The sequence below is a fragment of the Ascaphus truei genome, chromosome 4, assembly GCF_040206685.1.
Source record: "Ascaphus truei isolate aAscTru1 chromosome 4, aAscTru1.hap1, whole genome shotgun sequence".
In the NCBI taxonomy this organism is placed as follows: domain Eukaryota; kingdom Metazoa; phylum Chordata; class Amphibia; order Anura; family Ascaphidae; genus Ascaphus; species Ascaphus truei.
Genome location: NC_134486.1, coordinates 372,081,100 through 372,225,278, shown reverse-complemented (window position 1 = coordinate 372,225,278; position 144,179 = coordinate 372,081,100). Strand labels below are relative to the sequence as shown.

At 42.9% G+C, this 144,179-nt stretch overlaps 1 protein-coding gene across 9 annotated transcripts; it reads left to right on the top strand.

Moving 5' to 3' along the window:
• The first annotated feature begins 44,485 nt into the window (after positions 1-44,485).
• CYRIA (CYFIP related Rac1 interactor A) lies at positions 44,486-136,350 on the top strand. 9 transcript variants are annotated; one of them, XM_075598393.1, is made up of 13 exons: positions 44,524-44,607; positions 63,952-64,073; positions 66,126-66,194; positions 100,242-100,321; positions 114,310-114,431; positions 119,209-119,314; positions 120,551-120,687; positions 121,005-121,082; positions 122,168-122,284; positions 122,375-122,454; positions 128,912-129,038; positions 132,867-132,937; positions 133,175-136,350. In XM_075598393.1, the coding sequence occupies exons 4-13, from the start codon at positions 100,249-100,251 to the stop codon at positions 133,236-133,238; spliced, it is 975 nt and encodes a 324-aa protein (XP_075454508.1). In that variant the 5' UTR covers positions 44,524-44,607; positions 63,952-64,073; positions 66,126-66,194; positions 100,242-100,248; the 3' UTR covers positions 133,239-136,350. The 9 variants fall into 9 exon arrangements, with proteins under 9 accessions (XP_075454507.1, XP_075454512.1, XP_075454508.1 ...); XM_075598398.1 differs by lacking the exon at positions 100,242-100,321 and adding an exon at positions 99,966-100,045; XM_075598392.1 differs by lacking the exon at positions 63,952-64,073 and having other exon boundaries at positions 44,486-44,607.
• The last annotated feature ends 7,829 nt before the right edge of the window (positions 136,351-144,179 follow it).

Here is a 144,179-nt window from a genome sequence, read left to right as displayed (position 1 = left end):
ATGTTGGTACATTTTGGTTTACTTCTTGGCTATATGTTGGTACATTTTTGTTTATTTCTTGGAAGAATCTTTGTGCATAGGTTGAGCGACAGGGATCCGAAACGTCACATAGACTCGATGGAATCCTCTCAGCGGTACAGGGAACTCATGACAGACCTGGAAGAGAGGTCTTATTCATGTGGGATACAAACCGGGCAAGGTATGCAATATCCTCCTATCACACATATCTCGAAAGTACCTATCATCAGAACACCACAGAGCACAATTCCTCATATAGGTTCCCCATGGCTAACCTAAAATGCATTACGCATAATGTGAAAGGGCTGAACAGTCCCAACAAAAGGACAGCCATGAATAACTATAAAAAACTAAGAGCAGACCTGGTGTTTTTGCAGGAGATACACTTTAAACGCGAATCACACCCTAATTTCTGGGACAAGACATACCCTATGGTGTTTTTAGCTTCAGTTTCAGTAAAGAAAAGAGGGGTTGCCATCCTAATACATAAGAACCTACCATTTGTCCCAGAGAAGATAAAGAAAGAGCCCACAGGTAGATTTATCATCATAATAGGCAATATGTGAGATACTGAGGTCACATTGACATGTGTTTATGCCCCAAACGAATCCACAACTCAATTCTTTACATCCTTTTTCGAAGTATTACATTCCACTAGACAAGGGGAGGTACTCCTGGGAGGGGATTTTAACACAACTCTGAACCCAATAATGGGCAGATACAATACTCCCTGGAGGAAATATAACCTCTGGAAAGATTCCATGTGATTCTAAAGTGTTGTCTGAGAGGTTGGAGGCCGAGTCTCTGGTGGACGTGTGGAGAAGATTGAATCCCACAACACGTGATTACATGTATTACTCTGCCCCCCATCGCTCATAATCAAGGATAAACTTTTTATTTATAAGCTCATCATTGATCTCATAAGTGTCAAAGGCTGTTATACACAACATAATATGGTTGGACCATGCGACCAAGGAGGTGACCCTCAGGGGTTATGTAAAGCAAGATCTCCACCTACCTGGCGACTTAATAATGCCCTCCCGTCTATCGCAGAAATTATAGAGGAGGTAGGGGGAGGGGAGATTTCAGTTTATTTTAAAACCAATATGTCAAGAAATATCTCTGTCACTACTATGGGTGGCTCACAAAGAAGTAATAAGAGGAATCCTAATTAAAACAGCAGCAAGAAGGAAGAGACTGAGAAATGAAAAGATTGATCAACTCTTCAAAAAACTTACAGAGCTAGAAAATAAACATAAGCACCAGCAATCTAATATAATATGGAAACAAAATCGTGTCAGTAAGAGGAGAACTGAATTTATGCCTATCCAAAGCCTCGGGGAGAGCTCTAAGATGCACTAACCAGAAGTTCTACGAAAATTGGAACAAAGTAGACACAATGTTAGCCTCTAAATTGAGGAACCAAATTAGGCCTCAGAATTTTTATACCATTAAGAAAAGATCAGGACAAATTACTGTACATACAATCCCTCTCAAATTGTAGCAGAATTCCATGCATATTATAAAGATTTATATGATGGCAATAAGACAAGTTCAGGCCTAGATCATAAAAGGGAAATACAACATATTCTATCCAGGTGCAAAACCCCGAAACTAAACAAAGTTGCTCGTAGCTCTCTCAACAAAGAGATCACACTAGAAGAGGTTTGTGAGGTAATTAAAAATTCTAGCTACAGTAATAGACTGAACCAGCATCTAGCTAAATGAATCCACCCAGATCAGGTAGGTTTTATACCTCAATGTCAGGCGTCTGATAATAAGAGGCAAATACTAAATTTGATCCACAAAGCTAACCAAACTGAGATCCCTACCATGGTTCTCGCACTGGATGCAGAACATGCATTTAATAGGGTGGAATGGAGCTTTTTGGGTGCCGTCCTGTCTCGTTTTGGCATCCAGGGAGAGTTTCTCAACTAGATCAAAAGCCTTTACAGTTCCCCCAGAGGCTAACTTCCAAAATGCAGGGTTTTCATCTGATCCAATTCCAATAAAAAGTGGCACGAGACAGGGCTGCCCACATTCATCTCTCCTATTTGCATTATATATAGATATATAGATTTATTTTCTATTTTTTTTGTATGCTGTACAGCGTTTAAAGGAACAGGCTCAATAAAGCTAGGTTATAATTCACCAAAATCAGTCTCCATTAATGTACCTCTGCACACATCTCTTACAGGGCCAAAATCCCCAAACATGGTCATCCTCATCCTCATCCCCAACATGGGAAAAATGGATGAGGGTGAAAGGGTCTTTGATTTGGCCTCTTTGTCCAGAGAAGAGGTATTACTGGCCCCACATGTGTTAAAACACCCATACACAGCTCAGACCAGTAGCACTGCATTCAAATGGAATAAGTACCAATGTACAGTAAAAGGGTTTTGGCTGCACACCACAATATAATGAATACATACAGTTTACCGGTGCTGCTGGTTCAAGGAAGTACCTGCCAGGCAAATTCCAATGTACACTGAGGAAAAAAGTGCCTAATCACTTGAAAAAGACCTGTTGGTCGAAACGTCGTGTGGCACAATAAATTCATTTATCTTGAAATCCGTGGAGTGCTGGATCTCTCTTTTTTCTTCAAATGGAATAAAGCATTACATTTTTACAGTGCCATGGAAATACATACTGTATATACAATACATTGCTGAAACCCTGGTGCCCAACATGAACCCCATGGTTAGCCACAGTAAGCCTGACGAGAACTGACAGCAGAACAGGGCTTAACCTTTATTTTTAGCAGCACTGCTGCCCGTTTTGTCACAAGGAGTACTGTGCAGTACATCATTGGGCTCTCCCTTCCACCCTTGTGTCAGAGATGAAACAGCTAGGAGAAAAATAGAAGAAACTGAACACTTTGCCAACATGGATGTTACATCTGTGGCTGCCTAGCTGGCAGGGCTTTATGAGTGCTGACTGTTTAGGCATTCACAAAATGGTACAATCAAAATATAATGTAAATAAAGTTGGCAACTGGCAGTGGTGATCATGATTGATGTTGGCGGTGGTGGTGGCGGCGGTGGATGGTTTATAATAGTGGATACTGGTGGTGGTGATGATATGCCATTGCCAATGGCAATCATGTCAGCAGCGGCTACACTTGTCTCCGGTAGACTGTTACTTTTCTCACTCACTAGACCATGTTGCAGTGGCAGCAGTCATACAAAACACTGTTGTAAACATGTTCAAAGTATCTAATATATGTGAACCGCACTCAGACAAGAAAATTATGACAAATTGTTATCTTCAATTAATATATTTTACATCAGTAGAAAAATGCATACACGGTAAAAAAAACTACTGTCAAAACTATCAAAAAGTGACAAGAATAAACACAGAAATACACTTGCCTCCAGCACTGAGATTACTTTAGCATCCAAAAAACACCAAAATATTTGAAGAGGAGAGAAGCAACAACTAGAAATATGTTTAACATAGAAATATGTCTAACACCATGAATCAATGAGTACTGTAGATGGGATGCGCATCGCATAATATCTTTTAGTATGCAAAAAACTGCAACAAACAGCAGTTATTAAGGGGGGCAACGTTTCAGGATCTAACATTCTTTCTTCTGGCTCATTCCCACGTATAAAAATGCAGTACTTCCCTTACGGTGTGTCCCTCCTCAGAAATCTTAAATTCGAAGTTGTGGCAAGCAGCCACACTCAGCCCATCTGGGTCTCTTGTTCCCTTGTGAAGCGGGTCACATATAATAGATAACAAAATAAAAATGTACAGCTGGCAAAAAGGATGATGATCATGAGGAGGAGGAGGAGGAGGAGGAGGAGGAAGGCACTGGAGTTGGTGGTGATTGGTGAACTGGGAATGGATACTAGTGGGTGGTAGTGGTAATATGCCATGGGCAGAATGGCACTGGTGGTACCATGGTGCCATGGTGGTACCATGGCAGCTCAGTCAGGCAGCTCAGCACACAGGTATTCAGCCACCAAATTGTAATTTGATTTGGAACAAAATTAGTTTAAAAAAAAAATATTTCTACATAATCTGTAATTTAACCGGATTCCTTCTCAGAAGCTAGTGACATGAAGACTGGCATAACATAGTCATGGGAAATAAGATGTTCATTCATTTTGATAAACGTAAACCTTTCTACACCACTACTTCACAGATTGCTTCTATGATCTGATATGATTGAGAGGCAGTACTCTGGTTAGTAGACAGCTGAGGCATTTTGATGCCACACATGCCAGCTCAGGATGTTTTTTTTAAAACCAGTAACTTAGGGGGTCAGAATTGGGAGAAAGATAAGTTTTGTATTTTTGAGCATGCTTTCACCATGTTAGCTGCCCTTGCTCCCACTTCCCCCTCTGTTTGAGGCCTCACACGCACCAAATCATAATGTCGCAACATGTCCCATAGTCAACTATCTTTTCTATCACTAGCAAAACTACCCCTACATACTACTTCAGGTAGATGTATAACTGTGTCTGTTAATACTAGTATCATTACTATCTACATATAGCCATGCATAATAATGGTATATTGCTTTCCTCTCTGTTGGCAGTAAGTCCTGGTAAGAACAGGTATGCCAGCAGTAGTTATGGAGGTTTTCCCTCATCCAATGGTGAGGTGCCCTATGTATGGAGGGGAGTGGCTGTATGCTCTGAGTCCCTGGATAGTGACATCAGGGATGCGCCTGCCTCCTGAAGTATATAAGGCACAACACAGTTAGTTAGTGTTGTTCTGCAAGCGTTCTACAAGTGTTGGAAGCTGTGTGTGCGACAGAGAGTTCTAGCAGTGTTCTGGCAGCTGTGGAAAGCTGTTTGCACATTGTATGGCCTGCATAAGGGATTGTGGGAACACTTTGTGACCCTAGTGAAGTAACTAGCGGTCCAGGTTGACCAATCAGCCTGTCTAGCCACTCTGGGTCCAGGGACCTGACACAGAGAGGGTCTCCCTAGGAGAAGAGGGAACCCCACTTCAATTCAGGAGGGCGTACCTGGCGAAGGGACAGCACAGAAGAATGTGCGGCTAGAACCGGTAGCTGCATGTGGCAGTCTGCCACATCACCGTCTGCAATAAAGATGCCCTGTTTAAAGATACCCCCACTGTGTGAGTGTTAAATTACTCACAAGTGGATGGCACCATCAGGAAGGAGTTCCTCACCAGGACCATCTCCCTGCGGAAGCATAGACCCTGATGAGGTGCAGGCGCTGCACATGATGTAAGTTGAACTCGCACCCACTACCTCAGCTACCTGCCTGTTGAATATCCCCTATTACCATCAAGCGGGAGACTCAGGAGTTCTGTTGCCTACAGGTGCACCACCACACACACACGTAATGGGAGTTGGTTAATACAAGTACACGGGCCAATGTGAGATTGGGGGGGGGAAACCCGTTACAATTGGAGGCGCTGCTGAGAGATATATATACCTATCAACAGGACAGGCTTTTGCTAGGCATGCTAGGAAACAGGGAAATGTATGCTGCCACTTTGTGCTGCGTTGGGAAGGAACCGCAGGGAGACCTTGGGAACCTGAGAGGAGTGAGTGGGTCTGGAGAGGGGCTATAGCTGTCCGAGTCACCTTGAGGTCGCGCTAGGGGTAGGACGCCTGAAGGGGTAGACTGTTAACTAATTGTCAGGAATCCTGGAGAGGGTCTGCACTAGGCTGACTAAGAGAGGTAGACGCCCAAGTACTGCATGGGAGCCCCAGAGTACTCTAGCCATTCCAGATCACTTACCAAAGGGAGCACAGACTGGGAGGAAGGAGATACAGTAGACACTGAGAGAGTGAGCCTAGCCTGAGGTAGTGCAACACGAGTTAGACATATGTTAGGTACACGAGGTGGTGCACAAGGCATGTTTATTGTACGGATGTGGTAGCTGCCCAGCAGAGCGGAGCTCCATGTACAGTAACCCGGTATACCGTGAGCAAGAAGTGACCGTCGGAATGGAGGATCTGCAAGGAGCAGAAGGTCCAGGATGTCGGGAAGAGGAGGGAGAACAAGCTACAGGAGAGACTCTTGTGTGTTTGCTATGGAATGGCGTGAAAGCCATGGCTGCGCCGTGTTTGTCATGCTTTTGTTCTCAGGATGATACCCCTGAGAATAGTGAGAACGACAGTCTTGCGCGATGGGAGGAACGAAATGGACTTTGTTACACACCAATTAACAAACAGCCAGACGCTACCTCAAATGGAAAAAAGGACAGTACTTACCAAAATGGCGGTTCCCGCGTTCCCGGGACACCGCATGGGCCAGCTGCAAAAACCCTTGCAACTCTGCAGTTTGCAAATTGTTGGCCAGGATTGGCGGCAACGAGGAAACTCCACCCAGTTGGGGAGTTTGGCGCGAAAGCCGGAGCCGCGCCCTCATGGACGATGACTCACTCAGCCCCAGTGCTGGGTCAGCCTACAAAGAGGAGAGACATCCCCCTGGTTTCAACCAGGGGGAGTGGTCTAAAGTTCCACCGGATGCTGATGGAGGAAGTGGGGGGAAGGACAAATCACCCATCCCCTGCACATCAGTTGCGAAGAGCCATCGATCACTACAGACCACTAGGAAGAGTGCTCCCGTTGGTGACCATGGCTGAGCAAGCGGAGAAAGTGGAACAGAGTCCCTTAATATCCACCCACCCCTACTCGGCTCCAGGAGGCTTCCTGATCATCCGAGTGGAAGGTGTGGAGACAGTGGTCTGTCTCTGCCTGCAGTGCAGACTGCCTGGTGGAGCCGTGGGCAGTGAGGCCCGATGCCCTCACTGTAGCTTGCAGTACATGTGGCCCATGACAACGTTTATGCCGAAACAAACTGTGGGGATGAAACATCCTACCCCGACGTCGGCAGCGGAGCTTCCAGGTGCACTGTGGAGGGAGAATACCGATTCCGTGGAGCCAGAACCCGACCGGGTTCTCCAGCCGGGGAAGCCCAGTCATCGCAAAGGTGACCAGAAAGGAGCCCCTAGACGGTCCCCTACCGGAATACCCCGACCGAACTGCAAAATAGAGTCCTCGGACGAGGAGTGTGCCAGGCTGGCAGATGCACAGGACTTGCTGGAGGAGTACCATGCTACTGGTATTCCGTGGCGAGACGCCATTCTTCGTGGTGTGGAGACACGAAGCCGTGTGTCTCCAGTGCCGCGACAACCCGATCGCCGGAGTTCCCCTGCCGTGGTGACTAGTGGATCGGAAGGAGGTCGATCCACCCCGACCCCGCGGAGCAGCAGGTTAACGCCGTGCTCACTGCAGATCCTGGAGTTGGAAGCGTGCGAAGAGCGGAACCAGGGTCAAGCTGTACCGCACAGTAGAAGGGCGTTGCCGGATATCCTCGTGGAGGAAGAGGTCTCACTTGGGGACCCAACCCAAGATGGCGTCGCAGCTCGTGCGGATCCCGAGGCATTTCCGGATGACCAGAGCGGTGTCGAGTGGGAGGCAGTGGCGCCTCTACAGTCGTCCAGGGGGAGTCGATCCTCTACGGACAGTCGACGGAGCGGGCGCTTGAATCGGAGCTCGAGAGGACCCCCTACCGATGGATCGAATGGACATTATGGTGCACGTGAGTCCGGTGTTACGGAAGAGCAGGCCGTGACCCTGCCGGCACCTACCGTCCATTCCCGTCCCCCAACCCCGTCCATTCCCAGGGTTAGCCCCAAGGCCCTAGTTCAAACCCCCGTCCCTGTCACCTGTCCCTTCGGGTCGACATCTAGTCTGGGTATGTCAGGGGATTCCCGGGGTCCTATCACCGAACGGACTGGAAGCCTGGACTGGGGAACATCTGATGATGAATCGGAGGCTGGAGGGAGGATTTCTCGACGCAGGTCGATAGTTAGCGAAAGCTATAGTGCGATGAGCATTGAGGGCGGACATTGGTCGCAAAGAAAGGAACGGGTTGGGCGATCTGAGGGTACTTCGGGGGTATCCTCGGGCGGCCCTGATGATGAGGAGGAGCTGATAGAACCTAGCTCCGAGGAAGCAAGGGAGACTAGGTGGTGGGCACCATTATACGAGGGGTATGTCGCCTGGATCGACCGCACTCATTTTCTGCTAGAGAGGGAGGGGGTGGTTGATCACTGGTGGGCTCCCGGAGATTTTGATGATGAGGCATACCTTAGGGCCCTAAGGGTAAGGTGGGATCGCATCCAGGGAGGCCTTATTACCCCAAAGGGATCAGCAGGGTTGGATGACCCGGTAGAATCGGATGAGCCCCTGTCATGGGTGTTGCCAGGAGCGGCTGGGAAAAGTAAATTGACCAGGACTTGCCGAGCTGAATGGGCTATCGCAGCTCAGTATAAGCGATCGCATGGGCTCGAATACCCGTATGTACCCGAACCCCTAATGAGAGAAATTGAGGCGAACCGAGAAAGGTGTCTCAAAAACGATATTGAGTACTATATTGTTAATAAGGGAGGGGCCATTAAGGGGATTCAGGCTGAGTAGAGGGTGTCCCAACTCATGCGGGTCTGGAAGATAGGACGCAGTGTGTATATGCACAAGGTGGTATACTGTAACGAGCGGGGGTTACCACGAGAATACAGTGTAACCGTTCATGATGCAGCGGGGCGGGAGGTAAAGAAGCCAGACCCTCGACACTATTATTAGGTCCGCAACGAGTGGTCTTCCTTTATTCTTTGCTGCTTACTGCTGGTCGGGAGCGGGTGTTATATCATTATTATGTGAAGTGATAATGTTTAAATACTAAGTTGTGTTTTCTTTTTCAGTGTTTCCTGGAGCAAGGTACACTAAATTTAGGACCCAGCCGGGACGGTGGGGATTCACCAGGGGGAGTATATAGCCATGCATAATAATGGTATATTGCTTTCCTCTCTGTTGGCAGTAAGTCCTGGTAAGAACAGGTATGCCAGCAGTAGTTATGGAGGTTTCCCCTCATCCAATGGTGAGGTGCCCTATGTATGGAGGGGAGTGGCTGTATGCTCTGAGTCCCTGGATAGTGACATCAGGGATGCGCCTGCCTCCTGAAGTATATAAGGCACAACACAGTTAGTTAGTGTTGTTCTGCAAGCGTTCTACAAGTGTTGGAAGCTGTGTGTGCGACAGAGAGTTCTAGCAGTGTTCTGGCAGCTGTGGAAAGCTGTTTGCACATTGTATGGCCTGCATAAGGGATTGTGGGAACACTTTGTGACCCTAGTGAAGTAACTAGCGGTCCAGGTTGACCAATCAGCCTGTCTAGCCACTCTGGGTCCAGGGACCTGGCACAGAGAGGGTCTCCCTAGGAGAAGAGGGAACCCCACTTCAATTCAGGAGGACGTACCTGGCGAAGGGACAGCACGGAAGAATGTGCGGCTAGAGCCGGTAGCTGCATGTGGCAGTCTGCCACATCACCGTCTGCAATAAAGATGCCCTGTTTAAAGATACCCCCACTGTGTGAGTGTGAAATTACTCGCAAGTGGATGGCACCATCAAGAAGGAGTTCCTCACCAGGACCATCTCCCTGCGGAAGCATAGACCCTGATGAGGTGGAGGCGCTGCACATGATGTAAGTTGAACTCGCACCCACTACCTCAGCTACCTGCCTGTTGAAAATCCCCTACTAACATCAAGCGGGAGACACAGGAGTTCTGTTGCCTACAGGTGCACAACCACACACACGTAATGGTAGTTGGTTAATACAAGTACCCGGGCCAATGTGAGATTGGAGGGGGGGAAACCCGTTACATACAGATGCAGCGGCCATTATTTTAACAAATCACGGCGCCGTTTTCGTGTGCGCTGCTGTACTCCACGTGCCATAAACACGGCCAATCGCACCAGGCACACGTGTTTATCGCGGTTGCTTTGTTTGAATTTCATGGATTGTGTGCAATTAAATGCAATGAAATGCATGAATTGTAATGTCTACAGAACTGTGCTACTGTGCTACTGTGTCAATTTCAACACACTCAAATGCCATTTTATGCACTCGCCTCTTAAGGCGGTATGGTTGGAAGAAATCCTGCGCCATTACATGGGTATTCCGAGGTATACACCGCGTGATTTGTTAAAATAATGGCTGCTGTATCTGTATACTCTGAGTCATTGATAGTAATGCTCTTTTTGCTGCACTGGTGTATTTGAGCGTCGGTCCCAGCCTGTCTATGATGAGTCTGACTGTAGTCCATCGCTTTCCTCATCTGCTTTCTCTGACTTTCCTCCTCCATAAATTGTTACACTCTACAGACAAGTTTCTCCCTGCACTGTGCTACTGTCTGCTAGAGATCGGTGAATTATTCGCACAAGTTCCAATCGTAAACGCGTGAATTTGCAGACCCATCTAAGACCGGACAATTTCGTCTTTTTTTTCCCCCTTTGCGTTAAGTATTTGTGAAGACTTCTATGAATTTTGGTAAACATTAGTCGAATTTCAAGTAAAAAAAAAAAACAAGTTTTTTTCAGGGGAAAACAAGCTAAATAAAATTTCCGTCGGATTTCTGTTTTTATTGGGAAACCATGCAGACAAATATTTGTGGGTTTTCTAATGATTACAAAAATGTGTTGAATTCTTTGTAAAAGGAACTCTGACACATTCGCCCATCTCTGCTGTCTGCTTCCACCCTGGCACAAAACCTTGCATTTGCTCCCGGAAGCAAGGTTCTAAAAAAGTGGCCAGAAATGATTTCTCATATTTTTCACGGAGGCTACACGAATATAGTTTCTCAGGAAGTTGAGCAGGGAAACCACCAGGCTCAACAATTCAACATTATCATGATTTTCACCCTCATACTGCATTAAAACAAGGGTCAAATCTAGTAGGAATTTAAGTGGGATGACTTGGCTGATACTAGCATTGTTACTGCTGAACAGGGCCGCAGACAGATTTCTTGGGGCCCAAGACTAGAGTTACTTCTGTGGCCCACCTCACCCCCTGTGTCGGTGGTATTACGATCCCCCCCATTTCACACCGACGAATCCCCCCCCCATTTGACATCTCACGAACCCCCCCCCCCATTTCACACCCTCTTTCCATATATTTCTCTCCCCTCCATCTCACTCCTTCTTCCTCAATCACCCCCTCTCACTCTCTCCCCCCCCTACCTGACATGTATTTCTCTCCCCTCCGTCTCACTCTTACTCCCTCTTTTCCTCACTCCCTCCCTCTCCCCCTCTCTTCTCTCACTCACCCCCCACCTTCTGCCAATTACCCCACTCTCACTAAATCCCCCCCACAAAATACATATTAAAAAGACCCCTGCTCCCCCCAATACATATTAAAAAGACCCCTGCTCCCCCAATACATATTAAAAAGACCTCCGTTCCCTCCAATACATATTAAAAAGACTTCCGCTCCCCCCAATACATATTAAAAGACCTCCGCTCCCCCCAATACATATTAAACTACCCCTGCTCCCCCAATACATATTAAACTACCCCTGCTCCCCCCAATACATATTAAACTACCCCACTCCCCCCAATACATATTAAAATTCCCCCCACTCCCAATGAATATGTAACCCTTTTATCCCATCCCCCCTAAGTGAGATGGGGAGGGGTGCTCTCCTTCTCTGGTTACTTCAGGGGTAATGGTGCTGCAACCTGCTGGTAACAGGAGGGCTGAGGGCTCAGTGGTGGTGTGGGGAGAACCAGGACAGGGACAGGGAACAGATTACCTTGTTTCTCCAGCTGGTGCAGTGCCTCCAGCCAGTGAGGATCCTCCGGGGTCTTCAGGGGATAGACCCTCACTGACACTCCTCATGCAGAAGTAACAGAGAAAACGTGACAGAGGTCACAAAAGTCCCCTTTTCTTGCACTCAAGGCAAAATAGTAGATACCAAACTTGTATGTAAGATAAGGACACAGAGTATATACGTTCTAGTGATTCTAAACCCTGAAAGTGCCACGTTCATAGACACAACAATTTAGCTAGTCCTAACAGCTTTATACATGTGAAGAATTATCTAGTGATAGGTTACTAGTATTACTAAATCCAAAGAATAGTAAGCGAACGTATGTCCAAATATCATAACACACAAGTAAGGTAAGTATCTAAAAGGATATAAGTATCCACAGTATGGACCAAAAAAAAAAGGTCCCAGATGGTAAATAAAGTATATACAAGAGGATAGAAATACCCACTGAAAGACTATTGTCTAAAGTATGATAAATGGTCAGTATATGACCATATATACACACAGAAAAAGTGTCACAAAAAATTATTATATAGTAGTGACATCCACAATTAAAATACAAAAAATAATAAACTTTAATAATAAATGATCGCCGAGAGACAAGTGATGTGCAAATAAATGCAAAAACAATGTGTGTTAAAATCCCCTTAGAGGGGAGCGGGTGGGAGAGGGTAGTAACAGACCATATAGGGAAAAACATTAGGATATTAGTGTATATATATATATATATATATATATATATATATATATATATGTAACAGTTGTTCCCTCTTGGTGTGACCCACCCAATCTCATATTGGCCCGTGTGGTCTAACCAGCCCCATTACATGGTCGTGTTTGGTGGTGCACCTGTAGGCAACAGGACTCCTGAGTCTCCCGCATGATGGTATTCGGAGATTGTCAATCAGGACAGGTAGCTGAGGTAGTGCGTGCGAGTCCTACCTATATCACGTGCAGCGCCTCCACCTCATCAGGGTCTATGCATCCGCAGGGAGATGGTCCTGATGAAGAACTCCTTCTTGGTGGTGCCGTCCACTGGAGAGTAACATCACACTCACACAGTCAGGGTATCATTGAACAAGACATGTTTATTGTAGCTTGGTGGGCAAGCTGCCCTTCACAGCCAGCTGTCTCAGCCGCACATTGTTCTATGCTGTCCCTGTGCCAGGTACGCCCTCCCAATGGAGTGGGATCCCCTCTCCCCATAGGGAGATCACCCCTGTGCCAGGTCCCTGGACACAGTGTGGCTCTTCTCTAGATTAATGTAGAAATGGACCACTAGTTACTGCACTTGTGGGTCCTTCCTTCCCAACAACTCAGCTCTCCAGCAACCACCTAACTTTTGGGCAGTGCTGTGCCTTATATACTTCACGAGCTGTCACAACTCTGATGTCACTAATTGTGGACTCAGATCTGGAAGCCACTCCCACTCATACATAGGGCACCTCACCAGGGTATGAGGGCAAACCTCCGTAATTACTGCTGGCATCCCTGTAACTTACCAGGTTTACTGCCAGCAGGGGAGACAACTGCAAACCATTTTACATGCATGGCTACATATATATAAATCAGAGGAGAAGAAAAAAATGAAAGAAAAAACTATCTACGCTGTATGACTTAAGGAAAGAAACTGAACTACTATCAAAATAATTTTTTTCTTTCTTTATAGTGTATCCCATTTCTTGGAGCCCCAGTCCTCCCTATCCCAGGGAAACCCTACTGATAATATGCCCTGCCCTTCCTCACATTATTCTAAGATGGATAATAATGTGAGCACAGTAGTAAAGCAGAGAACGTGAATCAAGTTCCTCTAATGTAATGGTTAGGCAAACTTGTTGCAAACTTTTGTTATGAAGTACACTTTTTCACTGAAATGGGTAAAATTTGTTACGTTTTCTTAAGCGCTCGAGAGTGCCGATTATATTTGGATCCGCCTCGGATCGACTGGTCCCTTTGGTCCGCGGATTAGTCTCAAAAAGGCAAAGTCACTGTTTCGGATTTTTTGAAGTCCCTATTGTAACTACCAGATAGCTAAATAACCCTGTAGGAGGAGTCAGAATAGGGCATAATACCACAGACGGAATATATATATATATATAATATATTGCATAAGTCAAAGAAAACCAAATGTCCCCATCCAAAGTTTCATAATGTATGTGAGGGAAAATACAGCATCACTGGCTCTAGGCAATTGCGGCTGACAATAGAAATATGTACAACCGTGCTCCTTGTACTCCTGGTGCTCAATCTGACTGCAAGGATATCCTACAGGGGAAGCTCTGCTCCACGATGAAACCTGCTCACGGACGCCCACTATTGACGTCACGCCCCAACGCGCGTTTCGTGTGACGCTTCACACGTCATCAGGGGGGGAGGAGCTGGTGTTGTGGATGTCTGTAGTAGTTTATATGCATATAGCTGACAAGGGGGCTTGACCAAAGTGGCCAATCAACATGCACGCTGCTGCTGTGTGTTAGTCTAACACTCCTCATGCAGAGATAGAAAGCCACACAGCAATGTCTTTTTCTTGGCAGCTTTATTGCAGATACATGTACAGTATGTCACAGCAGTTTTGCCTGATCAGTCCTTTCTCTACCTAGTTCAGAGCCCTGACTAGTAGCATAATCTTCTCCCCCCCCACCCCCCTTCCCCTCAGCATGGGTAGAAGGGAAGAGACAGCTTTCTTCTTGTGTTGTCTCCTCTATCTCAGCTCACTCAACACACTAACTCACTAACTGAATAAGTGACCACTTAATTTAGGAGGTATGTCCCAATTTGAACATCTTAGGGGAGTGTCTCTAACTTTGACTCATTACAAGACAAAGCCGGATACAGATTGGCCCACACACAGCAGGGGGCGTTCCAACCAATATCCACCCATTTGATTGACAACCTCAGAGTTGCAAGGCCCGGCCTCGAATATTGCTACACATTCAAGGCTGAAATACACATACAGACCTCTGGAAGGAATTAACCTTTCCACTGCCTGCTCTAACAGGACTGACAGAGGAAAAGTCGAGAAAAAGAAGTAACTGCCGGGAGACTATGTTACAAATCTATAAAAAAGGACTTACCTTGGGGACGGTCTCAGGCCGGGCCCGGAGGCTGCGGGTGACCCGGCCGGTGCTGCAAGTTGGGCCCGAACTCTGGCCAGGCCCGACTGCCGGTCACGGCCGGGCCCCGGCTCTCCATCATCTGCCTGCAGACCTCTCCCTCACTGTGTCCCAAGTGTTTCTGCCATCAGCGCACGCCGGGCCTCCATCTCATGCCGGCGAACACCGGAAGCCAGCTTAAATCCGGCGCACTGACATCAAAGAGGGCCATCGCGCGCCAGAGGTGGAAGTATATAGTAGCAAGAAAAATCACCCTCTTCACGTTCCAATATAGAAATAAAGTGTAACATCCACATAACTGAGCTGCCCAGAAAACATATATATATATATATATATATATATATATATAGACAGTAGGGTTTCCCTGGGATAGGGAGGACTGGGGGTCTAAGAAATGGGATACACAATAAAGAAAGAAAAAAATGAAAGAAAAAACTATCTAAGCTGTATGACTTAAGGAAAGAAACTGAACTACTATCAAAATAATTTTTTCTTTCTTTATAGTGTATCCCATTTCTTGGAGCCCCAGTCCTCCCTATCCCAGGGAAACCCTACTGATAATATGCCCTGCCCTTCCTCACATTATTCTAAGATGGATAATAATGTGAGCACAGTAGTAAAGCAGAGAACGTGAATCAAGTTCCTCTAATGTAATGGTTAGGCAAACTTGTTGCAAACTTTTGTTATGAAGTACACTTTTTCACTGAAATGGGTAAAATTTGTTACGTTTTCTTAAGCGCTCGAGAGTGGCGATTATTTTTGCGGGTATTTGGATCCGCCTCAGATCGACTGGTCCCTTTGGTCCGCGGATTAGTCTCAAAAATGCAAAGTCACTGTTTCGGATTTTTTATTTTATTTTGGAGAGCAATCCGAAATCTATTGTCGGATTGTTAAAAATCCGGACACGGATAAATCCACGGAAGGGAGGGATATGTCTCTCCACGGCTTCATCCATGTGTTAGTTTTTAACAATCTGTCCACAGATTGTGGAAGCCGCAGATTGGATTCTTAAAAGTCCATCCAAATTGTATCCAATAGTGGATTTGGATTGATCTGCACTGATTTTTTAGTGCGTAATTGGCGGACGGATTTGCTCTTAAAAATCCAGGAAATTCCAGGAAACCGATTTGGACTGATACGCCCATCTCTATTAAGCTCTCAAAAAGTTTGCACACCTTTATCCCTGCTAAATCTGCATCTGTAGAGATGGCCCACTGACAGGGTAGGCTACATAGATGTTGTACAATAAAGGAAAACATCCACAATATTGACCATACTACTTGGCAAACCTATAATAGCAACAGGTTATATTAACTGAAATATGCAATAGTATATATAGAGTTGTATGTAGTTCACCTGCATTTTTATGGTCAATCATTGGCATTAATATACTCTGAAAAATACCTTTTTTTGAACAACAATCCTGGGCAAGATTTACTTCTGTTTAAGATATCATAAATTGTGGATGCCAGGTTATCCAAAATGTTATGTGAGATTCAACAATGAATTTATATGAAATTGTATAAACAGTTTTGTAAGGTTTCTGCTCGATCCATGCTGGGTTTTACTACCAGTTTGGGTTTTCCAGGTTGCCTGCCCTTTCTGCTCAATTTGGTCATTTTGTGTACTGGCAGCGTGCTATATAAGGCTGCACTTCCTCATGGGAGTCGCCGAGCAAGGTTCTAACGTTTGCAGTTCCTGTTTGTCTACGCTGTCACTCTTTACCCTTTTGTCTGTTTGGATTTCCCTGTTGCTGACCCCAGACCGTGACCCCGACCTCACTGCTTTCTGCCTGCCCTGACCCTTTGCCTGCTTACTGGACTCTGCACCACTGCCGCCAGCCCTGACCTCCTGCCTGCTTACTGGACTTTGCACCACTGCCGCCAGCCCTGACCTCTGACTGTTTACTGGACATTGCACCACTGCCGCCAGCCCTGACCTCCTGCCTGCTTACCGACTACGGATACTCTGTCCCTGGGCTCTGGTCAGTTTTTCTGCATCCCTACCTCAGCCCTGCAGGCCCGCTTCCTGATTGGGGACGAGCACCATCACAAGTTTGTCTCTTCAATTACCTATTGTTTTTGCCTCAACAACTACTTGCCTGACTTTTTTTTTTATACAGATCTTCTGCCGGAAACGTCTTTCCTGACATCTGCTCAATGGTTTTGTGCTGCGGGAAGAGACAATTATTATGTGTCACTAACGTTCTTAAATGTGTTCTATTTGACGTAAGCTGTAACTTGAAACTTTAAGTCAACCTTTTCCATTCATGATATTATTACCAACAAATGCTGAATTAAAGTAAATTTAATTTTTCTTCAAATGTTTGTTTAACAATAAAATCAAGTGAATTTTGCTAGTGAAAAAACGATTTCCATTCAGTTGCGCTTGATTTTATAGATGGTGTTAAATAAAATTGGCACACAGCATGGTCTAGACATTGTTGGAAAGTGTACTCTTTTGCACTTTTCAAAATATTCACGCTGTAATTCAGTTACATTGATGTCTGTGCTTGTGTTGTCTGTGCTTGTGTTCCTACCCAATGTGAAATAGCTTACATTTGTCAGCATTTACATCTCATTTATCACAGGTCAGTCAAGCTACATAACAGATCCAAATCCTGCTGTGTGCTCAGTTGCTTCCATAGTTTGATGCCATCAGCAGGATTTAACTAGCACATTTCACAGCTGAAATCCCTTTCCAGGTCACTTATACTGTCATTAAAATATCCAATGAAATAATGCAGTGCTAAACTGGTCAATACCAACCATGCATCTAATTAGATTCCACCAGGGTTCTCGTATGTTGTCCTTGGTTATTTTAGATTCCAATTTCTTCACGTTCCTTGGATTGCCAGTTCTGTTATATTCATGACTTTCTTTTTGTAAAAGGTGTATTTTTCTACTTATCCTGACTGAAGTCATTCAGGATGCTCTTTAAATAACCCTCATCACACGGACGTGCTGTTTTTTCCATTTACTAGCACAGATGACATCCAATCTTCAAAATGTGCAAGCTTTGTACTGGTAATTCCCCCAAGCACATACAATACACATTGATCTTTAAGTTGTCACAATGGATATGTGTAACAGCCACAATTTGCTTTGGGCAATAAACAATTTAAAACGTGTGTCCTATATTTCTGTTCAGCTGTTGTTGACGATGTTGATATGCAGCATTCATTAGCACCTAGTATGCAAAAGTTTACATTTGTATTTATATATTTAAAGCATATAAATATATGCTTTATAAAGCAGACACAAACACTCTCAAACACTCTCTCAAACACTCTCTCAGACACTCTCTCTCTCAGACACTCTCTCTCTCTCTCAGACACTCTCTCTCAGACACTCTCTCTCTCTCTCAGACACTCTCTCTCAGACACTCCCTCTCAGACACACTCTCTCAGACACTCTCTCTCAAACACTCTCTCACACAGACTCTCTCCCTTCTCTCTCTCTCTCTCTCTCTCTCTCTCTCTCTCTCTCTCAGACACTCTCTCTCTCTCTCTCAGACACTCTCTCTCTCAGACAATCTCTCTCTCTCTGACTCTCTCTCTGACACTCTCTCTCTGACACTCTCTCTCTGACACTCTCTCAGACACTCTCTCAGACACTCTCTCAGACACTCTCACATACACTCTCACATACACTCTCACATACAGTACACGGGGGTGCATCAGAGTAAGGGGGGGGGAAATAGGAGCAGGAGGGAGGGAAATCACACACTCACACACTCTCACAGACACTCTCACAGACTCTCTCACAGACTCTCTCACACACACACTCACACACTCTCACACACTCTCTCACACACTCTCTCAGATACTATCTCTCAGATACTCTCTCTCAGATACTCTCTCTCAGACACTCTTTCACTCTCAAATACACAGGGCGGGCCATCAGAGTAAGGGGGGGAGAAATCGGAGCAGGAGGGAGGGAATCACACACACACTCTCTCAGACACTTTCTCAGACACTCTCACATACACTCTCACATACACAGGGGGGGCCATCAGAGTAAGGGGGGAGAAATCGGAACGGGGGGAGGGGAATCGAAGCGGGGGGGGGGTGAAATTGGAGCGGGGGTTGAAATTCGAGCAGGGGGGCAAGGAGGAAGCAAGAGAGGCATGGAGCAGTAGTCACATGACTTGCTCCATGCAGGAAGAGGTGGGCCTCGCTTTGCAAGCTCGGATAGAGCTTGCTGCAGACCAAAAACAAAATTATGGCAGCGTGCCAACACGCACCAGCCAATCAGGAGAGGGGGGAGGATTTTTTTCCCTTCCTTTTGCAGAGAAGCGCGCGCTGCCTGACGCATAGCGAGCGCGCTAAATCCTGTCACCCTGTGGTGACCGGGCGACGTGATTTATCGAGGGGCACTCTCTGTCCTCTCTCTCTCTCTCTGTCCTCTGTCTCTCTGTCCTCCGTCTCTATCTCTCTGTCCTCTGTCTCTCTCTCTGTCCTCTGTCTCTCTCTCTGTCCTCTGTCTCTCTCTCTGTCCTCTGTCTCTCTCTCTGTCCTCTGTCTTTCTGTCCTCTGTCATCTGTCTCTCTCTCTCTGTCCTCTGTCCTCTCTCTCTCTGTGTCCTCTGTCTCTCTCTGTCCCTCTCTCTCTGTCATCTGTCTCTCTCTCTGTTCTCTTTCTCTCTCTTTCTCTCTCTCTCTGTCCTCTTTCTCTCTCTCTCTCTCTCTGATTCCACCCACCCACGTGTCAGTCAGTCACCCACCCACCCACGTGTCAGTCAGTCAGTCAACCACCCCCTCACCCCCACCCACTTCAGCCACTCTCCCTCTCTGTCACCCACTCTCTCTCTCTCTGTCACCCACTCTCTCTCTCTGTACTCACTCTCTCTCTCTGTCACACACTCTCTCGCCCACTCTCTCTCTCTCTCTGTCCCCCACTCTCTCTCTCTGTCGCCCACTCTCTCTCTCTGTCGCCCACTCTCTCTCTCTCTCTCTGTCACCCACTCTCTCTCTCTCTGTTGCCCACTCTCTCTCTCTCTCTGTTGCCCACTCTCTCTCTCTCTCTCTCTCTCTCTCTGTCACCCACTCTCTCTCTCTCTGTCGCCCACTCTCTCTCTCTCTCTGTCACACTCTCTCTCTCTCTGTCGCCCACTCTCTCTCTCTCTCAAATCAAATCAAATCAGCTTTATTGGCATGACGAAAGAACATTTCAGTATTGCCAAAGCGTGACTAATAGGGGGTGGGGGACAATAATTACACGAATACAAGGGGGTAGGGTATAATGATTGCACGGTATATTGATAACAGTTTCACACAGGGATGTGCTGATATAGTGTGCAGCCAGTTCTGCTGTGGTTTCATCTTCTCCCAGGAGGATCGCTATTTTTTGGTTCTCCTCTATATTATTAAAGTTCTTGATAAGTGCAGTGAGTTTCTCTAGGTGGGTACTCCTCACTTCAGAGTATTGTGTGCAATATCCAAGCTTTACGCTTAAAAGCTGGCATCCACACAGCCAACCCCAAAAAGATAGTAGAACAATTTGGTTCTTTTTATGGTTCCTTATATGATGGGAAGAAAGTGGCACATAACAGCAAAACGAGCAAGGCTCTAAGAGATTTCTTGGCCAGCTCAAAGCCAGAGAGATTAACAGAGAGCGATAGGGAAAAACTAGGCGCTGACTTCACATTTAGAAGAAGTGTCACAAGCTATCAAAGAACTTAAATCATCAAAGGTACCTGGTCCGGATGGTTTCTCGGGGCTTTATTATAAGAAATTCTCGAAATCAGTTGACCCAAGGCTGCTCCACATGTTCAACGCGATTTTAGCGGGAGCTTCAATCCCCGGAGACATGCTACGAGCGTCAATATCACTAATACACAAGCCTGGTAAGGATCCGCTGAATTGTAAAAGTTACAGGCCTATATCCTTAATTAATACTGATATCAAGTTATATGCTAAACTTTTGGCCAACAGATTGAGTCTAATCCTACCCAGACTAATACACCCAGATCAAGTCGGCTTTATCAAGGGGCGGCAGGCAGCGGACAATACCCGACGATTTATTGATCTACTAGAATTGGCAAACAAAAATAACAATCATAGTATGTTATTAAGTCTGGATGCAGAAAAAGCTTTTGATAGGATTAACTGGTCATATCTTAAAGAAACGCTCGCGGCATTCGGATTCGGGGGGGTCTTGTGAGTGGAGCGATTATGTGACTTTACTCAGGCCCAACAGCCAAGGTTATACATCAGGGTCTCCCCTCACTCCCATTCCAGATTCAGAGCGGCACAAGACAGGGGTGCCCTTTATCCCCTCTCCTGTTTGCCCTTTGTATCGAACCTTTGGCAGCACACATCCGAGACAACTCAGATATCTCAAGATTAAACGCACACTCGCAATCACACAAGGCGGCCCTGTATGCGGACGATATCTTATTAATCATCTCAAAACCCCTCACCTCCCTACCAAACCTATTTGACCTACTAGACAGATTCTCCAAAGTTTCTGGATTCAAAATAAATCAATCCAAATCGGAGGCTCTAAACATTAATCTCCCTAGCCACACAGAGAAATTGTTAAAATTTAACTTTCAATTCAATTGGCAAAAGAAATCCATAAAATATTTAGGGATTCACATCACAAAAAGGGCAAAAAATATCTATACCGCAAATTATCCCAACCTGATTCGGACATTGAAAAAGGACCTCTCCAGATGGGCCTCCAAGAAAATGTCTTGGATAGGTAGGATACATAGCATTAAAATGAATTTACTCCCCCGTATCCTATACCTCTTCCAGACTTTACCAGTGGCACTCAAACTGAAAGATATACTCTCGCTTCAGTCTGAAATATCTAACTTTATCTGGAAAGGGAAAAAACAGAGAGTCAATAAAATAAATATGAAAAGATCTGTTATAGTGGGAGGCCTAGCGGTACCCTGCCTGTTATCATATTATAAAGCGGCTCAATTAAGTCACATTATACAATGGCATTCCGACCCCTAATTGAAAAGATGGGTGGAATTGGAAGGTGCTGCTTGTTCCCCATTGGAACTTAGCAGTGTGATTTGGCTACCCAAAAGTACAAGAAAACGCATTGATCTGCTGCTCACCTCAATGATTAACTCTCTATCGGTCTGGGAAGCATCGAAAATTAAGAACTCTCTCACATCATGCAACTCCCTGATGTCCCCCCTTTGGAATAATCCGAGGTTCGCACCCGGCCTAATAGGCAGCAATAGCTCAATATGGAGATCAAAAAGATACAATAGGATTAAAGACCTGGAGGGTTATAATCTAAAAATTAAAACATTCGATCATATCAGATCAGAAAAAAATATACCCCATGCAGAATTCTTTAAATACCTCCAGATAAGAGCATTCTATAACAAATTTGCCCCGTACCTCCCTCTGACGAATTTTGAAAAGCTCTGTCGGGCAAAAACCGACACTAAGGGACTTATATCAACGATATACGGAGAGGTAATCGATTCTTTAGTCTCAAACCAGCACATCCCATCATTTAGAAACCAATGGGAGATAGACCTAGGAGAGACCCTAGAGGATGAAGATTGGAACACCATATTCTTAGCTACGGCAAAAAGCTCTATATGCACCACACTAAAGGAGAACGCATATAAAGTTCTTATGAGATGGTACCTTACCCCACTCAAATTATCTAAGTTTGTGCCGGGTTCCTCCTCATTGTGCCCTAAGCAGGGCGGGGGAACGGCCGACTTGTTTCATATGCTGTGGTCTTGCCCACGAATATCCCAAATTTGGGAAGAGATCAGGAATTGGATACAGAGTATTTTTGACCTTACTATTCCCCCAGATCCATGGCTGTTCCTTCTGAACAGACCTCTAAAGGATCTATCAAAATCACATAATAAATTTATTGCACATTTCGCAATTGCAACGAGGTGTGAGATCGCAGCATTATGGAAACGCCCCGACATACCAAACATCCCAAAGATTCGGAATCGCTTGTGGTTTATTTGCCAGATGGAAAAGTTAACGAGTTTGGTTAACGACACTGGTGACAATGATTTAAAAGTCTGGTTGCCATGGTTGGCACAGACAGACATACCCGGGGTTGAGCGTAACACAATTTGGCAATGATAGCGATAGATGTGTTCTCCCCTAGGAGTGAGTGCCTACAAAGGCCCCAAAACATACCATACCTCACACCCGATAGGAGCTCGCTCCCACGTATCGCTTCCGACAGTTGGAATAATCTGCATTGACTCAGTGGTATCAAAAATTATTAATAGATATCATTCTGCCCCATCTCCTTCCCCAACCCCTAATCCTTCTTCCTCTCCCCCATCCCCCCCCCCTTTTTTTTTCTTTCTTCCCCAACCCCGGGTTTACCCCAATCTACACGACTCTGTAGGGCGCGAAAAGTCGTGTGACCCCGATTTATACAATACAATATGTCCTAATGATTGTATTTAATTTACTGTGATGCACAAGACGACCATGCAATGTATGTTTTATTGTATTTCTTGTACAATTATTTAAATAAAATACAAGTCATAAAAAAAAAAAAAAAATCACAAGTGCCCTAATAATTATAGTGAAACAAAATCTGAACAACCCCCCACATATATATGTATGTGCGTATATATGTTAAGCACGTTCGCCATAGTGTGATATTGTAAAAATATTTAATAAAAATAAATACGTTTCCAACAAAAACTCACTCACATGGCGAAAATGTTAAAGTAGCATGAGCATATAGGTACAACTAGTCACAATGTTACGGACATCCGATCATCTTTGTTGATCTTTGAAGGAGACTGTAAATCTGAGATGTTCATGTCTGGCTCCAAGTTCCGCAATTAACGTCTAGCAACAGTATTGCAGTCCCAAAGAGAGATAACCTCCGGCAACCACAAGTGACTCGAAGTCAGCTTGAGAATGCTCAGCCGTGACTGTGGGAGTGCGGAAGTCCACAGACACCACTTTTGACGTGGCGCAATGTAAAGTGACGTACACGACGTATTTCGGCGCTATTGAAGCAACTTCTCCAGGGAAAAACTTAATGACATCAGAGAGAGGATATATACACAAATGTTGCCTAGCAACATAATTGGATAACAAGTAAAAACGATCAATTCATATCGAATAAACAGTAAAAGACACAATAATTGCTGTTTTTTTAACTGATGTTTGCTATGATCTGATAGAGCAGCGGTGCGCAAACTGGGGGGCGCGACCCCCAGGGGGGAGCGTGAGACTGCCGGCGGGGGGGCGCGGGTTTACTTACCTAGGCTCCGGCGGCTTCCTTCCTGCGCCATGGCAACGCGGTGTCAAAATGACGCCGCAAGGTCATGTGACGTCACGTTGCTATGGCAACGTGACGTCATGATGCCGGAGCGCAGGTGAGTGGGGGTTAGGGGGGGTGCGGGAGTGAGGGGACCGCCGGTAGGGGGGCACAGGGAAAAAAGTTTGCGCCCCCCTGTGATAGAGGAAGTGAAAGATAGGGCAACAAGTGAAGAGGTACTACCAGGGGGACATAAATTGGGGAAATAAACATTGGCTTTTATTTAGCCTGTATCGTCAAAAAATACAGCTTTAAGGCAGCATACAAAATAAACAAAACAGCCTATCCCTTTGTAAGGGCTAACTCATACTTCCCAATCCCTATTTGCAGGGCTGGGACCATAGGGCTCTTAGCAGCCTCTGACCCCAAACTCCAAAGAATGACTGTAAGAAGGGGGCTTTTTATATCAGTCTCCAGGTCTGGGTTGGTGTCCATGGGGTGCACCCTCTGGCGGGTTCCAGTGGCCGCTGTGTCCTGTAATAGAGGGTCTGGTTCCTTGGGAACACTCTCTGTCAGCACACACCTCCCATGTGCTAGAGAGATCCCATGCAGATTAAGCAGGAGGCTTTTCTACCTGACTGATGAGCCAGGTGGAGACTGGCTAATTATCTATAGCTGCAATTAACTACCTCCCTGCGGGACTCATCAGTCAGATATAGGCTTTCTATTTGGAGCCCTTTTAGATGGAGGTTAAGGCCGTGTCACAAGGAGATTATCCAATCAATAGAAGCAGATGTATAGAAAGACTCAAAAAATGCAAATTATATTAATATACTATATATATAAAGGGAAATTACATATTTGAGTTGAATCTATTGAAAATACTTATGGTTTGTGCATATATATTGAGATGTGCCATATATATTGGTAAATGTAGCATTATAAATACCATGTATATATAAGTGTATCAATTGTTATGAGTAAATAATTCAATATACAGTATAAATATATAGCAATATTGTTTTTAATAATAATGTGACAAAAAAATTGTTATCAAATAGTGATGAAAAACAAAAAAGAAAAGAATCAAGAGATTAAACAGAAAAATATACACTGTAGGCAAAAACAAAGTATGAACAGAAATAGTCGTCATCCTACTATAGTGCTGGTGTTAATATGTTCATTAAGGCCGTCACGTTCCAGGCAGTTCAATTTAAAAATCCAAAATGGTTTTCTCTTACAAAGCAACCTGAACCGATGACCACCAAAAATTAAAGAGCGAATGAATTCTAACCCCATAATTTTAGTTCCTTCAGGATTTTTATTATGACAGATGGAGAAATGCTTTGGGCCACTATCAGAAGTCATACCGTTTTTTATATCTCTACAATGCTCGAGAAATCTGGTGCTCAATGGGCGGGTGGTTCGTTTAACATATTGATATCTACAACTGCAAATCAACATGTACACAACAAAAATAATAAGAAAAACTCAAACATTGTTTCCTCAAGGATTCGCCTGTACTTTGCACCATCCATTCTCCCCACTATCCTGACAAGCTTCCCTGCTGAAGAGAAGAATCCCCATAATATGAAGTTACCACCACCATGCTTGACAGTTGGGATGGTGTTAACTGGGTGATGTGCAGTGTTCAGTTTCTGCCAGACATAACGCTTGGAATTTAGACCAAAAAGTTACATTTGTGTCTTGTCTGACCACAAAACCATTTCCCACATCTGCAGTATCATCTATATGCTTTTTTCGCAAACAAATGTTTTACTTTTTGGTCTAAATTACAAGCGTTAAGTCTGGCACAAGCTCCTCCTGTTCAGTTTAACCACTACAGCTCTGTTGCTGTAAATATTCTTATTTCTCTGTCTTCGATTACCCCAGCACCACAAACTCAGCAACTCTGGTCACATCACATAAAAAGAAACGTTTATTTTGAAGATAAATACTCACATACAAAAATAGTACAAAATGGCGGTGACGTTCCAAATAAGTTATCTTAAAGATAGTTCCATAGTTTTCTGTTTCTGAGTGGGAACCTTGTAATTGATCTTAATATCATGATAAAATGTCTCTCTTTCATCTTCTGATGTTAACCCGTCTCTCTCCTCATGGTGGAATCCTTCTGTGCCTCTCCTGTGCTACCTGGCTACATATTGTTACAGATACTATCCCTTAGTCAGCTCTTTCTATCACTAATTCTATTGCTTGATAAGGTTCTTCAGCTTCAAACTGATGTCATCTGATAAGGAACTGCCCACGCCTTCATACAGAGAATAACCTAATATGGCATGTCTTCTGGAAAGATCTCAGAACTCCTGTAAGGTACTCAAGGAGTTAAACTCCCTTTACAGGGTAGAAGACTGAACTAGGTGTCAATTTTCCTGCAGGTGACATGTAAAACTCCTGATTGAACAGGGGATAAAAGGCAGGAAATGAGAACATGTCAGGGTCCCTGTTGGAGTCTGTTGAGGAACACAGATTAAAAAGCTCCCGCCCACAGGGATCCAGGCTTGTTGATCTGAGGGTTTTGGCAACCGTGGGGAACCAAAAGCACCACATACCAGAGAAGCCTGCACGGATAGGGCAAAAGACTTACTTGGAGCAGCAGGACTTCACCGCCTGCATCTTAAAGTGCCTGGAGAAAATCAGTGATGCCGGACCAGAACACACAGATAAGACTTTCTATATCGTTCCCTGATCTTGGTACTATTGTGTTTATATGTTTTGGGGTTGGTAACCAGCTTAGCTAACGGCCCAGTTAGAAAGGGCAGGAGTAATGTTTATTCAGTTTCCCTAACGGGAATAGGTGTTTCTTTTATGATTTGGTTTTGCTTAAAGGGACAGTGCACCTAATGTTTTAGTTGTTTTTGTGGAGAATGAAACCAGTCATTATTATGGTTTAACGAGAAATGCATGTGTGGACTCTTGTCTGACCTCGCCTACAACGGCTTTTTAATTAAATCTTCTCTCATAGCCTCTTCCGGTTGCATCAGCTCTAACCAGTTGTCCATAGTCACTCAAATTTCACCTAAACAGGGCATTTCTACAAAGAACCCAGCACAGCTGCACCTGCACTCCCAATATAAATAAATATATAATCCCAGTGTAACTACATTTTATCAGAATATACCAAACAAAGAAATAATCATTGCAAATCAGATAATATACTATATACTTTTAAATGTTGTTGTGATACCGGATTTAATCATATTATAATATAATGATATCAATTAACTGGATTTCTTACAGTAGCTTTCAATAAAAATAGTTTGTTTGAAAAAAATGTGCATACATTATTTGTAATTCAACAATTTGTGAGATTATTGGTAGGGGATGAATACTACTGCAATCCACATAATACACACACACATATATATTTAATTTTTTGCACTGTTTTTTTTATTATTTATATTTATATATATATATATATATATATATATATATATATATATATAATCCATAGAAAAGTTGGCACTCCTGTTGGCTGGTGTAGAAGTTGGTACTTGTCCCATAGGGCTAAGATAGGTAATGTTTTACTGGACAGATGTTCGGAAAAGAACGACACAGCACAGTAAAGAATTCCACAGTGTATTGAAGTAGGTGGCACACACACTGACGTTTCGGTCCTCACAGGGGGAACTTTCTCAAGGGAGTCCTCTGTGAGGACCTCGTTTTCAGGTGTTTCCGGCACAGCATCGGAGCACACCGCTTGGTCCGTCTGCATGGCAGGATCAGAATGAGCTATGGAGCATTCATCGAGTTACCCTTTTCTAGCTTCCCCACTACCATAGGAAAGCGTTGTAGAGACGCTGGCAACCAATCATAGCCGGATTCTGCTCAAAGACCAATCAGGAGATAAGGGCTCTCCTGCATTGGCCAATCAGGGCTGGGGTGGACTTAATGAATGAACGGGCTTGTGGAGGGAAATACAAACTGGCCAATGGGAGCAGCGTCTACCAGAGAGACTGGGCAACGGCTTCCCCCGGGCAACAGGATATCTCCTGCTGGGTTGGCGCCGCTCTGGCTGGGGAGGCAACCATTTGCTCCGCTTATCGGGTGGATGGCCCCTGGCCCAATCTCCGCCACTAGACACTTTCTCCATTGTCCAGTGCCCTTCTCTTCCCCCTCCAGTCCCATAAGCAGCTATTTTCTCAGGACATGCGGGCTGCACAAAGGATTTCTCAGCCCTCCATGTCCAGAGATTACACTTTTACATAGGGTGTAAGGGGCTACTGGGCATGTAAAGGCAGAGTAGATCATGAGTCTGGTGGCCAGATGAGCTCCAGGGAAGGGACGGGTAGGGGCCAGGGACCAGGTTTAACCTTTATTTTACTGGTCCCTTGGCCCCTTTCCATCACAAGGAGCTTATTGCTAGCAAAACTAAATAGATTGGTTGTGACGGCAACAAAAGACGGTCCTACCTCAGTATCCTTTCCCATGGCAACTTGTTCCTTCTCCGCTGTTAGTGAAATGCACTCCCAATTCATTGGTGTGTGGAAAGTGTCCACTGTGTGTAGCAAAGCTCATTATTAGTGCTCCTGAAGTTTCTTGGACAGAATGCATTCCCTCTCTTCTTTACAGAGCTGTTTCTTCATGGTTCTGTCACCGTTGGTGAATGTATTCTCTCAAACTTTGGAGTCTGTGCATTAAAACAAAGAAACAAAAAGTGTCTACAACAGCACCCTTTTTATTTTATTTATTTATTTCAGCTTGCAACTGTATCCCATCTAAGCCCATGTGATTCCCAACGTGTATTCTGAACTGTTTACATGTACAGCACATATAACAATAGACAGCAATACATCCACAGCCCTTCCAAGGTAAGTTATTTTTGCATTGCCGGATATTTGAATAGCTGTTTTGAATTGCCCTAGCTTATCTAACTATTTGTTCAGGATAATGACACTTGGTTAAGAAGGCCATACAGTAGAGGAATGTTGTGTGATTTAGTGTTTTAACAACACAATGTGAAAATCATAGATGATGATTGCATTACAACCTTACGCTTCAATCTTATCAACCTCCTGGGTCAAATAAAGCTTGAAGAACATGGACCTACCACAATATTGTGTGGTCAACTGCCAGTCACTATATAAAAAAAACATGCTGTGATTATAGTAATTGGGCAAAATGCTAAATATTTATAAATTCTTTTGAATTACTGGGGTTTTTTTCTGGAAGTATAGCAGAAAATGGTGAGAATGGTGGTCACTGCTGCCCGAATATTCCGAATCAACCAAGCGCCAAGTAAGTAAAAATATTATTTATTTCATGAGAGAACGAAAAAGCATGACAGGAAGGTGTACAGCTCTAACGCGTTTCGTCTCAAGGAGACTTTATCAAGCATTATTTGATAAAGTCTCCTTGAGACGAAACGCGTTAGAACTGTACACCTTCCTGTCATGCTTTTTCGTTCTCTCATGAAATAAATAATATTTTTCCTTACTTGGCGCTTGGTTGATTCGGAATATTCGGGCAGCAGTGACCACCATTCTCACCATTTTCTGCTATACTACTTACCGGTTGGAGCACGCACGGTAATCAGATTGTGTGTGGGGGTCCTCGATCAATGTTCAGCGACAACAGGCTGACACGGGCAGCCTATCGTGGATACCAGATAGCTGATACAGGGTGTGGAACACAGGGTGCGGTAAAGGAAGCTATCTGAGGACATTGTGAGTATCCCATGGCATTGAAATGTCTTGTATTTTGGATTCCTAAAGCTTATTAACCCCCCACCCTGGCTGAGTCCATTTTCAATGCACCGATAACACGTTATTTATTTATTTAATTCCCCCCACACGTTGACACAACCGAAAGAATCAGAGACATTTGCTTTACAACATCTTTTATTATATCATTGCTATTTATAGAGCATCGGTTTCTTTTGAGGTTTGTTCCTCATTTTTCCCACTTTTTTTTGGAAGTAAAACAGTCAGACCCTTCTAGCCCTCTAAAATTTGTGCCCACTACACAATGCACAACTAGATTGGAAGCACTTGCAACAGTATGTTCCTGTCTACAGGCAAATTGTCAATAAACATTTCTTTGTTTGTATGAATAAAGTACTGTAGTTATAATGCCATGATAAAGCAACAGCTAAAACTACAAGACAATAGTGATCTGATACCATTTAATTTCATAGACCTGATGTAGTAAAAAAAAAACATTCATATGCCTGTACATTTCTCTTAAAGGATGATTGACTTATTTTAAGAAAGCCAACTACTTTGATTACATTTTGTAAACTTGTTTTTCTTCCTACTACACAGTATTGACTCTTCAGTATTTGTTAATAACTGATTACATGGGTATTTTAGCTTTTTACTTTTGTAGCGCACTTTCCCCCACCCCCTGGGAGATATGGCGGCTAATGTGTGTGTGGTGCATTACCTGTGGCTCACAGGAGGTCTGAGCCTCCGCTGCTGGGAGCCTGGGATGTACCTGATCCATCTGGTGACAGTGCCTCCACCTGTGCGGGTTCCTAACAGTGTCGGATAACCCCGTCACAGGACAATGTACCCAGTAACACCCACCAGGATATGGAATAACGATATTTACTAAGCACAACTGATAACACACATATATGATACAACCACACCCTATAGTACATATAGCAATAGTCCCACACTGTATTCCCACCAGTACCTGGGAGAAGGGGCACCAATATCCTAGTGTCCAGCCCACAATAGGCACTCCCACCCCAAGTGTGGGCGACAGCGCTGCCCACAACTAACAAGTGTAAAGTTGGTGCACTTGATGATACCTGCCCGGTTCTCCAGCACCCGATAGCGCCGACTGTAGACAAGGAGCTATCCGGTCTCATGCTGTCGTCGTCAGCGACGAGTCCGCCTCCCCGTTGGGTGGTGTCCAACAGGAGTGTCCCACCATGAAGATAGTCTCTTATCTGTGGGTGGTGATCTGATCCCAGACCACCTGATGCCAGGATGCAGTGCGTCCTGGCTGTGTCCCTCACACTGGTACTACAGGAGCAGTGTCCCTATCTAATGGGCCTGTCCCTGCAGCAACCACAAATTGAGGGGAGTCGGGGCCTAGCTGGGGCCTAAGGGGGTCTCTGGGCTAGTGCAGGGGTCACAGACACCCTGCACACAGAACCTAACCTCTTCTTGTCCCAGCTCCTACTGGCGTGCTCCTAACACGCAAAATGTATCACTATGTCTCTACAGGGGCATGCTAGTGCCCTATTGGCTGGTTCTCACCATGTGAGCTGCAGCCTCAGGGGCTGCTGGGGCTTGTAGTCCCAGCGAAGTACCTTCCCTGCAATGGCCACCTCGCGCGCCTAACACTGTGCATGGGCATCATCTCGCGCATGCGCGATTGCATCCAAGATGGCGGCGCCCTGCAAGGGGAGCCGCTGGTAGCCTCCGGCAACCGGGTTGCCTGCTGCAACCTCCCTGCCAACCACCAGGAACTGCATTGCCATGATATAGTGAGCCATTTAAAGTGAGCTTTTAAGTGACAAGTTATAGTTAGACTATAGTTTGACTAGAGGTGACTGGGGACTGCATCTTTCTGCAAACTCTATTACTCACGACAACAAACGGTAAGCTATTCAGATCACACTATGATCCCATGCTTGTTAACCTGCATATTTTAACCCCCCACTCCTTTACAACTTCTTTCACTGCAGCCTCTCCCAAAACTGACTGCAAAAAACACTGAAACCCTAAACTGACTCTAGCATTGCAATGCAGCAAAACATTTGACAAGGAACAGGCACACCACTGCTGTTTAGTCTGCACACACTCACTTTGCTCACAACAGCTCCTTGCAGCACTGCCTACCTCTTTCAAAATGAACCTGCTCTGTATCTTAACATTTTTCTTTCTCCTGGCCTCATGGAGATGTTACTCTCTCTATACACAACAAACTTCTCCATCCTGGCCCACACCCAACATCACTTACACCCTGGACTACTCAAAAGCCTTGCACTATCTACTGAATGTTGGTGGAGAACTCTAAAAACCAGCACACCAACCACTGCTCACTCTAATGGCAAACACCACAAATTTACAACCTCCAAACAACTACCCAAATTCCTACTCGTACTGTTACTCTCCTTAGCAGGTGATATTGAACCTAATCCAGGTCCTCCCATTTCAACTCTGTCCAATGGCCCTGAGAATTCCACCATTAAATTCCAAAAAGGGCTATCTGTCGCCCATATAAATATTCGGAGACTGCTGCCCAAACTGGACGAACTAAGGGCATGGTGCCTTATGCATAAACCCAAAGCCATCATTCTTACAGAAACATGGCTATTCCCTAAAACCCCTGATGCAAATATCGCCATTCAGGGATACTCCATTTTTAGGAGAGATAGGTCAAAGAGAGGAGGAGGGGTGTTATTTTATATGGCAGACACATTACAATTTACACTGTTAAATTGCCCACCAAGCCCACCCTCTTTTGAAATCCTAGTTGGCAAAATCTGCCTCCCCTTTTCTAAGACCATCTTGCTTGCTGGCATCTACCGCCCCCCTAAAGCCTCTCTACAATCCCTGACTGATATCACCCAATTTCTTGGCTCCATTTCCTATCTGAATGAGAAGAGTGAGCTGCTAGTTCTTGGGGATTTCAACTTCAATTGGTTGGACCCTAAAAACCACAAAATCCAGATACAACTCAAGTCACTTAACCTATCGCAACTCATTTCCCAACCCACACGGATAAACCTGAAATCGCACAACCATTCCTTGCTAGACTGGATTCTCTCCTCAAACCCCAGCAGAATCCAATCCTCTAGCATCCTTCCTGATATTTTCAGTGACCATGCAATAGTGTACTGTGTAAGGAAAATTAAACCGCCCCAATCAAGCCCTAAAGTTCTCCTCACTAGAACATTTAAAAACTTTAACCCACAACAGTTTCTGGATGACCTTACCAACTGCCCATGGCACAGAATCGATTTAATTCCCGACCCCGATTCTGCGCTCGACTATTTCCAATCCGAGTTCTTAAAACTCTGCGATACCCATGCTCCACTATGAAAAATAAGGGTACGGGGGGCCCACCTTCCATGGGTTACACCTGACCTTATTGCACCTTACCAGCTCAGGGATACCTTGTGGAAAAGCTACAAAGTAACTGGCACTACCAAGGATCTCAAGCACACAGATGCACGCGGAACATGTGCACAAGGCAAACAAGGCATGCAAAAGCACAATATTACTCTGACAATCTCCACCAAAATACAACAAACCCAGCTAACTTCTGGAAGGTCATCAACAATATATTCCAGCCCCCTAACCATCAACAACCAAGTAATATCACTAAGGGGGATATTACTCTGACAAACCCCACTGACATTGCAAATGCATTCAATGATTACTTTGTGGGGTGTGCCACTAACTTATTAGCAAAACGCAGCCCAAACCACAAACCTGAATCTCATCCTGGGAGTACCCCTATAGTCCCACCCCCTCCCAACACTGCCCACAATTTTCAATGTGGCCCAGTATCTGAAGAGGAGATTATACAAGCGCTCCTCAAACTAAAACTAAGCAGCCAATGTGGACCTGACTTACTACAATCTAGGTTCCTACGACTTGGTGCCCCAGCCATTGCCAAACCAATTGCGTCCATAGTCAACTCTATCCTGTTTGCAGGCCATATCCCTAAAACCTGGATAACTGCCAGAGTTGTCCCAATCTTCAAAAGTGGAGACAAAAACACTGTCTCAAACTACAGGCCAATCTCACTTCTCCCAATTCTATCCAAAGTCATAGAAAAATGTGTCCACTCCCAATTAAGCGATTTCTATACCAAGACAGATTTCCCTAGCCAATTCCAATCTGGGTTTCGTCCCAAACACTCCACCGTAACTACCCTGCTAAAAGTTTGCAATGAAATCCAGTGTGGAATGGAACGGGGACAACTCACTGGTGCAGTATTCCTAGATTTTGCAAAGGCTTTTGACACAGTTGATCATGCTATCCTGCTTAACAAACTCCAGAGCTCTGGAATAGGGAAGCATGCTTTAAACTGGTTTCAGTCCTACCTATCAGGAAGATCCCAACATGTGGCCATCTCAGGCTCTAACTCCAACCCCCTGGATATCACCTGTGGTGTCCCGCAAGGCTCTGTTCTGGGGCCCCTACTCTTCTCAGTGTTCATTAATAATCTTCTCACAGCTTGTAAGGAAGCCTCAATACACATGTATGCAGACGACACAATCCTATATGCACACAGCCATAGCCTCTCCGACCTTCAACACATAACTCAGTCTGACTTTTTGAGATTCGAAAACTGGATTTCCCAAAACAAAGTGTTTTTAAACACTGACAAGACTGTAACAATGGTATTTGGGACCAAGACTACATTTTTAAAGCTTCCAGTGACTGAGCTCCTGATTAGAACCAACGCTAACACCACCCTAACCCCTGTCACTAGTTTTAAATACCTGGGCTTATGGTTTGACTCCCACTTAACATTCGGGATGCACATTGATACCCTGACAACCAAGACCTATGCCAAACTAGGGGTACTTTACAGGAACAAATCCTCCCTAAGTCTCCTGGTCAGAAAGCGTATCGCACAACAGATGCTATTGCCAATTATTGACTATGGAGACATAGTATATGGCTCGGCACCTCAAACCCACCTTAGCAAACTTGACACCCTCTACAATTCAATTTGTCGTTTTGTTCTCCAATGCAACTACAACACACATCACTGCGATATGCTCAAAGAACTAGATTGGTCATCACTAGAGCCTAGGCGCAAAGTTCACCTTTCCAGTCTTGCCTTTAAATTCTTCATGGGCAAGCTACCCAGCTATCTGAACAAGATCCTCACCCCTACCACTTGCAGCACTTATCACCTGAGATCAGACTCCAAAAGACTGTTCATGGTCCCAAGGCTCAACAAAGTATCCGGACGTTCCTCCTTCTCCTACCGTGCACCCCAAAACTGGAACAACCTACCAGAGACTCTCACATCCACCACCAGTTTAAGTTCTTTCAAATCTAAGGCTGTCTCACATTTTAATCTGGTCTGTAACTGTTTCATATGCCCATAATATATATTTTCTTTAACTGTGCACGCAATGTCTTGTATATAATGTATACCCTGTTCATTTATGTAACTAAATTTGTAACCATGTATTATTTGTTTTACTCTGTGCCCAGGACATACTTGAAAACGAGAGGTAACTCTCAATGTATTACTTCCTGGTAAAATATTTTATAAATAAATAATACTTTACTAAAAGAACACATCATAATAGGGTTGTAGTCAAGGCCGGATTTCCAGTTGTAGGGGCCCAGGAGCAAGTAAATTGTGGAGATCCCTTGTCAAAAATCAACTTATTACATGAAATTCAATGTTCCTAACAATTTTTCGGGGTTTTTCAAAATAAAAACTATTAATAAACGTAAGAAATTAAATTGGTTATATTTATAATGCAACAAATGTAGGAACCATACGTAGAAATGCATTAAACTAAAGGAAACTGGCTGTTCACGCTTTCTGAGAGGAACATTTTTCAATAATGTCTTCGAATTTGAATTCGTGCAGCAAATCACTTTCGATGCTTAACAATGCAAGCCATGACACGCTCCTGCTTCATTGTTGATCTTAACCTGTTCTTTATGATGGTTTCATCTTTGAAAACGACAGTTTGCCAGTACAACTGGTCACCATCTGCACTAAATACATTCTCTGAAATCGTTCTCAACAAGAAGTTTGTAGAACACTTCGTTAGGAATGTTGTCATTGTAATCGTCTTTGTAGAGATTAACAATCACAGCAAACCGCACTCATTAATTGCCGAGGTTGTGCTCCAAGTCATCCTTAGGCCAGGTCCTCGGTGGTGACAGCGGCGTGAGCGGTGGCATGCGCGCCGCACACCAGTCACTAACCTCTGTTGCTGCAAGAAACCGGTGTCTCCTTCTGTTCAGGCTCACAAGGATGGGGGGAGGGAGAAGAGGATGGGGGGGAGGGAGAAGAGGATGGGGGGGAGGGAGAAGAGGATGTGGAGGAGAGGATGGGGGAGGGAGGAGAGGATGGGGAGATGGAGGAGAGGATGGGGGAAGGGAGAAGAGGATGGGGGGAGGGAGAAGAGGATGTGGAGGAGGGAGGAGAGGATGGGGGGATGGAGGAGAGGATGGGGAGATGGAGGAGAGGATGGGGGGAGGGAGGAGAGGATCGGGGGAGGGAGGAGAGAATGGGGGAGGGAGGAAAGGATGGGGGGGAGGGAGGAGAGGATGGGGGGGAGAAAGGAGAGGATGGGGGGGAGGGAGGAGAGGATGGGGGGATGGAGGAGAGTATGGGGGGGAGGGAGGAGAGTATGGGGGGGAGGTAGGAGAGGATGGGGGGAGGGAGGAGAGGATTGGGGGGAGGAAGGAGAGGATGGAGGGAAGGAAGAGAGGATGGGGGAGGGAGGAAAGGATGGGGGGGGGGAAGGGAGGAGAACATAGGGGGAAGGGGGGAGAGGATGGGGGGGCAAAGGGAGGAGAAGATGGGGGAAAGGGAAGAGAAGATGGGGGGAAGAGAGGAGAGGATGGGGGAAGGGATGAGAGAAAGGGGGGAAGGGAGAAAAGAATGGAGGGAAGGGAGGAGAGAGGATGGGGTGCAGAGGATGGGGGAGGGAGGATAGGATGGGGGAAAGGGAGGAGAAGATAGGTGGGAAGGGGGGAGAGGATAGGGGTAGGGGGGAGAGGATGAGTGGGAAAGGGAGGAGAAGATGGGGAAGAGAGGAGAGGATGGGGGAAGGGAGGAGATAATGGGGGAAGAGAGGAGAGAGGATGGAGGAGAGAAAATTGGGGGAGAGAGGATAGGGAGAGAGGATGGTGGTGGGGGAGGGGAGAGGATGGGGAGAGAGATGATGGGGGTGAGGATGGGGCGGACAGGGAGAATAGAGGATGGGAGGAGGGAGAGAGTGAGGATGTGGAGAGGGAGAGTGAGGATGGGGGGAGGGAGAGAGTGCGGATGGGGGAGGGAGGAGTGAGGATCTTGGGAGGGAGAGAGTGAGGATGGGTGGAGGGAGAGAGTGAGGAATAAAATAAAAAAAAGGGGGGGCGCTGCGCATGTGTCCTTGTTTTTTAAATTTGAATTCTGGTCACCCTAAGGAGAGAGAGATCTGATGATGATGATGACGAGGGGGAGAGCTAATGAGGAGGAGGGGGAGATGAAGACGGAGAGATGATGATAATGATGAGGGGGAGATATGACAAGATTAGATGGGGGAGAGATGAGGAGGGGGGAGAGAAGATGATGAGGGGGTCGGAGGAGGAGGGGGAGAGGGGGGAGAGGAAGAGGAGGGGGGAGATAGGAAATGAGGGGGAGGGATAATGATGACGAGGAGGGATGGGGAGAGATGAGGAGGGATGATGAGATAGAGCATGGGGGTGGGAGGGAGAAAAATTTGCAGGCAGTATTAATATAAGGCCACCGACAGGGGGGACAAAAGGTAAAGGTGTCCCAGGCCCGCTGGCTTGGGGGTCCAGTGGCCTGCGGCGCAAGTTGGACCCGACCTCTGGCCAGGCCCGGCTGCCGGTCGTCTCGCGACCGGGCCTCTACTCTCTCTCAGATGCCTGCAGACATCTATCACTGTCCCACGCTGATGGGCCTCTGTGACGTCAGCGCAACGGAAATAGGCCTGACCCAGCATCCGGTGCGCGACGATATGGAGGGAGGCCCGGTGCGTGCCAGCTTGGCGTGGGACAGAAGCCTGCAGTGAGGGAGAGCCGGGGCCACAAGAGGACCGGCAGCCGGACTTGGCCAGAGGTTGGACCCAACTTGCCAGACGGACCCCCACAGACCATCCACAAGGTAAGTCTGTTTTTTTATATATGTATTGGGGGACTTTTTATATATGTATTGGGGGACTTTTTAATATGTATTGGGGGAATGGGGATCTTTTTAAAATGTATTGGGAGTGGGAGGCTTTTTAAAATGTATTGAGGGAGGGGGGCTTTTTAAAATGTATTGGGGGAGTGGGGGGCTTTTTAAAATGTATTGGGGAGTGAGGGGCTTTTTAAAAATATATTGGGGGAGTGGGGGACATTTAAAAATGTATTGGGGAGTGGGGGGCTTTTAAATATGTATTGGTGGAGTGGAGAGCTTTTTAATACATATTGGGGGATAGGGAGGCTTTTTAATACATATTGGGAGAGTGGAGGGCTTTTTAATATGTATTGGTGTAGTGGGGGGCTTTTTAAAATGTATTGGGGGAGCGGTGAGCTTTTTAATATGTATTGGGGGAATTGACGGAAGGTGGGGGCGAGTGAGAGGAGGAGAGAGGGGGAGAGGAGGGAGGTAGTGGGTGAGGAAAAGGTAGTAAGAGTGAGACACGGGGGAGAGAAATACATGTGAGGCTGGAGGGGGGGTGATTGAGGAAGAGGGAGTGAGACGGAGGGGAGAGAAATATATGGGAAGAGGGTGGGAAATAGAGCGGACTAGTGAGATATGAAATTGAGGGGGGGGGGGGCTCGCAATACAGCCGGACATAACTCTAGTCCTGGGCCCCGGGAAATCTGTCTGCAGTCCTGATTAATATTAATAGGGCCCTGAATTGTTTTTTAATCGGGGGCCCGCGAATGTCTAGCTACGCCACTGCCATGAGACCAGGTTCGCACCAAACAGGTTGTTTGACCATCCTCCCAGACTCCTGGGAAAAGGTTTGCATAGCTTGGTGTGAACCTGGGCCCCATGGCCGTGCATTTGTAAAAAAAAAAAACAGCTTCCATCAAATATATTTAAAAAAAATTGTTTTTAGGATAAATTCTATAGCTTAAAGCCTGATCTCCACCGTTGTTGCAACCCCCTGCAGCGTCAAATGACGTGACCCGCCCCGCCATTTGACGCCATGTCTCGATGGCAACAGGCGTCAAATGATGCCGCGTTGCCATGGAGACGGGGGAACTGAAGCCGGGTAAGTAAACTACAGAGGCCTCGTGCTCTCAGTGCGGAGCCTCTGTAAACACTCCCCCCCCCCCAAAAAAAAATTATTACACCCCCCAGTTTGCGCACCGCTGGCTTAAAGTATAAAATGAGCCTATTCTATAGCATATCAGAATCTGATGAAATCCCTTTCTTAATGGCTGCTAAACTTTTGGTGTGTTCCATAGATCAGGGGTGCGCAAACTTCTTAAGCTGTGCCCCCCTGCAGGGGAAACGCAGCATTTACGCCCCCCTCTACAAGGCCTCGGCGTCAAATGACGTCGCGGGTCATGTGATGTCACATGACCCTGCCGCGTCATTTGACACGCGTTACCATGGCGATGCATCGCCGAAGACCCGACCAACACCAGGCAAGGGAATTAAAGGCCTCACGCCTCCCCCTGCATTTAATTTAAATGCTGTGGGGAAGAGTGTGGGGCCCCTGTAACCGCCACGCCCCACCTAGGCACGCCCCCCAGTTGTGGCACCGCTGCCATAGATGTATAGAGAGAGGTGACATTTCATGTTACCTGTTCCATTTAATCTTCTCCAAAGTTGAGAGAACATTAGTGGTGTCTTTCAGATGAAACTAGAGATTCACAACAGATTTCTGCAAGTAGTGATCAGAGACTCCTACCTTTGAATCTCTCAGACTTTGTAGGTGGATAAAAGGTTCTGAAAGGCTCACACATAAGACCATGTGTTCAAATGTCACCCCCTTCCAAAATATTCAAACATGAAAATGTATAGAATAGAGGGAGCACCCAAAATAATCTTTGTTAAAATATCTTTTCATTTTCATCCGATTTAAAAAGTTACTATCATAGCGTGGGTAGAAAGACAGACTTGCTTACTCCTTGTGTACTTCTTACACATTTCGCGAAGTTCTCGTCGTTTCATCTGCGGACGGGTAGCTATATCTGGACCCATTGCTATGCTTTATATATGTAACACATTTTTCCCCCGTTCCCTCCCCCAGGGAGATTTCACTGCTACATGGTGTGGTGCATAACTGCTGGCTCACAGTAGATCTGAATCTCCCGCGTTGTTGTAGGGGAGAACAGAACAGGCTTCTGGGGTGTAACTGATTCGTACTTACGGTGACAGCGCCTCCATCTCTTGCATGCCCCAGGGATGTGGTGACAATCCCTGCAGGAGAACTTATTTTCACTCCCCCCTGATAGATTGCAGTCTCAGGCAGTAAGGTATATTTGAACAGGATCAAATTTTATTTGTATACATTGCAGATGGTCAGCATACACAGCTCACACAGTGTTTACAGCAGTTCTTGGGGCTTCACCCTCAGGATGTACCCTGGACCTCCACAGCGGGTACAGGGCCCCCACAGCAGTCCTTGCTCTTCCCTGACTCTCTATTAGAGCCAGAGGTATGGTCTCAGTCCTAACTCCCCCAGGGGAGAAGGCAGTAAGTGCACAGCCAATCCGCACTTCTGGGTGAGAATATGTCTCTCTCAGGGGTAGAGACAACTGAGTAAATTTAGCAATGCAGCCCCTTAAGTACAAGAAAAGCATTAAACAGGTCTGACTCCGATTGGACACACACAGGCCTAGTTGCACCTCCTCCCCTGTGACTCATAGAAGCTGCTGTGGGTGGGGAAAATCCAGCATTAATCTTGGCCGGCCTGCTCTTACCATGGCTTACTGCCAGGAGGACAGACTGGTAGCCAGAAACCAGTCCTGGCTACATATACAAACAGTGCTACTGTAATACCCATAAGATTATGGTAACGTGTGTAACAGGGTATGTCCAGCCGTACCTGTTTCTCCCCACATAGTGTATTTGCTATGTAAGCCCTGTTAAGATCCAGGCATTCACAGGTTAATCTGTGGGCCCTTGGCCCCCCTTCCTGCTTCCCCAGAAAGTGAAGGAAGGTCTGTGGTGACTAATGGCCTGTGTACAGCCCCTTGTAGGTGGGTACAGTCCATGAACCCTTCTGGAAGTTTCTAAGGGGAGTAGGCTAAAGTTAGTGTTGTCTTCCTCTCCACCTTGGAGAGAATGTGTGCAGTCTTTCTCTGGCAGCCTTGAGAGAAGGAGGCAGAGAGTATTCCTCTCCCCCTGGGAGAGAGAGGATGAAGGAGTGTGCCCCTGCTTAATCCCTCACTAGGGTGAAGGAGGGAGAAGAGATGGTGGGAACTATGAGTCTTCCCCATTGCGGGGTAAGCATGTTCACTTGGTTGGCTAGTCAAGACCACCTGGAGCAGTGGAAGAAAAGCACAGTCCAGAAGTCCTGGGGCGTATGCAGAGAAGTATGCTGCTAAGCTGAATGATGTATGCTGTGAATAAAGATCCTGGAATTATACTTCAGCCTATGGTGTCAGTCCCTGGGCTAAGAGAAGGTATGTGTGTAGTGGTGGGTGCTGACGCCTACACTGTGGGAGCCATCACTACTGCAGGCGCTGAAACACCAAGATGAACCAGAATCCTGTAAGAACCAAGCCTGTCCAAGTCTCATTACATCTGCAGACCACTCAGACCTATTGCGAACTAACAGGTGAAGCACCAAACAGCGAGGTAATGCGCTCCTTTCCCCACAAACTGGCCTCTAAGTGAGGTTGGGGGGGGAACACGTGTTACACTCCATTATTTTGGATGCTCTGCCTTAACTACATATTTTCAAGTCTCAAAGACGTTTTAGGACTACGAGAAGGGCTGCGTGGGCCCGGGACGATTGTCTACTACAGGGGTGAGCAAACTATTCGTCCTGCCCCCCGTTGCTCTCGCCCTCCCTACCTTGCTTTCTGGCGTGCGGGGGTCATGTGACGTCACACCATGATCCCACGGCGCCTTTTGTCACAGCCAGCTGAATCAAGGTAAGTTGAGAGTTGCAGAGGCCTCACGCGATCCCCTGGCATTAAATTCAATGCCTTAGGGAAGAGCGCGGGGCCTCTGCAATAGCCCGTGCCCCTCCTGAAAAATCCAGTTTGAGCACCACTAGTCTACTACATATACAGTTAGGTCCGGAAATAATTGGACACTGACACAATTTTCATACTTTTGGCTCTGTACGCCATCACAATGGATTTGAAATGAAACAACCGAGATGCAATAGAAGTGCAGACTTTCAGCTTTAATTCAAGGGGTTGAACAACAATATTGTATGAAACGTTTAGGAATTGCAACCATTTTCATACACAGTCCCCTTATTTCAGGGGCTCAAATGTAATTGGACAAATTAACACAATCATAAATAAAATGTTCATTTTTAATACTTTGTTGAGAATCGTTTGCAGGCAATGACTGCTTGAAGTCTGGAACGCATGGACATCACCAAACGATGGGTTTCCTCCTTTGTGATGCTTTACCATGCCTTTACTGCAGCTTCAGTTGTTGTTTGTTCGTGGGTCTTTCTGCCTTAAGTTTTGTCTTCAGCAAGTGAAATGCATGCTCGATCGGGTTGAGATCAGGTGATTGACTCGGCCATTACAGAATATTTACCTTATTTGCCTTAAAAAACTCCTGGGTTGCTTTCGCAGTATGTTTTGGGTCATTGTCCATCTGTAAAGTGAAGCGCCGTCCAATCAACTTCGCTGAATCTGAGCAGATAATATACCCCTATACACTTCAGAATTCATCCGGCTACTTCTGTCTTCTGTCACATCATCAAAAAACACTAGTGACCCAGTGCCATTGTAAGACATGCATGCCCATGCCATCACACTGCCTCCACGTGTTTTACAGATGATGTGGTATGCTTCGGATCATGAGCCGTTCCAAGCCTTCTCCATACTTTTTTCTTCCCATCATTCTGGTACAGGTTGATCTTAGTTTCGTCTGTCCAAAGAATACTGTTCCAGACCTGGGCTGGCTTTTTTTAGATATTGTTTGGCAACGTCTAATCTGGCCTTTCTATTCTTGAGGCTTACAGTGGCGGCCGCCTTTATTCTAATGCGGTCGTATTGGCGCAACTCTGATTACCGCGGGCAGATGCAGTATATTTTTTTTCCGGAATTTGCTCCGGTATTGTAGCGCTCGTAATATTGAATGCATGAACGTGAATGCGGCATGAACGCGGTGAAGTGCGTGGCATTCGGAAAATATCCCCGAAAAAATTCGGAGATGTTGGAGAATAAAAGGGGCCGCGGCTGTATGAATGGTTTGCACCTTGTGGTGAACTCTCTGTATTTGCTCTCGTGAAGTCTTCTCTTTATGGTAGACTTGGATAATGATATGCCTACCTCCTGGAGAGTGTTCTTCACTTGGCTGGATGTTGTGAAGGGGTTTTTCTTTACCATGGAAAGGATCCTACGATCATCCACCACTGTTGTCTTCCGTGGACGTCCAGACCTTTTTGTGTTGCAGAGCTCACCAGTGCGTTCTTTTTTTCTCAGAATGTACCAAACTGTTGATTTGGCCACTCCTAATGGTCCTGCTATCTCTCTGATGGATTTTCTTTTTTTTTTTTGCAGCCTAGGGATGCCGTTTCATTTGCATTGAGAGCTCCTTTGACCGCATGTTGTGGGTTCACAGCAACAGCTTCTAAATGCAAATGCCACATCTGGAATCAACTCCAGACCTTTTACCTGCTTAATTGATGATGAAATAACAAAGGAATAGCCCACACCTGTCGATGAAACAGCTTTTGAGTCAATTGTCCAATTACTTTTGGACCCTTGAAAAAGAGGGGGCTACATATTAAAGAGATGTAATTCCTAAACCCTTCCTCCAATTTGGATGTGAATACCCTCAAATTAAAGCTGATAGACTGCACTTTAAGCCCATATTCATTATTTAACTGTAACTTTAATTTATTTTGGTACACAGCCGAAATAACAAAACTTGTATCAGTGTCCAATTATTTCCGGACCTAACTATGTACCGCAGGTGGCGATATGACATGCTTCTTATGATTTTGACAATCTATTATGATATTCTGTTGCTAAAATAAAGAAGACTTGTTTTTTTGATGATTAAGACTTGATGAGCGCTCTGACAGAGTTCTATGTTTCATTGTGGAACACAAGAATGGCAAGTGGTCAGTCAAAGGGCACTGACCTACAGATCAATGGAAGAGGTTTGGAAATACAGATCAGTAAGGGCTGTTTCCCCTTCTCCAATACTAAAGACTTCTACGGAGTCTCACTGACAGTCACCGATGAAACTTGTTTCCCATTAGAAAAGGAGCGGCTAGGTGAGAAATGACACTGACTGTAAGCTGTGACACTATGTATGACTCAGGGGAATCTCGTTCAGTTCCCGGTGTCAGCTCCTCGTGACCTTGGGCAAGTCACTTTATCTCCTTGTGCCTCAGGCACCAACAACATCGATTGTAAGCTCCTCTGTGTCTGTAACATGCCTATGTGCTGCATACCGCGCACCAGACTGTAATCATGAAGCTCTTTGAGTGCTTGAGCACTGTATGAAAATAAAGTTGTTATTATTATAAAATAAATAGTTTTGCTACAAAAAAAAATCCCCACATCTCACAGATGTGAGTTTTTCGTGGAGGACTTCGCATACAGTAGGTCCCATTTCGGGGCCATTCCCACCAGTGACAACAGCACAGCAGCACCACTCACATCACCTTGGCAACCAGTGACGCACCCCGCACCCACCCACACCCCCCCACTGCGCCTCGTCCCGCCTCTTTTCTCCAGCCAGAAGGTGGGAATCCGTTGGCGTCACTGCGCATGCGCACAGCAGCACCACCACCACCACGACCAGCAGCAAGAACAGCAGCAGCGGGAGGCAGCTCCCATCCACCCGACCGTGAGTACCGGTCACTTCTCAAAACCCTCTCACACTTCTCCGTATTCCTACGCGTTGGAACGTTTGCCCCAGCCGGCGTGTCCTTACGCGCGCCGCGCCTCTCCCCAGCCTGATTGCGGCATCTTGCAGTGGAAGCGGCTGCTCCCCCTCCCACACAAACAAACTCGGTGGGCTGCTTCCCCCCCTTTACCGCACATCTTCTTTAAGTATGACTAGTCTCTGTTACTGCGTTAAGGGGTTAATACCCCCTCCCCTGCATGACTTGGGGGGGGGGGGGGGGATTTGCAAGTGCGCTCCGCATTATAGGGGCCCCATAACACGACGGATACAGGCTCTGCTGCGGGGTATCGGTATACAAGCAGTGTGTAAATGCAAGGGGGTTTATTCCACACATTGTATCTGCACTAAAGAGATCTCTCCCCAATCCTAACCTGCCCCCTCCTTGTAGCTTTACAGATTGTCAGTAGCTTCCTTTAAATCAGATGTTTTAATCCCCTTCACCCCCCCCTCATTATTTATTCCTTCAGTCTCTCATTGCCATCATCTTTCCCCCACTCCATCCATCTCTCTGTTTATTCCTTCAGTGTCACTGTGCTTCCTCTTTCCATCTTTCCTCTCATCCCTCCCTCTGATTGTGTTGCTACTTCTCTCACAATGTGAGCCCTCAGGCCCATGCTTTAGTTTCCCCAGTACAAGCACATCCTGTGCAGTCTCCCTTCCCTCTTTTTCACATCCCACCTCTTCTCCCTGTGTTCTCTATAAGGCTACCTGTGGCCATTTGCTCTTTCTCTTGTTGCTTGTGATATCTGGCTCCTGCGTCTGTCAGGGAGCTGCTCTGCAGAGCGTTTGCAGTATCTGGCTCCTGCGCCAGTTGGGGAACTCTGCAGAGCGTTGCAGTATTTCTGCAACAACACTTTTCAATACTTGTGGGTTAAACGATCATGCCGCAGAGAGCCAGATGTGCACATCTTCTGCTAATCCCTTCCTTGCTGAGAAGTCAGCATAGCATGGTTGGTATACAGGTGTATGTTATACACATGAAAAGCACACGAGCCAAACATCCAGAGCTACAGCTACATGTATACACCTGACGACATAGGGGTAAATCATGATGGGTTAATCACAATTCTTCCGCAGTAACTATAAATATGTATCTGCAGAAAATGATTGCTGAATTTGGTACGCAGTATACAATACTCTTAGGCCTTGATTATAATTGATCGGCGCATGTGATGTCACGCGCTGCCATTGCTCGCTCTAAACCTGCACACGTGGCCGTGACGTCACGAGCGGTTCGTCCTCATTGGCTGGTTCACTTCACGTGGCCGTCGTTTTGGAGACACAAATTAATTTCTCTCCTGGATTCGGCACCTCCGCGCGGTCTCGGTGGCGCGCACTATGTGCACCTTCGGAATGCAGGTATTTGTTTTGGCGATGTGTGCCATCGCGGGCACTTTAATCGCAGCCTTATTCAGTGTTTGTCACTGTGTGGCGTAGTGTTTGTCACGTCAGATGTGCATTAAGAAACAGGTTTTTGTCTGATACTTGTCACAAAGGGAATCGGGTTTGTTTTCTGTCTAGAGTTTATCGCGCACATGGTATCCAGTGGAGATCGTTTGTTAATGTTGTTCACAAATTTAGCGTATACCATTGGGCAAATTCTATGTGACTCGTGTCCCAGGAATGTTCTGATTGCCCCATGTATGTTTACTTTGTGAGCCTGGCTAATGCCTGCACTGGTGAGACCAGATGGTCAGAGCCTGGTCACACTTCCAATTCCATTCATCCCTTTGCATTTCTGCATGTCTAAAGGATCTTTTGTGTCAGTGATTAGTTGGGGGATTTGCCCCTTCTTTCTGGAGGATTTTTTTTTTTTTTTACATATATAATATATACTTTTATTTTTTTTTTAAATATCGATTTATAGCAGTCTCTTATTCAATGTGAATAGTACATGTCGTCTTGGATTTAGGGACACAATTGAGGTGCTTGTATCTGTGTAAGGCTGCGTCCCCGCAGGCGCTGACCGCGCTCATGCTTGAGAGCGGTGACGTCACCAACTTTCTAAGCATGAGCGCCAGGGTGTCCTGCCTATTTCGCAAGCGCGCGCGCGGGGCGTCATTGCGGACAAGTTGAGCGCGCTTGAAAGTTAATTTTTTTTTTTTGGTTTACTCACGCAAGCTTGTGTGTGCTCGCGCACGTGAGCGGGGACTTACACATATATATTTATGTAAGTAAAAGCGGCAAGCACCGCGCGCTCAGCGCCAGCGGGGATGCAGCCTTAGAAGAGATCTTGGCCTGTACCTGTATGTTACATGTTACTCTTAGTATTGTGCTTATTTTTTATTCCTTGATCACTTTGTTTCGTACTAATTTTACTTAAATGGGTATTTAAAAAAAAAAAAACATCAATATCTATGGGCCTTCTAAAATAAATTTTAAGTTTATTTTGTAGTTGTCACTAATTTTAAGGTTAAATCTCAAATTAAATCAAGCATCGTGTTTCTTCTATGTTTAAATCCATTGGGTGTTGCCCAATTTAATTGAACTCTATTTCCCTAAATTAAGTATTTTTCTCGCTAGAAGAGCCAAATTTCTGAGGAATGTCTAGTGTTTTAATAAAACATGAGCGAAAATGGAGTTGCAAATGTACATTTTTTTTTTTTTAAAACAGGCATACATTACAGTAATTATTACTGTGTGGGGGTAAACGTGGAAAAATCGTGAAATAAAGGCTTTAATAGCTTTCACTCTTAATTTGTTAGGCTATTTATATTGAAATGTCAAGTTTTGCATGTCATGAAAATACAGGCTTATTTTGCTCAATACAGATCTTGTATGAACAGTGCGGTTTTATTCTATTTAATAAGTCGTTCAAAATATTAATTGAAAACACAATTGTGTGTGTTGGGCTTACTTCTTAAAAATATTATGTTGTCCCAGAAATGTTACTTGCACATGCATTTTATGTCGTGTAAAGAAAAAATGTGTTATTGGAACTTTGTTTTTTTTTATCTGAAAAAACATTGCATAGAACCCTACAATAGAAAAGTGCAAATATTTGTTTAATTGCTTCAAATAATCAATTCACACTTGTAATTTTAGAGTACCTGTTCTTTTCTTCTGTCATTGCATGTATGTGCGTGTGCTCCTCTAGCAGAAGCTCTGTTAGGCTTGTAAGATAGTACACGCTGGTGCACACGACATAGCGTGTGCGTTTAGTGTCTGGGGCAAGCGGTGACGCGCCCAGCTGGGAGGTGTCTATGACGTAACAGCATTAGGCCGCACTGTGATTGGCTCACAGCGTCGCGCGGCAACAGCGCGAAAATAAAAATTTCTTGTATTTTCTCAGATCTGCCATGCCAATGCTCACGAGCGATCGTTTCAACTATAGCAACGTCGGGCTCACACAGGCAATTATCATTGACGCACGTGCACTATATCGCAGGCCTTAGAAAAGTGTTGTAGTTGAAATAAAGTGAAAGCACTCGGCCATTTTCAACTCTCGAGATGTTTATAGGGACAGTCTTGTAAATCAAGAAGAAAATCCCATAATGTTTCTTAGATTAAATCGTCCATAAAAAAAAAATTGTACTTGTTTGCGACCTGTGAATTATGTTTTATTTCTGCCAACTCTGGTGTAATCTTTTATAGTATCACATACTTATTGTGGCACATTTATTTTTCCCTCCCAGTTACCGGTTTATGGCATAATTATATAAAACAAAGATAAAAGGGAAAGTCATTAAGTAAAGCTATATTCCCCCCCCCCCTCCCCACTCCCTATAAAGAGAACATCGATTGCATTTTGTGATCTGACTTAGGCCGCGCTTATAGTGCTGGCGACGCGACCGATGACGTCGCCACCAGCGACAGTTATAATTTGATTTTCAGCGACGTCACGAAAGGGGGTGGGCCGCGGTCTCTGATTATGTTAGACAGTCATATGTGGCGACTGTCTCTAAAAAAAATGAAATAGACCCGGCTTCAAAATTTTGGGTTGCTCCGTCGTGCGTACTATAAGCGTTTGCGACGGTGTCAATGTTTTTGATTCTGAGCTCCGTCGCAAGGCACTATAAGTGCAGCCTTATTATGCCTGTAGTTACTTCATGGCCTTTCAAAGGAGCACTGAAAGCTGATGGATGCTGGATCCACCGATTGGCAGAACAGTTGCTGATTGGTGAGAAATCCTCCAACACTATGCTGGCCATTGTAGGGGGAGGATCACGCTCATCTCACCTTTCTTTCCCCTTGGCAAAAGGCAGAGAGATACACAGTAAGTGAGAACTAATGTAACATGAGCCTCTGCCTGCTCATACTGTCTGTGCAGCAGGGCTTTTCTTTAGTATAGTTTTGAAAATGTAATGTCAACATTTTAGGCATGGTGGGCAAAGCAGTACAAATCGGTGTTAAATAAAATGATTTCAATCCTTTAGGTCCAAAGTATTTATCTTGGGTTTGTGATCTCATGCATTACATTGAAGCGTTTAAAGATGGCACTGCAAACAATGTGATCAACAATATGCACTGATTTGCGTTCATTTGTGAAAAGCAGAAACAATTAATCTTCCTCTGCATTACAAACGCTGGAGAAAGACCGTTTTGAAGCCCTCCCAAAGATGTAAAGTGAGCTGCATCAGGGCGTAACCTTTCAAGGTTCATTATTCTTTCTAATGACCTCCAAAGTCTAAGGTGGCTCCATCCTGATTACAATAGAAAAAGTAAGGCTTTTCAGAATAGTTTTATCAGGTTTCTGCTTTTCTTTATATGCACACTTATGATCATTTTGAGCTGCAGTTCACGTTTTTGTCAGACAAACCCTCACATCTCCAGTGTTCATCCTCTGAAAAATCTGAACATGCTACAGAAGAATATACTGTACTATACATTCAGTGGAAGAAATCTGTGACCATGTCATTGCTTATGTAGCAAATCCCTTATTTGTTTTTACTGCCAACTAGCTTTTGTGCCCGGCTTCGCCCGGGGAATGTAATATTGAATACATGTCCACGCCCCCCACCCCCTCCCCGCTGCTGGATGTAGTCTGTGTCTGTCTGTGTGTGTGTGTGTCTCCTCCCGCTGCCGGAACATGTCCCCCCTCCCCCCCTGCTGGCGGCACATCTCCCCGCGCTGCTGTGGCATGTCCCCTCGCTGCCGGCACATTCTCCCGCGCCCCCCACCCCCACTTGGTACATCTCTTCCCCCCCTGCTACTGGCACATCTCCCCCCCTGCCGGCATATCTCCCCCGCACATCTCACATCACAGACACACACACACACACACACAGCCCCGATCCAAGGAAGGACACGCCCCCTCCCTTAGTAGCTACGCCCCCCGCCCCATGCTCCTGCTCTAACAGATTTGCTGAACAGCCGAGGGAGACTTAGAATGCCCATAATTTGGGAGGTGAGTCACATTGGAAGCTCAAAATAGTTGCGTTGACCTACGAATCCGCAGCAGAATGTCCAGTGAAAGTTTCGTTCTGCTACGTGGTGCCGTTTCTGAGATTTCGATGCTTCGGACATACTGAACAAACAAACAGACGGAATCCAACTTAGAATTATAGATATGAACATGTTGAATCTTATGGAAAAGTTGTCCACCTCTTATGCAACAGTTAACAAAATATTTAACTGTAAAACAGGAGTTGTATTTTTAGTAATTTTTTGTTACCAATTATTGACCACTTGAAAAGCAGGCCACGTTTGCCTGGGCTGATTTATGTTTAAAAGTTAACCAGCTGATGGAGTAAGTGTGGGGTAGAATAAATAGAATTTGGTAAAATCCTTATTACAAATTACGTGTTTTAGTTGTTGTGATACTAAGCTTCCCAGTCATACGTTGCTACAGCAGAAAACATTCGTTGAAGCGCTTCTTAGATTTTATTTTTGAGCATGGAGATGGAAATGGAGATGTAGTGTGCATGCAAGTCTATTTAACTATCTCCACCCCTTCTAAAAGCACGTTTCATGTATGGCACAACATGAACGAACAGAGGGAAAATGTGTAAGCCGTGTCCATGGTGAACCTATGCGACCATGCGCGTGGCGCCTGTAGCTGCAGCGATTTGTGGCCATGAGGTCGCCGTGACATCACGGAGCTGGTTCGCCCTCATTGGGTGAACCGCTCACGTGACCCGGCCGTCATACGACAAACACATGTATTTGTCTGCTCATGGATTGCGAGCACCGGTGCTTCTCATCGCGCACGTGGCTGCGCGCTCTATTGTCTGCCTCATAGATGAACGGCATTTTGATCGCGCGGTCGTACTCTCGATGGATGTGGCCTAAGAGTTTACTGGATTGACATTAAAACTAAGTCAGTCCAGTATTAGTTTTACGAACTCTGCCTTATTAAACAGTTCTCCATCAAAGTTAGAAAATGTGCTGAATATTTTTCATGAGAATTAATTCCATAGCACTTAATGTGTGTGATGCTTGCAATTAATCAGTGTCATTGGTAATATTTCAGATTTAGAGTAAAAGTTGTTAGGTAGACTGTACATCAGTGCAAAGAACACGATAGACAGGATTCTGAAGCAGTTCCTATGGTGCCGCTATGAGGAAGCTCATGTGATATTTATTACTGAACCAATAAGACATTTTTTTTTACCCCACCAATGCAGAAGGGGATGGTATATGCTTATTAGATTATAGAGAGGGATTCTTTAACAAATGGCAATACTGTTAAGGTTCTTGTTATGCCATTAGAAGCACTTGTATTTTTTATTTCTGACGAATAGACTGCATAACCATTATTTATTTACTTTTTAAATCAACTTTGTTAGGCTTAAAATAGTAGTTAGCTAAAGTTCTGCCAAGTGTTTAGACCAGTTAAACACCCCTCTAGTTTTAATTTGTTTGGGTCTTGTGACTTAAGTGAGCAGTCCCAAGTTGATGCATTTTATTTTTTACATCTGTTTTAATTTTTTTTTAATTTTTATATATATATATCTACCTCTCAAATGGAAATATTACTGTATGCTGATTTGCATGTCTTAGACTGGGCTGCAACCCTGGCTTTCACCATTATCACACAGTGCTTCCACTACAGCAAGGGATTCTGGGAAATGAAATGCAAATGAACACACAGTGCCACCCTTTGCTTCAAAACAATATAACATGGTCCCCTGTAAGTTTATGCTTGCTGCATTTCACAGCTTTGAGCACAGCCTGGGTTAAGATGCATAGCCAGCAAACCCACCCACAGACAGCCGTTTCGACCTTAATGGGTCTCATGAGTGTGGGGTTGGTTATACTGGCTTTGCAAAATGAAGCTTAGGATAGGTTTCACCACACGCAGTTAAGTTATGGTGGGTAAAAAAGTGACAAAAATCCTCCACAGTAAAAGCTGTGTGTGTCGCTGTGTGGCTGTTGTTGACTGTCTGTGAAGCAGGGTGTCCCTGTAGCTGAACCGCGTTTATTTCAGTTTCAGGAACTTCCCGGTTCCCAAGTTTCTCACCGAAGAAGGTGCTGCCATTACTTTGTGGAGGTTTCAAAAAACCTCACGGGCCAATGGAATGCCGCAATGGATAACGTTAAGGTTTCCCAATGACCGGCGTTACTTGGGGTTTTTAAACTTAGATTTTGTTTTCACCCGGCGGGGACTGAACCAGTGGCACCTTCTCCATTAAGTATCTCTGAAACCAGGACATCCCCAGGATTAATGCGGCTCGAGACCCCCGGCTTCCAGTCTATATGTAAAAAAATAATCATCTATCGGAACACTTTATAAAAATGGGAAATATTTCCCATTTGGATAGTATACATGTACATAGTTGTGCTGTACTCTGCATCCTTGATTAAAACAAATCTAATTGTGCTATCCAAAGACACCGTGAAAGGATTGTTTCTTCTATGGCTATGGTTGACGCATGCTCTTCAATTATGGTAATTTTGCTTTCAGAAGCAGCCGGGGATGTCACATGTAACTGCTTACAATAACGTGAATTATCTGTGGGTCACTTTTGCATGTTGGGCTAGATAACATGTGGCTGTATTTTTTATTAATGATAAACCTTCTGAAAATTGATTTGGAATGTTTGTATCAAACATGGTTGATAACTCCCCTTTAATGTCTGATTTATACTAATTGGATAAATCACATTTTAAAATGGCTTTTGTTTGTTTTGACGTTTGTATGCAATGGTAGATAGTAGTGCACTCGTGACACAGGTCTTATTTCACTTTAACTGGACCATAAAGAGCAACTTTATTCCATTACAATAAATACTGTAGCCTTATTACACAAAATGAAAGGTTGTACTTGGTAACAGGTTACAATCTAATTTTAGTAGCGGAGGCAAGAGGCATGTTAATCGGTACATGTACCGTATGTGACTAAATTATTAGCTGGAAAGTACTCATTAGATTTCAGATATTTTTAATGGTAAGAAAATCAATAGAATATTAACTGTTAAAGCTTTCTAACGTGGGTTGCCCGATCCATGTTAGAACATTTTTCTAGAAAAGATGAAAGACAGAATAACGATTATGTCCCTTAATATCCCTTTCTACATTATCCATATTCAGAAATTACTTCCCTAAACATTAGATGTCTAGGAGTTTGGGAAATAACATGTTTGGTGTCCTTGTTGAGAAATGGGGGAGGGCCAGCCACCTACATTGAATGTCTCACATTTGTGGATGACCTGGGAATATAGAAATAAAGTCAATATGCATGTACCCACAAACCTACACAATACAATAGAATGCCTCGTGTCCGGCTTCACACCTGTAGTTAAAGCTATAGACCAAGCAATATCCTACATGGTTTTTTTTTTGTTTTTTTAATTTTGATAGAAATCAGTTTTGTACTATTTTTAAACAATGCTGAATTACATTTGTAATGTATTTATAATGTAACAAGCATGTTTGTTTCTATAGTAACCATTTACAAAATGGCATCCCCTTTCTCTTCTGAAACAGGCTCTGGAACACCCCTTTTTGAGCCCTGCCCTCTCTAGCAGTGCACCAATTGTATCTAGTGACTGCCTGGTCACATGATCTTCACAACAGAACTTTGCATCTTTATGCCTCTTCTGCTGCACTAACAGACATTTAGTGAACCCCTGAGCCGAATCTTCGCCGATCGATCGGCAACTTGGCTAATTAATTGTGTGGATTGTATTGATGCACATTAAGGGGGGAAGCAGCTTGGACTGCTGCTTTAAGGACAGACAAGTACTCTATGGCAATTGCCACACAACCTGCTCCATCTGCTCTGGATGCATCAGAAGAGGAAATGATTAAGACCATGACAGGTCATGGGCATAGATCTCTCCACTCATGATCCAATAAAATGGTAACACTAATGTCCAGTGCCAGCTTCTTGTGTACTTGGTGAGGTCACTTTTCTGAGATCCATGGTAATGGGAATGTAAGCTTTTTGCAGTAACTACTTAAATTGTCAAGAAAACAATTATCTTGATGCATGAAGGGATGTTTTTACGTTAATCACAATGAAACAAGGCGTGTATTTTGCAAAGCATCTATGTACGTTAGTTGTGCCTTTTTGAAACGTTAAATAAAGTATCTCAAAAAGCCCCAATTGAGCTTGTGAGTGAGCGCAACATTATAGATATAGCTATATAGAGATATATACAGTAGATAGAGCGGGGAAAACAAATCTTTCCTGTGCAAAATGTTCTGTGGGTATGAGCTTAATGCTTTATACCATACTGTTAAGTTCATATACTGTGGTGAGAAAAAGTTTGTGAACCCCCTTAGGATTTTCACATATTTAAAACCTAAAATGTTGGTATATCTTAATCTAAGTCCTAATAATCTAATAAACATAACCTGATCAAACACACAAACATGATACTTTTTCAACCTTTATTTATCCACAAATTATTAAAAATTCAATATCCATGTGTGTAAAAGTATGTGAACCTTTTTAGATTCATTACTTGGTGGCATAGATGAATTGAAAGATTCCCAAATAATGTTCTAAAAACCATACCATTCTTTCCATGGAAAGAAGGTAACTAACCTATAAAACGACACAGTATCATAATTATTATTATTAGGCATGCTCTTTGTAAGAGTGCAGGTATCGGTTTGTGTTTGGAGAGGGTTGGAGTGCAGTAAAGCTGAGCTATAGGTAGCCATGCAGAACAAAAGTGTCAGAGGACGGCAAACACACAGCAAGTTGTTATTGCAGCCTATGTTTTCTTTCAGTTCCCTGTATGTTAAGCCTGTGGTGTTGCTGGGAACGATAGGTAAAGTTAGGCGCTCTGGCATATGCGGCACTCGTCAATCATTGCATGATTCACAAATGTTTGTTTGTCCCCAGAAGTCTCCTGGCAGGTACCTCACAGACTCCATCGCATGACCATGCCACTTTAACATTGTGTCTCTTTCGGACGCCTCAAATACCTTCACAGGTAGCGCACCTCTGGTCATCCCTTCTTTCTTTCATGTGTATATTGGCTCGTGTTCCTTGGCATCCTTGAACCTTTTAAGACTTCTCAGCACAAAGGATTCGAGCTGCAGAGTGGGTAACAGTTTTGTCCACTTTGCCAGCACAATGCCTTAAAATGTCTTGTCTTCTGTATGGCCGAACTAATACAGTATGTAGGAAAGGAACCCCTTAAGAGGTTTTAGGCAAAATGCACCTTGTTTCTTCCCTTGCCATGTTTGTTGAAAGCACAAATTAAACTAAAATAGTTTCTTCTTTTATTATTTTATTTATTTGTTTAAATTAAGTGAAATTAATAAACAAAATTGTGATATCTACAGTTTTTTTTTTAAATATTTGGGGATGAAAGTAATAAAACATTTGGTTAATGGAACCGTAATCTGTTCTGTATGTATTTTTACCAATAACTATTTCTTTGATAAAGCACTACTGAGTGCGAAACGCATTGGGAACCCCATATGGGTCTGTTACTCATTGTCGGCATGTAACTTTAATTAAAAAAAAAAATGATATAGGCACTCTTAACCTCTGATATTTTTTTCTGAGTTTTAGACTCTGAATTAAAGAAACACAACTGTAGCAAATCCTGTCATTTGCATTTGTCACAGGTGCGATGCAACGAACTCTGATTGAATATTCAACAGCTTCTTTTCCATAGTCATGCGTTTCCCTTCAGTCATCAGGAAATCCCCTTGGCTTAAACACTGTAAAAAGTACATGTCCTTTTGTATGAGAATGGATTTTTAGTGTGTGTGTGTGTTTCAAGGACTCTGGTATTGTCTGGTCTGGCATTATCACAATTTGAGTACACTGGTTTAGCAACCAGCAGCGGAATTTTAACCGGCATTGGTAGTGGTATCGCGAGAGCTGTGCCTGCAGAGGGAATACAGTGTGGACGCGCAGGTCCAGCATCAGAAGCAGAAGCGTTCCTGCATCTCTCCACGCTGCTTTCGCGTCTCTATCTACGGAGTTATTGTGATATCCGACGCAAGATATACCTTTTTGTTCCTTATGCTTGTTCTATCTTTTAGCTTGTGAGTGGCCGTAAGTCATGTCATCTGGTATTTTTATTAAAATGACAGTACCTTACTCTATTACGCTATGGGAGCCGCGCTGGCTTCTGGTTTTGTAGTGGTCAAGGAAGTAGGTTGTTCCTGAAGATCAGCTGTCGGCATCATCCTGCAGTGGTTTATTATTTTTTGGTATTCTTCTGTTATTGGGTTAATTCTGGTCTGTTCCATCTTCTCCCCGCTCCCCCCCCCATCCCTTTCCTCCTTGTCTACTTTCCCTTGGTTTGTTTGTTTGTTTGTTTTTGTCATCACCATTTTAGTTTTCCATCATAGATGTTTTTGTGTCATTTATGTTTATATAAGAATAGCCTCTTTTCCCCCTCTGAGCACTTAATATCACCTGAACATTTAATACAGACGCAGCAATTTTTGTCTCGATAGATGTATACCTACAATAGATAGATATCATCACACTTGGTTAAGTTATGGTGGGTAAAAATGTGACAAAAACCCTCCACAGTAAAGCATATAGCAAATGGAAATATTACTGTGTGCTCATTTGCATGTCATTGATAAATATATATATCTAAGACATGCAAGTGAGCACACAGTAATATTTCCATTTGCTATATGCTTTTCTGTGGAGGGTTTTTGTCACTTTTTTTTTACCCACCATAACTTAACAAAGTGTGGTGATACCTATCCCCAGTGGTCGACAAATCACCAAAAAATCTACTCGCCACCTAGTACCAAACGTGTGATGCCTGTGCCAATAGGAGCTCGCCACGATGTTAAATCCACTCGCCCGGGGCGTGCAAATGTATAGGTTTGTCGAACACTGCCTATCCCTATCTATTTATCTATCTTCAGAAAAATTACTAGTATCCAGAAGGAAATGGCACCCCTTGTACAGCCCAAAAAGAAGTGGTAGTAACCTACTGATGACAGAACTGCCTTTGCAGAGGTGAATTTGCTTTGAGTCCTGGGTTATTTGCACAGAGATTTCCATTGCAGTCAGTCGGCGTTTCAGTACAATAGTGCCCTGATTGGCACATTCAACATTTGAATAACTCTTAGGCTAAGATTATAGTAGGCGCATGTGCCGGAACGAATGGCGTCGCGCGCGCCTCTCGCCCAAGCGATGGATGAACTGAGCGGGAGGCGTGGCGGACGCGTCACCAGACTGGTTTGCCCCATTGCCTGAAAAGCTCACGTGACACCGCTGCGTGACAAAAAAAACCACAGTAGCTTGTATTTTGAAAAATCTGCCGCGTGGTCGATCTGCGTCACGCTCGTGCGCACTATGGCCAGCCCGTATCGGCTGCAGCACGCGAAATCGCATGCACCGTCATGCCTACTATAATCACAGCTTTTGTGCCATCTCCTTGTGACCTATACTTATTTGGGTCTCTGGCACCAAAATGAAGTTAAAAGGTTGTAAGGTCTATACGGATCAGTGCTTGTGTATGACAATTGCATACGTAGCACAATATATACTGTTGGTGCAAAAGAAAATGTTTTTCAGTAATGTTATCACCAATGTTCTGCATTAGGATAATGAGGCGTTAACTTCAAATGGACTAATTCATCAAATGTGCTGACCACTTGCAGGACAGGCTTTGATTTTAGCTTTTTGCTTCTTTATTTTCCTCTTGAGCCACTTTACCATGATCCTGGTATTGATTTAGAGTTGTAACTCACCTGTTCATACTGTAGTTGTTGCGGTTCTGGACACTTATCCCTCTGTATGATCAAACTATGCTGATCAATGTTTGAGTGCTCTTGCTTATTGCATATAATATACATACATATATATATTTATTTTTTTACTGAACGACTTGTAAATCAGATCATTTTTATTTTTGTAAGAGTGCAAAAAGCTTTGTGGCATTTAAAATGCAATACACACCTACTTTAAATAAGATCACCACCGTTCATTCAATTATATCCATGCATGGGAGTGCTCAAGGCACCGACCGTTCTGTGGAGTAGAACCATAGTACAGGCATACCCCGCATTAACGTACGCAATGGGACCGGAGCATGTATGTAACACAGGCATACCCCGCATTAACGTACGCAATGGGACCGGAGCATGTATGTAAAGCGAAAATGTACTTAAAGTGAAACACTCCCTTTTCCCCACTTATCGATGCATGTTCTGTACTGCAATCGTTATATATGTGCATAACTGATGTAAATAACGCATTTGTAACAGGCGCTATAGTCTCACCGCTTGCGCACAGCTTCGGTACAGGTAGGGAGCCGGTATTGCTGTTCAGGATGTGCTGACAGGCGCATGCGTGAGCTGCCGTTTGTCTATTGGGCGATATGTACTTACTCGCGAGTGTACTTAAAGTGAGTGTCCTTAAAGTGGGGTATGCCTGTAGTGTGTTTTAATTAGAGCAGCTTTATCATTGCTTGAAATAATGTCTCACAATTTCAATTAAAACGCTTTTATTTTTCAGAAGTGTGTTGTGGCAGTTAAGTTTTTATTAGTACATCTTACTGGCCTTGAAGAGAAAAAGTAGAAGCATTTCAAAATGAAGACACATTTTGTTCCTTGACAAAAAGTATGATTCAAAGTATTGAAAGTAAGGCAATTACTGAGGTGTTTCAATGGCTGATGCTTAGAAAATCACTCATTAGCATAACTGCACGTGCTCCTATGTAAAGATCTGTAGGGGGTTTATCATAGTGATAGAATTGACATTCATACTTATGGGTATGTTAAAAAACGTGGTGTTGGCATCACATTGTTGGCCAAGAGCGGTCTGCACCACTCCTCTGTGTTACTTTGTATATTGTACGGTCTAATTCTGTAAAGGGCTTACACACCGTGTCACAACTGCATTAAACCGTATGTTAAGAATGGAAATTGGGTAGTCCCTACCATTGAACTCGTATATTCTAAATTGAACAATGGAAGACTTGCAGAAAATAATAGGGTTTAGCATAGAACATATTTGATGGGATGCAAATTTGAGTGGGGGAGTACGAGGAGTAGTCGCAGGCCCAAACTAACCAAATGGTTTGCTGAAAAGGCGGTGATTATAGCCATGTCTCGAAGATCAGGAAGGATGCTTGGAGGCAAAAGTTGCACAAGCAGAGTCAAAAAGAGGGGTGCAACCTGCTGACTGAAGGCTTCCCCAATGGTCTCCCAGGTACTGCAGTTGCAGACCTCTCTTCTCAACTTTGCTCCAACAAATGTTCTGATTTAATTCTCCCATCCTACCATTTTGTCGTTGTCTTGGAATCAGAGTACCTGGTCACTGCTATTTTTACTTCCATCACCCATGTGATGTCACTACCTTCTTTTTTTTTTTTTTTTTTTTCTGTTTCACTCAGGTAATACCCTTCTTTGAGTTGTCTGAAGCTTCTGAATTATCTTTGCATTCAGGGTCCAAATTTCATGTGTGTATTTGCACACATCAGATGATGTGAGCTAGCATGGTTGACAAATGGACAACTGTTATACTAAGATATCTGCCATAACGTGTGTGTGTGTGTGTATATATCTTTATCTTGATCTCTAAAATACAGTAAATCCAATTTTTAAAGTAGGAATGTGTCCTTCTGATCGGTATTCCAACACCATTTCTAGAATGAAATTAGTTTAGTGCTGATCACCTACACCGACAAATACGCTATAAAATTGATCCTGCAAAAACGGTGCAAACCTTCACATTAAAAACAATACCTCCCTAAACCTATGCTGGTTCCTCTCCTTACTTACATAGTAGATGAGGTTGAAACATACGTCTATCAAGTTCAACCTATGCTAAATTTAGACAACAGATACTTTATCCCCTGTCTATACTTCCTTATTGATCCAGAGGAAGGCAAACAAAAAAAAAACCCCAGTGTCATATCTAATGATATCTCATAAGGGGAAAAATAAATTCCTTCCTGACTCCAAGAATTGGCAATCGGATTAATCCCTGGATCACATTCTTCCCGTGTTTACTTATTTGGTATATCCCTGTATACCTTTCCTTTCTAAAGATGTCCCTTTTTTTTTTTTTTTTTAACAAATCTATTGTATCTGCCATTGGTCTTCATGGATAATGAATTCCACATTTTAACTGCCCTTACTGCAAAGAACCCTTTCCTTTGTTGCTGGTGAAATCTCCTTTCTTCCAACCTAAAGGGATGGCCCCGAGCCCTTTATACTGCCCTTGGGATGAATAGTTCTTTTGAAAGCTCCTTGTACTGTCCCCAAATATATTTGTATATAGTTATAATATCCCCTCTTAGACACCTTTTTCTAATGTAAATAACTTAATTTAGCTAGCCTCTCCTCGTAAATTAGATTGTCCATCCCCTTTATTAATTTGGTGGCTCTTCTCTGCACTCGCTCTAGTTCCATAATGTATTTTCAAAGGAGTGGCGCCCAAAATTGTACTCCATATTCAAGGTGTGGTTTTACTAATGCTTTTTAAAGGGGAATAATTATCTCTACTTTCCTTCAATCCATTGCCTGTTTAATGCAAGATAAGATCTTGTTTGCTTTTGTCGCTACTGCATGACTTTGGGCACTATTTCTAAGCTTGCTGTCTACAAGCACTCCTAAATCCTTCTCCATCAAGGATTCCCCATATTTATCCCCATTTAATGTGTAAGTCGCCTGTTTATTCTTGCTTCCCAAATGCATAACCTTACATTTATCTGTATTAAACCTCATCTGCCATTTACCTGCCCACGTTTCCAGTCTCTCCAAGTCCTGGAGAGAAATTACATCCTGCTCTGATTCTACTACCTCAGCGGTGCACATACTGCCTGCGCCCCCCTTGCCTGGTGCCTCCTCAGTCGCGCCTCCCTCGCCTATAATGTGTCATATGACGCTGCGGGGTCATTTGTCATCACGTCTCCATGGTAGCGGGCGTCATTTGACACCATGTTGCCATGGAGACGCGTGAACAAGAAGCCAGTAAGTAAATTTACAGAGGCCTCGCGCTCTTACCGCGCGGCCTCTGTAACCGCTGCACGGCCTGCGCCCCCCCCAATAAAGTCTGTGGGCGCGCCCCCCAGTTTGCGCACCGCTGTACTACCTTACTAAATTGTGTATCTTCAGCAAAGATGGAGACTTTGATCTCGATGCCAACCTCAAGGTCAATTATTGTCTTTAAGCATCCCTAAAAACCTATTTCCTTTTGTTCTATTGCTAATCTCATTGCCCCAGTCTGTCTGGATAATTAAAATCACCCATTATGCAAACATGACCTAGTTTTGATGTCTTCTCTATTTGCAAAAGTAGTTTAGCTTCCTCAATCTCACAGATATTTGGTGGTTAATGGCATATCCCTACAAACATTTTCTTTATACTTTTACCACTGCTAATTTCTAGCCACAAGGTCTCTACATTTTTATCACACACACTCTCTCCCTCCCTCTCTCCCTCTCTCTCTCTCTCTCCCTCTCTCCCTCTCTCCCTCTCTCCCTCTCTCCCTCTCTCCCTCTCTCCCTCTCTCCCTCTCTCCCTCTCTCCCTCTCTCCCTCCCACACACACCACACAATATATCCCAGCATATAATGTTCTGAATTTGATGTAAATGGTAGGTATTCATCATATAAGGAAAGTATCTTGAATACGTGGATGCCCTAAGTAAAAACCAACGTAGTTTCATGCTTTAACACAGCATGGTTTAGAGCAGGGGTGCGCAAACTTAAATCTGCTCGTCCCCTCCTTACCTTTTCTCCGGCATCAAATGACGCTGCGGGCGGGGTGACGTCATGTTGCCATGGCAACTAAACATCACGTGACCTCCACCGCAACGTGCCGCCAGAGACAAGGTAAGGGGAGTTAGAGCAGCCTTGCGTGGTCCCCGGTATTTAATTTGAGGTGAGTATTGTTTAAAAAAAAAGGGGGGGGGAGGGTTTGCGTGGGAAGTTATAGTTCCTCTGCAACATGGAAGATGTGATAGGAGTTTATCTTGTATTTACGTATGGTCTACACTTCTTTATCATGTCATTGACGTTGGTCTTGAATGAAGATTAAGTGTCTAGTTTCTTTAGTCATCCTGAAGACAGGCAGACTATTAGTGAATGTTTCCGCTGCCAAGGGCTAAAAGCATTGGAATGAATGAGTAGGTTTTTTTTTTCTACGGTTTTCAGACATTACATAGGAAAGCACCGCGCCTTAAGGGGATGTGTAACCCTCCTACTTCAAAAATACAAACCCAAGTCATGATTGTTGGACACGTAAAAGAACAAGATGGTGTGTAGATTTGTACTGTGCATGGAGGCTGCTCGGAGCAAGGAGTATTATATAAAATTGCCAATTGCTTTGGATATTAATCAGTTTTATATTTAACTATTCTATTTTAGCCATAGTAAATACTTCAGTTTTTGCAAATTTGCCCTCACATGTTGGTTTGTAAGTTTATCTGGTCCACTTAACTCATGTCTGATAGATCCAATGCAAAGACTGGTAATGTAGCATAAGCAGTCCCATCACCTGCTCATCTTATGTTGCTTTTGATTTCTTGGATTAATTTCAGGTTGAGACTTTTAAAAAAAATATATATAAATATATGTACTCTTTTACTGTAAACTGCAGTGTGCATGGCTTTTCAAACGTTAGGTTTTTCTACAGTCCTCTAGCAGAAAACGGAGAAGGAATCCTACCTATCCAAAGACGAGAAGGAGAAACTCTAGGGCAAGGGTGTCCAACTCCAGTCTTCAAAGGCCACAAATAGGTCAGTTTTTCTGGATATCCCTGCTTTAGGAAAGGTGGCTCGCTCATTATGATTGAGCCACCTGTGCTGAAGCAGGGATATCCTGAAAACCGGACCTGATGGTGGCCTTTGAGGACTGGAGTTGACCACCCTTGATGTAGGGGTCTTTTGGGAGTGGTGAGAGGATTAGCATAAGTTAGCAGTAGCTTTGTCAGAGTTGTAAAGAAGCACTAGGCTGAGGCCCCAGTACCTCCACTGCACGCGACTGGCGGCGCGTGCAGCTGATTCCCCGGTCTGCAGTGAGCTGCAGGAAGAGACCGGGGGGGGGGGGGGCGTGGCGGGGGAGTGACGGGGCACGACCATGACGTCACCAATGAGGTTTGCCCTCATTGGCTGAACCGCCGGGGGGCGTGGTTTAGCACTCCGTTGCGGGTCGTGCTCTCAATTCCATTAAGAGCAGGAGCAACTCTCGCCACAGCGCTGCTGCCCCCCCTCACAGCGGGCCCGGCGCCATTGAGGGGAGAGCTCTCGTCCCTGCAGCGTCCGCCACAGCGGGCGCTGCAGTAGCCAGCGGGGACCAGGCCTTAGGCTTTTAGGCTGGTGCCTCAGATGGGTTTTCAGGAAGTGCAATCCTTTTCGTCAAGATAAGCTCATGCAACAAAATCTATACTTATACGGTTAATAGAAATTTTAACTGACTTTGTGTTAAAAGGCAGAAAATTAGACTGGTCTTTTTGTATAGTTACAGTATTTTTAGAAAAGCTTGACTTATCTTTTGTTACATTGTGTTGTAAATGTATATTTTCATTACCCTCCTATCGTTTTGATCGTGTTTTCACACCAACATTTGAGTGTCACAGCCCTCACGTTTTGTGAAGAGTCAATAAACACTGCAGATGGGATAATCAATCGGGAGATTCTGGAAGCGGATCTAAATAATACAGAGCAGGGCTCTTGAATGCTTAGCCCACTGGTGAAAATGTGTGTGTGTGTTTGTGTGTGTGTGTCTGTCAAATTTACCTCCCCCCCCCCCTTTTTTTTTTTTTCTTAGGGGGGGAAGCAGGGGCTCTGGACCACATTAATTGACTCTCCAGGGCCCCCTGTTCGCTGATATACTTGGCTCCGTAGGTGCTGCCAGTTCTTCCTGGTCCTTAAATCTCCTGTGGCTAGTAGGAAGCCTCAGTGGATGACTTGTGTGCAGATGGAGATTCTAAAACTCTGTTTTGTTTCTGCAGCAGGGGAACGTACCGGAATCATCTTCGTGGTAAATTTCTCTATCAGCAGGGCGTCCCTGGAGTGGAAATGAATGTGGTTCAGCTCCGCAGACTACCTGCTTCCCACCTTCTGGAAAATAAATGTAAAAAACACCTGTAACATAAATGTAAATCAATTTCTGCACTACAATAGTCTTGTGGTCTTTCTACTTTGGTTATGGGGGCTCAATACAGCGGTGTTCAGTAAAACTAAAATGGTTTCTGTCAATCTATTGAGGTGTGTTTCTTTAACAAAGGTATGGTAGCAATTGTAATTGGCAACTCTTTGCTATGATGTGTTGAGCTCTGTGTAGACTTGGTGTGATTGCATCCTTCAGACATTGACAGTCATGCACTTGACAAGGAAATGTTTTGGACTGTTCTCCTGATGGCTGGGATAATTGCTATACTGCAGTTTCTATAGTGACCGCTATAAAATAAATAAAAAGTTAAAAGAATAGCCACGTCTCGCAAAGTTCTTGGTTTTTTAAAAATATTCTATTCTGCCGTGATAATACTTCTGGCTAATGAAAGCTGGGCGTCCCTCGGTGTTTGGTATCCTATGTATGCTAGGCTCAGGAGGCATGGCAAATATTATGTTTCCTGGTTGGTGGGTCACATTCCTAACGATTGCAGTGGGAACATTGCTGCTTGAACATGGAACTAGTGCTTGTACATGCTCAGATATATTTTTATAGCTGTTAACCAGACGAAAAGCCTCTACAGTTCAGTGTACAGCACATAAAAATACCACATATGAGCACATTCACATGTCTCAAATTGGTCTGCCAACCTGATTTTCCCATTTGTACATTGCTTCCCCGGCAGCCGTGGATTCTGGCTAATGACGTTTGCATGTTATTACCCAGAATCCCTGGCTGCAGTGGAAGCATTGTACTGTATGCTAAGAGACAATTGTGAAAGGCAGGTTTGTGGACAGTGTCTGAGACATGTGAATGTGTTCAAATGTGGTATTTTTATTTGCTATAGAATTTCAAAAATAGAAATGAGCATTTGCATATTTACTGTAATAGAATATGTTGTGGTAGTAGTTAACCGTTGACTACTTGGTTATTTATCAAATTGCTGTAATCTTGGAAAATACCTAAACACTTAATTTTTAAAATCCGTATAAAACACTGGTTTACTCCCACTCGATGTGTCCATGTAAAGAATTAGCGGTTTTGCTCTGTAATAAAAATTAGGTCTGTGGTTTTTTATTTTTTATTAATATTTATATAATCTGTTTATTCATGTAGGTATTACTACAATAATAACATTTTAATTTCTTATTTGTTAAAAGCATCACTATGTTTGCAACTCAGAATTCAAACAGACTGATTGTAGTTGCCTAATGAAAGGCAAGAAAGTGTATATTCATGTTTTGAAGATGGTAGCTCATTTCAATGCAGTGTTTCAAATATGCTGGTATCAGAACAATTACTAGTGGCAAAATGTTCAACTGAAGAGTACATGTTGAGTGTTTGTCTAATTATAGTTTTTTTTGGTAGGGTCTGTTCAGAGTTTCACCTTTTTCATGATCTAATTTAGTTAATTCACCCCCCCCCCCCCCTCTCTCCCTCAGTAGAGGTGTGTTTATTATCTAGTGGTGCTGTGTAGAATGGAGCTCTGCTGTGTGCATGCTGTGTTCCACAGATGAAAGGAGGCATGGATGTTCCGAGTGCAGTGTGAGATTTTATGACCATATATGGTAACTGCCATAGGCAAGCACTTTCTAACAGGACCGTTTTATTGTCACTAGGTTACCTAATGCTTCAGTTAGTGACAAGATTTTTTTTCTTTTTTTTTAATGAATATAAAGCAATGGAGGAGGGCTGAATGAATGTGACAGATATGAAAAAGATGTCTCACTCTCCCCAGAACCATTAAAGGTTCCTGTTTTTCTTTTATTCTGCTTGGGCGAAGCTGAATGAAGAGATACTGATAGCCTGTATTAGCATCTTCAGATGAGACTTTTTTTCTTTATGTAGTTTATTGAACAAAGGGAGGTAAACAATCGCCAGTTTATTATTTTTATTTATTCAGTTGTCTTTATGTGGGGCTGTAAAGCAACACCAAAAATGAGAAATCGAGCACAATTATTATATATTTATTTTTTTCTCAAATAACTTTTTTTTTTTTTTTTTTTATTAAAGGTTTCTGGAACTCATGATAAAAGGGAAAATCATCTGAAGCGATTTTTCCAGCAAGTTGGGATAGAAAAGGTAATATACAGTATGTGAAAATATAACCTATAATTCTGCTTTTCTTTTTCTAGATTATCTTAATGGGGGCGGGGGGGGGGGGGGGGTGTTTCTTTGAAATGCTTATTGTTTGAAAAAATAAGCAATATAGTGTATTCTGTGCATTTTCTATGCTACCCATTTTGAACCTTTTAAACATACACACAGCTTAAAGATCAGCCTTTTTATTGCATAGTTCAGCAGCTGATTGTTTTCACCCACATGGTCTGCCTATTCCATGCTAAAATGCATTTCCATTAATGCAAAGCATTCAGCTCACATAGCAGAAAATCAACATATTGCATTTATGGGTTTCTTTTTTTGGATATATTCTTGTATACATACAGAGAGCGCAGATATGCGCGATACCTTTTTGTTGCCAGAGGAAACAGCAGCTCAGTGCTTTGTGTCTCTGGCATGGTGGGAGTTTAATAGTTCTGTGTCTATTGCTTCAACTGCATTTTAAATGCATTTACAAAGTCCAATAAAGATGACTTTGTTTTCGGGTACTGTGTGAGAGATTGGTCTACACAAGGGGTGGTCAACTCCAGTGCTCAAGAGCTACCAACAGGTCAGTTTTTCAGATATCCCTGCTTCAGCACAGGTGGCTCAGTCTTTGACTGACTGGGCCACCAGTGCTGAAGCAGGAATATCTGAAAACCTGACCTGTTGGTAGCTCTTGAGGACTGGCCTTGGCCACCCCTGGTCTACATTATACATGTTGCTATTTGCAGCTCTCCAGTACATCCCCTATGGTTGCGTTCAACAATGGCATTTCCATTCTAATAAACAGTGCCTGGGATGCAGGGTTTTGCTTGATGATTTTCTCACATAACATAATTTAAAGCAGCAATGCCGCCCCCAATCATTTCTATTTTTACAGTCTTTTATGTTATACTATTTTATTTTGAAGGCCCTGAGGGTACCGCAGAACTCAGTTGTGATGCTCCCAGCTATAGAATCCGGTTTCTTTAAAAATTAACTTTACATTTTTTTTATTTTTTTTATTTTGTTTTGTGCAGAGAAAAAGAAAAACCCTGCCTATGATTCTGGCCACTGGGGTCAACGGGAGATGACATTACAGCTTTTTAGTGGGCACTCCGGTGGCCTCACATGTATTTTCCTAATCAAAAAAAATTCCAAGGCTTACCCGGCAGCCATACGAAGGTTTAAGGGTTACTTTGGTGGCAGGGAAGGGTCTCTGGAAATGGGAGTAGCTATGTTGAACTCTGCCAGACCCCTTGGAGTTGAGCAACCCATCTAAAAAAGCAAAAACTGAATCCTAATGACGTTTATACTGTGGTGCCTTGTTGGTTTTTTTTGCTGACGTGTCACCGGTTTGCCACGCTAATAGCTCATGCGAGTGATATAAATATCTGTTTTAATGTGTAGATGGAAAGGGCCATTTTAAATTACCTGGGAAGCACCTTTTGAGCATAGGATATCGCCACAATGCAACCACGGCATTGTAAAAGTGACACTGCTAAAGTGTTTTTGGTGCTGGGTTAGAATGGATTGGTGCTTTAATAACCTAAATTATTGGGCGACATTGACTGTCAATTCTGCGTCCCCACTTACTTTTTGGAATAACCGTAATTTCCTCTTTATTTGTGATTTATTGTGTTAATTGAACTTTATATTTTGTAACTTTTGTTTTCCTCTTCATTGAAGGATAAATGTAATTTGCTGAACTAAAGTGTGAAAAAGATGTGATTTTACTCTGCTGGGTATAAATAATGGAGCCCGTTTTGAAAGTGGCCTAAAATTGACATTGATGTTCAGTGAAACCATTCTGCATATGTCCAGAAAGTGCATTTTAGACCATTCGTCTTTCAGGGACCTCTAACATATGAGCCAGCAACAGAGACTTTTGAACAGAGACTTTTCTTGTCAAAAGAAGTTGTGTAAAGTACAGGCATACCCCGCATTAACGTACGCAATGGGACCGGAGCATGTATGTAAAGCGAAAATGTACTTAAAGTGAAGCACTACCTTGTCTCCACTTATTGATGCATGTACTGTACTGCAATCCTCATATACGTGCATAACTGATGTAAATAACACATGTGTAACAGGCTCTATAGTCTCCCTGCTTGCGCACAGCTTCGGTACAGGTAGGGAGCCGGTATTGCTGTTCAGGACGTGCTGACAGGCGCATGCGCGAGCTGCTGTTTGCCTATTGGGCGATATGTACTTACTCGCGAGTGTACTTAAAGTGAGTGTACTTAAAACGGGGTATGCCTGTACAGTACTGCTTTGGTAGGCGTGACTGATTAACCAGATTTAATTTTGTTATGTTATAGTTCATTTAGATTTAATGTTCAGTACAGGTTATGTTAAGCATGCAATAGTTTTGCAACTGAACTGCACAAACCTTGTTGAAATCAGGGGGTGAAACTCTAATTTTTACCCCCAAAAATGTATTTGTAAAAAATCCTGTATTAAAATAAACTAGTAATACACCTTGATGGATTTAGTTATTTAAAGCGTGTCATCCATCTAGCTAAATGCCCTCTCTTTTATTAGTCGTGATTTATTAGGAATTGGCTAATTAAAATCACCTGGTTTGATTGTTTAAAAAAAATAAAATTAAAAATCTATTTCTATATATATATTACGATCAGCGCAAATTAAAACAGACAGTCCATATTATTCAATAAAGCATGAACATGAACACACACACACACACACACACCTTTTGTTATCCGACGTGCAGGATTAGCAAACATTCTGGTTAGCAAAGTTATACCATCTCTAGTACAAATTTTCAAAGAATTAGAATACGTTATAAAATGTAAAATAGCATACAGGTGCTCAACAATCAAGTAGTAATACTACTGTAATAATGTTGAAACCAACAGACTGCACTCGGAAATACTTGGAGCGATGTGGAGGTGCCGTATAGCTTAGGCATGGATTCCAGTAACTAGACTGCAGATTTGTGTAGGGATAGGTCGAATATTCCCGATACTAGGACTTGATGGTCGGTTAAATGCCAGATAACTCCGCTTTTACGGTACATCACAGGATACAACATTCTACACAGAAAAACAGACTGTTACAAGACCACAACAAACAATATCAGTAAGCCAGGGAGCGCTCAACAAAACAAGCCAAGGTTGTGTTTGCTAAACAATGAAACTGTTTTTATGGCTTTGATTTCTAGACTGTGTGTGTGTGTGTGTGTGTGTGTGTGTGTGTGTGTGTGTGTGTGTGTGTGTGTGTGTGTGTGTGTGTGTGTGTGTGTGTGTGTGTGTGTGTGTGTGTGTGTGTGTGTGTGTGTGTGTGTGTGTGTGTGTGTGTGTGTGTGTGTGTGTGTGTGTGTGTGTGTGTGTGTGTGTGTGTGTGTGTGTGTGTTCGTGTTCGTTCCAATCTTCACTTTAGACCGATTACGCCAAGGCCTTTACGCTAAAACCTTCATTTTATAAATGACCTTTTTCTAAATAAATTCATATGAATTAACTGTCCCTGCATCTTTTCCTTATAAACGAAACCGGCGCGCTTCCATCTTCACTATTACTATTCATTGCAGTGCTCGTATCAGTATTTATTTAAATGCTCATCAGAAAACATCACTTTTGGAAAAGTCTGACACTACTTTCGTTACCTGTACTGTAGAAAATCTGGCATGGTGCAATGCATCAACTTTTATTTAGGCTTTTTAATTGAGCCATATACACAGGCAATTTGTCTATTAAAGGCATATTACAATGTCTCAGCATGTTCTGGGTTTATTGCAAGTGGTATATTTGTTTTGTGTTATTTTGTATTGTTGTCAAATGTATGAAACCTGTTTGCGTTTCTCACACCCGATGCTGATCTTGGGCTGTGGCCATGGTGAGAGCGACGCCAGTGCGTGCACGAGAGCGACCGGGGCGGCTGTTTTTTCATGCGACAGAATAATTTGATTTTGTCGCTGCGCCAGCCAGGTCACGTGAGCGGTTCAGCCAAAGAGGGCGAACCAGCTTCGTGACATCATGGCCACGCCTCCCCGTTGCATCTTCCCCATGGCCACAAATCGCCTCTGCGGCAGGTGCGCGCAGCGCTACACGCTCAGTCGAGCGCGCGCTTATTATAGCCTCGGCCTTGGGCACAGAGATTACCACTACCTAAGGTCTGCTGATTTTCATTGAAGTGTGTCCAACGCTAGTCTTCAAGGGCCACCAACCGGTCAGGTTTTAACGGTATCCCTGCTTCAGCACAGGTGGCTCAGTTGAAGACACCTGTGCTGAAGCAGGGATATCCTGAAAACCTGCTCTGTTGGTGGCCCTTGAGAACTGGCGTTTGCCATCGCCGATGTAAAGAAAAGAAACACTGCCAGCAGATTCCAGCAGATCCAAACATTGATATCGCGTTGTAGTATTACACTAACCAATTCCATCCTCGTACTGCCACTGAGCAAAGGCATCTGCAAATGTATTTATTCATTAATAAAATATTTTACCAGGAAGTAATATATTGAGTTACCTCTCGTTTTCAAGTATGTCCTGGGCACAGAGTTAAGACAAATACATGGTTACAAATACAGTTACATAAATGAACAGGGTATACATTATATACAAGGCATTGCATGCACAGTTAAAGATAATATATATTATGGGCGTATGAAACAGTTACAGACCAGATTAAAATGTGTGACAGCCTTAGATTTGAAAGAACTTAAACTGGTGGTGGATGTGCGAGTCTCTGGTAGGTTGTTCCAGTTTTGGGGTGCACGGTAAGAGAAGGAGGAACGGCCGGATACTTTGTTGAGCCTTGGGACCAACAGTCTTTTGGAGTCTGATCTCAGATGATAGGTGCTGCATGTGGTACAGTAGGGGTGAGGAGCTTGTTCAGATAGATGGGTAGCTTGCCCAGAAAGTATTTGAAGGCAAGACAGGAAAGGTGAACTTTGTGCCTAGACTCGAGTGATGACCAATCTAGTTCTTTGAGCATTTCGCAGTGATGTGTGTTATAGTTGCATTGGAGAACAAATCGATAAATTGAATTGTAGAAGGTGTCAAGTTTGCTAAGGTGGGTTTGAGGTGCCGAGCCATACACTATGTCTCCATAGTCAATAATTGTCATTAGCATCTGCTGTGCGATACACTTTCTGACCAGGAGACTTAGGGAGGATTTGTTCCTGTAAAGTACCCCTAGTTTGGCATAGGTCTTGGTTGTCAGGGTATCAATGTGCATCCCGAATGTTAAGTGGGAGTCAAACCATAAGCCCAGGTTTTTAAAACTAGTGACAGGGGTTAGGGTGGTGTTAGCGTTGGTTCTAATCTGGAGCTCAGTCGCTGGAAGCTTTAAAAATGTAGTCTTGGTCCCAAATACCATTGTTACAGTCTTGTCAGTGTTTAAAAACAGTTTGTTTTGGGAAACCCAGTTTTCCAGTCTCAAAAAGTCAGACTGAAGTATGTGTTGAAGGTCAGAGAGGCTATGGCTGTGTGCATATAGGATTGTGTCATCTGCATACATGTGTATTGAGACTTCCTGACAAGCTGTGGGAAGATCATTAATGAACACTGAGAAGAGTAGGGGCCCCAGAACAGAGCCTTGCGGGACACCACAGGTGATATCCAGGGGGTTGGAGTTAGAGCCTGAGATGGACACATGTTGGGATCTACTTGATAGGTAGGACTGAAACCAGTTTAAAGCATGCTTCCCTATTCCAGAGCTCTGGAGTTTGTTAAGCAGGATAACATGATCAACAGTATCAAAAGCCTTTGCAAAATCTATGAATACTGCACCAGTGAGTTGTCCCAGTTCCATTCCACACTGGATTTCATTGCAAACTTTTAGCAGGGTAGTTACGGTGGAGTGTTTGGGGCGAAAGTCAGATTGGAATTGGCTAGGGAAATTTGTCTTGGTATAGTAATCGCTTAATTGGGAGTGGACACATTTTTTCATGACTTTGGATAGAATTGGGCGAAGTGAGATTGGCCTGTAGTTTGAGACAGTGTTTTTGTCCCCACTTTTGAAGATTGGGACAACTCTGGCAGTTTTCCAGGTCTTAAAGATATGGCCTGCAGACAGGATAGAGTTGACTATGGAAGCAATTGGTTTGGCAATGGCTGGGGCTCCAAGTCGTAGGAACCTAGATTGTAGTGTCAGGTCCACATTGGCTGCTTAGTTTTAATTTGAGGAGCGCTTGTGTAATCTCCTCTTCGGATACTGGGCCAAATTGAAAATTGTGGGCAGTGTTGGGAGGGGGTGGGGCTATGTGGGTACTCCCAGGATGAGATTCAGGTTTGTGGTTTGGGCTGCGTTTCGCTAATAAGTTAGTGGCACACCCCACAAAGTAATCATTGAATGCATTTGCAATGTCAGTGGGGTTTGTCAGAGTAATATCCCCCTTAGTGATATTACTTGGTTGTTGATGGTTAGAAGGCTGGAATATTGTGTTGATAACCTTTCAGAAGTTAGCTGGGTTTGATTTATTCTGGTGGAGATTGTCAGAGTAATATTGTGCTTTTGCATGCCCTGTTTGCCTTGTGCACATGTTCCGCAGGCATCTGTATTGATTGCGATCCTTGGTAGTGCCAGTTACTTTGTAGCTTTTCCACAAGGTATCCCTGAACTGGTAGAGTGCTATACGGTCAGTTGTAACCCATTTGAAGGTGGGCCCCCCGTACCCTTATTTTGCGTAGTGGAGCATGGGTATCGCAGAGTTTTAAGAGCTCTGATTGTAAATAGTCGAGCGCAGAATCGGGGTCGGGAATTAAATCGATTCTGTGCCGTGGGCAGTTGGTAAGGTCATCCAGAAACTGTTGTGGGTTAAAGTTTTTAAATGTTCTAGTGAGGAGAACTTTAGGGCTTGAATGGGGCGGTGTAATTTTCCTTACACAGTACACTATTGCATGGTCACTGAAAATATCAGGAAGGATGCCAGAGGATTGGATTCTGCTTGGGTTTGAGGAGAGAATCCAGTCTAGCAAGGAATGGTTGTGCGATTTCAGGTTTGTCCGTGTGGGTTGGGAACTGAGTTGCGAGAGGTTAAGTGATTTGATTTGTTTCTGGATTTTGTGTTTTTTTGGGTCAAGCCAATTGTAGTTGAAATCCACCAAGAACTAGCAGCTCACTCTTCTCATTCAGAGAGGAAATGGAGCCAAGAAACTGGGTGATATCAGTCGGGGATTGTGGAGGGGCTTTAGGGGGAAGACAGATTTTGCCAACTAGAATTTCTAGAGGGTGGGCTTGGGGGGCAATTTAACAGTGTAAATTGTAAGGTATATGCAATATAAAATAACACCCCTCCTCCTCTCTTTGACCTATCTCTTAGTATTGGAGTATCCCTGAATAGCAAAGGGACCCAACATAAAATTGACTCTTGGCACCCGCTTCGTCACGGTGCCTTTTTTATGGCCATTGCTAAAGCTTCTCCAGTTTTGCTTAAGGGAATTTAACCCCACCTTGCTCCTCCGTGCTGGAAATGGTTCTTGGGAATTAAACTGCGCTTAACTAGTGTACATTTCATATCATGATCATGGTTTTTAAGCAGTTGGCCTAGTTGAAACAGTAATTTATATAAAACAAGAAAGATGTTACCTTTTTGGGTATTGAATGATTGGCAACCAAGTACTGTAGTTATTCTTACTACATCAAGGGTATATTTATTATGAAATCTGTGCTCTTGCCTTTTCTCATGGGAAGCGCTTTATTACCATGTTATTTAAGGGTGCTCCTTTCTCCTGCAGAGCAGTCGGTGTTTCCTGCGATACTGCAGGTACAGATAGTAGTATAACAAACCAGTTCTGTATCCAACGCCGGTTTCTGTATTTGGCAGGGGGAATGGGAAGTGTCCGAAGCTATAATCAGGTCATTCTTTCACACCTCGAGGGCCTGCTATTTATTGCACGTGTGCTCCTGAAGGAAATCACTGGTGCAAGTTTTCAGCAGATTTGTGTAATCTTTATATCTTAGCGTTTGTTAATGTATGGTACAGTTTTCCACCTCCTTATTGTATCAGTAGTTGGTAAAATTAATTACAGTTCCGATTACAATTGATTACAAACTTAAATGAAAGACTTTGCTAATGCTACATTTTCTACAGCAGTAGCATTTAGGATTGCACAAACATACGTGTGTGTGTGTGTTCTTTCAAGAATATTGCATCCTAATTTCCTACATGTCACCCAGCTTCATTTAAGCCTGAGGCAGCCAGGTTTAAAATCGCAACTCTTAAGACCTTTTTATTTGAGCGGTGTTTGAGATTAATGTGGTGCTTGTGCAACTTCTTGGATGTACATGGCAAATAAAAATGCCACTTTTGAGCACATCCAGGAAGGAAGGATCCAACGCTCCATGGTTTTTTAAATAAAGTAAATTTTTTGTGCCACACAACGTTTCGACCAATATGTCTTTCTCAAGTGACTAGGCCTAGTCACTTGAGAAAGACCTATTGGTCGAAACGTTGTGTGGCACAATAAATTTACTTTATTTAAAAAACCATGGAGTGTTGGATCCTTCCTGAGTATTGCCTTGGAATATACCTGACAGGTACCTCCTTGAACCAGCAGCACCAATAAACTGTGTGTGCATTTAATTAATCATTGTGGAGTGCAGCATAACCCCATTTAAATTACTTGTGAGCACATTCACATGTCTTAAACAGGTCCACAAACGTGCCTTTCCCTATAATCTCCAAGCATACAATGCTTCTACTGCAATCAGTGCAGTGTACTCCTTTGCACGTCATTATCCAGAATCCCTTGCGGCAGTTGAAGCAGTGTAGGACGGGAGATTATGGGGAAAGGTACGGTTGTGGACCTGGCTGAGAAAGTGAATGTGCTCATAAGTGGTATTTTTATTTGCTGTACGGTGAAGGAGTTTTGTCATATAGAGGGGGGATTTTGTAGACTTAGAAATGATTTCAACATACTGTACAGTAACACGGTCACGCTAATTTGTAACGGTTAAACATTTTCTGAGCTATTACAACAACTGTGTGCCTTTCCCATCATGTGTATAAAGCAGCAGCACATTCAGCAATGGGTAAATTGGGTGTGGAAAGGAAAATAACTGTATACCGAACAACAATATTTCATTAACGCTTGCTGGTATAGTAGGTACAGAAATCCCTGCTCCAACGAGTCTACAATCTAAAAGCAAGGTGTAGAGAGACAGGGTCTGGTTGGTGGATGAAGGTGGTGGTGTTTCAGTTTTATTGCTGTTTAGTGTGATTTTCGCAGATTACATTTTCCTTTGTGTGGGAATTGGTGTCATGGGGAAGAATTGAAATAGTGTGCTGAGAACAGAAATATTTTGGGAAGGGTTACACATTTCTGAGGGGCAACACCAGGACAGATTACCCTTTTATCCAAGTTTGTAGTCCTTGGGGAGTTTGTGTGAATTGTATGCATTCGCACTGGACATAATCTGTGGTTTTTGCGTCTCTTCTCTTTTTTTGAAGCTTGTACTTGGTGCTTTCTGAATGACCTCATGCCATTCCAGTCCCTTGCTTCTTCAAGCCCACGCTGCAGCGTTTACTGCTGGGAAGACAACAATTGCTGTTTGTTAAATCCCAACATAGATTTTGACCATTTTCAAGAGACACTTGACCATTATATTTTGGAGGATGCTGTGAACTTTCTTTTCTGTTAATGCTGACTGCATAATGTTTGACACTACTTGGCAGCCTTTTGTGGGAGAGTAAGCATGTATCAAAACTTTAGCTATATTTTCTACCACAGACTGCATTTGTGTGTAAGAAAACATTTTTTACACTGTGCACGGATGTATTTTACCAAAATGTGAAGGAAAAAAATCTAATATGTATACAATTCTCGTTTTCCTTCAAGGCTATGTCCCCTTTTTCTGCCCCACCTCATGTTTCTGCTCTGAAAACCTTTCTGCGCCTTTCTATTTTGTGCTGTCTGTTCAATACTGTCGACATGTCTGCTGCCCTCTCTTTCCTTAAACCTTCTCACTTTCTTCTCCCTGTCTCTGGAACTCTTTCACCTCACAATCATCCAAGCAGCTTCTTCTCCCTATGCTTAAAAACTCACTTTATGAAGCATTTCATTAGCGCCAACACACAACTAGTGAACTCTTCTGTTACACTTACATGTACATATTGATCTGTGAAATATGTAACCAACAGCTCCCCAAACTGCGGATTATATTACATTCTAATCCCTCCTCATAAACATGTTACGAGCACTGCAGGTCAAACATTACAGTAGGTGTTTAAATCTTTATAAGTGTCACAGTGAGGCCCCATTAGCTTCCTGTGAGAGAGTTTCTTATTCAAGAAAGTGTTACAATACTGTACGTTGGACTGGGCTTCGTCTGGGCTAATATGTAGTATCCGCTCTGAAAAAGGTGACATAACATCGTCTGGGTCGCAGAAGACTACAGGTTGATTGGAGCCCGAGGCTCCAGGTTTTTTGGTGAATGTGTAATGACACCTGTAATATTTTTTTTTTTTTTTTTTTTTTTTTTTTTTTTTAAATTTGAGAAATAAAAGATGCACTTAGAGATGCACTTGATTTTGTCTGCATCCATGTCCAGTAAGCAGAGCACTCTTCATTAGCACTTGTGTTTATACCGCCTCCCAGCATGCCACTTTAATCGGTGGTTCTCTCTACCTCCACTCTAGTTCCTGAGCATCACCAGGTTTTTGGGCCAACCTACCACTATCCTGTTCACATTCAAATGGGGCACATTTACCTTTATTCATAAACTGATATTGCTGGTGATACCAGAGATTATTATTTATTTTTTTTTTTAATCACTAAAATAGATTGGATTTTCCTGTTCACCATGGCAGTGGACACCGTTGGGTTAAGTCTATCCCCAGCTGAGTAGGACAGGAAATTGAATTCTTGCAGGTTGGCCATAAAAGGCCCCTCCCACTACCTGCAGATTAGTCTTTTTTCCTGACTGCAGTAACTACAGTCAAGCCAGGGGGTGAAGCTCCGTCAACGCACCGTGGGTTGTAGCAAGTCGGCGGCCCGTGCGACAGGCAGAACCGCGGATGCGTCATTGAATGCAGCAGGCATACTGCAGGACTACAGAGCAGATTGGAGGCTCAGGTAATATTTATCGCAGAGGCGTCTTAGAACGCAGCGTAGAGGGGGATACAGACCGCCAAGGAGTCCCATATAAGTGCATAGCACACACTCCGATTGGGCGGATTGACGCTGACGACAGAGCAACGGCACAAAGAGCTGTGTGAAAGTGTCCTGGAAGCAGCCGCAGCATGGAACGCTCGGCAGATAGGAGAAGTCAGCAGGAAGAAGCTGAAAGAAGTTTGGAAGCCAGCATGGAAGCAAAAACTAGGCGAGTCCTTAGTTTAATAGAGAGAAGAAAATGAAAGAGTTAATATCATAGAAATGAAAGAAATATTTTTTCACCTTAGTACTATGGTTATGCAACCAGAAGAAGGAACTAGGTAGAGTCCATGCATCAAAAGAAGAATGCTGCTAAAAAAAACTAAATGGTGTGTAGCATGTGAAAAACCAGCGTTAGAAGCCAAGAAGCTTTGTGCAGACTGCCTTAAAGCTGAAGATGAATACTTTCCTATCATGGATGAAAGATACAGTAAAGCAGTGTGGAGTCTGCGGTGCTACAAGCAGTGAAACCAGCGCAAGAGAGTGCATGGTCTCAGACCAATCTGGATAGAGTGAGACTCCTCATCAGACGAATCAGAGATGTTGTATCATCAAGCGTCAAAAGAGGAGTGTGATTCGGCAGAGCAAGAAATGCAGGCTGAAGAATCAGAATTTAAGTTGGAAATGGTGGATCCTCTTATAAAGACAATGAGAGAAGCATTGGAATTAGAGGATACAGAAGACGTTACTCAGATATCAGATACATTATTTGGGACGAGGCAGAAAAACAGATGATGATGACTTGGAAAACAAGTAATCAGAGATGATACAAATGGAATTGTCAGCCTGATAAACTAAATATTCCCAGAAAATGTAACCGGATGTATCCTTTTGTACAAGAGGAGGTAAAATACTGGGAAGTCAACCCTAAAATTGATGCAGCAATTTCCAGAGTTTCAAGAAAAACCATACCAGTCGAAGATGCAGCATCACTCAAAGATGTAATAGTTAGGAAAATGGATAGTGTTGTGAAGAAAGCATATGTGACAGCAGGTACATCATGCAAACCGGCAATATCAACATCGGTATCAAGAGCAATGCGGATATGGATTGCTTATATAGAAGATATGGAAAAAGGAGTCGAGAACTTCTTTGCTAAAAGCATTGTCAGAAATCAAATGGGTAGCTGATGCGTCGCTAGATGTGGTAAGACTGGCAGCCAAGTCAATGACCTGTGCAGTAACAGCAAGAAGAGCGCTATGGCTCAGACACTAGATGGCAGACGCAGCATCCAAAAACAGTTGGTGTAATTTGCCCTTTTGAAGGAGAATTTCTATTTGGGAATAAATTAGACGCAATTATAACCAAAGCGTCAGGAGGTAAAAGCACATTTTTACCACAAGAACGTAGAAATAGGATATATGTCCCTACATACCATCAGACGGAAAGAACACAGTATAGGGAAGCCAGAACCTATTGTCCTGGAAGGCCGTTCTCAAGACAGACGTCATGGAGAGGCGGACAAAATAAGCTTTTTCGTGGCTCCAGAAGGAGAGCGTCATTTCCCAGAGGAATATTCTCATGGAGGTCAAGGGGTCCAGCGGCTTCCAGTTGGAGAAGACTGAGCCAGTTCGTAGCAGCATGGACTCGATCAATAAAAGACAGGTGGGTACTGCAGATCCTTTCTTTCAGGTACCACCTGGAGTTCAAGAATATTCCAATATTCTTAAAGACAAAATATACACAGACAAAACAGAAAATAAAACAAATGAGTTTTATCCTGAAAGTTATTGCAGGCCAACGTAATAACAAAGGTTCCTCAAGAACATAGGCGAACGGAGCTCTATTCCAAAATCTTTTTTGGTGGAAAAAGCATCAGGAGGTTGCAGAGCAGTATTGGATCTAAGAAACGTAAATACATACTTACAGGTAAGAAAGTTCAAAATGATTTCACTAAACCTCATCCAAGAGGTAAAACCAAACAATTGGATGATATCAATAGGCATCTTTTAGATCTATTTACACATCCCTATAGCAAAGAGACATCAAAAATGCCTCAGATTTGCAATAAATCAGGAACACTACCAATATACGGTGTTGCCGTTTGGACTAGCAACATCACCCAGAAAGTTTACAAAGATATATTAGCTCAATTGGTAGCAGAATTAAGCTAATGGGGCGTAGAAATATATCCATATCTAGACGATATTCAGATAAAATCACAAAAACAAGAAAAACTGCTACAAGACAAACATAGTGGTGTCTTTGCTATAACATCATGGCTGGATCGTAAATGTAGACAAAAGCCAACTAGTACCAACACAGTCTTTAAAATTCTTGGGAGTAGAATTTCACACGGCAGGAGAGGTGCAAATACCATACTCAAGGGTCCACGACATTGGAGTCCAGACAAGAACGCTCAGAATAGCGAACATCTCTTCAGCAGCAGACTGTACTAGACTCCAGGGAAAATTTATAACAACACTAGATGTAGTACAATGGGCAGGTCTACACATGAGACCATTACAACAACGTTTCTTAACAGCAGTGGAACGGAGATCCCAAGGATGTAAAACAAGAAATATATACATATACCCCCACACACAGAACTAATATGGGTGGTAAATGCCCAAAACCTATTAAAAGGACACGTTACACCAGGTACAATGGGTAATGATCACCACAGAAGCAAGCAGCGCAGGTTGGGGAGCCCAGATGGGAGACCTACTGGTTCAAGGTACTTGGACAACCAAAGAACAGCAGTTACCATCAAACCTGCTGGAACTAAAGGCAGTACAGAAAGCACTGGAAGCATTCCAAAGCCAGGTAAAGCATGGAAATATGCAAATAAAATCCGACAGGGCCGTGGTAAAATGTATAGCCAAGCAAGGAGGAACAAGGAGCAAAAGACTGATGAAATTAACATCAGAAATTCTATCATGGGCAGAAGTCTGTTACAGATATATTGCCATACATATACCAGGGCCAGAAAATATTACAGCAGATTTTCTCAGTCGCAACCTAATTCACCTGGGAGAATGGTCATTAGACAACCAAGTGTTCCGCAAATTGGTAAAACGTTGGGGGCAACCAGAAATAGATCTGATGACTACTCACCAAAACAGAAAGGTGGAAAATTATTGTGCAAGGTACTTTTATCCCAGTGCAAGGCACACAGATGCCCTCAGTTTCAAGTGGCCGTTAACACTGGCATATCTTTTTTTATTTTATTTTTTTCAAATTCCTCATTTCAAAGATAATGAGGAAGATCAGGAGCGATCAAGCAGAGGTGATACTGGTGGTACCATATTGACCATGGTTTGCCCATCTCATAAACATGGCAATAGACACACCGTTGCATCTACCAAATATCCGGTGACTGATAAAAGAACCAGTATATCACCCAGAGCCCAAACAATTGGCCATGGCGTCTTGGAGATTGAGTGGATGGTCTTAAGAGAAATGGGATGTTCAGATAGAACAATAAAAACCCTGTTGGAAGCAAGAAAAATCTACCTCAACGGTATACTACCGAATTTGGTTATGCTGCCGAGACTGGTGTGTTAAGCAAAAATACTTTTTTTTTTTTTTTCCCCCCTCCAAAAACTGTGACACTAGTAGAATTCCTTCAAGAAGAGTTTGATAGAGGACTGGGTCTCAGTTCATTGAAGATGCAAGTTTCTGCATTGTCAGCACTATTAGAGCAGAATTTATCAACTGAAAAGTTTATTTGTTTTTTGCAATCGGTCAAGAGGTTAAGACCACAAATCAAGAATAGAGTTGCCAGCATGGGACCTATCACTAGTACTGGATGTCCTCACAGTGCAGCCTTTCGATCCTATTGATCAAATACCCTTGAAGTTGTTATCATGGAAGGTTGCATTCCTTTTAGCTATTACATCAGCAAGGAGAGTGGGAGAATTACAAACCTTGTCTTGTAAAGAACAGTTTCTGGTCATCCATCAAGATAAAGCAGTGATGCGACCAGAATACCATTTCTTACCGAAAGTAGTTTCTCAATTTCATATAAAACAAGAAATGTTAATTCCCTCCTTTTGCCCAAAACCGGGTAATAAGAAGGAAGAAAGATTGCATAATCTTGACGTAGTGAGGTGCTTGAAAACCTATAGGGATAGGGTGCAAGACATAAAGTCAGGCTGTTTAACATTCCCGAAGGACCAAGGACGGGACAAGCAGCGTCCAAAGTACCAATATCCAAATGGATTGTATCTGTATCAGAAAGTCATACGAAAACAAAGGACAAAATCCGCCGTTTAACTTAAAGGCACAATCAGCGAGAGCAATGGCCACTTCGTGGGTATTCAAGGCACAAATCTGCAAAGCGGCACATTTTATGAAGTATTAGTTTGGACATTCAGGCTTCAGCTGATGCGAGTGTTGGTCGAAAAGTACTACAGTCTGTAATAAAATAAAGGGGAAGATTAATAAATAAAGTGGTTGAAACTGATATTGACATTTGTTTTTCTTTTCTTTCCCTCCCTAAATAATACTGCTGGTGCCCACTGCCATGGTGAATAGGAAAGGAGAAAATTTAACCAACTTACCGTAATTTTCTTTTCCTGGAACCATGGCAGTGGGCACACAGGGAGGAGGGTAACTATATGTATAAATGTCTGTGGATGGTTTCTCTGGCTTGGCATCTGATTCCCATGCTGTGCTTTAAAGCTGTGTTAACAGTGAGCATTAGCTTATATGGGCTCCATGTAACAATGGTATTTCAGGCAAAAGGTGACACATGCGCTAATTAGCAAGTCATTTCTCAAAATCCCTTGCTGCAGTGGAAACACTGTATGCTGGGTGATAATGGCGAAAGGCAGGGTTGCAGACCTGCCAAAGACACGTGAATGTGCTCACAAGTGATCTTTTTATTTGCTATATGCAACAAGGTGGAGGTTTCTTGTTGCCTTTTTCATCCACCATAACTTAAAACGTGATGAGATAGATATAGATATATCTCAGTTGTATTTTTCAGCTATGGGAGAATCCAAAGACTATCTGCAGGTAGTGTGTGGGACCTTTTATGGCCTACCTGCAAGAATTCAATTTCCTGTTCTATTCAGGTGGGGATAGACTTAACCCTACGGTGCCCACTGCCATGGTGAACAGGAAAAGAAAATGACGGTTTGGTTACATTTTCTCCTTCAGGATGGGGGCTTCCTTCGCCAAATATGTATTTTTAGATTTGGCACTGTATTCTTTTTTTTTTATTATTATATATTCCGCCATATAATATCTGCTTTACTTATATACATGAAGTTTTGTGTAGGCAGTTTCATATGAATAGGTATACCTACAGTATGTATTTAATGTCTTTACAAATCTGGTGAGAATGTGGCATTGGGTATGTATATCACATGTTGAGTCTTCTATCAACACTTTCAGTTTTATGGAATCAAATTGCCTCCAGTCTCAACATTCTTAAAATATCACTCACTGTTTCTCTCTAACATTTTCTAAGTGATCTCCTCTTACAATGTAAGTTTTTGTATCCTGTTGTATCCATTGGTCACCTTGGTAAGTAACAATGGAATTTTCCATTACATTTAATTTATTTTTAGCCTCTCGTGTGTGTGTGTGTGTGTGTGTGTGTGTGTGTGCGCAAAACACACTGGATTGCATGAAGGATAACATTGGCTTCTACATGGCCTGTTAAGTGCATGTATAACTGTTTTTAGGAGATAAATTTATGCAGCTACTGCTCAGACATGTTTAAATCTCTTAGCCACTTGATCACGTGTCCAATGGCATAGCCGTGCTATTGAGGGGCCCGCTCTCTTGCATTGTTGTCCCAAACTGCGCATGTGGGAATCTGACGATCTGCTCGCTGAGTGCGCATGCACGGTCGGCCATTGCCGGTAACTCATGCACATGCACGGCAAACGCCAATTGCGCAATCGGAGCTTGCCAACTGCACAGGAGCAGCTGGCAACATTTTGCCCGGGGCCCCTGCACATATCCTGCTCTGCCACTCTTTGCCGTACTGTATACATTTGCCATTAATGTCAAACTATTGTCTCCCTATACAGCACTGTACATAGGGAAAATTATGCAATTAAGGAGTCCCTGTCTCAAAGAGCTCTCATTCTATTTTATTTTTGTGTCAAAGGCACAGCGAAACGGTGCACAGGAAAGCGCTGAAACGACTTTTTGAACAGGGATCTCCCATATCAGATACCAGTAGGGCCACTAGTACTATTCTTTAGAAAGATTAGTTTCCTGCTAGAGCACAACAATAACTAAATAAACCTGTAGCGCTGCCAAGTTCTCAGTGGCAGTTAAAAGAATCTTTAATCCTATCAGGATCAAAAGGTCCGTATCTGTCGCCTGGTTGCCACCAAATGAAACCAACATACAAGAGCAGGGATGTCCTAGAGCAGTGGTACTCAACACTCCCACAACAGGTCTGGTTTTGTGGATATCCCTGCTTCAACACAGGTGGCTCAATTTGAGCCACTAATTGAGCCACCTGTGCTGAAGCAGGGATATCCTCAAAACCTGACCTGTGGGGAGGGTCTTTAGGACCGGAGTTGAGCAGCCCTGTCCTAGAGTACTGCAAAAAAAAAACCTGTTCAATAACCGCCACAGAACAGGATATAAAGAAATCCTAAAGCAACTTATTTTACTTATTAAAGATGGACAGCCTCTTTAATGGGGCGTAGATAGAACGTAGACATTATTCTAGAGGACAAGGTAATATCCAGGATCTTATTGGTTAGCTCTTTCCCCAAACCACTTCTTTCCCATAAGTGGTTATAATTCTATATACATCCATCGAAGAACTCTATTGTGTAGTAGGAAGTAATTTCTCAAAGAGAATTTTTGCCTTTACTTTTTTTGGTGTTTAACCTTCCTTTAAAATAATTTTTTTTATTATTCTAAAGGCATATTGAGAAGAGTAGAAGCTGTCATGTGGCCACTTTGGTGATAAGTTTATTATACAGGATACTCTAGGCATCATCGACAACTACTGTATGTCATTTCACATCACTTTCAACTCTCCATAGATGATTGGAAGACACTTGGTCACTAAATTATTTAGCAGAATAGATACTTTTAACCGTGGGGATACATGTCTTTCAAGCACCTCTCCTGCGGTTACCATATGGGTCCCGCTCACAGGCTGAACCATACATGTATCACGAGAGGCTGGATAGCAGAGGTGCAGAATACTGAACATGGCAGCAGTCAGCAGAAAGCCATAAAGTGCGAAACCGTGGGGTGTTTTTTTTTTAGCTTGTTCATTTAATTGATATCTAGACCTTTACTGGGGCATTTAAAAATACAAAATTATCTAAAATGAAAATATTAAATGGTGTGGTTTTTTTTTTTTTTTTAAAGTGACTAAAATAGCATAATTTTTTCCCAGTGTATAATTGTAAAACGGCAATGTAACTTCTGACGGCGTAAGAAGCTGAAGCAGCACAACCCACCGGTATCTCACACAACCGTCCTGTGGATGCATTTTCAACACTCTATTTTGCACAAAGGAGGATTGGACATATCCCTGGAACCGGGATGTTGGCGATGCATTGGATGAATCTTTATTAGGCCAGGTCCACACTGCAGGGACAAGAGCCACCCCTCAGGGGGGCCAGGCCCGCTGCAAGGGGTAGCCGCTCTGTGCAGCCAGTTTTTTTCTGCAGACAGGAAAATTGGGATCAATACTAGCGACGGAACGCTGTTCAACCAATGAGGGCGAACCTCCCGGGTGACATGGTTGCGCCCCCGTTATGCCCCCCTGTCTTTCCCACTGCAGCTCACTGCAGACCGGGGAACTCGGCTGCATGCGCTGGCAGACGTGCGTGCAGTGCAGACAGCGGGGCCATAGCTGTACCAAAGTCAGCAGCTTATCTAGGTTTAGATCAGAGGTTGCCAACTCCAGTCTTCAAGGGCCACAGACTGGTCAGGTTTTCAGGATATCCCTGCTTCAATACAGATGGCTCACTCATTATGGCTGAGCCACCTGTGCTGAAGCAGAGATCCTGAAAATCTGACCTGGTGGTGGTTCTTGATGGCTGGCGTTGGCCATCTTGGGTTTGGGTGTTTTTAAAGGTTCTTTCTCTGACGATATTACATAAAGTAGGCATAAGTGACAGGTCAAACTCTTTAAGCGGCAGAAGTGTTTAAATGTTTGAGTTCTAGACACGACTTGCTTTGTCTAGCTGCCTTGTGTTACTTTTGTGTCTGGTTCTTTAGGGATGTAGAACCTGCTAGGACCAAAGTGAAGAAAGCAGTGACTTGTTTTTAAAGGTTAAATGTAGATTATTGGGACCTTTAAAAAAAAAAAAAAAAAAAAATTCAATATATGTATACGTAATCTCAACATTCCTATGGTAAACAAATACGCAGTTTTTTTACAATATTATCTAATCTCTCGTCTCTTTTGCTGATCTACAGATTTCTTTTATCCGTTGTTTGTAAAGTTATTATGCCATTAGTCAAAACGATAAATTGCTGTTAAGCCTGAAACCAGCAGACCAAAAGGAAAGAAACATGTTGTTTTTCTCTCCATAGGACACAAATAAGTTAAATACATTTTTTTTTTTTTTGCCAGTATGTGAGATTAACACTAATTCTGTTTTTAGGCTTTAATCAAGCAGTGGGGTTAGACCTCGATTTGCCCTCCACTGCTCTTTCGCCTTAAACCAGGGTCGGCCAACTCTATTCCTCAAGCTACCAACAGGTCAGGTTTTCAGGATATCTCTGCTTCAGTACAGGACTTTCGCCACTGAGCCACCTGTACTGAAACAGGGATATCCTGTAAACCTGACCTGTTGGTAGCTCTTGAGGACTAGAGTTGGCTTCCCTTGCCCCTGAACCTTTTCCCGTATTGCTCCTTGCCTGTGGAACTCCCTCACATACAGCATTCACCAAGCACCTTCTCACCTTTAAGTCAAATGTAAAATCTGGCTTACTGAATGACACATTTAAATGGCCTGGACTCATCGCTTCTGCTGCACACCCAAGCACTGCCATCTACTGCACTTAGAGACTTTAGGTGAAGGAGTAAGGCGAATGCACGCGTCAATTATAATTGGCTGTGTTAGCAAGACGTTTGTATACTGTGGTGTGGCAGACCAGGGAAAATACAATAAAATTGTATTTTTGAGCTGCTGCCACGCAGCGAACCAATCACGGCTCGGCCCAACGCTGTGACGTCAGTCTCGCCCCCTATCTGCGCGCATCACCACTTGCACCCTAGCAACTAAACGCGCAGCGCTGGGCGTGTGCCCGCACACGCAGCAGCAAGGAATGTGTAACAAGCCTCAGGCTACGCTTCTAGGGCCGGCGGTGTCGGGCTACGGGTGCTGGAAAAATCAAGTTGAGATGACTTCCAGCGATCGTGACCAAGCTGTCGCGCTTACTATAAGCGCACGCGATGGAGGCAATGCATTTGTTTTGACTCGCTGCCGCCGGCACTATAAGCGCAGCCTAGGTCTCCTAATATACCACTTAGATTATAAACTCTAAGGAGCAGGGAATTACTTTCCTGTTGTGTTTTTTTTTTATTGTTGCATTGATTGTGTTCTAATTCCTGGCATTCTCTTTGAAAGCATTGCGTATATTGCTGCGCTTTATAAATAGCCTACTTATATCTGTATGTATACTTCTATCGTGGGCTGCAGATAGTTTTTTTTTTTTCAGGGCCCAGGGCTAGAGTTTACGACTGGGGCATCTCACCCCCCCCCCCCCTCCCCTCCAATGTCTGTGGTCTTGCGAGCACCCTGCCTCCACATTTCACACCTCACGAGCCCCCTCTGTTCCCCCCCCCCTCTCCCCATGTATTTCTCTCCCCTCCGTCTCACCCCCACTCTCCAATTACCCCACTCACTCAATCCCCCCTCCTCACACTCCACCCCCCTCCACACAGACAATCTCTCCCACAAACTACATATAAAAATCCCCACCCCTCAAATACATAAATAATAAACATCCCAAATACATATAAATTAACCTCTCCACCCTCCAAATACATATATATTTAAACCTTGGGGATGGCCAGGACCGGTGGCCACAGGGGTCCGGCCGGCCAGCCAGCCAGCACTGCAAGTTGGGCCCCACCTCTGGCTGGTCGCGGCTGCCAGCCCTTCCGCCACAGGGTCCTGGCTCTCCCCAGTTGCGGGCCTCCCTCGCTCTGTTCAACGCCGGGTCTCCCTCACATCGACGCATGCCGGAAGCAAGCTTGGCTCGGCTTCCGTCGCAAACCGGCATGAGGGAGGCGGCTAGAGTACTGGCTCTTCCCCTCCCCCCCCCCCCCCCCCCTCTGTCGGCAGCCCTTCTATCTCATGGTTTTCATGTTCTTCTTGTGATACTGTATTTGGACTGTTTCTTTACTGTCTTCATTAGGCTAAGTCCCCGCTGGCGCTGAGCACGCTCATTCTTGGAGAGTGCTCCAAGCATGAGCGCCGGGAGTCCTGTTGTACGCGGGGGTGGGGGGTGGGAGCATTGCGGGGAGTTGAGTGCGCGGGTAAGTATAGATTTTTATTTTTTACCGAAACGCCGATCGCGGCTGAGTCCACGCGCACGAGGGCCACGCGCACCGCGTGAGCGGGGACTTACATATATCTACTATATATGTAAGTCTCCTCCGCAAGCTCCGCCCGATCGGCGCTAGCGGGTAGTTGGCTTTAGGCAGATTAACTCCAGGAGACATTTGAACCAGTAGTAACGCTTTTGGTGCCGGAAGACCGAGAAAATTCAGTGATTGCGACCACGTGATTGCCTGGGGTAGTGATCGCGTTGTCGCTACCTCCCCCAAGTGACGGGAAGGGGACTGCTCTTCCGTTCCAATTGTGTTCTGCAATCTTCCCATAGAAAATGAGCAAAAATGGCATTATGTACCTTGTACTTCATATGGGCCCCCGGCATGCCAGCCCTCAAGTACAGGGTACGTCACATGGGACCCCTTAGGGTCAATCTTGCATTATGGACAGTGTCAATTATTTACATCTTCAATGCACTCCAACTATTTAAAAACACATCCCAGAGTAAGCATCACATTAAGAATTTATACTGATGTCTTTTCACATTGATCAGTGTCTCGTTAAAAGACTGGCTCTCCACACAATAGGACTAAACCCGACACAGCATAATGCAACCACCCCGGGATTTCTGCAAAGTGGACAGCACATAATACCACGGGAGCTGTATTCTAGAAAAAGGCCAGATGCCATCTATTCCGTTTCACTTGTAATTTAGATTTATTTCTGGAAATTTCTGTTAGCCTCAGAGTTATACTGTGATAGCTGGACTCAGGATTACTAGTACCATTTTTTTTGTTTATTTTACTAAGGACATGGTTTTTGAGTATGTCCTTATGTGCAATAAGGAAACAATATACTGTAGTAGCAATAACGTCATTTGGCCCCTGGTATATGCCAGACCTAGCTATGCCATTGGGGGGTGAGGGTGAGATCCTGTATACTTTTGTGCACTGATAGCAAATGGGGAAAAAAACCTGGTATCTGTGTTATCTTTACTAGAACAGAAGCATACTCTTGTTGATGTATTCGCCAATGCCTCACCATATGGGAATTCAGTTGGATCTGTGTTTTATTTCACATAACTCATTACTTAACAATCTGAAAGCTTCATTTGAATATGAATTACAGTTGTTTTTTTTTTGTTTTTTTTTGTCACAAATTGTTTATTGAACTTTTCAGATTTTGGTGTACAGAGAGTGTGAGGGGAAAATCATAATAGCAAAACACAAAATAGTCAAATAAGATGCAAAAATACACAAACATGAAGGATCCAAGAATCGGCCCGCCTCCCCCCCCCCCTGCCCGCCACGAACAGCCGTGGAAATTCCGTCGTGGAGGAGAGGTGAGGAGGTGCATCCGTCCCCCCAAGATACCGCAATAACATAACGGGGGTGGGGAGGGAAGACATCCGGGGGGGGGGAGGTGTGGGGGAAGAGAGGTTTAGTCATCTTGCCACCATCTTTCAATCCAGCCACCTGTGTTGATGTATGGGGTCCGGAAATCTCCCAACTCTGGTCCTGTCCATACCCTCCTATCCCAGCAGGTCTGGTCTCTATACCTAGTAATAGGATGGTATCCTATCTATATATAATTCATGGGTCCCATATTTTGTCGTGTCTTAAGCATGCTGTCAGTCTGTCCATTGTCATGGCCTCATTTTATCTTTTTTTTTTTTTTTTTTAAAACAAATTTTTATTTTTTTTTATCATACATGTGGATGGGGACTCTAGATTTTTCCAGGTGGCAGCTGTTGAACATTTGGTGGCTGTGAGAATGTGGGAGCTGAATTTGCATTGATGATGGCTCAGTGGCTCAGTTGGCTTGGCTAGAAGAAAAGCCAATGGGTCCAGGGCTATCCTTACCCCCAACATCTCCTCCAGCCAATCTCTTGTCCGGTACCACAGTTTCATTATTTGTGGGCATGTCCACCATATATGTATCATGTCGCCCACACTTCCGTGTCCCCTCCAACATAGATCCCTCCAACCCGGGTAGATCTTACTGCGTTTTTGAGGGGGTCAAATACCATCTAAAAAGTATCTTGTAATCATTTTCCATCGTTTTAGTACAAATAGATGTCTTGGTCACTCCTCCCATATATCACCTCAATCTTCGTTTGTGATCTTTTTGTAGATCGTATTCTCATCCCTCTATATATTAAAATTTATTTACTTCACCATCTAATATCAACTCTTTATATATAGATATGAGACCTTTTTTTTTTAATTTTTTTTATTTTTATTTTTTTTACCTTTTCTGTTGCTACTTACTTTACCCTTCTTTAAATTGTGTTCCCTGTTCGTTATAAAGTGTCTAACTTGGAAATACCGGAATAGATCTTTGGAGGGGATATCGTATTTCTTGACTATCTCTGCAAATTCCATTACTTTCCCCTTGGATAGGACATCCCCTATATCTTTTGTCTCTTTTCCCAGTGCTTGAAATTATTTCCCAATCCGGTAAAAAGTTTGGGTTTCCTGATGGGATTAATCTAGAGTGGTATGGAGTTAGTGCGTATTTAGCCTGAGCCGATCTCCATATCTTTAATGTGTAATCTATTGTGTTAAATGGTGGTCTAAAGATTATGTTCTGTTCCTTTTGTGAGCCACAGTCTTGCTTAAAGTGCAAAGTTTCGGACAAAGCTCTTTCAATCTCTACCCATCTATGGTGGTCCCTGTCCCCATGCCACATTATTTGTTTTTAAGTGTAATGCCAAGTAATATTTAGTGATATTTGGACCCGCTTCTTCCCCTCTATCTTTTGAGGACATAAGTACTACCCTTGTTATTCTTGGTTCCTTGTTCTGCTAGACGAAATCAAAACACTTGTTTTGTATGTCCCTCAGGATCTTATAGGGCACTGGAATAAGGAGAGGTTGGCAATAGTAAAGCAGTCTGGGTAGAATATTCATTTTTAGCGAGCACACTCGGCCCAGCCATGAAACCTGGAAATTGTCCCATGAGGCCAGGTCTCTCTTGATCTGTTTAATTAGATCTGGAAAGTTATGTTTGTATAGCGTTCTAGATGAGCTCGTCGGGTATATGCCTAAATATTTTTAGCCGGGGCTCCTTCCATCGATAATTGAAGTGCAAGTTTCACTTCGTTACTCTGGAGTGTCGGATTTAAAGCTACTGATTTGTCTGAATTTATCTTGTATCCTGAGAGGGATCCGAAGTCTGTCAGCATCGCATGTAGATTAGGAAGGGTCTTTAGGGGCTGGGTAACTGTCAGTATTATGTCATCGGCAAACAATATTTTGTATTCTTTGTCCTCTATCGCTCCTCTCTTGATGTCTGGGTTCCTCCTTTTTTCACAAGCCAGGGTGTTCGATTGACATGACAAACAGAAGCGGCGACAGAGGACATTCCTGTCTTGTACCATCTCAAATTTGTACACCCCCCCACCCCCCCCAAGCTCTTCTTCTAACAACCCAGGGAGATTACATTTGTTCAGGAAATCTAAAATGTTGTCTTTCTTGGCTTCGTTTTGACCCTGTTTCAGCTTCAGATTATACAGATCTGTAAAGAATTTTGTAAATTCGCCTGCAATTTCCTCTGGGTCATGAGTTACCCTCCCTTTTTCCTGTCCTTATTCCATAAACCCCTGATTTTGCTTTTAGACCCTTTAATTTATTCGCTAATAGTTTATCGGCTTTGTTACCTTTTTCGTAGAAGAGTTGCCTTGTCCATCGTAAAGCCTTCTCTACCACTTACATCTGTATACTCCTAAACTCTTCCCTCAGTGACGTTAGTTTTTTTTTTTAAGATCTTTTTATTGGGGTATGTCTTGTGGGCCTTTCCTAACTCTGTGATCCCTTCTGTTAACTCCTTTTATGGCTCTTATCTTTTCTTATGAGTCGCAATAGCTATGCATGTCCCTCTAATATGAGCCTTATGTGCCTCCCACCACAAAGTCTCGGACTCCACACCCCCACATTATTAGTGAAATATTCCCTCAAGGAACCTCCAATTTTGTTCTGTCTCCAGATGATTAAGTAGGGAGTCATTCAGCCTCCACGTTAAGTGTTTAGGTGAAGACAGTGAAGTCTTAATTTGGATCTCTATGGGAGCATGGTCTGATCATGTTATGGGGCCTATGTCTGTTTTCAGTATTGACTGGCTCAATTTAGGGCTTATGAAGACGTAATCTAACCTGGAATAGGAGTCATGTGGAGCAGAGTAGCACGTGTAGTCTTTCTGTTTGTTTCTAGACCTCCATGTATCTATTAGCGGGACACTTTCTATCATAGATCTAAATTTCGTATCTCTGTTATCAGTGTTAAGAGTGCTTTGCCCTTGCATATTTTTGGATCTATCTAACTTGCTATCCATTGTCATGTTGAAGTCTCCTCCAATAACACCTGAGTCACCCACCCAAGTTTTCAAATTCTTCAGAAGGGAGTCCAGGAACTCCACCTGATCGTCATTTGGTGCGTATACATTTACTAATGTAATTTCTTCTCCCGCTAGGGTGCCCTGTATCCCCAGGAATCTTCCCTCTTTGTCTCGTTGCACTTCCGTTTCTATGAAATGTACGCTGGTTATGCCCGAGACGTAATTGGCCCTGGTGTATACTTTTTTTAATAGTGTTGGGGGGGTCCAATGTGTTAGTGTGTTTCCTGCAGCATTACTATATCTGCATTTTGCCTCCTGAACTCCATGAGGGCTGGTTTTATTTTAGTGTTTGAGTTCAAGCCTTTTACATTTATTGAGATCATTTTAATTTTTGTTTACTGCCATAAATTACCCTTGTGCTTAGAAGTCCCTTCTCTTAGGAGGATGTGGCTGGATATACTTGATGGCGATGACCAGTGCATTTAGGACCCCCCGGAGCCCGTTACTATTCATGGTTTAGTCCATTCCGAGGAGATAAGGTGGCATTCCTCATGGGCACCCCTCGTCCCGCCGAGAGGTCCTTCCTGCTGTTGAGGACGATATCTGCCTGGGCTGTATCCAAGGCTCTCCATCAGGCCCTCCGTTTTCTCAGATGTCCAAAATGATAGCAGTCTGCCCTCACGCATTATGATTAGGCGTAAAGGGAACCCCCACCTATACCGGATTCCTTTGCTTCCGAGAGCCGCGGTCACTGGTCTCTTTTCGCTCCTTTTAATGCAGATGGATGCCAGGTCACTAAAGATCTGTATAGAGACCCCCTCAAATGTAAGGTCTGTTCCTCCTCTCTGCAGGCACTCAGGATCAACTTTGTTGGCAGAGCCCCTTATGTTGACCTTCTTCTTCAAGCAGCTGTTGCCTGCTTTCTATGGGTACACCACACCTGTTGAACCTTTCCCTCCTCTCTCTCATGAGGCCTCCCCTTCCCTCCGGGGAAGCCACAACCGCGGAGCCCGATAGACACACCTCCCGGCCACCACTCATCAAAGGCCATCCGCTTCACTTATTCCCCCAGCTGCTCCCAGCCTGACTCGCCTCCCTGCTCGTCGGGGGAGGATAAACGCACCCAGCTGCCGCTCCGTCTCTCACGGCCGCCTTCCTCCGCCGCCTACCTCCACCGCCTCCCAGGTGGCCATTTTGTTTTGAGGGCGGGAGCTCCCGCTCCAGTTCTATCCGTGGCCGGCAGCACCGATTATTCAAGGGGGAATCCCCTCAAGCCCAAGCAAAGGGCCTGCGCCGGCAGGGGGCGAGCAAACCTTGCTTAAGCTGCTCAGTCCTGCTGTTCTATCACTCCGCGCCACCCCTCCACCCGGCCCACCAGCAGTCCTGACCCCTTGGTGGACAATTTCCCAGAGATCTCCCGTGGGGGGCTGGCAAATATCAGGCCCTGCTGTGTGACACACTGGGCTCTCGCTGCAGACAGATCAGATCTTCCCTCTCCGGTGCAACTTTGGCAGGCCTCCGGCGATAAAATGGCCCTCCCGTGAGTAAATTAAAGTTTGCTGGAGGGAGAGGCCCTCCGCAGCATCCACCGCTTAGGATTGCGGGTGTTTTTTGCTTATAGTTTGCGGCTCCGTCCCAATGAGTTGAGCTGCAGGATTTTATTAGTATGACCTTACTAAGAGACCCTGATGTTCAATTCTGGCTGAGGTGAGGGAAATGCCACGCGGCAGTTTGTAACTTACTTTTCTCCCGCTTGTTTCTCTCTCTTTTTTTTTTTTTTCCCTCCCCCTTTTTTAATCTCTCTCCGTGTTGCTCCGTCTGGTTGGTTCTATCAGGGCAGGGGGGGCCAAACGGCCTAAAAAAAAGTTCGGGCCTCCACAGCCTGGTGTCAAGGAGCGTGGCCCCACCATCTAGCCCCCAAGCCACAATCCTGGATTATTGGCTGGATGTTGTACAGTATGTTTTGGGTTCTAAATGATCCCTGTTTTGCTGGCAAACTGTTTTTGTCTTTAATTATTTTATTTGGCTATACTGTATATGGGCAAGGATTGCACCGGTTTGAGGTTCTTTACTCAGATTAACACGGCCATCTTGATCAGGCACCAGACCACGTCCCCCTGAATTACAATCTTGAACCACAATTCATTACAATATTAATCGTAAGTTATTTCATAGGTTAATGATCTTTCTTTGTATTATTGAAATTAACGTTAGGTTTCTGCTTTGCATTATTTCCAAAAACTCACTGGTACTAAATGATGAAAGGCATCTCAGTGGTGCCCTTTTGATTGCACTGGATAGAAAATTATCTCTAGCCACAAAGTTTGTGTAATCTGTAGATCTCTTTCCAGATCTATACATTGTAGGCTGGCTCGGTCTGTTAGGATTGGTTAAGTACTAGGATTTGTGAGAATTGGCATTTTTTCTGTTAATTTCTGCAATTGTTTAGGGAGCTGAAAGGTAAAATGTCCTTTCAAAAACACAATGTTAAACTGTTAATGGGTCATAGGAAAGCTAGATGCCAACATTTTAGAATTGTGTCAGCATTCCTGTTAGTTTTTGTATAAAAAGATAAGAAATGGTGGATGAGGAGCATTTGTTTTATACATTGTAGGACTGACGGAGTAGCCCTTGCAGCTAAATCTTGTTCAAATCCCAGTGTCAACTCTCCTTTGATTTGCCCAAGGTGACCTTTTATCTCCTGGTTGCTCTTGCACCAAAATTAGATTCTATAAGCCAGAGGTTGACAACACCAGTCATCAAGAGCCACCAACAGGTCTGTTTTCAGGATGTCCGTGCTTCAGCACAGGTGTCTTCGGCTGAGTCACTGAGCCACCTGTGCTGAAGCAGGGAGATCCTTAAAACCTGACCTTTTTTGGTGGCCCTTGAGGACTGAAGTTTCCCACCCCTGTTCTAAACGATAATGGGGAGGGACTCCGTGCGCCTGCACTGTTCTATGTACAGTGCAGCACTACATGATAAAGAATTACTATTTATATGTAAACTAGTTGACCGTCGTATTTTCCTAGTTGTTTGCACCATCTGGTGGATAATTTACAAAACAGCATGTCTATATTGCCTTTTATGTTTCTGGTAAATACTTCAAGAAACTTTGTAGATCTTTGCATTTTTCTTCTTTACTCATGATATATTTATTTTTTTAGAGGTTTGCTTGTAGTATTTCTTTTTCATGTAGATGATTAGTTTGCCTTATTGTTAATAATTTGTAGGGGTGCAGTCCCTCTGCACATTACTAGACTTTTTTTGGCTGTAGATTATAATGTAATGGCGTTTTCTTTACAACAATAGTTTTCATTTACCTGGTTTTAAATGGGTGTGCCAAAGTAAACACTTTTTAAATGACAACTAATTAAAAGGTTCCCTGGATCTGGGCTAGACCTAGAAGTCGCCTCTAAAATTTAGTAGCCAATTCTTGAGACCCCCTCCAATTACCAATAGAAATTCATGACATACACTCCCTTTTCACTCCAATTTCCAATCTCACCTCTCCCCCTACCTCCCCCCCCCCTCCGCACAAACCTACCGTTTTTTGAGGAGCAAAATGGAAGTGCTGTTTTAGCGCTACACAACGCATTGTGCAGCCACTTATTGCTGGGGCTCAAACAAAATATTTGCAGGGCTAGATCTTCTTACTTTGCTGTTACAATGTGAACCAGCCTGTAAAAGTTTGACATTTTAAGTGAATGCTTTTGCAAAATATATCCCAAGTGCATTTTTTATGGCTCTCTTATTAGCGCCCTTATGCTTTTTAAGAAATCCTATTCAACTTTATTTTGTGGAGAACAAAAAACTGAAAAGGTACCAAAACAAAATGTCTTTACTATAAAATGTCTTATTATTCTCCCGGGTTTTATTTTTTCCCCCGTTAATGCTCCGACATAGAAAAAAGCCATTGTGTTCTAATACTAGATGTCCTGTATAAACTAAATCTACAATAGTTAAACATAGTTGCAAATCTTTAAAACAAAAAAAAATACTTTTCTTCAGAAATAGTGAAGGTTACAGAATTGTTATGGCATCTCTATTTGATCAATACAGTGCTTGAGTAGCCTACAACTCCTAAACCTTAAAGTGTAGATCTTTATAAACTATATACGTTTTTATATGGTAATGACCCAACAATCTAGTTTTCTGACTACATAATAAAATATGATCTATATTGTAGTCTCTCCATCAAACAGCAGAGGGCACTACATAATCACCAATCAATCTTACTGCTGCGCTTTTTTAAGGCACTATTGATGTGAGCCTTATTGAATCAGCAAATGTGTATAGACCAGTTTGCGAGTTTTAAATGTCTCCTTTTCAGGAAACCCACAGAGTAGCATTGCAGGGTTGTCAAAACAACTACACAATGTCTATTTATCAGTTTAGCTTTGGAGGCTTTTCTGGACAATACTGTTTGCTTTGTACAATAGAGCTTTATGGTCGAGTTGTCTTCACGGAGGAGAGCCACCAATGTTTATCTTAGACCATTAAATGTATGTTTAATTCTGAATCACATTAGGTGCTGTTTTCAGGTTATAAATGGATTTATTGCATGCTTTATAGGTTTTCTTAACATTCATGGCTACGATATATTCAGTCATTGCCTACTCCTAATGTTGGCATCTATTGGGTTTGCCTAGTTCTATCTTGAGTGGGATCATTGACAGCACCCCCAGAAAAGTCTTCATATCAAAAAGCAATGTTCTTGTAAATTAAAGCTGCAGATCAAACAATATCTTACATGTGTTTTTTTTTATTTTAAATCAGTTCTGAAATACTTGTAGCATTTTTTTTTTTAAAACACTGAATTACCTTTTTTATGCATTATAATGTAAAAAGGCTTTTTTGTTTCTGTAGCAACCATTTACAAAGTCACAGATACTGAGTCGATACTCCTGCAGTCATTTCGTGAACTCCCGAGCCGAATCTTCGCCAATTGATCGGCAACTTGGCTAATTACTTATTTTGTAGATTGTATTGAGGCACATATTTAAAGGGAGGAAAAAAAACAGCAGCTTGGACTGCTGCTTTAAAGTGGCTTTGTATCAAAGTGTGTGTGTGTGTGTGTGCGCGTGTGTGTGTGTGCGCGTGTGTGTGTGTGCGCGTGCGTGTGTGTGTGTGTGTGTGTGTGTGTGTGTGTGTGTGTGTGTGTGTGTGTGTTTAACTGCAGCGTTAGGAGGGGTGATGTAAGATAACATACTGGATCTGGATATTTGAAGTTGAAATACTGCGTAGCGCTTTGAAGACAGAAAGGAGGGATAGGCGGGACTTCCGGTAGTGGATCTCCTTCAAAGGTCAGCACCCGAGAAAGGTCATTTACTCTTTGACAAAGTGCAATGGATGCACGAAACGCGTCCATTCTCAAGATGATTTTTTCTTTTTAAACCATGTCTTTGCTGTTCATTGCTGTTTATTAAATTTTTGCACTGAAAATCGCCATCCAGTTTCCGCTTTACTTCCTGCTACCGGAACGCATGAGGCACCTGTTGGCTCGCTGTGCACCGCCATCTTTACTCCTATCCAGGGTGATTTTCCACTTATTTCAGCTGTATACTGTAGTATCCTGTTCTGCAATTTCACAAGCTTTCTGCTACCATTTAGTGTGGAGGTTACATGTTCTGTCGTTTAGTCAAGTAAAAATTGCCCAATAAGAAGCACTGCCATTTAATGCAACATTAATCTATAAACCGGATTCTCTGCAACAAATTCAATATGTATTGCAATTGACTGCCAACTGAAAAAACATTAATTTTCTCAGAGGGTATTTCACTTTCCAAAGGCACCATTTAAAAACTGCAGCACAGCTACTTTTTTTATACAAGAGAAACACTTGGGGGTTACAGTTTTCCCAATCATAACACGCGCACACACACAGTCCTGTAACCCCCTGAGTAAGACACTTGGGGAAACTCACACATTTAGTAAACACTCCTTCATGGCGTCCGACAAGTTCTGCTAGAAAAGCCTATTGAATGCAACATTTACCTACTTAGCACTAGAAGCCACAGTCTCCAACGCCTGTCTGCAGTGTAATGTGTACACATGTATTGCATTTATAAACTCCTACCATTTACTAAACAAATGTGTGATTGTGTGTTTAATTCACATCACTTGGCTAATCACATAATCCGCTAGCCCCAGCAGATGTCATTTCATGTTAAAGAAAATAAATACATCCCTCTTACACTAGTTATCCCATTTAGGTAATGATAGAAGAAAGACACAAACAGCCTGTGTAACCAGACAAATATGACATTTTGTTTTTTTCTTATTTTATACAAATATATGGCAGGGATGAACAGCAAGTAGAGAAAACTGTCAAGAATGAGAGAATAGAGGAGATCCCAGCAATGAGATACTTCTTTGCTGCTTTTGACAGAATGCTTGTATTCCAAGGAGAGAGCGTCATTAAAATCTTTATCCCCCCAGTTGTTCCATTCACGAATTCACGAAAACTTTATGTTTCAGAAGTTCAGTAATAAATAAATGGAGACTGGTGCTCCAGGGGTAAAAAGAGTATTTCCTTGTATAATATTACATCTATGGTCGAGTGCTTGTATTGCAATGTGTTTGCCTAAATCTATCAAATCACACGCGTAAAGGATAGAATAACAACCTTGGAGTGTTGCTTTATTTATTATACCGCCTTCTATGTGTGGTTTTAGACATTTGGCATGTGAGATTTTAGTAAAAGTGTGTGTGTGTCTTATTTTCTTTTTTTTACTGTATTTGAAACAAGTGGTTCCTAGGCTGTGACCTGTGGCACCCCAAGTTTCAGGTTTGCTGAGTTATGTAATTTTGTGATTCGAATACAATAATTCTTCTCCGGGAGAAGCAATGTGCCACTGGGGTTAGCTCACAATTGGCACTGTGCACGCGTCATAAATGTCTGTATGCATGTATCTATAAAGTGCTTCACCAAAATGAAGACATGGGAGGAGACCCAGCACTACAGGTAAATGGGGAAAAAGGTTGTGTAATCTATATCCACATGTATACCTGCAATCTTGGAACGTTCACACATTTTTTAAAAACTCTGCAAGAAAAACTCTGCAATTGGAACACGTGCCGTACGTCTTTCTCTCCCGAGAGGCAGGATATTTAGAGGATATAGCCTCTGACTTTCGAGGTGTAGGCGAATGTTTAAACATCTTGGCTTGTTATTTCTAAGTAAATTCAACTATCAGGTGGTAAACGTTGCATCGATTTTTGGTTTGGCAGTTTTTCATCCTCCACAATGTATCTTTGGGTACGTATATATTCTTGCAGGCGGCATTTTTTTTATGGTCATTAGGTGGGTTTTTTTTCTCCCTATAATATTTTTAAAAAAAATGTGTTTTTTTTTTTGGTTTTTTTTTAAAAATGTCTGCAGTTTCTGAAAGGGATGTTGAAGACCCAGCAATTTCACCCAATTCATTTCTTGACTTGTCTTGGAACACGTTGGTTTTCAATTATTTGCAGTCTCCTCAATCACCTGGCTAGATCTTTTTTAGAAGATGGCGACAAGTAAAATAACATGCTTTCATGACATGTCATTCTGTAGATGAGTTTTAGGGTTTTAAACTATTGAAAATCTTGTTTTGTTCCAACTAATATCAGATGTCATTAGTCTTTACAGAGCTTTCATGTGGACTTTTTTTTGTTGTTTTGAGCATCCAATAACCTTTCACTGATTAAAAACATCAATGTCAATTTTGATAGGTCGGTCTCCACTTGATTCCAAGTTTGTATCTGTTATACCCTGTAAATTAGATGACGTTTTTCTACAAATGTTGTAAATCCACGAGCACAAAGTGTCAAGTCCTTTGACTTCCACCGTATGAAATGATGCATTGATAACTATGTACTGTTTTGTATTGCATCCACTAGGTTTGCTGGGATGGGTAATCTTCTTAAGGTGCTTACCAGGGAAATTGAAAACTATCCACATTTTTTCCTGGATTTTGAAAGTAAGTTTAAAAAAGACGAATGGTCAGAAAATGGGCCAGCCGCTTTGCCCAGGGTTGTGAGCTGGTGAGATGGTATAACATGAAGATTGATACCTGTAACGTTGCACCGGATATGTCCACACGTCTGCATGTTTCTGAAAGCCTTTTCCACTTAGCACTTCTTTTTCTTTTTCTCTTCCTTTTTTCTATTTTTCAGGAGCCAAATGGGAAATCTTTTAAAAGTTCTCACTTGCACAGAGCTTGATCAGGGGCCAAACTTTTTCCTTGACTTTGAAAGTGAGCAAACCTCTCGCTTGGCTTTGATTTCTTTACTAATACTGTACACTGCATGCGTTCAGCAACAAGTATTACGATTTGCAAACAATCTGGTTTTCACTGATACAATGGCGTAAAGAACTGTAGTATTTGCTTGATAGAATGCTCAAATTGAGTTGGGAAAAGAAATTTGGGTCCAAATTACTCAAACTGAATTAAGAATGTTCTAAAATAAGCACAATTCTAATGGGAATTCTTGATTGTAGCAAATCTGAAGTAGCATGTTTTCTGTATTTTCATGGTTTGCTAAACTAATGTACCTACTTCATGTTGTAGATAGAAGTTGATCACAGAAAGTTGCACGTATATATGCGAATGCAAGTCTTTTTTTATTTCAACACTTGCAAACACCCCCCCGTATTGTGTGTTCCAGTTCTTCAATGCATCAATGACTTCTCTAATGTAAAACAAGTCTGATAATGTTTTATCAACGACAAAAATATACAGTATAGTGATTTTTCTGAAAATCAAAAGAACATGAAACTCTAAATGTCCTTTTTGAAATTATATAATACAAATTGAACTAGAAGACGGCACATAAGCAAAGAGCACTCGAGTAAATGCAAAAATAAAAAAACGGCTCTGAAACCCAGATTGCTGCTCTGACAGCAGTTTAATAGAAATGCTTGTTTTGTACCCAATTACCTTTTTAAAGGCAGATGTCATTTCAATCATTAATGTAGCATTAACGTATGAAAAAATGTCAACTTGTCGAGCACTTTTTTCTTTCCTGGAAATAGAGCAGTTTTCCCCTAAATTATTTCCAATAAAATAAAAGTGTATGCTGCAAGTCTCGCTATTTTTATTAACTAAAATAGAAAAAGATCACGGTTACCTAATTTAATTGTTGGGTAAATCCAGGATACTCATCAGAAGGGTGCAGCGCATCAGAACCACTGTCCCGGCAGCAGAGGGGGAGCCCAGAATTTGGCCTGGGCCCTGGTCCGGTTAGAGCTGTCGGCGGACATGAATATATAATTTAGTAATCCCTTACACCACTCCTAATGGAACAAATTAATTTTAATGAACACAATTAGTGCAGTCATGTTCCCATGTGTTAAAAAAGAAAAGAAAAAAAAAAGGTGTATATAATTGCAACTCTGTTTCTTATTCCTCTATTTTGTGCATTTGCAGTGTGGAGTATCTTTAAACGTGTGCTTGTTTTTTCTAGATTTGATATGATTGTTGCATGGTCTTCCAACTAACGTGCATGAATAACCTGTTTCATGGTGAAACGTATGTAAAAATATTTGTCAAAATCCCTAATTTCCCCCTCCCCCCCCTCAGTGCATACAGTATTTGATATTGCCATGTTTTTATCAACATTATTGTGTATTTGAAAGAACACATTCACACGGTTGGGTTATTCTATTATACATGCTCCATAGCAAGCTAACGAGCAATAATTCTTATTCTTTAGTATATTGAAAGCCACAAGTCTGCTCCCATAGCGTTTTCATTTTAACTCTGTTTTAATTTGTTCAGGTCTTACGATTTTAGAGTTCAATTTTGTTTTGGTTAATTGGGGTTATGGCTTTTAATCTGGTCAGCTATTTTAATTCCATGTTTAAGACAAACGTGAAAAGTGTGTTTCTGTTTAATAAATGTTATTTTATTGTAATATTTTCCATCTGGAACTCCATTGTTTACAAAAATATATCAATTTGGGACACTAAAAAAAACATTCTGCTAATCTGTCTGGAGCGTTAGTGGGTAAACCAGGAATACAAAACCTGTTCCACATAATCAAACATCCAAAAACTATAGCACACTCCAAATATTTAAATGGTTATTATTGCATCCAAAACAAGAAAAATGACAAAATTGGTGACATCACGAGCGTAGATGGCTCTTGACAAAGACATGTAGTCTCTAAACAGCACAGATTTGAAATGCTTTCTAGTTTCGGGTGCATTAAAATAATAACCATTTAAATATTGTTGGGTAAGTGCTGTGGTTTTTGTACGTCTCTATTGATTTTGTTGTACGGTATTTTTTATTGTATTGCTAACTTAGAATTGCACATTTAGTAACTTGCATCACACACTTGATTTATAAATTTTTTGGAAAAATCCTATTGAACGTCAAACTAAACGTCTAACTTTTTTTGTTTGAAACTTAAAATCTGTATATAAATGTAAGTAATAAGACGGATGTGTTATCTTTACTGGCCCCTTTTTAAGTTTTTTTTTTTTGCCAAACCAGTTGTACTGTTTTTTTTTTTTTTACATTAATTTTTTTACTTCAATAGTTTTATGTGTGCAATCTCTAATTACCTATAGAACTGTATAGCTGCTAGTCAATTCGTTCTCCATGTATTGATAGGTCGAAATTTGGTGACATATTAAATGCTGGGATTTGTTTATATTCTGCTTGTCAGTCAGTGGAAGCTCATGAATATTCATGAGCACTACTGCACAGACATGTGCTAGAGGGAGGGCAGGGCTGACAAAGGGGAGTGCCAGGGCTTGTGACAGGACATGAAGGGGCAGTGCCTTAGCAAATGGCTGTTAAAATAGAATACAAGAAAATTGGTCTTTCAAAGTTGTTTTTTTAAAAACAGAAAATGCTAAAAGTATTTTTTCTTACTACAGAACTGATTTATTAAAAAAAACACATGCAGGATATTGACTGAACTGCAGCTTTAAATAGTATGGCTAGGATTTGTATAGCCGCGATACTTGGTATCACACGCCGATCTGACGGTAACTGCCGCTGACTTGACTAGGTTGGGTTCAGGTCAAGGTGCTAAACCCCACATTGCTGTTTAATTAATCCCGGCCTATGCTACAACCCCATGATTTGACTGGTTTCCAGGTATGTCCTTTACTTTTCCAGTATTGAATACTGTTTGCATAGTGTATTTTAGGCATACAGTAAATGGATGTTGTAGCTTACATATACCAAGTGCTTTTACTACCTTAGAAATGGTTACAGTACTGCAGGAGGGCCAACTCCAGACATTCACTGCCACCAAAAGGTCGGGTTTTAAGGATATCCCTGCTTCAGCACAAGGTGGCTGTCATTGACGGATTGATTTGAAACTGAAAGGCAGCCATTTAGTGAACCCTAGGAAAACAGGATCTGTGCTGATCGGTCACTGGAGAACGAATCGATCGGCAGCTTAGGTAATTAATTTTCAGTAAAGATAATCAAAGGCTGCATATATTAAAAACAAAAATAATATATATATTTTATTATTTAAGATGCTTGGATTGCCTTTTTAAAACCTGACCTGTTGTTGGTCATGAGGACTAGATTGCAACCCCTGCACTTCTATGTCCTGTTTTTGAGGGCCTTTTGACATTTCAATTGCTCTAGTTTTGGTTTCTACTTGTGTTGTGGCTTTAACTAAAAACTAAACCAAATTAATTTTAAATATACCGCTGGGCTAAGCTTGTAAGCAATATTTTTCAGTTTGCAAAACGAGGCATTAAAATTAAATTTTCCATTATTTCAAAGTAGACTTCTTGTCTCCATGACATTGCGTCTTACATGCGTCTGTCATCCTCAGTTCTGCAGCTTTCCATTTGAAGACCAAGTAAAAATAAAAAAAAGCACTCCAATCATTAAAGTATTTTCACATATTTCAAAAATGATTTAATTAGTTGCCCATAACACACATTACAAAAATAGGTAATGTTATCTTAAATGTGAATAAATACTTAATAAAATAATTGGTCATAGTGCATAAAATGCAGCAGCAAAACGGCGTAATATTTTTGCCACCATTGCATAATCCATCCCCGGAATGATCGCAATAAACAAATAAAATGTTCCATACCGTAAAATACTTTAAAGATGTAGTGTTCAGTTCTCAAGTCCACCGTGAATCGCAACCAATATGCAATAGTGTTGTAGTTCGTTAGGACTGTGCTCAAAATATTTTTGTAGTCACTTTATTTTCGATTGATTTCTATTTTTAATGGGTATAATGTTGGAAGGCTATATTTCTTTCCTTTTAAAATGTATTTATATTTGGCTGAGTAAGTTCAGCACCCCTTGATAGAAGGTTGCCGCCAATAGTTGAGCAGTTTTCATTGATTCAGTTTGTGTTCTCCTAATTGAAGTTAATGGAGATCTCTGAAAACCTGTCATATTAAGTCATACTATTTGGTTATGCCACATTGCCCAATGTAAAACAAATGGTAAATCAAAGCCCCAGCATAAGAGATTTAAAAGTTTGGTTTACGCATTAGAAAAGACAAATTCTGGACTCGCCATTTGGACGTCACCAGGGATGGAAGACTAACGAGGGACCCTCCTGAATAATATGGATAAAAATACATAAATTGACCCAAATATTTCAACAAAAAGGTAGCAGACGGTGCATCAGACCTCCACCTACCTTCAAACATGTCCGTAACATTTTTAAATGACGCAGCAAGAAGAATGACGCTTTTTTGGAGGAAGCCACTCCGCTCCAATTCCAGAAAATGGTGACCATGAGGAGGCCACAAAACTTGCCAGCAGAGCATAAACAGAGAAGCAGCAAAGTGAAATCACCAGGGACTTTCTGAAAGAGCTGTTTAGGAAATTCAGGAATCCCTGCAGCACTCCCTACAAGCGGATCTCCGCTGTGCAGTGCAGGAGATCCAAAACGAGATCGCCTCTCTGACCCAACGCAACACAGAGCTGAAAAATAAAATGGAGTCCCTCCAAATACAGGCCAACACCGACGAAGAGATACTAAACCTCAATGAAGAGATCAGACTACTAAAGGAAGACCAGGAGGATCAGGAGAAGAGAGAGGAGACAGAATATCCGCAATATCCCAGAGGGTGTCACAGCAGAGAATCTACAGCCTTACCTGACAGAAATCTTCATGAAGATTGACCCAGCCCTGGAGAAAAAGGAGCTCAGGATGGGCCCAGGGCCCCAGGTCGGAGGACCCAAATAGGAGGAGGGATGTGGTAGTCCGACAACACCACTACTCCACTAAAGAAACAATATCAATTTGCAGGGAAAAGGGGGACTAACTTCCAGAACTCAACTCTCCAGATATTCAGCGATCTAGCCAAATCGACCATCCTCAAGAGGAGAGAACTGAAACCGCTGACGACCCTGCTCAGAGAAAGAGGAATTCGATACAGATGGGGCTTCCCCTTCAGACTCCTGGTCACAAGAAATGGAATACCGCATACCCTGAAAATCCCAGAGGAGTCGGATGCCTTCCTGCAGAGCCTTGATCTAACACCACCAGAGGGAGGGGGACCGCAGCAGAAAGCACAGAGAACCGGATCCCCTGAAGGCCCAGCGTGCGTATCGGAGACACTAGCGGGACAACAGCAACAACGGAGGCTGACTAGCAGATGATGGTCAGGGGATGTGAGCCTACAATGAAATAGAAAACGAAGACTCCGAGTTTTTAAAACGCTAAAGTGGGTATCTTATTCCTCCAAGAGACCCAATTTAATACTCGACTCGCCCAATACATTCAAAAATACTTTCCCGACAGCCTACTTTTCCTCCTTTAGCAGTAAGAGAAGAGGGGTGATCATCCTAATGAAACAAGATGTCCCATTTAAAGCAGACATGGTGATCTCGGATCCAGAGGGCAGGTCCCAGGTTGTCCATGGATCCCTCGCGGGATCAGCACTGACATTGATTAACGGCTACATACCAAATGAAAACAGGCCGAATTTTTGAGGACGGTCCTAGAAGCAATTAATCCCCAACACCTATCCTCCCTGATTCTCTGTGGAAATGTAAACATGGTCATCTCACCAGAATTGGATGGGTCAACAACAAAGGGCCAAATGCACACGACACTAACCCAAAAAACATCAAAAAAATTCAGGGACCTATTGAGGGAATTCTCTCTGGTAGACTCCTGGAGAGCGGGGCAACAGGGACAGAGAGATAACACGTTCTTCCCCACCCGCACCAGACGTATTCCAGACTAGTGTCTCCTGGTAACCAAAAACGTCCTCTGCATCCTCCCGGCCCAAAATTGGCCCAATCACATGGTCTGACCACGCCCTGGTAGAACTGACCCTCTTTTGCCCCCTTTTACCAGAAATAAATCTCTCCACTGGAGGCTCAACGAATCACTGTTAAACCATATAGAAATTGTGGATAAAATTAAGCTTTCACTGGAGGACTACTTTAAAATAAACACCGGCTTCGTAAAGACCCCTTCAATGCTCTGTGAGGCCTAAATGCCATGATTAGAGGGGTTTTAATTTCAGTGGCCTCTCACAGGAAAAAAATAAAGCAAAAATGTATATAGAGAACTGTCGGACAAAATTATACAACTGGAACAAAAACATAAATCCAACCCATCAAAGACAATATACAAAGCCCTAACAGGGGCCAGACTGGAGCTATAAAAAAAAAAGCTCCAACTGGAGGGTGCTAAAATGGACTAACTCCCAAGATTATTATACCACTTTCAAACTCTCCCAGTCCATATCCCGAGAGGTGAACTACAGAACCAAATATTTCAGTTTATCTGGCAAGGGAAAAGACCCAGGATAGCCAGGTCCGTATTATAGTCCTCTAGATCAAGAGGAGGTCTGGGAGTCCCAGATATAAAAATACTTTTACGCTGCCCAACTGCGCCTAATAGTGGTATGGAACGGAAACCCATATTAATTCTGCTGGGTGGAAATAGAAACAAACTACACCAAGGATTGCCTGCTTCCAGCCCCACTGTGGCTGACAAAGAAAAAAGATTTAGGTCAAAGGGGACCAGAACTAGGTCCAACAAAATTCACTATGGGCATATGGACCAAAGTCGAGGCTAAATTCCAACTCACATCGGGCATCTCCCAGCTAGTTCCCCTCTTTGATAATCCAGACTTCCCACCAGGTATGGACACAGGTCATTATAACTGGTTCAAAAACAAAAATATGAGAACGATAGGAGACCACCTAGATAAATGGAAAATATTAAGGCTCCAGGACCTCAGACTGAAATGCCAAGCCCTGGACCTACCCCTCTTTCAATATTTACAGATTAGGCACTTCCCTATCCATTTAAAAAAAAGTTGGAATTTCTAGGGGGGGGGGGGGGGGGAACCAATGTATGTACCCAGAAAATGTGGAAAACGTAATTTAAAAATATATCTTTTGTTTTTTTTTACGAAAAAGACTAGTTCTTGAACGTTTTGTCCCACTATTACACATATTAGTTTTAATAAAGTGAAGGCAAATCGCTATATAACATGTTCATTACCATGTCTGGCTCGTGTTTTGTAATTCAAAGCTCCTATTGCTTTGCAGATTGAGACCTGGAACCGTCCATGTAAACAATGGATGCTTCTGCTGGGGGTTCACACGTAATTGGGGAACAAGATGCAGTGCAGTTGGGCTTCTCTGTTTTAGGAGGTGGTTTTTAGAAGATTCCTTCTAATGAATTGCTTTGCATCAATATATTTTACAGGACAAAACAAGGACATTTGTGGAGGGAAAATAAGTGACATTATCCCACCCTTGTGTTAATCCTTTATTTGGTGCGCAAAATCCCTTTGATTTTTTTTAAGCATTCTAGCAGATCATCTTTCTGATGGGCCATGCGGCTATATGTGGAGTATTTAATGTTGTCCCAACTCTTGCAGTCCCCTATGGCCTTGGGCTTTGAGTCTAATATCAATATTTTGAAGCCTAGGCATTATGAGATTATGTAATAAATGTCCCATAGTTGTCTTTTTCAAGGTTGCTTGAGCAAACAAACTTATATGTGGCCTTTGCTGAATATTTTCTGCTATACTGAATTGATCTTCTGTTTTTTGGATTTTTACCACAAGCATAAAGTCACACTTCTGTGGAACATGCACCTATGTATATCTGTTCCCTCAGTGTGTTCCTCAGTTCTGTGTTTTTTAAGAAATCCTGTTTGCTCAGCTTTTAAATCCTTCACTGTTAGACATGCAGAGCTTCTATAGCAGGGCTGCTGATGTTTTTGCTTCCAAGAATACGAATAACCATGATTCCCGAGTGGTTTCATGTTAACATGGTTAAGAAATACTGACCCAGATTAATTTATGTCCCGTGAGCACCATTTTAACAGAGATTCCTTCAAGTAACATGTATCGGTTAAAAAAAAAAAAAAAAAAAAAAAAAAATAACAACTCGTAATCTTGATGAAAATGGGTATGTTTGTGTGTGTGTATATGTATATCTCTATATCTGTATATCTCTATATATATCTATACACACACCACGATTTTAACTTAATTTCATAAATTTTCTTTAGAAAGGAGTCTACCTACTGTAATGCGAACATGTTTGTAACAAATTTCACCAAGATTAAACTATCTTTATATGTCAAATTAGGCGGCACTCCAGATATCAGTATAAATAACAAATGGTAAAGATGGTGCAAAGGTTTCAGTGGCGTGACCCTAGACCCTCCCAAATTAAAAATAGAACACCCAACTAGGTTCCCAGAACTCAGCAGTAAGAAAGGATATGGAGAAAAGGGATAGGCCATATATATCTGTATTGGTAACACTTTTTTCCCCCTTTTTCTCCCAGCATGTTTGCATGTGGGGTTTTGGCGTTAATGGAGAAAATTGCAAAACAGTCGATCACAGATTCCTACCCCCCCTCTGTTATCACCCAACACCCGCATGCATTAGCTCTGTATCGCACAGTTATAATGCTCATATAGCTATTCCTGAATAGGACGTTAAATAGACACATTTTTTTTTGTTTAATGACACATATTACCTACTTAACGACCTTTAGTGAATTCAGTTAACTTACCTCAATACATCTCCTCTGCACTCATTAATGTGCGGGGGAACAGTGCAGTCAACTCCTCCCCTATTACTGGCAGCCTCCCCCTCGCCTGGGAAAAAAACGCCTCACACTGGGGGTGCAGGCTGAGAGGAGGAGACCAGGACATATATATATATATATTTATTTTCATCGGGAATAACAAAAATATAGATTTAATGTCATTGTTTCTACTTTATTGCAGTGCCAATATTTAAGTTTCCCTTTTGGATTTAAATCCATTCCAGAATAGAGGCTTTTCCAGTCCTCGACTGCACAAATCGTGCACCAACGAGACTCCGGTTCCAGAAATAATGTATCTGCTTTTGCAGGTAAACCTGCTATTTACTTAAGTTATAATCCCAGAAGAACAGGGCATTACTGGCCAATAATGCCCAGCTGGAAGAGTTGAAGGCCCGAGGCGAAGCCGAGGGACTTTAACCCAGCCAGGGCATTATTGGCCAGTAATGCCCAGTTCTGAGGGGATTATTACTATTATAGGCTAAATGTAGGCTTATTTCATAAATAGACTCTCTTGTATAGTTAAATAGATTTTTTTTTTATTATTATTAAAATAAAATGGTAAATACATGAAACCACCTATATGCACGCTTACACTGCAGATATCTATATCCACACACACACCAGCTCAACACACACAAACTGCTGCTACACACACACACCACACACACACACACCACACACACACACACACCACACACACCACACACACACACACACACATACACACACACACACACACACACACCAGCACCTCTACACACACAGCAGCTCTACACACAAGCACACACAACACACCACCTCCTCTACACACAACACAGCAGTTCTACACACACAAACTCTGCTGCTACACACACGCTACACCCATAAACGCTGCTACTGACACACACACACACACACACACACAGTAGCTCTATACACACACAGTAGCTCTATACACACACACACACACACACACACACCAGCTCTACACACACAAACTGCTGCTACACATACAACAGCACAACACACACACTGCAGCCACAATAAAAATGCAGATACGTACTAAACTTTGCACTCTCCCCCCCCACCTCTACACACAACACAGCACCTCTACACACTCCCCACACACCACACACACACACCACTGCACCTCTATACACAACACAGTACATTTACACACGCAACATACACACACAACACAGCACCTCTATACACACACACACACACACAAACTTCTGCTACACACACATGCTACACCCATAAACACTGCTGCTGACACTGACACACACACACTGGAGCTCTATACACACACAGCACCTCTACACAGATATACAACATAACAGCACACACTGCTACTGACACACTCACACACAAACTGCAGCCACAAACAAATTGCAGACAGCCACTTCTTTGCAGATCCCCCCCCCCCCCAATTCAACTGAATCTGCTCAGAAAATCTGTCAGCTCGGGAGGGGGGAGGAGTCAAACCGTGGCTGATACTTTTTGACCAATTCCCTGCCCTGTCTCAGAGCTGTTAGTTCATTCTAACCAATCCCCTGCCCTGTCTCAGCTGTTCTGAAAGCTGATTGGCTGGAAATAAACAGATTAAAAACTGCACTTTGCAAGCTGCTAAAATTCCGGGCATTACTGATTGGTTAAAATTCCGGGCATTATCCAATCAGAGAGAAGGGTTTTCAATAATGCCCTGAATTTTACTGCTTTAGCCTATAATAATAATTAACTATTTTATTTGGTTGCTAAGCATTTATTTTGCGGAAGCAGTGGCTCAGTGACTTAAGGCACGGACTAAGAAACAAAATAACACTGATTTTGAAGTAATGCGAGGGCCTGGTTCAAATCCCAGTGTCATTTACTTGGGCAAGTCACGATCTCCCTGTGTGTAAGAGCTAAAGCGCAGGGACCCGTTTTACATAAGAAAAATAGGAATATTATAAAACAAAGTTGTACAATAGAACTTCTTTATCAGTAGAATATTAAAGTAGTTTCTCAGATTCGTACGTGGGGAATTGAACATGTTAAACTAGTGTTGTGCTCCAAGAGATTTGAATTATGAGATGACATGTAATCTTAATTGAAATCCATGTATTCAATTATTTTTTGTGACCACTTATTTGAAGCATTATTCAAGTCAAGTAAAAAAAATCAATATTATTTATATTAACACAGTGAATATATATCTATATAGCTATCAGATAAGAGATCAACACTCTAATCTTGCCAATAATTGTAATGAACACTAACAGACCATACTTCTTGATCCAATTCACCACTTGACCCATTGCTACCTGTATCCATAATCCAATTACAATTAAATCATTGGGCGATAAGAGGGGTGGATGCTCTACTAGGGTACAATTTAACAGTCTGCGTGTATTAATATCAGCATAGGCACTTGTGCAATCAAAAATACATAATGTCAATTCAGATATCCTTACTTATTGCAAACCATCCACGTTATGGTGTTTATGAAATCGTATATCTTAGAAAATATGTCCTTAATGTCTGACCTGCAGTTGGGGGCAGGAAAATCTGCGTGGCCCATGCATACTATTTCCTGTCCACGGAAGCTTTCTCAAAACACTGGAAGGGTTGACTTTCCCTGGTTCTGTCTTGTATGCTTTTACTTAGGTCTAATGTCTCAACCTAGCACTATCCCCAACCCAGGTGTAGACAATGATATATACAGTAGCATCAACTACTGCAATAAATAAACTGGTATCAGATTAAAAAATCAAATCAAAACAACACATACAAAATTACACCTATTCCCTTTAGGGAAAACTAACTACACCGTAGCTTTAGCCCTTGCTAACTGGATGGCCAGCTAAGCTAGTTCCTAAACCAAAACATGCCCTGACATATTCCACAGTATAACAGTCTCTGTGCATAGAACAAAGTGTTTTTGCTTATCTGTTAGTCCTTTGAAGCAGACGTCGCTGTTTCAGCATGGTCGCTCCTCCTTTTTTCCTAGGGGAACTCAGCCCCACATTGAACCCAGAGAAACTGCTCTGTAGGTCCTCTATACCAGCTTCCGCAGCTTGGGAGCACTTTCTATATCCCCTCTTCCCTTCTTTGGGGAAACAGTCTCTCAGCATAGCAGCTTTCAGTCTGTCTTTTAAACCACTTCCTTGTTCACTCAGACCAGGCTCATTAACTCCATTAGTTAGCAGCTGCTGCTGGCTTCTCTTTGAGGAATTAACTCTCTGTGGACTGGAAAGCACACTTACTGCACTGTTTCAGCCCCTTGAGGACAGTGATGGTATCACAATATGTATGTATGTAAATGTGTAGTTATTCCATAAGCTGCCTGGTGACCAATTGACATACCCTTGGAAAGCCGCCATTACAACATGCTATCTAATTAGGGTATGACTTGACAAAGTGCCACTATGGCAGCAAGCGCGTTTAAGGTTTCTTTTAATTCTTAGGCTTATATGCCACAATAACTTAGAAAAATGTATTAAAAAATGCCTCCAATTCTTGCTTTTTTTGCTGTGCTCCTTTTTCGTCCTTTCTATTTTATGATTTGAACACACCTCCATATAAATAGTTTGAATGGACTTTAAGCATTTTTGATTGCACAAGTTATGCTTATGTTAATGAAATATGGACTTTTAAATGGTACCCAGGTTGTGCACGTATCCTTTCATTTAACTCGGTACAACCTCCCTGGCAAAAGCACTTTCATTGGCAGCTCTGATAAATTACACCATGTTGAGTCTCCACATAATGACTGTCTCTGGATTTTGGAGATGGTTGCGTAACATTAGGAATAACAGTACAGTTCTGGCAGCAACTGTACATAATGGAGACCAGCTTCAACATTTGAGCCCATGTTTTAGTGAAAATAATAATAATGTTCAAAGTGTAGTTCTATTATATGCTACAGCATGTTCTTTAGACACAAATATTAAAAATCAGATTCTAAAGTATGTTTTTCTATAGTCAAATATACTTCCTTTTCTGACTAAGGCCTTGCGGATGTAGCTGTATTTATGGTCACCGGTACATACAGTAGATATGTTTGACATTTGTTACCTGAGAGACATTCTTGTCAATGCTTAAATTGTTCCCAGTGTAGCATATACAGCCAAATTTGTATTTCATTTTTTCAAATAAAATGTAGCCTTTTAAATGTCCATACCTTGTCTTATAGTGTACCTCCAATACCAGATACATTTAATTTAAAGGTAACTCCTGTGTTCTTTTTATTCAAGGTAATTTTGACTTGCACATAAACATGCTACGGTTCAGGGTCCCTTTTGGAGAAAGAACATATAATATTTTATACATCACATCAGACTGCCTTCTCTGTCCCAGTCATTAATTATCTCCAGACTTTCTTTATGCTGGTAAATCCAATGAGATTTTTTTTATTTTTGTTGTTGCCACGGTGACTTTACTTCTAAAAACTATTTATTTAAGTAGATAGACCTGGGATTCCCATTTCAGATAATTGAAAATACACACTAGTTTAGATCAAATTAGACAAAGATTACATTCTGAAGTCCAAGTACCCTAAAATCTATGCCAGCATTTTTCAACAAGGATTCTAAGGAACCGTATGGGTTCCCCTTGCACCCCTAAAGAGTTTCCTGCAATTTTCAGGTCATTTTTAAAAAAAAAAAAAAAAACATACAAATACAGAATAATTTACAATGCATCGGACCTCAGACGCACTATTAGAGAGGGTTGGGGTTCCTTAAAATGTCACAATATAATTATAGGGTTCCTTAACCCCACAAATAAAAAATAAACAAAACACTTCTATGCAGTCATGCTTTTTTTTTTTTTTAACAAATAAACATTTGTAGGTATATAATAAAAAATAAAACTTGATAGAGGAGCTCTTGAAGTAACCCAGTTCTGCAAGCAATGTGGGATAAAGAAACACTCCCTTTACAGAGAATTGATGCAACTATACATTTACTGGGGGGGGGGGGGGTGTAAATATCTGGATTTGTAATAATATAGATAAGGGTATTCTGAACCTATACAGTGGAACCACGACAAGATCAGGTTTTGTGAACACACACACATTTTGAGGTATGTCATGGCAATTCCACACTGATTAATTTAAACTTACACAGGTAATTTTGTGAATTTTTACGTTATGGGTTAGTGAAGAACTCTGTTATCCCTTTTTTAAATATATCTACAATATCTAATGTAATATCAAATATTTATTTTTTTCTATTTAGATGCTCAACCAACGGATTGCGAAAGGGAAGTATGGAACCAGGTCAATGCAGTCTTACAGGATTCAGAAAGTATACTTTTAGATCTCCAAGGTTACAAAGGAGCCGGACAAGAGATACGAGATGTATGCCATCAATAACTTGTCACAAATACATCTAGAATACTATACCATGAAAAAGGATGTTTAATATTATCATTTGTGTTCTGTTTTTTTCACACTTGTCAGATATATAGATTTTTATTCTTAAAAACACGGAACAAACCGTTCAAGTTGTGGGTAATGAAACTGTGTGTATAAATGACTCGTGTTTCAGAGATTAGGGAGTGCAGATGTCACCAAATATATGAAAACGGAAACACATTATAGTGTAATGTGTTCCCAGCTTGATCCGGACTACCAATGATACCTTCTGAGCTGAGCACTCATATTCTCCCAAATATAAACAGGCACTTCCAAAAAAGAAAGTATTCCAAGGGGTTAAAGGGATCCCAGAATTAGTTATGGCACACAGGTCAGATAGTTTCAAACTCCCTGCTTCTCGCATTGTAATGTATGTGATAATCGCAATAGGAAGAGAAAGAGGACATAGTACGAACCATACAAATTCATTTTATATGTAAAAGCACTTTAAAAATGAACACTTGGCACCTCGTCTCTTTTAAAATGGGCACATAAGCAAATAAACGTTGTGGATTACAGCAGTCTCACTGCCGCGATTACTCCAGCGTCTCTCCGTCTCCGACATTTCCGGTTTCGCGTCTTCCGGTCATCAGGTGGTGCAGTGGAGGGGGGATTGAACACTTCTCGCTGCAGGGGCAGTGTAGAGCCAGCCACAACCACAGACTACGCGTTTCGCTCATTTGACCTCGAACCTGTCAGAATATATTGATAATGGTGGCAGTGAGACTGCTGTGATTCACAACGTTTATTTGCTTATATGCCCATTTTAAAGAGACATGTGTAAGTGTTCATTTTTAAAGTGCTTTTACATATAACATTTATTTGTATGGTTCGTACCATGTCCTCTTTCTCTTCCTACTGAGATTATCACACACATTACAAAACGAGAAGCAGGAAGTTTGAAAACATCTGACCTGTGTACCATGACTAATTCTGCGATTGCTTTAACCCCTTGGAATACTTGCCACAGTTTTTTGGAAGTGCCTGTTCATATCTGGAATGCGAGTGCCCAGCTCAGAGGTTATCATTGGTAGTCCGCATCAAGCTGGGAATATATTACACTATATTGTGTTTCTGTTTTCATATATTTGGTGACATCTGCGATCCTCAATCTCTGAATAACTTTTCTACAAAGAGAGACTTGGACCATTCCCCATAGGATTTTGAGCTGCATTTTTCACTTCTGCGTTAAGTTGGGCACTAACTATTCAGCACCTTTATCACTCTTTAAAAGTATTTTCGCTTTGCGTTTTAATGCACATTCCACTGATCTTTTGCACTAATCTGTTTGACTAGATGCTGATCTGGCACTTAATTTGTTTGATAAGACACTCATTTGTTACATTAGTATCTTCACTTCATATACTGTAGGAGCGCCCTTCACATTTCTTCTTCTGTATAAATGACTAGTCACAATTAGTATAAGTAAACACAACCCTTTTATTGATGCTGGATAGCAAAAATGCCCTTCCAAGAGTAGATGGTCGAGTAGCTAGATCTACCTGTTCAGGCGTAGGCTACTGTGATCTATTTTTACACATAAACATTGCCCGGGAAATGCATAAAATCCTGCATCCATGTTTTCCAATTGGATATCCTTGCCATTAAGCTGCTGTCCCCTTTTTATCTTTTATATAATACATATACATTAGTGACTATGTTCAGTGCCACATATCCCAGGCTAAACTATATAGATATATCAGAAACGGGGCATGTACAAAAAAAAAATAACGGTAATGGGAGGGTGCATACTGTCCATCCAAAAAGATACAGAAAAAGGTAAGTGGGACAGGCACTCCTATATGCAAAAAGGTGAATCAATAAATTTCACCTTTTGAAGTGAAACTTCATTAGTGGCACCTCATTCGAACTGGGGCAAAAATGGATTGTGGAGACAGAAATGAAACGGATGTGACGTCAGTGCTGGCAGTTGAGGCCGGGCTGTGTTCTGGCTCAGCCCAACCCCAACACTGACATCACACCCGCTCCACAAATCAGATGGTATCGCCGCCGGCGCCGCTCCTAACGGCCGCTGCTCCCCCCCACATGGCCGATGACATATGCGGGCGCCGGCGCCGCTCCTAACGGCCGCCATTCCCCCCGCACATCCGCTGCCAAGCCGCGCATGCTCAGTAGTCATGGGGACTGGAGGAAAGCCACGCATGCGCAGAAGTGGTTGGCAGCGGCGCCGTTCCCCGCCCGCTGCCGCGGCTGTTGACATGTGCTGCCGTTCCCCGTCTGCTGCCCGGACAGCAGAGACCGCCCGACCGGGACAGCCGCCACCCCCCCTTTCCTAACCCGAATGGGACCTCCCAGCTACAGACTCAGTCACACATGGGCCCACCTAACTTCCACGACCGCTGCCATGCCGCGCATGCGCAGTTGTGATGGCGACGCTGAAGGACGCCACACATGCGCAGAAGCGGCTGGCAGCGGCGCCATTCAGCCCTCCAGTGACACGGGCGTTTGCGGGCCCCCCAGGATGCGGTAGTACAAAAACCCGGGCGCAACCCGCGCGGACCCCCCCCCCCCCCCGGAACCCCCACACACTGACTGACCCCCCCACACACTGACTGACCCCCCCCAGACCCCCCCACACACTGACTGATCCCCCCAGACCCCCACACACACTGACTGACCCCCCCCAGACCCCCACACACACACTGACTGACCCCCCCAGACCTCCAAACACACTGACTGACCCCCCAGAGACCCACACACACTGACTGACCCCCCCAGACCCCCACACATACTGACTGACCCCCCCAGACCCCCAAACACACTGACTGACCACCCCAGACCCCAACACACACTGACTGACCCCCCAGAGACCCACACACACTGACTGAACCCCCCAGACCCCCACACACACTGACTGACCCCCCCAGACACTGACTGACCCCCCCAGACCCTCACACACACTGACTGACCCCCCCCAGACCTCCACACACACTGACTGACCTCCCCAGACCTCCACACACACTGACCTCCCCCAGACCCCCACACACACTGACTGACCACCCCAGACCCTCACACACACTGACTGACCCCCCAGAGACCCACACACACTGACTGAACCCCCCAGACCCCCACACACACTGACTGACCCCCCCAGACCCCCACACACACTGACTGACCCCCCCAGACCCCCACACACACTGACTGACCCCCCCACACACCCACCACGCCCACACACATACACCCACCATACCCACACACCACCCCCCCACACACGCTGACTGACCCCCCAGAGACCCACACACACTGACTGACCCCCCCAGACCCCCAAACACACTGACTGACCACCCCAGACCCCCACACACACTGACCCCCCAGAGACCCACACACACTGACTGACCCCCCCAGACACTGACTGACCCCCCCAGACCCTCACACACACTGACTGACCCCCCCAGACCTCCACACACACTGACTGACCCCCCAGACCTCCACACACACTGACTGACCTCCCCCAGACCCCCACACAGACTGACTGACCCCCCCAGACCCCCAAACACACTGACTAACCCCCCAGAGACCCACACACACTGACTGAACCCCCCAGACCCCCACACACACTGACTGACCCCCACACACACTGACTGACCCCCCCAGACCCCCACACACACTGACTGACCCCCCCAGACCCCCACACACACAGACCCCCACACACACTGACTGACCCCCCCAGACCCCCACACACACTGACTGACCCCCCCAGACCCCCACACACACTGACTGATCCCGCCAGACTGACCCCCCCACACACACCCCCACCCCCACACCCCCACCACACACACACACACCCACCACGCCCACACACACACACCCACCATGCCCACACACACACCACCCCCCCACACACACTGACTGACCCCCGAGAGACCCACACACACTGACTGAACCCCCCAGACCCCCACACACACTGACTGAACCCCCCAGACCCCCACACACACTGACACACACACCACCCCCCCCCCCCACACACCACCCCCACACACACACCACCCCCACACACACACACACCACCCCTCACCACACACACACCACCCTCCCCACCACAAACCACACCCCCCACACCCACACCACCGCCCCCCACACACACCCACACCACCCCCCCCCCACACATACACACACACACGCACTGACATACATACACACTGACTGACTGACACACATACACACACTGACTGACACACATACACACAAGGAATTCACACTTAGTGCAAATAGCTAATACAGGCGATGTGTGCAGAGCACGCGCATTATAAGTCAAATGTATTTGCGTTTTGTCAATTAAATTGTATTTTGATTTTTAATTAAAACATCACCAATACAAATACAATTTCTGTGACAAAAGTCAAAGAAGTTTCACTTACTATGCGCGTGCACAGCACACACAGCTTTTTTTATTTGTTCAGGAATATAAAAGATACAGTATCCAGAGGCGACACTCCTGCCTACACAGTACGAAAAAGACAAAAAACAAGGTGTCTGAAGGGGCGGTGTCCCCAAAACGTTACCACTTTCCTGCCTTTACTATCAAGTAAACTTCAGCAATTATATAGCAACCACTACTTGTTTGCATATGGAGTGCATGTCCTGTTTCCCTTTTTCTAATATCAATCGCAGTTCTCTTTAGACCGTTTTGAGCAAAAGCTGCCTTTAACATCCTAGCGTAAGGGTGTGTATATAATTTATAGATTTATTTTTCTTTCAGGCTATACAAAATCCAAATGATATCCAACTTCAGGAAAAAGCCTGGAATTCAGTGTGCCCTCTAGTTGTGAGACTGAAACGGTTTTATGAATTTTCTATAAGACTTGGTGAGTTGTCCCAGAATGTGGTGTGTGTTTTTGTTTTCATTCCAAACTGTGGTTGAGGGACCACTGGCGATCCATAAAGACTGTGATTCACACACACAAAAAAAAACCTTACACTGTCAGGGGAAGCCCCGGGTGCCAGGAGAGATTTGCCTGAACTTCAGAAAGATCTCTCCTGCGGTGGGAGGGCTTCTCGACCACTGCTGGCAGATCATAGTCAGAGGCCCTTTCAATGCTTTTTAGATCAAACGTTAGTACTTTTAACACATGAATAAAGCTCCTATAGGAAGATAGTCCTCCGTACAATCGATTTTTGCTAGAAGTATTTTGAATTCAACTGAATTCTGAACCCCTAACTTTTAGGCATTGATTCACCCACTTTTAGAGTTAAAGGTATTGTGCACACAGTGCTGAAAGTGTTAAGTGCAGTCTTTACAGGAATTGTTTGTCTGCAGTTTTATCTTGAGTATGATGTGTCTCTGAAATGCCATTAAAACAACTGGAATGTCTGGACTGCCTATTAAAATAAGAAAATCAATATTTATTGTTACAAAACAAATGTAATGTCCATAAAAAACCCCGCCAGGTTGCATTGTTCGTACTAAACCGTATGTCTTGAAATGGTTGATGCAGCTTCCAGCGCTTTCTCAAAGAAACACAGGCATGTTCTAGGATTCAGGGAGAAAACGTTCTTTTCATAACTGATGAGCATATAAACCATACATCAGAAGTAATAATATTGTATGTCCTTAACAGATTCAGCACTGACTATTGTCAGTGTTCAGCCTTTTAATATTTAGCTTCTATGTTATACATACAGTTAGTGTGAAATGCAATCTCGTTCTGTTGTGGTTGACCAAAGTATCGTCGCCACTTTGGGTGATGAGAAGGTGCACAAATCACTTTCTTCTATCGTTTCCCGTTTCTACAAAAGAGGGAAAGCACTACAAAGTAATTATTTATTCTCTGTGGTCTAATGAAGGATGCTTTTCAAATGCATTATTAGGAGTATGTATGCACCTATTATAAATCCATGTAACTAGCTGTGTAGATTTGGTGCGACTCTGCAACAGTTATGCTACAGCTGTAAGTGAACTTTTCATGCCATTTATCGAACCTACTTTGTGTGGATATCTTATTAACCCAATCAGTACTGCACAGGATTAAAATGTAAGTTATATAATTGGTAAAGTAAAATTCAGTATTCATGTTAATTTTTGTTCTGTGTTTGTCTTGTAGAGAAAGCTCTGCAGAGTTTATTGGAATCCTTAACCTGTCCACCATATACTCCTACACAACATCTGGAGCGAGAACAGGCCCTTGCTAAGGAGTTTGCAGAAATTCTTCATTTTACCCTACGCTTTGATGAGCTTAAGGTAATGGAGAGAGAGAGAGAGTGCTTCCCTCTCAATCTCTCTCTCGCTCTCTGCATCTCGTTCTCTTTCCCTCTCTTTTGCTCTTTCCCTCTCTGCATCTGCCTCGCTCTCTCTGCATCTGCCTCGCTCTCCCTCTTTTTCTCTGCATCTCCCCCCTTCATCTCCACCTCTCCCCCTTTCCCTTTCTCCCCCACTTCCTTCTCTTTCTCCTCCCCACTTCCCTCTCTCTCCCCCCTCCTTTCTCTCCCCCCCACTCTCAATCATTTTTTAAACATTTTAGTTTGTTTAATCGTGCAATGATTTCCGTTTTGCTTTAGATGAGAAATCCAGCAATCCAAAATGACTTCAGTTACTACAGGCGGACAATTAGTCGCAACAGAATAAACAACATGCATGTGAGTATACATGCAGCAAAACCTACATTTCAGAACATACCACCTTTAGTGTTACCCTCTGTTCCCATTATTCCTTCTTGGCAGAGATTTATGCATCAATGATGAAAGGAATAACAAATGTTTGTGGCATAGCTAAAAATATGAATAGAATATAAATAGCACTTTGTGTAATACTGGTTACTGGGGAAAGTCTGTTTTTGTACAGTATGTCATATAATTTTTATTATAAATTGCCTGTTGAAAGTAAAGGGCTCAGAGTTTTGCAAAAAAATAAACCAAACAAAATGCCTCTCAATGACTGGAAAGGAACAGAGCATATTCATTTCCTGTGCTGCACCGTAACCAGGGATGTTATGGATATCCCTGCTTCAGCACAGGTGGCCCCATCAGTGGCTCAGTCAAAGACCGAGCTACTGATTGAGCCAAGTGTGCTGAACCAGGGATATACATAAAACCTGGCCTGTTGGTGGCCCTTGACAACTGAGTTTTGACACCCCTGCCTTAGGCCTCGGCCATGTTTAGTGCTTGCGGAGGCGCGCTCCCGCTCAGCACTGAGCCCCTACAGCCGCAATTAGAGCGGCTTTAGTAGGGGCTCACCTACGCTTCCACGCGCTTGCGGAAGCGTAGGTCTTAGGGGAATTTAAAATTCCCCCGCTTGCCGGCGCAACAGGCCGGTCACGTGAGCGGTTCGCCCAATGAGGGCGAACCAGCTCCGTGACGTCAGTGGCCCGCCCCCGGCCCGCCCGCTGACGGCACGTGCGGTAAGCAACCGCAAGGCCAGGGAAAGCACCCGCTTTCCCTGAGCCTCAGCCCGCCTCATCGAGCAAGCAGGGAGCCTGGCCGAGGCCTTACACTTTAAAGTCTTTCTTCTTGTGTACTGCTGTAATTAATATCTTAATGCAAATGCATTGTTGAAATCTGTTGGTATGTTCATTATTTATATAGTGGACACATTTAGTTTGGTTCAAGATCCAGCATGTGATACATTTTATAGTTCAGAGTAGCTGCCATGTGTGATAATAGGCAGCTGAGTATGATGCATTTAATTAGCAATCTTTCTAATCCGTATTTTCTTTTTTTAATAGCTAGAAATTGAGAATGAAGTAAACAATGAAATGGCCAATAGAATGTCCCTGTTTTATGCAGAAGCCACACCAATGCTGAAGACTCTTAGCAACGCCACCACGAACTTTGTGTCTGATGTAAGTCAATGAAAACACACAGGTTGATGACATTTTGGATTCGGATTTGAAAGTTTTGAGTCTTAATTGAAAGTTTGCTTTTCTTTCCAGAACAAAACCTTACCCATTGAAAACACAACAGATTGCTTAAGCACAATGGCCAGTGTATGTAAAGTAATGCTGGAAACACCGTAAGTTAATTACTTTTTATCAAAAGCACACCACTTACTCACATATCATGCTGATACTGCAATTACAGATGCATTTATACTGTTACTGTTGGAAGCCTCAGTCTTGCTGAAACATACAGCTAAACCCCGTTATAACGCGGGTCTCGGGGTCCACCCCGAGACCACCGCGTTACTAACGGGGTCGCGAGAAAAAAAAATGGCCGCCGCGCTTTAGCGCATATTCATCCCGCGGGACAGGAGATGGGAGCGGGCATGTCCCTCCGCTCCCCGCTTCCCCCTGTCACCGCGGGACAGGCCGCGGGGCAGGAGATGGGAGCGGGGATGTCTCTCCTGTCCCCGCTTCCCCCCTGTCACCTCGGAACAGGCCGCGGGGCAGGAGATGGGAGCGGGGATGTCCCTCCTGTCCCCGCTTCCCCCTGTCACCTCGGGACAGGCCGCGGGGCAGGAGATGGGAGCGGGGATGTCCCTCCTGTCCCCGCTTCACCCTGTCACCGCGGGACAGGCCGCGGGGCAGGAGATGGGAGCGGGGATGTCCCTCCTGTCCCCGCTTCCCCCTGTCACCTCGGGACAGGCCGCGGGGCAGGAGATGGGAGCGGGGATGTCCCTCCTGTCCCCGCTTCACCCTGTCACCGCGGGACAGGCCGCGGGGCAGGAGATGGGAGTGGGGATGTCCCTCAGGTCGCCGCTTACCTCAGAACCATGCTGCCTGCATGGAGGTTGTAGCGGGGGGTTTCTTCTCCCCACCGCTGTCCCCGGTGCTCCCGCTGCCTGCGCGGGAGGAGGGGGGGGAGCGGGTGGTGGTGCTGGTCGCGGCCCGTCTGTGTAGAGTGAGAGAGTGTGTGTGTATGTATATATGGGAGAGAAAGTGTGTGTGTGTATATGGGTGTGTGAGTGTGGGTAAGTGTCTGTGAGTGTGTGTAAGTGTCTGAGTGTGTGTGTAAGTGTGTGTAAGTGTGTGTGAGTGTGTGTGAGTGTGTGTGAGTGTCTGTGAGTGTCTGTGAGTGTCTGTGAGTGTCTAAGTGTGTGTAAGTGTGAGTGTCTGTGAGTGTGTGAGTGTGTGTGAGTGTGTGTGAGTGTGTGTGAGTGTGTGTGAGTGTGTGTGAGTGTGTGTGAGTGTCTAAGTGTGTGTGAGTGTCTGTGAGTGTGTAAGTGTGTGTAAGTGTGTGTAAGTGTGTGTAAGTGTGTGTAAGTGTGTGTGAGTGTGTGTGAGTGTGTGTGAGTGTGTGTGAGTGTGTGTGAGTGTGTGTGAGTGTGTGTGTGAGTGTGTGTGTGAGTGTGTGTGAGTGTGTGTGAGTGTGTGAGTGTGTGTGAGTGTGTGTGAGTGTGTGTGAGTGTGTGTGTGTGAGTGTGTGTGAGTGTGTGTGTGTGAGTGTGTGTGAGTGTGTGTGAGTGTGTGTGAGTGTGTGTGAGTGTGTGTGTGTGAGTGTGTGTGAGTGTGTGTGAGTGTGTGTGAGTGTGTGTGAGTGTGTGTGAGTGTGTGTGTGTGAGTGTGTGTGAGTGTGTGTGAGTGTGTGTGAGTGTGTGTGAGTGTGTGTGAGTGTGTGTGAGTGTGTGTGAGTGTGTGTGAGTGTGTGTGAGTGTGTGTGAGTGTGTGTGAGTGTGTGTGAGTGTGTGTGAGTGTGTGTGAGTGTGTGTGAGTGTGTGTGAGTGTGTGTGAGTGTGTGTGAGTGTGTGTGAGTGTGTGTGAGTGTGTGTGAGTGTGTGTGAGTGTGTGTGAGTGTGTGTGAGTGTGTGTGAGTGTGTGTGAGTGTGTGTGAGTGTGTGTGAGTGTGTGTGAGTGTGTGTGAGTGTGTGTGAGTGTGTGTGAGTGTGTGTGAGTGTGTGTGAGTGTGTGTGAGTGTGTGTGAGTGTGTGTGAGTGTGTGTGAGTGTCTGTGTGTGAGTGTCTGTGTGTGAGTGTCTGTGTGTGAGTGTCTGTGTGTGAGTGTCTGTGTGTCTGTGTGTGTGTGTGTGTGTGAGTGTCTGTAAGTGTGCGTAAGTGTGTGTAGTGTGCGTGAGTGTGGTCAGTGTGTGTGCAGTGTGTCAGTGTGAGCAATGAGCAGTGTGTGTGCAGTGTGCAGTGTGTGTGCAGTGTGGCAGTGAGCAATGAGCAGTGTGTGTGCAGTGTGTCAGTGTGAGCAATGAGCAGTGTGTGTGCAGTGTGCAGTGTGTGTGCAGTGTGGCAGTGAGCAATGAGCAGTGTGTGTGCAGTGTGTCAGTGTGAGCAATGTGCAGTGTGTGTGCAGTGTGGCAGTGTGAGCAATGAGCAGTGTGTGTGCAGTGAGTGTGTGCAGTGTGCAAAAAAAAAATGTAAAAAAAAATTTTTAAAATTTTTTTTTTTTTTTTTTTTTTTTTTTTTTTTTTTTTTAAAAAACGGGAGCCACGGGAAAACCGCGTTATAACCGAATCGCGGTATAACGAGGCGCGTTATAACGGGGTTTAGCTGTACCTTTTGGGTTGTATTTACTTTGAAATGTTGTTCCATTTGCTGTGGGACAGAAATACTGCAGCAATTTCCTGGTTGCCGCGACTAGGACTTCACACAAAATGGAAATTACTGATGCATTATTCACGAGTTGCAAATCTGTAAATAACACTAAATAAAATCAGTGCATATTCTGTGGTTAGTGTTTTTCTCGTGTGTTTGACCTCAAGGTTTCCAGCACACCTTTAAATAATGCAAAGTGATAATGGAGGTGCTACATTGGGGACCATCATTATTGCATTTCCAATATATTTACTCAGTAGGTGTGTGGCTCAACATGAAATTGCCATATAGACCTACAGTATGATAGGAGTTACATAGTTTTAAAATGAGACCAAGGGGCCTATGCAGAGAGCAGCGCTATTTCAAAACTCGCCATTTTTTGGAGAAAATCGCGCTGAAAACAGCAGAAAATGGCGAGTTACGAAAAACGCGCCAATTTTTTTTTTCTATTTCTAAAACTCGCCTCGCGGCTGGCGAGAACCTCCATCTCGCCAGTTTTAAAAATATCCTAATGCAGAGAGGCGCGAACGGCATCTAGCGGCTGTTCGCGCCAATAAAATGGCGCGATTGTCTCCTTTTTGCCTCGCCAGGAAAAGTTGGCAAGAAGCTGCCGCTCGCGGCCATAGAAAAGGGGGAAAAAAGGCGCAAATTTTTTTTAACACATTTCTGCAGCGCGCATCTCGCCAATTTAAACTCGCCACACGCATTCATGTTAAACATAGCAGAATTCGCACATTTCTGCATATGGAGAATAAAACTCTCCAAAAAAGCTACTTTTTATTAAACTCGCCAATTTTAAAATTCGCTGCTCTCTGCATAGGCCCCCTAGTGCGAGTATCACTGTCTTTAAATAAGGCTACCCCTGTTCAAATTCCATTATTGGATTCTTGTGAGCAAATCACTTGATCTCATTGTGTCCAATGTACCAAAAGTTATATGGTAGGCTTTGTGAAGGGGGTTTAGTGTGCCTTCACAATGATACTTCTAGGAATGGTTCATGTGCGCAATCAAATTCTGCAGGGTTGCTCAGCTTGACACAATGAAAAGAACATTGTGTTCAAATATTGAATGATGGTATTTTGAACACCTACAAGCTTCACTTGTAATGGTTATGCATGCCATAAGAAATTGTGCACAAAATTTAGCGCACCCTGAAGGATGGGACTACGTGGACTTCGATACTGAAATGATACTCATCCTGCGTAATTGTCATCTACCACCTACCATCAAAAGCTTCTTCTGTATGGGAAACATGATACTGCAAAGAAAATATGTTGAAGTTCTATGGGTTAGACACTAATTTGGAGCGCTGGAAGTGTGGCATGATCTATTCCTTTAAATATATATATATATATATATATATATATATATATTTATTTTCATTATGTTTAATACAATACGGTTATGTGAAATGGAGGTGTGTGTAAATATAGATGTTTGTTTATATATAATGTTTTGGCCTGTACGCTTATAGAAAAATTGGTAAGCTTCTACATCACCCAGGACAACCATAGAGACATCTATCATGAAGAGGAATCGAACTAAGAAATACACCACCATGCAGGTAAGTAATGTAATAAATAGGTGTATTAAAGTCCTCATATTCCAATGGTTTGGTCCACCTAAAATGAGTGCTCTCCATGGGGCCAAACACCAATGTTTGTAACCTAGCAGCTTAATGGCACATTTGGTTGCGTCATTTCGCCGTGACCGTATGGCTGCTTGTATGGTTAGTTTGATTACTGTTTATTGGTAGGAGGTTAATTTAAGGGTTTTAGCACTCGGTATAGAGGGTTAATTTAAGGGATTTTAGAGGTTAGGGTAGGAGTTTTAGGGTACGGTGATTAGGCACTCACATTAGCGGCGGTGGGGTGAGTTGCGGTGAAATGCCGGTGGTCATTTGGTCGTAGCGAAACTGCCGCAACCAAATGTCCTAGACCGCCTAGAAGCAAATGTAAATAAAGTGGGACAGGGCACAATGGCGGCCTGTGTACATAGCATAGAGAGAAAGTGGTTAGAAAGTGACCGGTAAAAATAAAGAAAATGTAACAATCACATCCATTGAGCGACAAGATTTCAAGGGTCATGAGCATAAATTGTGTACATAAACATATGATGTCTAACCTAGGAAGATCTAAACATATGGTAAGAAAAAAGCAAAGCGCAGATCAATACGAAAAAGATCCACGTGTGCCAGCAGGCATAAATTCAGGTAAAAATATATAAACTCCCCTAGTGTGGCAGATAAATAATGTGCATATGTTTAATAGGAGCATCATGACCTCATATTGAAAAATGGACTAGTGTAGAGGTGCGCAAACTGGGGGGCGGGAGATTTTGCTGGGGGGGAGGGGAGCGGGCCGCTGCAGAGGCCCTGCGTTCTTTCCCACAGCTTTTAAATTAAATGCCTGGGGATCGCGTGAGGCCCCATGCAACACTTTACTTACCCAGATTCGGCCGCTCTGTGAAGCGTCGCCATGGGAATGTGGCGTCATGATGCCACGGGGTCATGTGACGTCACATGACCCCGTGGCGTGATTTGACGCAGCTCTAATGTAGGGAGGGGGACGCAGGCGACGCAGCAGAGAAGACGGGGGGCGCAGCACAAAAGGTTTGCGCTCCCCTGGACTAGTCAATAATAAGGAGGTTAGTGTAACCCAAATATAGCTGCATGGAAAGGGCAATGTCAATACAATGTAAATATTGACATGGGACAACATTTATGTTTTGTCCGTATGCAATGTGGATGTATTGCTCCACTATTTTGGGTTGCGTTGCCAGGGATAAAACATGCCCCCTACTGCTGTCATGAAGACCGAAAGATGTGAACTGATATTCCAGTATGTTGTGCCTTGAGCGCCCGAACGTACCAAGTCTTCGCAACATGGTAGCTCGTACTTTACGGACTGGTTTAGTGTGACCCGTTTGAGTTTTCCTTCATGCTTTGCCAGGATGAATTAGTTGCAGTGCTCTGCCACTACTACCAGCGATGTCTGTCTGTTCTGGCCAGGTGGCTTTTTTTCCATGTGGCTATATTTGTGTTAAGCTTCTTCTTATGGACTAGCCCATTGTTGTTTCTCAATATGGATGTCATGATGCTCCTATTACCACTACGCACATTATCCCCATTCTAGGGCCGTATATAATTTTTTATCGCGAGTTACTGTATGTCTTCTGGCATATGTAGATTTTTTTCCTTGATCTATACTTTGCTGTTTTTCTTTCCACATGCTTAGATCTTATTCTGTTAGAGATGTTTAATGTATTCAATGTATTATGTATATGGCCCTTGATACTATGTTCCCGCTCATTGGATTTGATGATCTTTAGATTTGCCTGCCACTATGTAACTGTTTTCTCACTAGGCTGGCATTTTTGGCACTGCCCAACTATTTCCACTTCTTGCTAGGTTACCGACACTCTGGAGTGTGACCTGGGAGCGTAGCCTTTTCCACTTCCGGGCTGTTCTAGCTTTATCGTGCTGGTGTTCTTCACTTGTCACTTTGCCTCGATTAAGGTCCGATAGGTAGACGGAAACGTAGGAATATGTGGACTTATTACACCACTAACCTGCGTGGTGCTGTATTTGTTCATTTGACTCTTCTTCGTGACAGATGTCTTGATGGTTTTATTGGGTGATGTATAAGCTTACACAAACACACACACACGTGTTGACCTTGTTTTTACATTTAAATTCACATCTCGATCGCAGTCTCATAAGGTATGAAGTTTGGGATGAGTGTATACTGGGAATGCTTATTTAGCTGTGATTTCTGGATATTTCCTATTTGTGTATATAAAGTAGAACCCATTAAAATGTCATATAATGTCGAGGATTATCTTTGAAAGATGATGTATAGTTGGATAAGTTCTCCTTTTGGTCAATTTTAATCTGTTTCATATCTATTGGGAAAAAAATGAAATTATTGAAAAATGTAGTCAAAGTAGAACATCTGATGAACCTGTTTTCCAAACCTTTTTGTTGTTGCAGGGAATACAGGAGTCGGTTTACCAGTGAAGACACACTTATGTTCTGTATGAGAGTAATGGTTGGCGTTATCATTCTTTATGATCATGTGCATCCAGTGGGTGCTTTCTGCAAGACATCGAAGATTGATGTAAGAATTGTAGCACAACTAATATGTTGATACCAGCTGGGTAAAGATGAAGACACTCCCTACAGTGTAATAGCAAGTATTCTGACCATTGTAAACAAGTGTAACATTTAGAATGCTGTTCACAAGGATCAGCAAAATGGTTAACAGTGGAGTCCTCCAGGAATGAAAAGATTACTGTGTAGGGCGGAGTGGCGCAGGATTTTCTAGGGGGTGTGGCGGTTGCAGTGGCCCTGCGCTCTCCCCAAGGCATTTAAATTAAATGCCGCGGGAGATGCGAGTCCTCGGTAACTTCTCTTACCTGCTCTCAGCCGGCTCTTTGACGATTCGTCACCATGGCAACGTTGTGTCGGGGTCAAATGGCAACGCGGTGTCACATGACGCCGCCAAAGCCCGTGAGCAGGCAAGGAGGGGGGGGGGGAGTGTAAACAGGGGCGCGAACTGAAAAGTTTGCGCACCTCTGCTGTAGGGCACCCATACAAATATCCACATACACTTTCAGAAACATGATGGATTTAATGAGGCATTGATAATTCTGAGTACAAACTCATAACAAATAGATGGTTTATTAAATGATTTTGTGGAAGGTTTTTTTTGCCGAGTGCATTTGACGTTAAAAAAAAAAGTATGCTTCAAAAATGTCTTTATTTGATCTCAGCACATACAGTACAAGTGTTTAGTGTTGGTTAGTGCAATGAATGATGGTTTAATTACAAGCACTGATATTGCAGTATCTTTTCTGCTAGGGAATTACAAGAGGTGGTGAAATTGTGATTAAAGCGGCAGTCTGTGCTTACCGCCATTTATTATTTTTATACTTACTACATTTTTTTTTATTCAACTCCATGCCATTTGTAATGAGTTTTTTAATGTACTGAGCATTCTTTGATTTCTATAGCAGGCTTTAGCCCACCTCCCCAGCAGTGCAAGATGTTTGCAACACTTTCCTGCTTGTGATAATTTATTACCAATATTTCTAGCAGTTTGAGCTGTAAACTGTAACAATACATAATGTTATCTTGGTAATATAAGTATACATTGTAGCTGCTGAGTTACACTGAGTAAATGATTAATTGAAACTGAAAGGTAGACATTTAGTGAACCCTGAGAAGCAGGATCTTTGCTGATCGATCACAGAATGAATCGATCGGCAGCTTTGGTAATTAGTTTTCAATAAAGGTAATCAGGCTGCATGTATTACAGCAACAAAAAAATTAAGTACCTCTTGGATTGCCTATATAAAAAACCTTTTTTGTTTTGAATATCTGTTGCTCCGTTCCAGGATATAAGCTTTTTAAATATTTATTGACCAGGAGGTTAAAATGGAGCACAATTTACCGTGCTAGGGATTAAGAAAAACTTAAACTCATAGGCTTTTGGGGCAAATTGTTGCTTTAAAATGGTAATCTTTAATATTCATTTTGTAGAAATGTGGTAGCAATATAAAACATGTTACAGATTAATTGGATTATGAGTCTTTATGTATACAGCTAGAAATAGGCGAATGTTCGTCGGAATTCGAATCTGCCACGGATTGGCCAGTTCCTTTCACGGCCGAAAAACGTTGATCAGTCACAAAAAGGCAGATTAGATTTTTGGGGGGAGGTGGACTTCAGTGAAGTCTCCAGTTATATATACCCTCAAACCTACCTCCAAATAACAGAGACATACCTGAGACCCTGGAAAATATGCTATTGGCTGTGCAACATATATTATCTCTGCTCTGGTATAAACTGAGACTTTGCTGATCAATAGGATTTTTCAGTTTGCGATAGAGTTCAAGCCCAAGTACCCAATGTGAGGCATATCGAGTAAACCGCAAGATATCCAAAATGAGAAGGGGTTTATTTTCCCCCTTTCCCAAACTTGATGCATTGTCTGCTACACCATAACACAGCTATTCTGTCTTACATTTTAATCTGGTCTGTAACTGTTTCATACGCCCATAATATATATTTTCTTTAACTGTGCATGCAATGCCTTGTATATAATGTATACCCTGTTCATTTATGTAACTGTATTTGTAACCAGGTATTATGTCTCTTAACTCTGTGCCCAGGACATACTTGAAAACGAGAGGTAACTCTCAATGTATTACTTCCTGGTAAAATATTTTATAAATAATTCTTGCCGAATGCTGAGTGCCTAGTATTTTACAAGTATAATTAAGCCTTTGATCACAATGAAGTGATAACTAATGGATGCTATTCTGTATAATTGTATCCCTTAATTTGCACCGTACTTTATCCTATTCTTTGGCTGTAGCAAGACTTTCTTTTCTTCCTCAAGTTTATAGTCAAATAAATGGACTGTAAGGTGTCTGCTACTTGTTGGATATGGTTCTCTATACCAGAAGCGGGTAAAGTGCTTTGTACAGGTTTGAGCACTGTGAACAGTAGAGCTCAAAGGTATGCAGTGACAGGGGTGCTAGCCATCGGATGGTTTAGCTCACTACAGCTGTCATGAATAACAGAAGTTGCACCCACACAACCTCTGGTTCTGTTGGGTCTGACATCATACCCCATTCCTCATAAGGTGCCTCAGACTTGTCAACCCAATTTGTGCGCTGTGGGAAGCCAATGGAATAACTTCCTGTAATTTGTAGAATTTTATTTATTTTAACTTCAATTCAGTATGTATCTGGCAGATGACACAGTGAATATTTTTGTCCCTGGCCGCGGTGTGGTTATTGAAAGGCTCAAGTACTTAACAGTAAGAAATAATGTGTTTATACCCATATTTTTGTCACGTTTGTCTGTTACATGGGTAACTGTTACATCATGCAACTTTTCTTAAGGGAAATTAAAATGCTGTTACACTGTATCCTCCTTTGTGCATATCCATCCTATAGCACTGCTGTCACAGCATACAAGCGTTTTGAGCTCAACTTCTCACGGAGTGTTCATACCTGTAGCTCCCAACCCCTGGCTTCCTTTAAAAGCACTCCACTTCCTGGTTGACGATATAATGTTCCTTTTTGAGCACATCGGCGATACCTGTGACCTATGCTAATAGTTAGATTAGCTACATGTGTGAGCAGTGAGCAGCTCAAAAGTATGATGCGACAGTGATGCTGCCCAGCAGCTGGTTTAGCTCGGCCCACTAGAGCTGATGCCCAGAGTAGCAGAGGTTGTCTGTTCTTATCCCGTTGGGCCTGACACCAGTACACCATTCCAGTCACTAGGTGCCTTGGGCTTGTCAACTCTGTATAGTTGTTATGTTTGGTCTTTTAGGAATTGTGGGATGTGGCTCATTTATATAATACAATATACTGTGCATAGCCATTAGCATACCTCCCAGGGTACATCAGATGTGCTTCTTTTTGGGCACAAGTGTCTCTCCCTAATTCATTTGGAGTGTGGTTTGAGGGGATATATACTCACCCACACACATACACTTCCCCTCCCCCCCCCCCCCAACCTGGAGACATTACTTAATTGACGTCCTTCACTTCCTCCTCCCAAAAAAACACTAATCTACCTTTTTGTGACCATATCCAAGGACTTCTGCGGTTGAAAGGAACTGGCCAATCCAACTAGACGCTACTAAATTGAAGTCCTCCACCACGCAAAAGCCCTTTTTCAGGGATCCAAATCGAGTCTTCAGATGTAATCTGAATCCGTGTGGTTGAGACCCAACAATTAATTTTTGAAGAAATGCAATAGCGGATTTCATTTCGATGCTTGGATTTGCCAGGGAGAGCCTTGGGAAATCTGCTGATTTAGATTCAGACTAGTTCGCTCTTCTCTATATAATCACATCAAATTTAGGCAATGACCTGAGAGGCAAAATGTTCCGTTTCTCATAATAAATTTTCGTTCTTTACTTTAGATGAAAGGGTGTATAAAGGTTTTGAAGGAACAACCGCCAGATTCTGTAGAAGGCCTTCTAAACGCACTCAGGTACAGTACATCTTAGTCATACTTTTTGTAATCTGTGTGTGTGTGTTGTGGATAATAAACAATAGTTCTCAGAATCTGACAATAAGTAGAAAAACGACTATATATTTGACACACTACAATACCGCACTACGGAATATGTGGACACTTTACAAATAAACTATAATGTATGAATAGCTTTTTGTATGTATGTATTTTGCAGTTTGTTCCATAATTTTTAATTTCTTATCAAACTTTCAGGTTTACCACAAAGCACCTGAATGATGAATCTACTTCAAAACAGATCCGGGCTATGCTTCAGTAAAATCCTATAAGTGAAGAGGATTGTTTTACTGACCTCAGAAGATGTATATGTTTACATAATTTAATACAGATTGATGTTAATACTTATGTGTATTTACATAGCCATTACCTTCATGTCACTGAAACTTCATAGACGTGTATCCTTAATCTGACTGACCTGGCACAAAACTGAATTTACACTCTGCCATTATATTTAACTTGCAAAATGAACAAATGTTTTTTCTTTTACCAAAGTGCTTAAACCATACTTAAAGTAGTGTGAATTGGTTGGTTGTATCTGCTATATTGTGTTTTAATTGTCAGTCTGTCAAAGAATTGCAGTTTAGGCATTATTTTTTATTATCTGTTACATTTACAGTTTCAAGGTCGGGCATTCATTTCTTGCGCAGCTTGGCTGAGGCCGGTGTCTAAAAAGCTACGAAAACAGCAATTAAATAGAGAGAGAGAGTTGTCTTGCTTTTCATTAGTACACAACAATTCTAGCTGCCTGTGTGTAACTCCTACTATGACACTATTGGCTTTTTTTTTAAGTTATATTTTTAGCCCAATCTTTTAGTCTGATAGATCCTTACTCACTGATGGCCAGTTTATTCAGTATACCGCATGTTTGGAAAGATTGGCTGCCTTCTGGGTCAGTGCTGCTAACAGATGTTTTGAAATAGAGTACTCCGTTTTAGGGCAGGTGTTCACTTTGTGTACAAAAAAAAAAGCAGTCAAGGCTAGTACATATACTTTCACTGCCCATCTGAAGTCCCTAAATAGTTTTAGAATCTTAAGAATTGTGGATTCCTACTCATTAAACTTAATTGTGATGGGGATCCCTGAATTTCCGTTATCTTCTTCAGGGGCTACTTAGCTTTGTTAGATGTGTTGCTGCTACAAGATTACATTTATGTAAGAAGAATCAACTATTTTAAGTCTTCTTTCCTGACCCCATCAAGCTATAAACAACCGTGAGATTGTTGGGGTGCAGGATTTGTTACAGCCTTATATTCATCAGGTAGTATTTGTTGTTTTTTTTTAACAAATATACATTTTATCAGACCAACACATTTTTATTGCTTTTCTTTCAAGTACCTTCAATACCGTCAAAATCGCAGAGATTTTTGTGGCTTTAGAAGCTCAAACATTATGCTTTTCCTTTAATTTCCACCATATTGTTTTTCTAAATTGTTGAACCATGTATTAAGAAACGTTGGGTTTTATTAAACCACTATTAACAGCTGCCATGTTCCTAGTAGTCAGAGTACCTTACAAACACAACTGTTGTGACAAAAAGAAGCTTGAGCCTATTTCATTTATTGAAAAGATCTAGTTCTGCCACAAGTGTTTGCTTTCTATTCAGACTGTGACCTTCGGGTATGGTAGCATGGCATTCAGTGTTTTGCTGTTATATTTTTATTTATTGCACTTCAGAACATTAGTTGTGATTATGCAGTGAAATGGTTTACTTTATATTATAAAAATATGCGCTTCATTATAAATTGCTACTTTTCTATCCAAAAACAGAAATTCAAGTCAGAATTTGAATTCCGTTTGGAGGTTGATTGGTTTCCAAAGCAGGAGTTATGTACAGCCATTTAAAGTAACGTTTACATTTTTGATGTTTTTAAGGGTTACCCTTACAAAGGTAAAGCACATATAGCTATGTCTTATAAAAAAAAATATTATCGCTCCATAACGCAGAGCAAAATGAAGATCTAAAATGTGATTTAAAGCACAATTACCCCTTCAGTTTTCGAGAAGACTGCAGATCATCACACAGCAAATGCGTTACAGGCTTCACTGCTACTGGAGATAAAGTTTAGTGGATTTATATTAGTCTTGAAAGCATACTGGTCATGCAGCTATAAAGCAGCAGGCACACATTATACATAGTAACTATTATGCACTGGGTTTAACAAATATATTGCTCTAGGAACAGGAGCTTAAATGCTGACCTGGTCTGGTTGATTTCCTCCAACGTTCTCTAAACTGGAAAGAAATTACTGTTTGGGGCGGAGCAAATGTGTTCCTGTATATACCCCTGCCTACCTATCTCACGTTTATTCATGAGATAAAAACTGGAACCTGGCTTTTTGGGTTGGCTAAATCAGCACCCCCACTTGGGGATTTCTTATTATATTTAATCTACCTAAACCTACGCGTTCCCCTGAGCAGCCTGACTGCCGCAGTGACCACGGGAATCTGCCGAGTTTAGGAGAGGATTCAACAAGTCTATTTTTTTTTTTTTTTTTAGACTAGTTTGCACTGATTTGTCTTCAGTCATTGGCTGCCCTTGCAGGTACCAATTTTTCTGCCTGGACATTACTGGTGAATGTCTCCTGAAACTAGTGGTCCCTTTTGGTAAGACTACAGTTTTTCTCCTCTGGGGGTTCATTTTCAGGTGCAATTAAAGGAGCAACCCAAACATTGTTTGTTTTTTGAGTTTTAACACTGGATTGAAGCAACGGATCTCCGGAGCTAAACCTCATTAATTTCAACTCTGGGGACCCCCTGTTTCCTTTAGATACTTACCTCCGTAGCGGGTACCGGGGTATCTGCAGTTTTCAGCTTCCTCGTCGCATGAGCCAATAGGAAGCTGCACTGGTTGACTTCACAGCTTCCTATTGGCCCACAAGGCCCAGGAGCTTTGAAAAGCAGACATGTAGTGAAAACTGGAGTGGCTACCGGCACCCCCTACAGAGGTAAGTATCTCCAGAAGCAAGGGGTCCCATAGCTGAAATTAATGGGGTTCAGTTCTGGAGACCCCATGCTTCAATTCTATATTTAAAAAATAAATAAAAAAAAAACCCTGTTTGGATTGCCTCTTTAAAATGAAAATGTTGTTGATTTGCTGCTTTAAATGTTAAGATACAACATTGAGGAATAACTGTTTTCCTCTATCAGTATTACGAAATAAATTACTGGATTGTTTCCAAGTTTTAATTAAGTCAAATTTTAAGAAAACAATATTAATGGTTAAAAATGTGAACTTAAAATTCTGTTTTAAAGCCTTTGCATGTAGTTTGCCAGGGGTATTGCAATGATTTTTGCCTGGATTGCATTTTTTTTGTACAGAATGTGTGTGTGTATGTGTGTGATCTGAAAATAAATAATTGGTACACTGCTTATTACTGTTGTTTTTATTCATGTAGTGTTTAAAACCCAATAATCTACTTTAAACTAGTATCGCCGCGTTGTTCGCTTCAGTGATGCAAAATATTTTTTGCTGCAAATCAGAAACGTTAAACCATTATTGGCAACAGATTTCATTTAAAAAAAAAAAAAAAAAAATCATAGTGGTTTCATACAGCAAAAGCTACCAAAATATGTGTACATACCAAACTTGGTTTGCCAAGACACATGGTGACGTCTGTGGAAAGAGCTGGTATTTGAGATGGAAACGTTCAGGTGCACATTCTTGAAGGGCCTTGGGAAACCTTCAATGTTTTGAAAATCTTAAGACAATAAATATATAATTTCTCCATCCCATTACTGTATTGGAATTTTTTTTTCTTGGAGTCATATCAACATGTAAATAAATATACCTTGGCCTCCACAAATAAAATGACTGTCCTCCTTAGGACCAAATTATACTAATGGTAGTGATGTTTATGGGTTTACATTGGAGTAATTGGTGTGGTTTTTTTACCACAATCTGCCACGTATTTTTAAAATAACTGTTTGATTCGTCATGTAACCATGGTGAGCCGAGACTTTAAAGGCGGGGTTTGATTTTATATGGCTACTCCCTTGCGTCTGATATCTGTGTGTTCAGGAAAAGATTGAGAAACATTTCTCCCCCCCCCCCCCGTATTCCCCTCTTTCATTACTGGCTTTTTGGGCTATCAAAGGGTGGGCAAAGAAAACATTTCATTAAACGCCGATTTAGAGGCACCTACTGTAATCCGATTTTGGAATCCATTTACAGAGGAGGAGGACGGGGGGAGCCTAATGTTTGCTCTTGACATGATTACATAAATTTACCTGAGCCAAATAGATTTTTTTTTTTTTTAAAGTGTTTGTGGTTGTTTTTTGGCTGGCTACGTGGGATTTCACCTTTTTAATTTAATCAACTGTTACCATACAGGAATTAGTACAGCAATAACCCCAAACACCATGGTTGACTTTTTTTTAGGATAAAGGAATCCCTATCCAAATAAATTAGTGTCTATGGTGTGTTGGAAGACATGGATACAAAGGAAGAATATAAGCGCACTAGCTCTTCACCTTGATGTTCTGCAATTGGTGTATCCTTTTCAAGACTAAACTACCTTTGAATTGTGCCATAGAACTCAAACAAATGGTTAAGCTTTTTGACAGGCATGTATGCCTTTGGGTCAATAGAAATTAAATGACCATGCAGGTCAAAGGCCATTCATCTCTCTGCCTGTCAGTTAAAATGGCATCTGTTCATTCATCTGCTTAAGAAAGTATTTTTTTTCCCCTCCCTTCCTCTTTGCTTTGAACCTATCTCAAATGACCACACAGAGGCCATTATATTATGTTTTTATTTTTAATTTCAGGAAGGATTTAATCTTTTTAAAGACCCCAAACGCTCTAGCTTTTTGACACATTTCTCATAGAAATCCTTTTCCAGTACAAATTGTTACTTTTCCAGCACCTAGTGCATTGTTAATCCTTCAAATAATATGGACACTTCATACTGGCTGTTTTTAGGGAAAGCCTGACTATACATGTACCTTCCCCCCCCCCCCCCGTAAATGTCACCACATATTATCACTACTGTAGCTCCTGAATATAGGTCTCCTTGTCCCCTCTCCTGTTTGTTCTTGAGCAGAGAGATGGGCATCATGCTTTCTAGAGCCCCTGCAATCCCTATAATCGGATGCACAGCAGAGAGGTTTGAGTTTTGGTGTTAATACGGTTTGAAAGGGCAACCGATGCGGATACACCACACCAAGACGTCTTCTGTGTGCTGCTTTTTTCCTGTAAGGTGAATGAGCTGAGGGAGGCTGAAAGGATAGAAGTAATCATGAATGTAAAATGCATCATTACCTTCAGGAGATCGTAAAAGGGACCCCCTTGTTAACAAACCATCAATGTATAGATGCCCAGCGTAGGACCAAACACCTATTTAAGGTAAAATGCTCAATAGGAGAGGAGATTTAATACCTTTTTGAATTCACCCCCACCCTCCTTTAAAGCAAGAGTCTCAAATTCAAACCTTAAGGCCCACCAACAAATCAGATTTTATGGATATTCCTATTTCGGCACAGGTGGCTCAGCCCTTCTGATGGCAAAAATGTTGAATAAAATCCAACAAGTATAAGTATTTTATTCTATCTGCTTATACAGTAGCAGTGGGGCGGATCAGTCATTAATTCAACTGCTTACGCTAAAGAAAACCAAAGAAGGTTTTTAGAATTTTTTAATTGATTTGAAGAAAGGCATCCGTCACCCAGTTTCAGCCTATGCATATCTCTGCCATGTGCTACATTTGGGCCTGTTTGAAACCTACACCTTTAAATTACAAACTATTTTTTTTAGTCGAAGATGAGATCAACCTTAACCTGTTTAGTGCCAAAGGCGTCTGCAGTGTATTCCTGAGCAAGAGTGAGTTATGTAAGCAACATATTGATAGCTAATTACATAAAATGGGTGTGCACACGGGCAGGGGGGTGGCGCTTACAGAGGCCCCGTGCGCTTCCCCATCAACATTTACATGCCGGGGGAGCATGTGAGGCCGCTATATCCCTCACCTTGTCTCTGGCGGATTCTGGCAACGCGACGTTGCATGACGCCGGAGAAAAGGTAAAGGGAGGGGTGCGCAGACAAAGTTTGTGCACCCCTGACAGAAGACTAAGCCTGCAGTGGCTCAGAATATTTGCAGTATGTTGTGTATAATGCATCATATATTTTTTTTTAATTATTATTTTTATAGGTGTGTCTGTGCCTGACAATGGTTGTTTGTTTGTTGTGATCGTTGTCGAATATTGAACATGCAAGAAGATATTACATTAATTTATTCATGTGGCATTTGCTTTATGTTTGTGAAAGAGTGCAAGTAATTTTTTAATTAATTACAAAAAAGGCAAAGCCATAAGTAAGTATTTAGCAATGAACTAAATAAATACCAAATTCTATCAAAATTGTTGTCTCGTCCTTGGTATGTTCTCTGACCCACAGAAAATACTTCTTAGATTAGTGGGGTGGCGGGGAAGAATCTGCATACCTCAAGGTAACATTCCGTAAATATAAAGACAGAGATTTACAGTTTTCCACTGCTAAGCTACCCAAATAAAACTGGTAGTAGTTTCTTATATTGATTCCTAATCCGTTGGAGCTATAGGCTTCTATGCTCCTGTCATTAGTGGTAATGCAAATGTTGCTAACAAGTTCCAACAGGAAATTCTGCTTGCCACCACCAAAAGGTTTAACAGTAGCCTCTAGTCTTAGCCAACAAACAACATTCCACTGTCCATGTTATTCACAATTAACCTCCACTACTCGACAAAAAGTGGTAACAAGACTGCTGCAGGTTTTGATCACGTTGCATTTAGTAAAATATCTGAAGACGTAAGTTTTAGTTTGAACAGCAGAGGATCATCTGCCGTGCAAACCGTGACATCTACCATTTTCTTTAGGCCCTGAGGCTTGTAAACCGCATCAATAACTTTTTTTTTTATACAATAAAATTATCAGAAGATCTGGATCAAATGGCCCCTAGTCTACCCATGTCCGTACCTGCTGTGAAAGACGAGATCCGTTTGAGTCTCTATAGTTTCATATTTGGGATACTCGTGTCTTGTGAGGATCATAAAATTAGTCTTGCAGTGCGTGTAAAGGGGTCAAATGTCTCAATCATGGCCACCACCTGCCTGGAACATCATGTATTCACGTATCATGTAGGTACCATGGTATCCAAGACTGGATCAGGTCACAGGAGTATTTGTGGTTCAGACATGCAAGTTTGTTTTTAAGAGATTTTATAATTGTACCATCTGTGTGTTTAGGCCAGGAATACTGCTGATTTAGTACATGATATAACCGAGCAAAATGTACTCTTGTATTGGTGATTAAATTTGAACTTGTGTATAAAACGATTGTTTGCTCACTGGCCAATATTCCATCCATGTTATTGAAGACATGTTGGGTTCTAATGTGTGTCTTCTTGGCAGATTACTTTGGGAACAAAGGGTTAACCCTTAATTCACATTTGAATTGGTTGAATTTACAGTATTCTATGTATATTCCCCACTAGCAACTGACTGCAAGTGTTTCATTGCTCATACACGCTCACTAATGTTATACACTCCTAATGGGTTGTTATGTAAACAAAAATGTAGCTGTCGTTCACTTTTCCCACCTGATGATCCTTGTAGTTTTCACTTTAGTACTTGCACTTACACTGTGTGAGATGGGGAATATGTAGGTAGCTCATATTTCCAGCCTTTTTTTTTTTTTTTAACTTTCTGTGGGGGGTGGATAATGCAAAAACACAAAGGCTAATGTCAAAAAAGAATAAAATAGTGCATAAACAGAAGCAGATTTTATATGATATGTTACCCCTGATAAACTTGTTAATGTTTCCCAAATGTTCTGCTTTGGTTCACTGCCAGGCTGGCTGGATTGGGGGTTTATGTGCTATTTTTATTTTTAATGCTTAAAAACTTGACATCATGTTTTAAGAATTCCCTCCCCCCAGTAAAGCTGTATCCAGTTATTTGTAGACTAAAATTCATCTTAATATCTATTCATATAAAACATGTGTTGCCACAAAAGTGGCAAAGAATCAAATCTATGTAGGTAAAACAAGAAGAATTTGCGAGGAAACTATTCTTTCTTTTTAATGAAATAAGTTTTCCTTTGAGGTCTCTGTTCTATTGAAATTCTAGACTCCCAAGTGCTCATTATTCAGTAAACTTTCTTTGGCCTTTTCATGCCCTTCATAGAGAACATGGAAATTCAAAATGGAAAGGCCTAAATGGCACTTGTACTAGAACATTGCTATTGCCTGCAAACTTTACATTGTAACGTTAAGCAAATTACGTTTCCCTTTTGTACATGAGACATAGAACAATCAGGGCTGAAGTGCATTCACTATATACAGTTTGTATATATTTATATGGTGTCATCTATGTACATAGTGCTTCACAGCAGTAATACAGTATACATTGTGACATAATAATGTAACACATAATGGAAATAAGCGCATGAAAAATAAAAGCATTAGTTAGACGTCCCTGCCCTGAAGAGCTTATAACCTAAGTGGTACAGAGTCCGCAGGAGGGTGTTCTGGTAAGTGCGTCAGCAAGGGGCCAAGGTCGATTTATGAGGTGTGTAGTATGAGCCACGGAGGTACCCATATACTTCGTTCAAGAGATGTATTTTAAGATGAGTCGTAAAGGTGGACAGAGAGGGTGCTAGTCGGATATTGAGGGGAATGGCATTCTAGAGGTGTGGAGCAAAGTGAGTTTTTAGGTGGGAGAGGGCTTTAGATACAAAAGGGGTAGACAGAATACATCCTCGAGCAGAGTGCAAGAGTCGGGCAGTTGTCTAGTAAGATATTGGGGCATAAGAGTATAGCCTTAAAAGGGAGGAGGAAAATTTTGTACGTAATACGGATTTTATAGGAAGCCAGGAGAGGGATTTCTGCAAGAGAGATGCTGAAACTGATTGTAGGGGACACAGGTGAGAGGCAGGAAGGCTGGACGGTTACAATAGTTGAGACGGGAGAGAATGAGAGCCAGTGTTAGAGTTTTAGCAGTACAACAATAGAGGAAAGGGCATATCTTTGCAATGTGAGTGAGAAGTCAAAATGTGACGCCTAAGGCCGGGCTTATAATGGTGGTGCGCATGTGTGCGAGGCCGGAAAAAACACATGCAGAGCAATGAAGGTGAACGCAGCGTCCAGGTGCTGGATTTTTAAAAAGATTTCCCAAAATGTTTTCCCTGCACGATAGCGGTGTCCCGTGAGCAAGGGGAAGGGCAGTGGGAACAGCGCTAATGCAATGAAAATGAAAAATTAGTGACAATTAGACAACTAATAAATATAAATACACCCCTAAATATTGAGTTGAAGGCAGCCAGGAAAAATAGGTGACACAAACCAGAAAACACAGTAAAAACAGATAAACCGGCGCCTAAAGGAAATAAAAATCTGACCAAATATAGTCCAATTCAAAAGGCTGGGATGAGTTCCATGGAAGTGTCCTCAATGTAATCTCAGACAAACAGACATGTAAGACGTTAGCTCTTCCCCCTCCCTCCGTGGCCTTGGCTGTCTGAGCTCTTAGCACTTGCGTGCGTTCCTCCCCTGTCCCGGCTCACAGCGGTGACGTCATTCACTATCGTGAGACCTCTGGTCTGCGTGACTGTCCCAGTGAGTCCTTCGGCGGCACCGAGCTTGAGCGGCTTCCTACCCAAGAGCTGACCCGCGTTTGAGGACAGTTGTGGCGGTTGGCGGCGTGGAGCCACAGGAGTTGTGCTTCCCAGCGGTGCAGAGTCTCTAGGCGGTTGAGCTACATCATCCTCCCTCCAGGCCCCGGAGTGTTAAGTGTGATTGAGCTACAGGCGTATACATATCAGCATTGCTGTAAGTAGGGTCTCAATTTTAGCCCCACTGGATGCCATCACTTCATTAGTGTTTTTTTCCCAACAAGCACATGTTTGTTGTTTTTATATTTACATTTTATCATTGTATTAAACTGCTGTCTTATAGTATGCAAAATATCAGTGATTTGTTGTTTGTATTTAGTTGCACTATGATCTTTTTTTCTTTCTTTTTTTCTCGTTTATGTTGTCGTCTTACATGTCTATTTGTCTGAGATTACATTGAGGACACTTCCATGGTGTCCCGTGAGCAGTTCAACCAATGGGGGCAAACCTTCACATGTGACGACACGGCTACCCCTCCCTGTCGCCTCCTGATGGCTCCAGCCGGCAATGCAGGTTTCGCAGGCCTATAAACAAGGCCTAAGCAGCATGTTTGTAATATGCACTGGGTGTATGATATGAGTGAGGTCAACAGTAAACCTCATCTCATAAAAATTCTCCCAAGCCTGTACCCATCTCTAAGATATCACACACCTTGAAAAACTGGAAAAAGCTGGGGTATTTGTACAATATAAGATGGGAATGCACTATATATATAGTTCTTTCACTCACCATAATCAGATTGTTTCCGCTTTACAAGATACTGCAAAACTCTCCATGGATTTGAACTTGTTTGTTATTATTTGGTATGTCATTCTGTTTATGTTATATATATATATATATATATATATATATATATATATATATATATGTGTTCAAAGCTGTGACCATGCAGCAAGCTTAAGCCTATAGGGAACCATGTTAAAAATGGTTTTAGAGGCAAAAAGTGACACTGTGTGCTCATTTGCATGTCATTTCCCAGAATCCCTTGCTGCAGTGGAAGTGCTGTATGCTGGGTGATAATGGGGAAAGGTGGGGTTGCAGACCTGCCTAAGACATGCAGATGAGCATACAGTTGTATTTGCATATATATATATATATATATATATATATATATATATAGTTACATCGTAGATGAAGTTGAAAAATACACATGTCCATCAATTTCAACCTATGCTAAATTTAGATGACAGATACTTTATCCTATATTTGTATTTACAGTATAATGATCCAGAGGAAGGGAGACAAAAAACCCAGTGAAATATCATTAGATGATATCTCATAAGGGGAAAAATAAATTCCTTCCTGACTCAAAATATTGGCAATCAGATTACTCCGTGGATCAACGTCTTTCCCATTTGTACTTATTTGGTATATCTCTGTATACCTTTAATTTCTAAAAAGATGTCCAACTTTTTTTTTTTTGAACATATCTATATCTGCCATCACAGTCTCCATGGCTTAAGTTCCACTCTATGTTCAGACCGCAGGGAGTTCTGGTTTGAAGCATAAAAATCCAATATGCCTCCCTGCGGCCCAACATATTGAGTAAGTCACCCCC

Coding starts and splice junctions, on each gene's coding strand:
- CYRIA (XM_075598392.1), top strand. CDS start 100,249: ATGGGAAATCTTTTAAAAGTTCTCACTTGCACAGAGCTTGATCAGGGG. Junction 100,322..114,309: donor CTTTTTCCTTGACTTTGAAA/GTGAGCAAACCT, acceptor TTTTCTATTTAG/ATGCTCAACCAACGGATTGC. Junction 122,285..122,374: donor CCACGAACTTTGTGTCTGAT/GTAAGTCAATGA, acceptor TTTTCTTTCCAG/AACAAAACCTTACCCATTGA.